Source organism: Garra rufa, chromosome 11 (assembly GCF_049309525.1).
Source record: "Garra rufa chromosome 11, GarRuf1.0, whole genome shotgun sequence".
In the NCBI taxonomy this organism is placed as follows: Eukaryota; Metazoa; Chordata; class Actinopteri; order Cypriniformes; family Cyprinidae; genus Garra; species Garra rufa.
Genome location: NC_133371.1, coordinates 24957405 through 25101342, shown reverse-complemented (window position 1 = coordinate 25101342; position 143938 = coordinate 24957405). Strand labels below are relative to the sequence as shown.

The 143938-nt window shown below is 37.6% G+C and overlaps 7 protein-coding genes across 8 annotated transcripts in view; 4 read left to right on the top strand and 3 right to left on the bottom strand.

The window, feature by feature from the left end:
* Window positions 1-1692, bottom strand: part of alx4b (ALX homeobox 4b) — a 23827-nt gene extending 22135 nt beyond the window's left edge. The window contains exon 1 of the mRNA XM_073850837.1: window positions 1301-1692. Coding sequence (XP_073706938.1) covers window positions 1301-1631 — 331 coding nt within the window. The 5' untranslated portion in view covers window positions 1632-1692. The remainder of the gene's footprint in view (window positions 1-1300) is intronic.
* Window positions 1693-28593: 26901 nt separating this feature from the next.
* On the bottom strand, window positions 28594-34183 carry lmo2 (LIM domain only 2 (rhombotin-like 1)). Its single transcript, XM_073850638.1, has 3 exons — window positions 33634-34183; window positions 31871-32086; window positions 28594-29264 (listed from the first exon to the last, which is right to left on the bottom strand). The coding sequence occupies exons 1-3, from the start codon at window positions 33672-33674 to the stop codon at window positions 29042-29044; spliced, it is 480 nt and encodes a 159-aa protein (XP_073706739.1). The 5' UTR covers window positions 33675-34183; the 3' UTR covers window positions 28594-29041.
* Window positions 34184-43280: 9097 nt separating this feature from the next.
* On the top strand, window positions 43281-60296 carry caprin1b (cell cycle associated protein 1b). 2 transcript variants are annotated; one of them, XM_073850332.1, is made up of 18 exons: window positions 43281-43409; window positions 43904-44083; window positions 46637-46699; window positions 46777-46863; window positions 47024-47262; window positions 47649-47731; window positions 53841-53990; window positions 54095-54147; window positions 55951-56034; window positions 56182-56355; window positions 56428-56536; window positions 56638-56699; window positions 56821-56931; window positions 57038-57181; window positions 57714-57867; window positions 59292-59492; window positions 59612-59718; window positions 59815-60296. In XM_073850332.1, exons 2-18 carry the CDS (start codon window positions 43904-43906, stop codon window positions 59899-59901), a joined length of 2088 nt encoding a protein of 695 aa, XP_073706433.1. In that variant the 5' UTR covers window positions 43281-43409; the 3' UTR covers window positions 59902-60296. The 2 variants fall into 2 exon arrangements, with proteins under 2 accessions (XP_073706433.1, XP_073706432.1); XM_073850331.1 differs by having other exon boundaries at window positions 59289-59492.
* Window positions 60297-61621: 1325 nt separating this feature from the next.
* On the top strand, window positions 61622-82597 carry nat10 (N-acetyltransferase 10). Its single transcript, XM_073850454.1, has 29 exons — window positions 61622-61742; window positions 61904-62034; window positions 62120-62211; window positions 62352-62523; window positions 64205-64327; window positions 64832-64893; window positions 65353-65467; window positions 65542-65649; window positions 65747-65880; window positions 65984-66077; window positions 67635-67733; window positions 67944-68080; window positions 68161-68285; window positions 68370-68520; window positions 70663-70759; window positions 72029-72145; window positions 72243-72344; window positions 72664-72738; window positions 72883-72999; window positions 75704-75837; window positions 75944-75992; window positions 76079-76175; window positions 76299-76409; window positions 76497-76669; window positions 80299-80418; window positions 80569-80667; window positions 80933-81006; window positions 82143-82223; window positions 82314-82597. The coding sequence occupies exons 2-29, from the start codon at window positions 61921-61923 to the stop codon at window positions 82414-82416; spliced, it is 3075 nt and encodes a 1024-aa protein (XP_073706555.1). The 5' UTR covers window positions 61622-61742; window positions 61904-61920; the 3' UTR covers window positions 82417-82597.
* Window positions 82598-82790: 193 nt separating this feature from the next.
* LOC141345582 (uncharacterized) lies at window positions 82791-92971 on the top strand. Its single transcript, XM_073850455.1, has 7 exons — window positions 82791-83210; window positions 87089-87213; window positions 87310-87376; window positions 89623-89776; window positions 89866-90011; window positions 90119-90229; window positions 90319-92971. Exons 1-7 carry the CDS (start codon window positions 83058-83060, stop codon window positions 90496-90498), a joined length of 936 nt encoding a protein of 311 aa, XP_073706556.1. The 5' UTR covers window positions 82791-83057; the 3' UTR covers window positions 90499-92971.
* Window positions 92972-113171: 20200 nt separating this feature from the next.
* Window positions 113172-127834, top strand: LOC141345290 (uncharacterized). Its single transcript, XM_073850159.1, has 7 exons — window positions 113172-113324; window positions 113404-113528; window positions 113618-113681; window positions 126895-127048; window positions 127137-127282; window positions 127412-127522; window positions 127604-127834. The coding sequence occupies exons 1-7, from the start codon at window positions 113172-113174 to the stop codon at window positions 127832-127834; spliced, it is 984 nt and encodes a 327-aa protein (XP_073706260.1).
* A 4-nt stretch (window positions 127835-127838) lies between these two features.
* On the bottom strand, window positions 127839-141117 carry nucb2b (nucleobindin 2b). Its single transcript, XM_073850333.1, has 13 exons — window positions 140982-141117; window positions 139040-139165; window positions 138588-138695; window positions 138355-138487; window positions 137990-138093; window positions 132835-133020; window positions 132577-132667; window positions 132440-132498; window positions 132247-132339; window positions 132062-132151; window positions 131414-131584; window positions 130504-130564; window positions 127839-128982 (listed from the first exon to the last, which is right to left on the bottom strand). The coding sequence occupies exons 2-13, from the start codon at window positions 139163-139165 to the stop codon at window positions 128891-128893; spliced, it is 1314 nt and encodes a 437-aa protein (XP_073706434.1). The 5' UTR covers window positions 140982-141117; the 3' UTR covers window positions 127839-128890.
* Window positions 141118-143938: the final 2821 nt, after the last annotated feature.

Here is a 143938-nt window from a genome sequence, read left to right as displayed (position 1 = left end):
AAACACAAATGCAAGATACAGTATTTCATTAATTATTTAACTAATTTTATTAACTCGCGTGAGAACAGCAAATTAACAGCCTACTTTAATACCAGCTGTCTTAACTTGTCGTATAAGCAGACCGTTTAGACTACATGGCAAAATATCGAAATTGTAAAAAATAGGTTACAAATAATTAAATAAATCTAATAGAATTGTCCTCCCCTAATGTAGGCTAATATACGTTGATGATAGCCTACATTCGGTGTCTGTTTTCACTGGCCTGCGGTCAACACATCGTAAATAGCCCATGCGTGATTTACAACCACAAAGATGGATTTTCATGCCACTGTTTGTATGTAAGAAAAGGATGATAATCTGACTTTTAGTCACTGTCTGCATTTAGTAACATCTGTAGTCTTTTTATGACTTCTGGTTTGATTGTTTATGAGACCACCAGACGAATTGTTTATACGTATTTTTATGAGTAAATAACCCCAGAATTTTCGGCAACGTCTGAGTGACCGTGAAAATGTTTGATGTGACAAATAACAGGCGAGAAAGAGTGTGGATTTGTATAACTGAAACCTTCAGAAGGTGCTTGAACGGTTTGTAACCTAATGGTCCGATAAATCACTCTGAGGCAAAGTCTGTTTTATAATATAGCTACTTGTCTGAATAAATGAATCAGGCCTAGTTATGTTTAACATTCATTTAGTGAATTTACGCTTTCTCGTTTGCGGCTAATTAAACGCATTAACAGAAAAGTAATATTTCTTAAATCCCAAAACACAACACACAATTGTAAACGATTAAATTAAAAACATTCGATTTAATAAATACAAAGACGTCATGTAGAAAAATCCTAGAGAGAGGTTTTAGATTTTGCGGACGCATTAAAGTATTAGCCTGTCTAAATTCTGTCTAAAATAATTTTAGTCTGTTACAGTAGTAAAAATAATCTAAACATTCAAAGTTTCAAATTTATCATTGTCAATAATTAAAAAGTTGTCGAAAATGGTAATAACAAGCAAACAAATAAAAGTTTGTGACTTTAGTAGGCTACACTTTATTTTTTATTTTACTAACTCATTTAAAGCACGTAAAACGTCATTTTTAGCATAGTATGACAATGAACTAACAAATGTGCGAAAAATGTAAAGTTTATAGAGCTTCTTTTACTTTCAGTCGGGAGATGTTCTAATAAACAAACAATTATCAGTTTCAACGGACATCCTAAGCATCAGGTGGAAATGTAACCAAACTGTGTGCAATTTCTGAAGAGATACTGATAAATGAACACACTGTAGATGCCACTCACCATAACAGGAGATGAGCGCGGGGTCTTCTAGTTTGCTGTCTTCAGGAGGAGTTTTGCATGTGGGTCTCTGCATGAAAAGATGGTACTTGCTGTAGGCGCTCTCGGCTGTGCTATCATCCAGTGACGGACACTCTTGGTGGAAAGGACTCCGCGGCTTGTCCCCGTAAATTTGACCTTTGACGGGCAGGAAAGTGGGACTGTATTTGGAGTCGCTCGGCTGGAACGTCCTGTAAGGACTGGCCTGCTGGACTCTTCCTTGCCCTGATGATGGCGAATAATATGAATCCATGGAGGTCATATCGCAGTATGAGACGCACGTATCTGCGTTCATACCGACAAAAAACAGGCAAATATCCTAACTTTTTTTTCTCTGTATATCTAAACGTCACCCTCGCTCGAGTCTCCTCTCATTCACAGACGGCCATGCACTTTCTCACACACCCACACCAGGGCGACAGCTGGAGTTGGTTAAAATGATTCAGATGTTTTCCAGAGACTAGGCAAAAGCAAATGCTAGAAAGCGTCTTTAAGGTTAGGAGGAGAGAGAGAGAGAAATGCCTGGACGGAGGATGTTGTCCTGGTGTCTGCTAGAGTCAGCGGTCTCGTCGTGATGAGAGGTCAGACCTTTGAGCACGGGAGCTTTTCCCTCGTACTAACACGTGAGAAACACAAGGGATAACAGTAATGCAATTAGGGACAGGAATTACAGAGTATACGGATACATGGATCAAGTAAATGCCATACACAAACATTTTACACGAAAATATTTGGAAAAAACTTTCATCGCTACTCAATCAAAATGCTTCAAATTTGTACTTCAGAATATATGAAAAAAGATTATGAGGCCTATAAGGAAGAAAGTAACAACGTTTTTGGTTTTCAAAACTGTAGTATTATACAAGTTTACTATTTCAATCAAATGAGCTTTACTACTGGCTATTATTCAGTTAGGGACCAGTTGTGCAGGTTGAGTTAACACCATCAGTTTAACCAACCAGAATTGAAATCATACACTATCACCACCTTCCTGTGGTCACATATGTTGTAAGACACTGTAAATAAAGTATTTTCTCACTTTTTTATGTTTCATGTTTTAATAATGATCGCAAGCGCCAAAATTACTGAAAATAACAGCGTATGCTCTGACAGCTTTAACTGACTAATGGCATCCATCTGCATCTTACCAACACAATGTGTTCAGCAGCTCTATGAACAGAACAATGTTTTGTTTGTTTGTCTGCTTGTTTGTTTTTGGCTAAACATACCAGCAATTTTACATTTTCACATTTTTACACACGGACAGTATAACTTTAACTGGCAATAAAATACAATTAGGTATATTTCTGTAGTCACAGATCATTTAAGGTAATGGGTGATATATATCTGACAATTTTTTTCCTCTAATTAAGAGGCATGTTTTAGAAAAATTAAGCTCTATAATAGGTTTTCTTTTTGAAAAGAAAAACATAAAAAAAACTTTATTTATGTTGAGACATGATTTCCTGGGCATTCCTTATGATTTATAAGTTGGCGGATTAAACCTGTGATCTTTGCATTGTTTGTGCCCTAAGAGACATAATAAGTGCTATTATTGTCTTCACTGATGTGCAACTTGTACATATGTGACCCTGGACCACAAAACCAGTCGTAAGGAGCACGGATATATTTGTATGGGTCAAAATGATTGATATTTTTATGCCAGTGATCATTAGTATATTAAGTAAAGATCAGGTTCCATGAAGATATTTTGTAAATTTCCTACCGTAAAAATATCAAAACTTAATTTTTTTTATAAGGAATATGCATCACTAAGGCAATTTTTTTTTTAAATATAAATTTCTTTTATTTTATTTTTTTGCACCCTCAGATTCCAGATTTTCAAATAGTTGTATTTCAGCCAAATATTGTTCTATCATAACAAACCATTCATCAATGGAAAGCTTATTTAATGTATGTTCTTTTTAAATCACCCGATTGGTTTTGTGGTCCAGTGTTATTTTGGGGTCCATATTTGAAATATCTCAAAAAATGTAAGTTTTAGGGTTTCATGACCCTAAAACCCTAACCATTACAAAGTGGCAGCCCTGAGTGCATTTAAAAAATATTCCATTCATATTCTGGAATGTCTTTTCTAATATACTTATGAGTAATTTTTTGGCAAACTTATCTGACAGTTTCTAAAAAGGCAAAACAAGTCCAAAGACCATTTATTGTAATACACTCTAAAAATGCTAGCGCTGAGTGAAATATGGACAAGCCCAGTGACTGGATTGTTTTGATTTTATCTGAAATAATTAAAACTACCCAGAAGGTTGGGTTAAATATTTAACCCAACCTTCTGGGTAGTTTTAATTAATTCAACTATTGCTTAAAAATACTTCATTTCTTACTTAAAATGAACCCAAAATAGGTTTGAAATAATTTATTAATATGTTCAATAAATTAACATTTATTATTAATTTTAATAATACACTTTTTAAAAATTGCTTATTAATAAATGTTCACCTTTTGATTATTGCTGATGCCTCTTATTATGTGTCTGATTTACAACACATTTTATGGTCATTTTGAGCACATAGTATTTTTTTAACAGTAGTTGAGCAAAATAAAACTGCTTAGAAGGTTGGGTTAAACATTTTAACCCATTCGCTGGATTTGTCCATATTTAACCCAGCATTTTTTAGAGTGTAGAGTAAGCTCTTTTTGATTTGCTGGGGTTTTCTGTAAAATTACACAACAAAAAACATGCATACATTGTTATTTCATTAAATCTTCCCCAATTAGAAAATTATTTGCAAGGAGAGAAGTCTAAGGTAGTGGTCACAGTCTGAGTATCCATCAACAAATCTTTGTTCTGTCTATCTAATTACATCTTTGATCTTCCCGTCAAGTTCAAGAGTCAACAGGGGGAATAAAAAAAAAGAACAGAACCGATTTGGACATGTACCTTGAAGCCTGGCTAGCTTGTATAGACCTAAACGATAATTACAGGAATGTTGGGAATTTGTGAAAGCAACCAAATAATACAACCACTCAATGGCAACACTGCATCTCTCAGTATTCCCCTATCACATTTTTTGGAGGGACGGATGAGTAAGTTCTTCAGTCTTTACTTCTTTCAGTGACTCACCTCCTCAACACAATAAATAGGTGCTATTCAAATGGAAAATTTTATTTTTTACAATGACTTTGCAAACTGTCCTCAATCACTATTTCCATATATGAACAAAACATCACTAAAGTGATTCTCAAGAATTATAACGATGCTGGAAACAAATGGCCACATTACAAAATACACAAAGCTAATCTTGTCTAGGAGTATGAAGGTGTCTGTCTCATAGAGATCTGTAATTGAATTCACATGAGATGGGTAGGAACTCTGTCATCTGATGAGCTGATTGAATTAGTACTAGTAGTTCTAAGGATCTCTAATTGAATAAGAGCACCAAAAGAGACAAAAATGTGCACTATTCTCCCACTTTCTAAATGCTGGCACTCCCAGACTATTTGTGTAGATGTGTTCAGAAGTGTTTCTTTGAGCACTCATTTAATTTAAATACTAGCATAGGATTAATTATGATTGGGCTAGCTACTGTATAATAATAGTAAAGGACAGTAGTTAAAAGTCAAAAGTTTACATACACCTTGGAGAATCTGCAAAATGTTAATTATTTTACCAAAATAAGAGGGATCATACAAAATGCATGTTATTTTTTATTTAGTACTGACCTGAACAAGATATTTTACATAAAAGGTGTTTACATATAGTCCACAAGAGAAAATAATAGTTGAATTTATAAAAATGACCTTGTTCAAAAATGTACTTGCTTCTTAATACTGTGTTGTTACCTGAATGATCCACAGCTGTGTTTTTTTGTTTAGTGATAGTTGTTTATGAGTCCCTTGTTTGTCCTGAACAGTTAAACTGCCTGCTGTTCTTCAGAAAAATCCTTCAGGTCCCACAAATTCTTTGGTTTTTTAGCATTTTTGTGTATTTGAACCCTTTCTAGCAATGACGGTATGATTTTGAGATCCATCTTTTCACACTGAGGACAACTGAGGGACTCATATGCAACTATTACAGAAGGTTAAAATGCTCACTGATGCTTCAGGGAGGGGGGGGGGACTTTTTGAATTTCAAGATCAGGTTAATCTGAGAAACATGTAATTATAGGGCTTTTTTACTAAATTATTATTTTTTTTATTCTGTTTAAAAGTTTACACTTCTTAATCTTTATTCTGTTTGAAAGTTTACACTCTTAATGCATCATTTTTCCTTCTTTAAACATTTTGTAATAGTTGCATGAGTCCCTCAGTTGTCCTCAGGGTGAAAAGATGGATCTCAAAATCATAGTCATTGTTAGCATAGGTTCAAATACACAAAAATGCTGAAAATCCTATGAATTTGTGGGACCTCAAGGATTTTACTGAAGAACAGCAGGCAGTTTAACTGTTCAGGACAAACAAGGGACTCATGAACAACTATCACTAAACAAAAAATACAGCTATGGATCATTCAGGTACAACACAGTATTAAGAATCAAGTGTATGTAAACTTTTGAACAGGGTCATTTTTATAAATTTAACTATTATTTTCTTACGTGGACTATATGTAAATGTCTTTTATGTGAAATATCTTATTCAGGTCAGTACTAAATAAAAAATAACATGCATTTTGTATGATCCCTCTTCATTTTGGTAAAATAATTAACATTTAGCAGATTCTGAAAGGTGTATGTAAACTTTTGACCTCAACTGTATTTATAATCTAACACCAAAATAAATAAAAGAAAAGAAATATATGTGATCTTTCCTAATTTCATTACAAGTGAAAATTCTTTAATAATGATTTATGTGACACTGTCTTATTTGACCTAAATTTGTCTCCACGAATGAGGGTTTCAAAATTTTGTTAATATTAACAAAAGGCATAATTCTATTGTTATATCATCCATTTCAATCCACCCCAACATTTATGTTTACTAGTTAAAGGAATAGTTAACTAAAGAAGGCCATCATTATTAGTATTATTATGGATTATTGTCACACCCTGTCTGTCATTGGTTTCACCCATTGTCTTCCCCTGCCATTCTGTTGTCATTTAGTTTAGCCCTCGTCACCGTCATCTGTTGCACCTGTCCTTGTAATTATTAGTCATCTGTGTCACCTGTGTTTGATAATGAGTTACCCTTTATAAGTCTGTCTTTGAGTTTAGTCTTTTGTCGGTCTTTAACGTTATCTGGATGTGTGTGAAAGCCCTCTGTGTTCCTGCCTGTTCCTGCCTTGTTCATCTTGGAGAATCCTATTAAATTTACTGTTGATTGTTAATCTCGTCTATCGTCTCGTCTCGTCCTGCACACCCGCGTGACAGAAAGACCGACCCAAAAAAATTCACGGCGTCTTCCCCTGCGTTTATTTTCCGTTTTTTTTGTATCAGTGTTTAGTTTATTTTATTTTTATTTTATTTTTTTTTCCCCGTCATGAATGATCCCGCCGTCCTCATCCTCCTCCTGAAGCAGGGGAACCGCTCTCTCGAGGACCACACCAGAGACTTTATATTCCTCGCCCCGTTTACGCACTACCCGGACAGTTGCCTATGCACGTTCTACCGCGTGGGACTTAATGATAACATCCAGAGGCAGCTGTCCGGGGAGGGTCCTCGAGAGAGCCTCGCCGACTACATCGAGTGGGTGCTGGTGTCCAGCAGAGCTTCGTTGACCGCGAAGGATGACACCAGCCCCACTCCAGACCCAGAACCCAGCCCAACATCACCCCGACAAGCGGAGTTGCAGCCCGAGCCCACCGACGATGGAGAGCCCGAGCCGAGAGCGACAGAGCCAGAGCCGGACCCATCGGACCAGGTGCGAGAGCCGACTGCTACATCCGCGACGGTGGAGTACGACGTGGAGCAAGAGAGGGCTACAGAGAGCCCTGCCCACTGCACCACCACTGGGGGTGAGAATGAGCAACACACTGGGGACTTAATAGACTTTTCCACAGAACCACTGGCCTGCCTGAACTTCCCACCCACCCGCCCTCTTCTGCCTATGCCTGAGTCTCCGCTGGTCCCGTCCAGCCATCCTGAGTCTCCGCTGGTCCCGTCCAGCCATCCTGAATCTCCGCTGGTCCCGTCCAGCCGTCCTGAATCTCCGCTGGTTCCGTCCAGTCGTCCAGAGTCATCGCTGATTTCGCCCAGCCTTCCAGAATCTCCGCTATCACCTGTCAGTCCCCCTGCTCACCCTCAGTCATCCACCTGTGCAGTGGGCTCGCCGCGGGACTGCCAGCTTCCATCGGCGTCTCGGCTGGAGGATTCCTCAGCTCCGCCTCCAGCCTCCGAGTCCTGGACTCCGCCTCGGCCCTTCGACCCCGCGGTTCCACCACGGCTCTCGACGCCCTCCTCTCCACCGTCGCCCGTCGATCCACCAGCTCCACCGGGCTCCATCGTCTTTCCGGCTCCGCCCTGGTCAGTCGTCACCCCATCGGCTCCTCAGGACTCTGCTCCTCCGGCTGTGCCTCGTCGCGCCGTCCCACCGGCTCCTTGGGACTCCTCCTTCCTGCGGGCACAGCCTCCATCCTCTGTCGCTCCGGCTCCGCCGCGGATCTCCGGGACTCCGCCTCCGCCTCGGGCGCCAGAGCCTGTTCCACCTTGGCCCTCCGGATCCTCGGCGTCACCCCGGATCATCGGCTCTCCGTCTCCGCCTCGGGCTCCTCCGCCATCTGCTCCGCCTCTGTCGGTCGGCCCCATGGAGTCGGCACGCCTTCCTCCACCATGGTTCCTCCCTCCGTCGGCTCCACAGTGGGCCGTCATCATGGCTGTGGTCTGGGTCAGTTCCTCCTGCTTCAGGTCCCTCCTGTTTCCTCCCTGGCTCCTCCCACCTTCGTCGCCCCCCTGGACTCTCATGACTTTGTTTGTTGTCCCCCTCCAGGGGTACCGTCCTCCGCCCAAGCCTCCTCCCTTATGTACTCTGTTTTTCCGCCCCTCTCGTTTTTTCCACGGCGCGAGGACGCGCCTTTCCGGAGGGGGGCGTGATGTCACACCCTGTCTGTCATTGGTTTCACCCATTGTCTTCCCCTGCCATTCTGTTGTCATTTAGTTTAGCCCTCGTCACCGTCATCTGTTGCACCTGTCCTTGTAATTATTAGTCATCTGTGTCACCTGTGTTTGATAATGAGTTACCCTTTATAAGTCTGTCTTTGAGTTTAGTCTTTTGTCGGTCTTTAACGTTATCTGGATGTGTGTGAAAGCCCTCTGTGTTCCTGCCTGTTCCTGCCTTGTTCATCTTGGAGAATCCTATTAAATTTACTGTTGATTGTTAATCTCGTCTATCGTCTCGTCTCGTCCTGCACACCCGCGTGACAATTATGGACTGGTATTTTGTCCAGATATGAGAGTTTACATTATTGTGATCTTTTTATCAGCTGTTTGTACTCTCATTCTGATGGCACCCATTCACTGCAGTGGATCCACTGGTGAGCAAGGGATGTAATGCGAAATTCCTCCAACTCTCTTCCGATGAAGAAACAAACTCATCTACATCTTGAATGGCCTGAGGGTGAGCAAATTTTCAGTTTGAATTCTTCCTCTGACACCACACTCATTCTAATTTGTCCTTTTGCCACTTACACTTTGGTCATTTCACCACAGACCAAGCACTGAACTCAAACTAACCACAACAGCTGATCAAAAAAAGTATATGATGAACTGTAATTAGATTGCATACGCTGTGTGGTTTGCTTTGGCTTTAGAGATCACAGATTGCTGGAGATCTGAATTACCAAGACACAGACAAGAAATATGGAATCAAACATAGTGCTGACTGGGTTTGTCAGCAAGAATCGGTTAGTTAACTTTATCTTCAGGCTGAAGTGGACGTGATGACATCATGATGTGTGTTTCGAGAGAGCCCCTGATTGCTCTCTTTAGATTGGCCTCAGTCTTTTTTAAGAGATTCCTCTGTGGTATCTCTATTCAAGTTATGCGTGTAATAGGTTTCAGCTGGGTTAAAAGTGGAATATAATAATTTTGAAAACAAATTAAGTATGACTGGGATTTAAGATGAGTTTGACAGAGGTTTGGCTATCTGTTATTCTTCCCCAGCAACAAATATATAACAGTGCAAAGGTCAAGCTCAATTTTCCATGTTTTGAAAGTGATTCTGAATCACATTTTAGGAAGGATTTGTGCGCAAAGAAGAAAAATTATGACTTTATTTGTCTTTAGTCGTGGTACTCTTGTGAACACGTGTTGAAGAAATAAAGTAGTTAATTTTTGTTTGCGTGCAAAAAGTATTTTCCTGGCTTTATAAAATGAAGGTTGAACCACTGATGTTACATGGCGTGTTATAGCAATGTCCTTACTACCTTTTTGGCCTTGAACATTGTAGTTGTGTTACTGTCTATGCAGGGTCAGAAAGTTCTTGGATTTCATCAAAAATATCTTAATTTGTGTTCTAAAGATTACGAAGGTCTTATGAGTTTGGAATGAAATGAAGGGGAGTAATTAATGACAGACTTTTTATTTTTGGGTAAACTTCCCTCTTAAAAATGTGCAATATTTCTGGTTTGTTCTCTTGGATGTTGTTGGGATTTTTTGATAGGTCCACTTTATGCACTGTTTCTCACAGCACTTCTACAGGTGGTTCAGCAGTTCATGCCGAAGTAGGAACAGAGGACCTTCTCAACCAGTAATTATCTGGAATGTCCTGACAGACACAAGACTGAGGCTCTTTCATACGCTAATGAAAGTCATACTCCCTGTCTTAACATGGAAAGGGCACTTGTTAAGAAGTGCCATGTCTCTATTCGAGGATGTTGAGGGTAAGACACATAGGGTTCAACCCATCTCTCACTAGTCAGCACTGTTATGAAAAATTCTCACTTTATGAATTAATATCATTAGACAACAATGGTGCAAACTGCAGTCCCACAACCAAAAAACACATTTAAAACTCTTTTAAGTATTCAAATCTTAGATGTTTACTAAGATTCTTCTATTATCTATTGAAACCCACAATAATGTTTAAATATTAGTAAGCTTACTATATATAAAATCATAATTTATTGGGTACTTACAATTGGGAGGTGGCCATCCCAAACCCTTAAATTTCAACTTATGAAAATGATATTGAAATAATTTTTTCTATTGTTGTTTTTAAAAGCATCTTTTTGAATCTTTTAAAAATGAAAGTTTTTTATATTTTCTAATTATCAAACTTTATGTAAAAAATGTATCCCGCATTTTTCATGACACTACTGAAACAATGTATGTTTTAGTCCATTGGCTGAGACTGACTTTAACTACATCCCTACATTTATGATTAAGGAAATATTTATGTGCAACTCTCTCTCATAGCTACATCATTCTGAGGTACATTTATTTAAAAGTCTGAAAAATCTGTGTGTAACTTTAGAGAGTGTCAATACCGAACACTTTTTTCTGCAATTAAGCACACTTTTTTGAGAGTTATTCCATACCATTTAGTTTTTTATATATGTGATATATGTGTACTGCTTTTCAGAACTGTGCTAGCTAACCATGTGCTGATAAGCATCTTTAAACTAGGTTCAAAAGTGTCTAACATTGTCACTACTAAAACATTTGGTGAAGTTTAAGTGACCTTAACTGAGGCAAGAGAGGCCTGCAGTTCTTTAGATGTTGTTGTGGGGGTCTTTTGTGACCTCTTGGGTGGGTCGTCGCTGCACTCTTGGGGTAATCATGGTCAGCCGGCCACTCCTGGGGAGGTTTACCACTGTTCCATGTTTTCACCATTTGTGGATAATGGCTCTCACTGTGGTTCGCTGGAGTCCCAAAGCTTTAGAAATGGTAATGATGTGACGTTTGACACCGAAGCTTCGAAGCTTGTATCAAAAAAACGAAACATCTCACAGTGAAGCACTGTACCGGAGCTTGATTCGTTTTGCCATAACCACGTGACCTGTGACATCCGAAGCTTCGTTTTCGCACACAACCACGTGACTGCTTCATATTCTGATTCAAATAACGCGAACCCCTTGTGCAAGTATCAAGTGTCATTCACTTTTTGTTAAGAATAAATGATAATACGAATAAATGTACATGTGTAGTTTTGTGCATATTCATTTTGTAGTTATCCTTGCTTCACAAGCACTTCTAATTAATACTAATATTAGTCAAAATTATTCTTAATTTACTTTGAACATATATGCCTACATGAACCATGCTTATACTTGTATCATTTTATTAAAACGTTTATTTACAGATCAATTCGAGTAAAATTACTGTTTTTCTGACATAGCACAATTTGATGTGTTTGATGAAACTGTCCAAAATCGCTTTAAGATCTGGGACGCGAAAGCAACTTTTTCCACCTTTGTCCACAAGATGTCATTAGTGTGCAACATGTTGAAAAGCTTCGAGTAACGAACCTTTTTATGATACAGTTGATGGGAAAGCCTCGGTGCTTCGAAAAGCTTCATTTTCCCATCACTAAGAAATGGATTTATAACCTTTTCCAGACTGATAGATCTCAATGACTTTCTTTCTCATTTGTTCCTGAATTTCTTTGGATTTTGGTTTACTTCAGTTTGTCAGGCAGGTCCGTGATTTCTTGATTGCGAACAGGTGTGGCAGTAATCAGGCCTGGGTGTGGCTAGAGAAACTGAACTCAGGTGTGATAAACCACAGTTTGCCACAGGGCAAACACTTTTTCACAGAGGGCCATGTGGGTTTGGATTTTTTTTCCCCTTCATAAAAAAACCTTCATTTAAAAATTGCCTGTTGTGTTTACTTGTGTTATCTTTGATTTTAAAAAAAAGGGGGGGGGGGGATGTACACCATTGTACACCATTGTACACCATTGTACATCTAAAGATTTAATGTTATTTATATATATTCAGTTTTTTATTATGTAACTGATCTTTACTTTCATCTTTATATATACATGGCTCGTAAAGTCACATGACTCAGGCTTTTAGGTACTAGTTAAAGCTAAGTGTTGAAGACAAAAGACCCTCTCATCCACTTTTTCACTTTACGCCTTAGGCTCACGCGCCCTGCCCACCGATAGCTTATTGAATTACAGCTAATATTTCAATTGATATCACATGGAACAAAAACGTTTCTCAGTCACCCTCTGGCTCTGAAATGCCCTCAGTTTAGTTTAAATGATAAAAACTATTCTGCCATGAGATTGTATAGAACAGTGACTGGCCTATTGTATATTAGTGAATGTAAATAATGTAATTATCATTTATAGTTATAAGAGTCTAAAGAAGAATCTGTCGTTTTTTACAAAAGAGGAAAGCTTTAACCATGGCACAGATAAACAGAGCAGAAAAGGATTATGGGATATAGCAGCAAAGCTTCTTGTTACCATGAACGCATAAGGCCAAGGACATAATGCAGTTCATTGGCTACGGTTTTCGGTACAGTATTCCTTGCTTTGTATATATAAAAACAAACAATGGGTTAGTATTGTTTGGAGGAATGTGAATGTTTATTTTTCAAATCAGGCTTCGAACCCCTATCTATGTGGCTATATCTGTGTATCGTCTTAGGAATTGTATTATTAATTCTGACAGCTCTAAAGTAATCTCTTTCAAGGAAATGAGAGAAATGGAATCTAGTGCATATATGGAGTTTTTTTGTCAGAAAGGTTTTTAGCAGTGAAATAAATCTTGATAATATTGCAGAACATTATTTTAATATAAAATAATTGCTTTTAATTTTAATATATTTTAAAATCTAACATATTCCTGTAATGAAAGCTGAATTTCCAGCCAGTCTTCAGGGTCACATGATCCTTCCAAAACTAATATGTTGAGTTTGTGCTCAAGAAACGTATTATTATCAGTGTTGAAAACAGTTGTGCTGCTTAATATTTTTGCCTTTTTTTAGGACATTAGGATTAATAGAAAGTTCAAAAAACATGATTTATTTGAATTTAAAACTTTTTAACATTCTAATTATCTTTACTGTTCCTTTGTGTGCATGAGTGTGTTCTTCCTGCATCCATCGAGTGCTACATATCATGAGTTATTCATTTTCATTTGGTGACATTGAGGATGGTTTCAGAGTTGTAGTTTAAAGAAAATGTTTTATTTTATTATCATTTTAGTGTATCAAAGTTTTTCAAAGTTTCATCTAGTCCTGTTCCTTTCAAACTGATTTCTAAGGTCAACCGTCACAAAGCACATCCTAGTGATGTTTTGAGTTGATTGAAAGCAGGCCTGTTATGGGAAGGGCAATTACTGCTAGAAACTGGATCAAACTCACATACTAAATCCAAAGTGCTGCCATTTCCCATCACCTACCTGAACAAAAAATGATCCCAGGCATCCCAGCATGTGTGCATGTTTTGATGCCAGTGTGGAATTTGTTGACTTTCCAGAAACCTTCTTAACCCTTCCTGTCACCCCAGGACTGATTAAATGTAGCTGACCTTATGTGTAGTTCAGAAAAGACATGCCTTACACTGACCTATGATATATTTAAATAATAGCTTGAGCAAGACCACTGTTGGTCAGATTATCAGTGGTGCCATATCTAAAACCATTAGCATGATTGCCAGCATAATATTGCTGTATACAGATTTTTACGGGAAGTAACTTACAGTGAAAATCCAAATGGAGTCAAAACAGAAACAAAAGTCACATGTCTCAGAGCAACATAGTAGTGGCGTTCCCTTCTTGAACTAATACGTTTTTCTGAATGAATCTGTTGAATGAATGGTTTAATGACTCACTCCCTTATTGCAAACAACTGAACTAACAATTTATCTCCAGAAAGAGTCACTGAAATACCCCCACCACGAATGCAGAGACTAACAGCCTGTCTGGAACTCACAGGACAAGCAAACTGATAAAAACGATGAAAAGTCAAAGTGGACTAAATCTAATTTCTTTGACCAGAATACTGTATAAAGGAGATGTCTATTGGTTTCTACTACTTAAACATGTTTGTGAACTTTGAAATAATTCAGATGATGATTTTGAGAAGATGTGCATTACATAAACAGTGCTGCTCAAAAGTTTGTGAACCCTTTAGAATTTGTTATATTTCTGCATAAATATGACCCAAAAGATCATCAGATTTTACCACAAGTCCTGAAAGTAGACAAAGAGAACCCAGTCAAACAAATGAGATTAAAGTATATACTTGATTAATATGCCTGCTGAAAAAAACAGCATATGCTGGTTGGGTATGTTCTGGTGCTGAGATGCTGGGTTTAGCTGGTTTATGCTGGTCCTTTGCTGGTTTATGCTGGTCATGTTGCTGGTCAAGGTCTGAAGTGATAAATGGCATTAACAAAGGAGATGTCTGAGGACCTCAGAAAAACAGTGGTTGTTGCTCATCAGACTGGAAAAGGTTACAAAACAATCTCTAAAGAGTTTGGACTCTACAATTTTACAGTCAGATTGTGTACAAATGTTGTTACTCACCGTCTTTGTCGACTAACAAAGATCACTCCAAAAGCTAGATGTGTAATAGTCTGCAAGATTGCAAAAGCACAGGGTAACTTCTAAGCAAATAAAGGCTGTTCTTACATTGGCTAATATTAATATTCATGAGTCCACCATCAGGAGAACACTCAACAACCACGGTGTGCATGGCAGAGTTGCAAGAAGAAAGCCACTTCTCTCCAAAAAGAGCATTTCTGCCCATATGCAGTTTGCTAAATATCATGTGGAAAAGCCAGAGGGCTATTGGAGAAATGTTTTGTGAACAGATGAGACCAAAATACAGTGAGGGAAAAAATTTTTTTGATCCCCTGCTGATTTTGTACGTTTGCCCACAGACAAACAAATGACCAGTCTATAATTTTAATGGTAGGTTTATTTGAACAGTGAGAGACAGAATAAAACAAAAACATCCAGAATAACGCATTTCAAAAAGTTATAAATTGATTTGCATGAGTGAAATAATTATTAGTGCTTGGTGTTCACACCTTGTTGGTGATCACAGAGGTCAGATGTTTCTTGTAGTTGGCCACCAGGTTTGCACACATCTCAGGAGGGATTTTGCCCCACTCCTCTCCAAGTCATTAAGGTTTCGAGGCTGACGTTTGGCATCTCGAACCTTTAGCTTCCTCCACAGATTTTCTATGGGATTAAGGTCTGGAGACTGGCTAGGCCACTCTAGGACCTTAATGTGCTTCTTCTCGAGCCACTCTTTTGTTGCTTTGGCTGTGTGTTTTGGGTCATTGTCAAGCTGGAATACCCATCCATGACCCAGTGTCAATGGTTCTCACTCAAGATTTGATGCTACATGCCCCCGTCCATCGTCCCTTTGATGCGGTGCAGTTGTCCTGTCCCCTTAACAGAAAAACACCCCCAAAGCATATTGTTTCCACCTTCATGTTTGACGGTGGGAATGGTGTTCTTGGGGTCATAGGCAGCATTCCTCCTCCTCCAAACACGGCGAGTTGAGTTGATGCCAAAGAGCTCGATTTTGGTCTCATCTGACCACAACACTTTCACTCAGTTTTCCTCTGAATCATTCAGATGTTCATTGGCAAACTTCAGATGGGCCGGTACATGTGCTTTCTTGAGCAGGGAGACCTTGCAGAAGCAGCAAGATTTCAGTCATTCAGAGCGTAGTGTATTACCAATTTGTCACGTGTGAAATGAGGTCAGGGTCCAAATTGCAGGTAAGGTGAATTTATTAAATAACAAAACAACAAACAAACAAAACAAAGGCCAACACGGCACACACGACAGGAACTAGGCAGAGCAGGATAAACACAGAACTGAAGACAGGACACAGGATACCGGGTACAGGAAACAATGCAGCCAGAATGAGGAGTGGGAAGTGGGCAACTTTATAGTCTGTATAATTGTGAACAGGTGTGGGTGAGACGAGTGTCATGATCACAAGACAGGTGTACACAATCAGGGGAGTGAGGTGCGTGAGGAAGGAAGACAGCGACATCGTGTGGAGGAGGGAAAATCTGCAGCCCAGAGTCATGACAGTACCCCCTCTCTACGGAACGGATACCAGACGTTCCATAATGTCTGGCGGGAGGTGGAACGGGGGACTGGCGAAAACAGGGGGAGGGATGGTGTGCCAGGCCCGTGTAACGGAGGGACGTGAGTGGGCACAGCCGCCAGAGGAACGCGAGCTGGCATCGCCGTCAGAGGAGCGCGAGCAGGCACCGCCGCCAGAGGAACGTGAGCTGGCATCGCCGCCAGAGGAACATCAGCGGGCACCGCCACCTGAGGAACGTGAGCTGGCATCGCCGCCAGAGGAACAACAGCGGGCACCGCCGCCAGAGGAACGTGAGCTGGCATCGCCGCCAGAGGAACATCAGCAGGCACCGCCGCCAGAGGAACGTGAGCTGGCATCGCCGACAGTGGAACGTGAGCTGGCCTCGCCGCCAGAGGAACATCAGCGGGCATCGCCGCCAGAGGAACGTGAGCTGGCATCGCCGCCAGAGGAACGTGAGCTGGCATCGCCGCCAGAGGAACGTCAGTGGGCATCGCCGCCAGAGGAACGTCAGCGGGCACCACTGCCTCGGGCACAGAGTGAGGGGTCATTGCCACTTCGGAGATAGAGAGAGCGGACACCGCCGCATCAGGAACAGAGATAGCGGTCGCCGCCGCTTCAGGAACAGAGAGAGCGGACGCCGCCGCATCAGGAACAGAGATATCGGTCGCCGCCGCTTCGGGAACAGAGATAGCGGACGCCGCCGCTTCGGGAACAGAGAGAGCAGACGCCGCCGTATCAGGAACAGAGATAGCGGTCGCCGCCGCTTCGGGAACAGAGATAGCGGTCGCCGATGCTTCAGGAACAGAGATAGCGGTCGCCGCCGCTTCGGGAACAGAGATAGCGGACGCCGCCGCTTCGGGCACAGAGTGAGCGGTCACTGCTGCGTCAGGAACGGAGATGGCGGTCGCCGCCGCGTCAGGAACGGAGATAGCGGTCGCCGCCGCTTCGGGAACCGAGATAGCGGACGCCGCCGCCTCGGGCACAGAGTGAGCGGTCACTGACGCGTCAGGAACGGAGATAGCGGTCGCCGCCGCTTCGGGAACCGAAATAGCGGACGCTGCCGCTTCGGGCACAGAGTGAGCGGACGCTGCCGCCAAGCGAGTGTCCTCCGCCGCCAGACGAGCGCAGATGACTGCCATCCACTCGAGCACAGCATGAGCGGACGCCACCGCCTCGGGCACAGAGTGAGCGGACGCCGCCGCCAAACGAGCGTCCTCCGCCGCCAGACGAGCGCAGATGACTGCCATCCACTCGAGCACAGCGTGAGCGGACGCCACCGCCTCGGGCACAGAGTGAGTGGTCTCTGCCGCGTCAGGAACGGAGACAGCGGACGGCGCCGCCTCGGGCACAGAGTGAGCGGTCACTGCCGCGTCAGGAACGGAGACAGTGGACGCCGCCGCCTCGGGCACAGAGTGAGCGGACGCCGCCGCCAAGCGAACGCAGATGACTGCCATCCACTCGAGCACAGCGTGAGCGGACGCCACCGCCTCGGGAACAGAGTGAGCGGGCATCGCCGCTTTGGAAAAAAAACTTCCCTGCTGGACCCATAGTAGCTGGCTGCAATCTGTCACGTGTGAAATGAGGTCAGGGTCCAAATTGCAGGGAAGGTGAATTTATTAAATAACAAAACAACAAACAAACAAAACAAAGGCCAACACGGTACACACGACAGGAACTAGGCAGAGCAGGATAAACACAGAACTGAAGACAGGACACAGGATACTGGGTACAGGAAACAATGCAGCCAGAATGAGGAGTGGGAAGTGGGCAACTTTATAGTCTGTATAATTGTGAACAGGTGTGGGTGAGACGAGTGTCATGATCACAAGACAGGTGTACACAATCAGGGGAGTGAGGTGCGTGAGGAAGGAAGACAGCGACATCCTGTGGAGGAGGGAAAATCTGCAGCCCAGAGTCATGACACAATTGTTTTCTTTGTGACTATGGTCCCAGCTGCCTTGAAATCAAGATCCTCCCGTGTAGTTCTGGGCTGATTCCTCACCGATCTCATGATCATTGAAACTCCACTAGTTGAGATCTTGCATGGAGCCCCAGACCAAGGGAGATTGACAGTTATTTTGTGTTTCCTTCTTTGTAAATAATTGTACCAACTGTTGTTACCTTCTCACCAAGCTGCTTGGCGATGGTCTTGTAGCTCATTCCAGTCTTGTGCAGGTCTACAGTCTCTTCCCTGACATCCTTGGACAGCTCTTTGGTCTTGGCCATGGTGGAGAGTTTAAAATCTGATTGATTGATTGCTTCGGTGGATAGGTGTTTTTTATACAGGTAACAAGCTGAGATTTGGAGCACTCTCTTAAAGGCATGTTACCTGTCTAAAAAAACACATAGGAGCCAGCCAGCCAGCAATCTTGCTGACTGATAGGGGATTTAACTCATTAAAATGTTAATAAATGTATAACTTTTTTTAAATGCGTTTTTCTGGATTTTTGTTGTTGTTGTTATTCTGTCTCTTACTGTTCAAATAAACCTACCATTAAAATTATAGACAGATAATTTCTTTGTCAAGCAAATGTACAAAATCAGCAAGGGATCAGATAATTTTTTTCCTCACTGTAGAAATTTTTGGTTTAAATGAGAAGCATTATGTTTGGAAAAAAGGAAAACACTGCATTCTGTAAGAACCTTATCCCATTTGTGTAACAGTGGTGGTGGTAGTATCATGGTTTGGGCCAGTTTTGCTGCATATGGACCAGGGTGGCTTGCCATCATTGTTGGAACAATGAATTATGAATTATATCAGCAAATTCTACAGGAAAATATCAGGAGATGTGTGCGAGAACTGCATTTTAGGAGAAATTGGGTCATGGAGCAAGACAACGACCCCAAAAACACAATTTGTTTTACCCAAAAATGGTAAAGAAGAACAAAGTTAATGTTTCAGAACAGCTGAGTCAAAGTCTGGAATTTAATACACTTGAAATGTGGAAGAAACTGAAGCAAGCAGTTCATATGAGGAAACCCAGCATTACAGTTGAAGCGGTATTGTATTAAGGAATTTGCTAAAATTCCAACAAGCCATTGTGCAGGACTGATTACACTTTTAAAAAGAAAGGTTCTTTATTGGCATCGATTGTTCCATAAAGACCCTTGAACATCCATGGAACCTTTCAAATGCAGAAAAGGTTTTTTATGGTGCAAAAAGGTTCTTTAGATTTTTAAAATGTTCTGGTTGTTTTCAAATCTGTTCACTGAAAGTTTCTTTAGGAAACCAAAAATGATTCTTCTATGGCATCACCACAAAAACACCCCATTGGAGCCTTTATTTTTAAGAGTGTAGTAGTTCCCTGCAAGAAAAAGGTGGGTCACACCACTGAAAGCAAAGATTCACATGCTTTTGCCACTGACAGATATCTAACACTTTATTATTTTTCTCAATTATTAAATGACAAAGTATATATTGTCATCTAATTTCTTTGACTGGGTTCTCTTTGTCTACTTTCAGGACTTAAAAATCTGATGATGTTTAAGGTCATATTTATTCAAAAAAACTGAAAATTCTAAAGGGTACACAAACTTTTAAGCAACTTTTTTTTTTTTTTTTACTAATTTTCCATACAGTAAAAAACTGATCTTTTTGTAATCAACAAAGACATGTTTTCAATAGACTTGTAAAAAAAGTAGTAAATATGCAGTGAAACCACAACAAATCCATTACCAATGTATGAAAGAAATGTTAAAGAAATATAGAAATGTTTAACCTTTGAAGCATCAAATAAATATCTGAAATGCAGTTCAAAATAAAGCACACTCTTCCACTGCAATGTGGAGTCACCACTGAAAATGACACATCTTCCTCAACTTTTGGTTCAGATTTATGTTTTGAGCTAGTCTGTTAACTGTAAATCATCATAGATTGGGGGGGGGGGGGATCTGTAGAGTTTAGAGTGCTGTTTCTGTAAACAATTACGTGTTGTGCAAAATGTATTGAGGCAGCTTAGAAGACAATACAGAAGAACAAAATCCATGCAGATTCTGCTATCAAACTAAAATGAGCTATGGAGATAAAGTGGAGTCAGAAAGTTGGAGGAAAAGATGCAGATGAAATAAATGATAGAAAATTCGAAGAAAATTCCCAAGATAATGAAAAACATTTCTTCCTTGTTTTGGACAGGGTTTGGTTTAGTGATGTTTTATCACCCGTCTGTTTATCCCAGTTTCATTTTTTCTAAACACTGACCTGAGCCAGTTTTCTCACAGAACATTTACCCTGTCATTATAGGCTTTGTCGAATTTTTCATAGTCACGTAAAATCATTTTGTTTCCTAATCCACATGTGCAAAATGATACCCGAGAGGTTGCCAGCCAAAAATAATTGCTGCAAATAACAAATCTATGGAACACAATGGGCACATCAATATAGAGTTTCAAAAGACTATATGACAGCACCTTTGAACAAAGCATAGTCAGTTCATAATGAACTGCAGATGCGCATGTGGATGTTCTATCTACTTTACATTTTCCATGCCCAGATTTGTGGCTTTTTAAAGATCGTACCGCTGCAATCTATCTTATGCTATCTTACAGATACTTTTCTGTGGGTTTGATCTCAGTTTTGAAATTTCATAAGAACATTCATGCTTTATATGTTATGTCGAGACCCCGGAATTTGACTGGAATCTCATCACATTCACATGTATTACATCAGATATGCACTCTAAAAAAACATTTTTGGTTCCCCAAAGAACCTTACAGTTCCTAAAAGAACCATTCTGAAGAACATTTTAAAAATCTAAAGAACAAGGTTCTTTATAGAACCATTCATGCCAATACAGAACCCTTATTTTTAAGAGTGTGCTTTGAAAGGAATAGTTCTCCAAAAATGAAAATTTGCTTAAAATGTACTTACCCTCAGGCCATCCAAGATTGGTTTGTTTCGTCATCATGAACAGATTTGGAGAAATTTAGCATTATATCACTTGCTCACCAATGGATCCTCTGCGGTGAATGGGTGCCGTCAGAATGAGAGTAATCTGCGCGACTCTAGTCAATCAGTTAACATCTTGTGAAGCAAAAAGCTGATTGTTTGTAAGAAACAAATCCATAAATAAGGCATTTTGAGTTTAAACCATTGCTTCTGGCCAAAATACGAAGTTGTAAATGATAATATTACCCATAAATGAATCCCCTCCCACATCAAAAACCACTGATATATTTGTTTAGAACTCCTTTGGACTGTTTTTGCTTGTAATCTGTGCATATTTATCTCCTGATTTAGAAGAGATAACAGCAATATTTTGTAGGACTTTTAGCTGAAGTAAATGTTTTGAAGTGAAAATCAGTCTTAAAATCAAGTAATAGCTTGTTTGGACAGCTGTTTGGACTCTCATTCTGATGGCACCCATTCACTGCAGAGAATCTCTGAATCTCTTTTGAAACTTATCTACATTTTGGATATTCCAAAGGTGAGCACATTTTCAGCAGATGTTTATTTTGGGGTGAACTATTCTTTCATGTTCCTCATCAAGTAAGCCTTTAGTTGTAATATTGTACATTATAGACAGACTGTATGTTTAGTCAGCTGAGATCTGATAGAGCCTTCAAGCTTTATAGACAGCTGGACTCCAGACCAAGTTTTTTTTTTTTTTTTTTTTTTTTTTGACAGTGCCTTTATCTGCCATCACACTAATATGCAAGCCTTTTAGATGATGGACCCAAGATTCAAATTCTTAGGTTAAGTCCAGCGGGACTGAAAGGTTTTCAAAGAGTCTCTGTGGCTCAAATGTTCATGTGTGCCTTGAAAACCTTTAATCTTCACCATGAGGCAGGGCCTTACAGAAGAAGCTCCAGTTGTGGGTCAGTCCAATCCAGAAAGACTTACATACTTACATATGGGGAGCATTTCGGAATAACTTACAACTCCAGAAACATGTGTAAAAGCCATTGATGGAATGAAAGAAGATTTATGTTCGACAATAGAGCTGCATCAGCATCTCTCCTAATATTTTCTCATACAGTAGTTTCATATCAGAAGATATAGGCTACTCTGTGGTCATGGAAATCTTGATGAAGGTTTAGAGTAATGAAGACTATTTTGCTGTGTAATTGTCCAATGTTGTATGTTAAAGTAAAACAATCTTCTTCCTCATTCATTTTTGTAAATCTCAAAGATTTACAGTAATTTCAGAATTCTTTTTGCAAAACAGGCATTGCAAACTGTCATAATATAAAATAGTTTCCTGAAATCAAAATATTTTGGTCACACTTTATTTTAAAGTCCAATTAAGTATGTCTTTTGCCTCAATAAACTATTTTGCTGCTTATTAATAGTAAGGTGGTGAAGTTTAGGTACTGGGTTAGGGATGTAGAATATGGTCATGCAGAATATGTGCTTTATAAGTACTAATAAACAGCCAATTTGTTTATAATAGACATGCTAATAAGCAACTAGTTAATAGTGAGAATTGGTCACTAGTGGTAAAGTGTTAGCATGTGTAAAACTGAAAGGGTTTTTAATATCAAGGGTGAAATTTGTTAATCTGGGACATTGGGTAATGAAACTTCAGTGTATTTATTTCCTGTTCTAACAAAATTTAGTCAACATGACTAAACTATAATTTTTGCATGGATGTTATGTGACTAAAATCACATGAATTCATTGGGGTAGGTCCACAGAAAGGTGCAGGGCACTTTTTAATCAAGAAACTTCCCTGGGAATTGCATGACGAGGTCAGTGACATAGGATTCTGGATTAATGTTAAGGACATAAATCTGTCATAAATTAGACAATGTTCCTAATTGTTGTCAAATTATATTTTTGATCTATTCATGCAACAAAATATGCATTAAAGTGTTAAAAATGTTTTTAGTTTTTTCTTTCAAATATTTTTATTGTTGTCCCACATTATTAAATGGTACAGCATGCTTTGGGTAATCGGGGACAGTCTTCAAATGGAGGAAATATGCTTTTAGAGACTTTATAAGTCTAATGACAAGGGCTTTTTATTTTTATTTTATGCCAAAAATCATTAGAATATTAAGATCATGTTGCATATATTTTTTAAATTTACAACCGTAAATATATCAAAACTTAAGTTTAGATTTTTTGTGACAGATTTTGAAATAGTTGTATCTCGGCCAAATATTGTCATATCCTAACAAACCATTCATCAATTGAAAGCTTATTTATTCATGATGTATAAATCTAAATTTGACAAAAATACAGTCAAGTCCGAAATTATTCATACCCCTGGCAAATTCTGACTTAAAGTTTCTTTTATTCAGCCAGCAAGAAATGACACAGGCTTCTCCCAATAGAATTCCAAAATGATTAATACCCTTCTTAATAATCAATAGAAAAGCCTTTATTGGCTATTACAGCAATCAAATGCTTCCTAGCTTTTTGCATGTCTCCACTGGTATTTTTGCCCATTCATCTTTAGCGATGAGCTCCAACTCTTTCGGGTTGGAGGGTCTCCTTGCCATCACCCTGATCTTTAGCTCCCTCCACAGATTCTCAACTGGATTTAAGTCAGGACTCTGGCTGGGCCACTGAAAAACATTAATGTTTTTGTTTGCTAACCATTTCTTCACCACTTTTGCTGTGTATTTTGGGTCGTTGTTGTGCTGAAATGTCCACTGGTGCCCAAGGCCAAGTTTCTCTGCAGACTGCCTGATGTTGTTGTTGAGACTTTTGATGTATTGCTCCTTTTTCATGGTGCCGTTTACTGTGATTAGCTTCCCTGGTCCACCAGCTGAAAAACACCCCTAAAACGTTAGGTTCCCACCCTCATGTTTGACAGTCGGGATGGTGTTCTTAGGGTTGAAGGCTTCTCCTTTTTTACGCCAAATGAATGCCACATCATTGTGGCCAAACAATTCAATTTTTGTTTCATCTGACCATAGAACATAAGACCAGAAGTCTTCTTCTTTGTCCAGATGAGCATTTGCAAAGGCCAAGCGGGCTTTTGTGTGCCTTATCTGGAGAAGTGGTGTCCTTCTTGGTCTGCGTACGTGGAACCTAAAGGTGTGCAGTGTGTGTTGGACTGTCTGCCTTGAGATGTTGCCACCAGCAGAGCCCAGATTCATCAGGATGGCCTTGGTGGTGATCCTTGGATTCTTTTTTACCTCTTTCACTATCCTCCTGGCCAGCACAGGTGTCACTTTTGGCTTCCGACCACGTCCTCCGAGATATTTTACAGTGCAGAATGTCTTGTATTTTTTAATAATACTTTGCACTGTAGCCACTGGAACTTCAAAACATTTAGATATGGTCCTATAGCCCTTTCCTGACTTGTGAGCAGCCACAATGCGCAACCACAGGTCCTCAGTGAGCTCATTTGTCTTAGCCATGACTGTCCACAAACCAACAGCAGAGAGCTTCTGTTTTTCACCTGTTGAGTTGATTAAAACAGCTGTTCCCAATGAATCAGGGTAATTAGGATGCTTAAGAACAGCTTGGACTATTTGAAATGGTATAGAACTTTGGATTTTCCCATAGAATGTGACAGTTTGCAAAGGGTATGAATAATTTTGGACATGCCACTTTTTGTTCTAATGTAAATAAAAGCTGAAAAATCTTTTTTCCACAATGATGCCTCTTGTACATTGTCTTATTATCTTTTGGGGGAAGAAAAAAAAAAAAACTTGCTGGTTGAATAAAAGTAACTAAAAATTTGCCAGGGCTTGACTGTATATGCCATAATGAGAAATAGGCATTGGACTACTGGAGGTTATAACAATTTTGTATCACAAATCATGAGAAGAAGATAATGACGTGATATGATGATGGGTCTCTCACCTGCAAAGAGTGTTTATTTTTGAGTAGCCCCACTTTTAATAGAATGGAGAACTTGAATAACCAAATGAATAATCCTTTAATAAATTGTTGCTTGCGGTTGCTTAAATTTTAGATGATTTTTAAAAATATTAATACAATGTTAAACAAATGTTAAACAATTTTAATAGAATTTAAATTAATTAGCACATTAGATCATTAATCTTGTGTAGAGACAGAAATTATTTCTCCTGATATTGGAATATACTAATGCTTTCTTATTGAGATTACATAATGCTTCTTAAAACATTGTGAAATTGTGTTTGGCATGCATACATTATGGTGAACATTGGCTTTTTTAGGCCTAATACATATGTCCCAGATTACAAAGTGACCTGTCCCAGATTATCAAATTCAGACAGAATTTTTGTTTTTTGGCACCAAGACACTAATAGATGTGGCATGTCTCCTCTGGGTATAATATCTGCATTCTTTCTTCAAGTGTGGTTAGAAAGCATCTTAGGGATTTCAGAATGTGTTGATCTAATGTGTTAGATATCGAAATAAATTCCAGAAGTCAACATTGCAAAAAAGTCCCAAATTATCCGACTTCACAAATGTAATTTCTAGTAAACTCAGATACCAAATTAATTTACATTTTAAGCAAATCATACATCTGAATGTCAATCGTTCACACGCTTGTTTTTTTTTTTTTTTTTTTTTTTTGGATAATGCCCATACGCCATTATTTGGCGCCCCCCTCTGTTTAACGCGGGAACACCAATGCCAATGTTCAAGAGCTCCACAAACAACAACTTTTCACGGACTTTTACAGAGACAGCTGCAAACCATAAGGACCATCTCACAATTTCCCCCCGTGGCATGGTGGTCTGTTTTGAATCTTGTTCATGAATGAGTGGAGGTAACTTATACAGCGGCGGTACAACTAACAAAAATCTCTGCGACTGTGTCGAGTGGATGTGGTCAGTCCCACCCAAGCCAGGTTAGTGAAGGGCAGCATTCACTTCTGCACTGTCAAGACTGTCTCAAAGGTGGCTTCTGGTAAAGCTCAGCACCAGAACTCCTTCAAAGCTGGGCAGTGGGATGGAAAACATGTATCTCTGTTTAGAACCTGTGGCTTTCTTTGCCGTGACAAGGCTCTCCCCCCTCACGCAGGTCTCTCAAACTCTGTGAACCCCAAAAGGGTATGAATATATAGAACAATATGGCATACATTATATGTTAATTATATGTATTCTGTTGCTTGTTTTTGTTAATGGGTTTGTCAATGCATGCTTCAAGTCTTTTGAATGAAAGGATTGGCTTACTGGAAAATGAAAATGTACAGATTTACTGAAATATGCTCACCCTTATGTTATCCAAGATGTATTTCTTTCTTACTTCGGTCAAGAAGAATTTAAGTTTTTTGATACATTCGATGATTTTTCTCCATATAGTAGACTTAAATGGAGATCAGCATGTTGAAACTGCAGTTTCAATGCAGTTTCAAAGTGCTCTATATGATCCCAGCCGAGGAATAAGGGTCTTATCTAGGGAAATGTTCGGTCATTTTCTAACAAAAAATTAAAATTGATATACTTTTTAAAGACAAATGCTCGACTTGCAGTAGCTCTGGGTCCATGACGTCCTTGGAAAGGTCAACCGTAGGCAGAAGTACCAGTGTTTACAAAGCAAAGAAAGTCAAACAAAAAAAAAAGTTAAACAACAATGTCGGATGATTTTGAAATTGAAGGAGAAAATGAGATGGAATTTTTTGTACTGCCCTGCAGTTTGGATCTTTAACCCGTTGATCTCCATTGAAGTCCACTATGCAGAAAAATCCTGGAATGTTTTCCAAAAAACCCCCAAAAACCTTAATTTCTATTCAACTGAAGATAGAAAGACATGAACATCTTGGATGACATGGGGGTGAATAAGTTATCAGGAAATTTTAATTCAGAAGTGAACTAAAATTAGAAAGTATCTTGACAGTTGTTCTCATTTCTCACTTTGTAGGCTTACTAGTGTCTATGTAACATTTTCCTAAAAGAAACGTTTAATTAGACTGAAGTAAAAAATATTGCCTAATATTTATAATTTTTATTAATAATGTAAAGGGAGACACTTCAGGCAAAACGCAGGTTTATCTTGCACCTATCATGTTTAAGATTTTGGGCTTTTTGGTTTTTCATAAAGTGTTTTTTTTTCAGACTAGTGGAAAGCATCTAAAAAAAACTGTTATGTTTTTCTTTTGTAGCACTTTATCTATTTGGGTCAATAGATTTGCTATACATATTTTTTAAGGCAGTTTTCTCAAAATGAGTTTTTTTCTTCTAAACTGAGCCATAAATCTCCACTTTAGTAACACACAACAAAATTTAAATTTTTATTCCTGTCTATATCCTGAAGGTTTTTACAGAGGGATTATTCCTATATGATTTGCTTGATTTTATATTCATGTTATTCCCCCCCCCCCAAAATGGTAAAAAAAAAAAAAAAAATAGTGTTTCCTGCATGTTCTAAGTTTTTTCTGAATTATGGCATGACGAAATGAGATACCCAAAATTCCCTTTGTAAAAACTTTTGACTCTATGTAAAAAAATAAATAAATAAATAAACAAGAATTTTGAAACTGACTGTGTTTAGTTTTTCTGTACTAGAAATGTATGCAAATTAGTGCATGTTTCATTAAACAATACCTCATTTGCATATTTAAACTTTACATTTTAGAAAATTGTGTGCAAGTAAGGTGATAACTGTTAGTTAATTTTTTACCCTATTCACCTGAAGTGTCTCGCCTTAAATGCATAAAGTAAAAACGAAAATACATGAAATACATCAGTGATAAAGTATGTCCAAAATTACATGAAATAACATACCACACCTTGTTTGATTATGATATAAATTATGGTTAACTAGTTTGGGGTCTGTAAGATTTTTTTAAGGAAATAAGGTGGAAAAATCTATTTCAAAGTACTGTTCTACTGAACTTTCTGTTCATCAAAGAATCTTAAAAAAAGCATCATGGTTTCTACAAAAATAGTAAGAAGCACAAAATAAAATGTTTGAATGTTGGTGCTCAATGAAATGTTTCTTGAGCACCAAATCAGCAGAATGACTTCTGAAATTCGATCATGTGACACTGAAAACTGGAATAAGGAAGATTCAGCTTTACCATCACAGGAATAAATGTGACCCTGGACCACAAAAACAGACATAGGTACATTTTTATTGAGATTTAAACATTATCTAAAGCTAAATAAATAATCTTTCCATTAATGTATGGTTTGTTAGGATAGGACAATATTTGGCAGAGATACAATTATTTGAAAATATGGAATCTAAGGGTGCAAAAAAATCTAAATATTGAGAAAATTGCCTTTAAAGTTGTCCAAATGAAGTTCTTAATAATAGAAAAATCGATAATTTTGACCCAAAATATGTATTTTTGGCTATTGCTACAAATATACCCATGCAATATAAGACTGGTTTTGTGGTTCAGGGTCACAAATGACATGTTAAAATATATATTAAAATAGAAAAGTATTAAATTTTGTATTCAAATAAAGAAATAAGAAGAACATACATTAAAAAATGTATCAAATATGTAAAGAGCATTTATTTGTGTCATTTAATATGTTGTTATAGATAAGTGAGTCTCTCTCTTGTAAGGAAGAACCAGTAACAAAGTACAATTTTCTTTATTCAGGCTCTAAGAAAGATGTTTTCACATTTTATGGCAGTTGTGTTATACTTCCAAACAAATAACACTATTAATAGTCCAAATCTAATCTTCTGTGAAAGGATATCTGCTTTTATTGCAATACATTACAAACTGTATTTACGCAGTCATTAAAAATACACCAATAGAAAAACAAGTGTATATTGCTGGTGTCAATTTTTCTCAAATATATGAGATGGAAATTTACAACATGTCCATGGCGGTGGCTCCTAGAGCCAAAAAGATACTTTTTTTTTTTTTAGTAAAGGGTTTGTTGCAAATGACAGGATGTTACGTTTTGCTTATGACTTTAGCAGAACATTATACCATGCTGCCATTAATTTTGGTCCACTCAAAAATGTCCTGCTCGCACACAATGTCCGAATTGATGAGCAGGTAGCGATCTCCGACGCAGAAGTGTTTCTGACAGGCTGCGCATTTGAAGCATTCGAGGTGATAGACTTTGTCACGAACACGCATGGTCATTTCAAAAGCCCGGATCCTCTTTTCACAGGAAGCGCAGAGCCCGTCCTGACCAAACAGTCTGCAGAGAAGGAAACATAAATATATACACACTTGAAAGAGGTTTTGATAGACACCCACCTGATTTTAAAATAGGATTTTGCAGTAACCTGCAAAAATCTTAAAGGATAACTATTGCCAAAATTTGTGTTCCAGGGTCACACATATTTTCTGAGGTAAATGTACTTGACATTGTTTAGCTACAAGTTGTTATATTGATGTCCATTGTTGGGGAAAGTTACTTTTAAAAAAGTAACGCTTTACAATATTGAGTTACTCCTTAAAAAAGTAACTAATTACGTTAGTTACTTTTTATGAAAAGTAATGCGTTATGTTACTTTTGCGTTACTTTTTAAATCTGGGCAGAGATTGCTTGTTTGTTTTTAATGTAAAAAGTTATATTTTTGGCAAATGTAAAAGCCTTTTTCACCAAAAGCCTCCGGCTTAGAGAAAAGTAAATTTACGTCTGTACAGTAGACTGCAGAAGAAAAAATGTCAACTCTTCAGCAATTAAAAAAAAAAAAGGAAAACATATGTTAGATTATTTGAGTAATATTTGCTCATTAGTATGGATGAATTGGATCATCGAAGGTCGGCAGCAAAGACATTGGTTAATAAAATGGGATTAAATACATAAAGGATATTTGTATAATTTAGCATATTTAATAATTGCAGGTTTGCATTGAATTTCACAGTTTTTATTCATTTTGAGGAATATTGTATCTTTTTTTTAGTGAGTGAGATATATTCCAGGACATGTTTGGAGGTGGTGAAGCAAATTGCTTGTGTTGCCTCCTGCGGCTACAACTCTAGCCTGACCACATTTACATATGATGTAGTGATGCACCGAAATGAAAATTCTTGACCGAAACCGAAAACCGAAAGAATTATGCCAATTATTAGTACCATTGCATTTATGGCTATGACTGTGTACTAAATCTTACTAGAATCAAGGCATTGCGATTGCATAAATTGATATTAAAGTTTCAAAGAATAAATCAACTATATCAATTTAAATAATTATTAGCAATCAAGTATTATATTACTTAAATAACATATACATATATTTTACTGCCTTCGTTTAAATTGTTTACATTTTTATAACACATTATCTTGCGGATCCATGAGTTCACATTTACAACTCTACGCGTTTCTCTTCCAGCAGGAGGCGCTGTCAGAATGGTACACAAAGCAGCGCAACAAATGATTTTGAAACGTGCAGCGCTCATATTTATTCAATGGATAGCCTTTTGAAGTTTCATCGCAATTCTTGTCTTTCAGTCCCCACATTTAAGACCACCTGAAATCATAATTATGACTTTCATAACCTCCTAATAACACTGCAGTCATCAATGAAAATTAAGAGCTTTATTTAAGACTTTCAAAAACAACCCTTACACAAAATACGTTTCTTTTTATTTTTTTCCCACCATGTTCGGGGCACAAGAAAAATATTAAGGGACTAAATTAATATCAGCATATGAAGTATAATCGTCTCTCATTGTCTCTGAGAGAATGCACATCAGATGCTGAAAGTCAGTTTTTACTTTCACTTTAACATGTTGATCAGTTTCCACGTTGCTTGAGTGATATCCATTGGCTCACCTCCATGGTTTAAAACATAAATTTTAATAAAAAATACAGTAAATAGAAAAGACATATCTTTAAAATATTGCGACTTAACACCATAAAAAAAACACCGGTATTCGGTATGAAAAGGTATACCGCCCAGCCCTAACTTGACTCATTATTTTTTCGAAAAATTCATGTTAAAATCTGTGTATCAATCTCTTAGTCTCCATCGCATTTAATGTAGGCTAAGTAGTCTGCTATATTATTATAAATATCTCAATGACTTACATTACAAGCTATCAGACTTTCATCATTTTGGCCATATGAATCAGCATCTGCACTAAATTACATATTCTGCTATAGACTGCCAAAAGTTATAACAAATCAAGGAGAAAAGTGCAAAAAAAAAAAAACTGTCTGAGGAACAAAAGGCATTTGTGGTTAGCTAAACCAGGATTTCCAGAGCAAGGATTTTGACAACATTTATGAAGGTAAAATATTATGCTAATATCTTAATTAATACTGCTCGCATGTGTCTTTACCACCAATTCACTTTAGTTTTGTCAAAATATTGTGCCCTTCTTACTAAGTACTTCTCTATATGATTTAACAGCTTCCACACATTTTTCCCTTATAAATTAGCAGAACAATGTATTAAGTATGCTGTTGTTTACATCTGAGTATCTATAAATATGGTTGTGCATCTGGGTAACTGACCAAACTGTGACTAAATGCAAATCCTCTATATCATACTTTCCACCTTATTTTTGTTGTGAGAGCGGGTGCAGCAAATTATATGGGTCTGGCTTCTGGTCTCATCCGCATCCAGCTGATTTTAGCTGTACAAAACAGCTCGTTTTGCTGTTTGATATTGGAAATTGGCGTGCCTTACCATATTATTTTACTGTATTATCTTAATTATGAACACACTGGTTTGTAGTGCAAACAGTTTTACCATTTACTGCACGTTGTTATTCTCATTATTAAACTATTCCATTTCATTTTTTTAAAGATTATTATTACCTTCGTCAGGCTTCGCAGGCCTGTCAGTCTCACCTGAGGTAGTCTCTCCTGCACAGCTTCCTGCCAAGTTTGTAGTAAAGCCTGCGGCCCACCTCCCCTAAGCGGCAGCCGCAGAGGTCGCAGCTCAGGCAGTCCTCATGCCAGTACTGCTCTATGGCCTTGAGGAAGAACCGGTCTCCGATGCTCTGCTGACAGCCGCCACAGGTCAGCAGCGACGGCGGCATCTGAAGCACCTCGTCGACGGGTTCCCTGTGGATTAGCGGTTCCATTAAATCATGCGATACACCTTTATGAACACCAGATGGCACTACTGCGTATTTTATTGAAAACAGCATAAAACTATATAGGTTATACAGTATATGTCCCATACAGATAAAACGGACAGATAGGCTAATTGTTTTTAGACGTAGAAGTTTCTAGATGTAGAAATTTGATCTTGAATGTTTGCTTAAGCTATAAATAGTCTAACGTGATCCCAAGGGAGAAAAGTGTTAAGTTCAGTAGGCAAATGAGGTGCTTTGAGTCACTGCACACACACTTAAATTAACTCATTTATTCCCAAAGGTTAACATTTGTGACCAAAATTTGTTTTTGAGTTGGAGATGAATTGTTATGTATAAGCAAGCCTAGACGGTTTTGATTTTATGTAAAAATGCACATTTTACACATTCACATGAGCTGTTTTAAAAGTGTCAAAGCTTCATTAGACGAAACATGTAAAACATCCACAATACAGATATAATTGGCATATTTGGTACATATAATATTTAAAGGGTTTATTATAAATTTAGCCTATTATTAAGGTTAAGCTGTGATTTAAATATGTAAACATTCACTATATGTAAACATTTCAGTGCCCCCATTTTAATAAGGCTCATTTACTTACATTATAAAATCGTAGATGTATTGTTACTCTAAATGAAACTACATAAAGACACAATTTTTTTTACCCCTAATAAAAATAGGTAACATTTTTTGCTGGGCAATGATTAATTGCGATTAATCGCATCCAAAATAAAGGATTTTGATTATATAGGCTAATATATGTGTGTGTACTGTGTATGTTTATTATGTATATATAAAGACACACACATACAGTATATATATTGAAAATGTTCACATGTATACATATAGGCTATATATAATAAATATATAATCATAACATAGCCTATTTTTCTTAAATATATACATGCAGATGTGTGTATTGTGTATTGTATATATACATATATACAATAAATATAAACACTTTATTTTGGATGCGATTAATCGTTGCCCAGCACTATATTACAAAAATACGATGTAGCCTAACTTTATTTAGGATCTTACCAACTGTGCCAAGTTTTCAACTGTGTCAAGTTTTCCATAAAAAGTTTCCTAACTGGTACAATTTTGGTCAGCTAGGGATGAAACACAGTTTAATTTTACTTTTTTATTATTATTATTATTATTATCATTATTATTATTATTATTATTTTGAAAATGCAGCGTCTAATTTCTTTCTTAATTAATTTTAATAATTATTACACTTGTTAAATATTAGTGCGTAAATACAGATAAAATGCATGTGCTTCACTGGTAAAAACGCGATTAAATTAGAAGGCGACTTTAAATTATTCCATACAGTAATGGTCTGATCACTAATATTGGCAAAACTGTAATGTGACTTACAGTAGAGAGACTGTTAATAACTAATAGGTTATAATAATTTGCACTTATTTTGGTTGTAGCCTACTATATGCAAACAAACATAATAAACAAATGAAACCCGAAACTGTAAAGCTTAATGTCTTACTTACTCGTTCGTTTCCAGTGTTTTCCGTTCAATTGTAGATGCCATTTTAAATATTGTTCAGGAATAATTCACTGGTACATTTAATACGCGCACTTCCAGTCAAATATGTCCCACACTCGCCGTCTGCGGTGCTGAAAGACCATCAACGTCCTGCTAAAAGGAAAACGCTTTAGAGATGCACCTGCTTTGCAACCTACTGTCCAGCACACATTATACGCTAAATCCCAACTGCATCCAACGTAGCTTCTTTGCATCAGATTCTTGACTTTTCGCATTTAATCCTCATTCTAGCCGTATGTTGTTTCTGAATGATACGTGGTGACAGGCAGATGCCCCCAATCGCGTTGTTTAATTACTCCTGCGTGACAAATGTAGCGTTTGCGTCAAGCGCGGTTTCTCCTCTGTGCTGCATTTTGTGCTGCAAGTCTCCACCGTACTGTCCCGTAGGGCTGCTGTCTGTGGTCCCGTTATTGTAGGGCAGCAGGTATTTTTAAATGGCCCTGCCCCCTCAGTTTCTGCTTTCTTTTCCGACTTCCTGCTCACGACCGCTCGACAATGAGAGGAAATAGCGCTCCTACATGCCGCTAGTCACCAGTCAATTATAAACCCGTCGGCTCGTGACTGGAGGGGTCACGAGCTCAAGACAGGCTCCTTATCAAATACCTGGGATCCAAACATGAAAAAGATTTAGGAAACACATATGAATTAACAATGCGTTAATGTTTATGAAAACACAGGAAAAATCCAACGCAGCTGCAACATTGAAAAGGGGACCTGGGCTCCTTGTCACAAGGGCTGCAGTCCCAATATTTATGTAAGTCAGATGTAAACTAATTTTTAAAATAAATATTTGGTTACAAGAGTGCTGGGCATCTGGGCAAATAATTAGAGAAAAATAGTGTAAAATAATAATAATAATAATAATAATAAATAACATTAAAACAAATAAAATAAAGAATAAATAAAAACAACAAGATAATGCTGGGGGACCATAAAAAAAATTCATAAGAATTAAAACAAATACATAAAATTAGATAAAAAAAAAAAAAACATTCTATATAAATAAATAATAAGATTAAAACAAATAAAAAGAAAACATAAATAAAAATAAATAAAAAAATACAGCAACTGCCTTTAAAAAAAAATACTCTAATAAAAGGGTTTCAAACTGGGGGTCACAAGAAAGTGCTGGGTGTCATGATCAGGCAGGATAACACGAACAACGACGTAATAAAAGACGAATATTTAATAAATCCAAATAGAAACAGGCAGACACAGGAACACGGAGTGGTACCAAATCCAACAGAACTACAGGAAACACAAGAACACCAGGGGATAACATTAAAGACCGACAGAATGCAGGGGAAAACACACACATTAAATAGACAGACTGATTGCAAATCCAGGTGGAGACAATGAGGGAGAAACCAAAAACACTCTGAACTGCAGGGGAGAATGGGAGAAACCAACATGAAAGTCCAGGGGTGTGACATTACCTCCCCCTCCCGGAAGGCGTGTCCTCACGCCGACAAACAAGAAACAACAAACAGTCTTTGGAGGGGGTTTCGGTGGAGGACAGACTCCCGGGAGGAGGGAAAGAGGTGGAGTCCAGAATGGTGACGGAACAGTCCATGGAGGTGATGATGGAGGGAGGAGCCAAGGAGGTGACAGGAGGGGGCTGGAGCAGGAGGAGCCAGGTGGGACCCAGGCCACAGCCAAGATGTAATTCCACGGTGGAGCCGATGGAGGGAGGAGCCATGGTGGAGGAGAGGCTGACGACTCCATGGGTCCGACCGACGGAGGCGGGAGAGCCCGATGCGGAGACGGAAAGCCGAAGATCTTGGGTGACACCGCGGATCCGGAGGGCCAAGGCGGAACCCAAGGCTCTGGCGACCAAGGCGAAGATGGAGATCCGGAGGTCCGCGGCGGAGCCGGAGCGACAGAGGGCCGAGGCTGTGCCCGCGGGAGGGAGGAGGTCCACGGAGCCGGTGGGACGGAGCGACGAGGCACAGCCGGAGGAGTATAGTCCAGAGGCGAAGGTGGGGCGACGACTGACCAGGGCGGAGCCGGAGGGACGATGGAGCCCGCTGGAGCTGGTGGACCGACGGGCGACGGCGGAGACGAGGGAGCAGAGAGCCGGGGTGGAGCCGCAGGGTCGGAGGGCCGAGGCGGAGTCCAGGACTCTGAGGCTGGAGGCGATGGTGAGGGATCCTCCAGCCATGACACCGATGGATACTGGCAGACCCGCGGCGAACCCACCGCACAGATGGTGGGCTGAGGGTGAGCAAGGGGACAGACAGCAGACAACGGGGATTCAGGAAGGCTGGGCGGAACCAGCTGAGATTCAGGACTAGGCAGAAGAGGGAGGGTGGGTGGGAAGTCCAGGCAGATAGGTATTTCCATGACACAGTCAATTACATCCCCAAAATCTTGTTCCAGCTCACCCTCAGTGATGGTGCAGTGGGCGGGGCTCTCTACCGCCCCTTCTAGCTCGACGCAGCACTCCACCGTCGCAGATGTAGTGGCCGGCTCTCGCACCACTAGTAGTGGTCGGATGATATGACCCCATCGGCGCTCCACACTGCTGTCGCTCCAGGCTCGGGCTTCCCGTCTACGATGGGCTCATAATCCGCGGGTCGGGGTGGCTGGCTGGGCTCTGGGTCTGGAGTGACACTGGCGAGATTCTCCTTGGAACAGGCGGGAAACGAGGATCGGTTTCTCGCCAGTGTCCACTCCACAAACGAGGCAAAATCGGCTCGAGGGCCGTCCTCGGACGACGGCGCTCTGCATGACACGTTTAGACTCGCGTCATAGAACGCGCATCGTCCGGGTAGCTGGTGGTGTTAGCTACTAGTTGGAACATTAACGTGTAGCCCTCAAGCGGCAATTCCCCCTGCTTCAGCCGAAGGAGGATGAATTCTGGACGTAGTAGGGGATCCATAAAAGACACACAACGGAAACAAAAAGACTGGGAAAAACAAACGGCAAACAAAACAGAGGTGAACACGTCAAAAAAAAAAATAAACTGTATCGGTTGGTCTTTCTGTCACGATCAGGCAGGATAACACGAACAACGACGTGATAAAAGACGAATATTTAATAAATCCAAATAGAAACAGGCAGACACAGGAACACGGAGTGGTAACAAATCCAACAGAACTACAGGAACCACAAGAACACCAGGGGATAACATTAAAGACCAACAGAATGCAGGGGAAAACACACACATTAAATAGACAGACTGATTGCAAATCCAGGTGGAGACAATGAGGGAGAAACCAAAAACACTCTGAACTGCAGGGGAGAATGGGAGAAACCAACATGAAAGTCCAGGGGTGTGACACTGGGGTTCTGTGCAAATAATTTGTGAAATTAGTGCAGAAAATGTAAAAATAATAAATGAAATTAAAACAATTAAAATGAAAAAAATAATGATAATAATAAAAATCAAATCATTTGTTTCATATATTTGATTACAAGAGAGTGCTGGGGATCTGGGCAAATAATTAGAGAAAAATAGTGTAAAAAGTAAAGTAATAATAAATAAATAACATTAAAACAAATATAATTAAGAATAAATAAATTAAAAATAACAAGAGAATGCTGGGGGACCATGGAAATGTTTAGAGAGAAAAAATAATACATAATAATAATACAAAAACATTAAAACAAATAAATATAAAATAAAAATATAAATTTTATGTAAATAAAATAAATACATAGTAATCATTAGACTAAAATAAAACCTGTTATAAATAAATGGATAAAATTAAATAATAATATCAAAATAGTTTATGAATAAATGAATTTTAAAAGATTTTGAGTATAAGCAACAACTGCCTTTTAAAAATACAGGAGTTTCAAACCGGGGAGCCACAAGCATGTGTAAAATGTAAAAATAAATATACAATAAAACTATCAAATTAAACCAAACAAGAAAAATAAATAAATAAAAAATAAATAGAAATAAAAAATAAAATAACAGAAAATGCTAGGACAATTTGGAAAAGTAAAAAAAATAAAAATAAAGAAATAAAAAAGGTAAAATATATATATATTTTAAATAAAACAAATATATACAATAAAATTGCAAAAAATAAATACATAATAAAAAAATTTATTAAAATAAACCTTTGTTACAAAAAATGAATCAATAAAATTGATTATGAATAAATAATAAAAGATAAATAACAAATGGATGAAAACAAACAATCAGATAACACAGATTTACTTTTCACAGTAGCTGCCTTTTAAATTTGATATAGAATGAATAAATAATAAAATTAAAACAAATAAAGCTAAAATTGTGTTTTTGTTATAAATTCATGAAATAACCTAATAGCAAATAGATTATGAATGAATACATTTGAAAAGATAAATAAAATAAATGAATAAAACAAACAGAAGAGTAGATAGATAGATCGATAGATAGATGGATCAGATAAATGCAGGCTTGGTGAGCAGAAAAAACTTATTAAAAAAATCTTACTGTTCAAAAACTTTTAACTGATAGATAGATAGATAGATAGATAGATAGATAGATAGATAGATAGATAGATAGATAGATAGATAGATAGATAGATAGATAGATAGATAGATAGATAGATAGATAGATAGATAGATAGATAGATAGATAGATAATACAGTATATAAAAGTACAGTGCTCAAGTGAGTAGTAAAAAAATATAGTAATGTTTAACCAATTTTTTAATAATATTTACTTTTCACAGTATAAATTGGGCCCTTGTACATAAAAATGTATAGATGCCTTTTAAATTGTATGAGAGGATCCCTTGTTTGAGGAAGATCATATATAGAGATTAAAAACCTGTTCCCCAATGTATTGTTAAGGTGTAATCGTATGAAAACACATTCATCTGTAATTGGCATGCAGCTAACAAACACAGCAAATGGCTTTTTCAAACCGTTTTCTCTTGATCTATCTCCTCACACTCATCTCTGCTTGATGTCGTTGGAGAAAAACTCCTCTTATCTTCAGCTTGGGTAGTGTCAGCAGCAGTACTGGGCCAGGAGATAAAAAAAAACACCCTGCACAACAACACTGTTGGGACACTGAATGGGTCCCAAATATCATCAATGCTTAGGGGTCTTCATGCAGCATCTCATCCAAATGTTGGCTGTGCCAGTCTGGCCCTAATTCTGAGGTCAGTGATCACCCTTCGGCTATAATTTGACTGTTTTACTATTCTGACTTAATATTCACTCTAATAAACATACACGTGAGCTGAGAGTGGGGACCAGTTTTAGTGAGCACAATAGACATATTCAACTATGTGTTTGTGTGTTCTTGTTTATATACGTATAGAATTATATATAGTTAATGTACAATCATTAGAGAAACTAATTTCCCACAAATGCAGATGATAACATAACTAAAACATTCAATTGTTTGCTTCGAGAGTTTGTTTTTTAATAGCTGTTAAACTGTGTGCATAAGGCGTCCACCATTTCCTGTGGATTGGACAGAGCAAACCCAGAGGATGTACAGGAAATGAGCACAGATGAACCTTGGCAGGGGGTGGTATGAGCCATGCTGACTTCCTACTCGTTTCACTTGATCACCCTGCTGGACTCTGATTGGTTGGATAACTCCAGATGGCCCCCCTTGATAGGAGAACGGCTTTTGAGACAGCGCCTCGGAAACCACTGACTGTCAACTCATCTACTTGGCAGGAAAAGCTTTCTTAACTCAGGGTAGATTTCCTTTATAAATGGTTTAGGATGTAATATCAACATGGCTTGTGACATCTCTGTGTGGTAGAAATGTTATTGAGTATGTTCTAAAAATTTCCCATGTGCAAAAAAGATTCAATGAAAATCTGAGAGCCACGTCGAGACAAAATTTTGTGCACATGCAGTGCAGAATTTTCCTTGTCTGAGAAGTGGATTTCAGCCAAACTGAACTCTTCTATAGTTTAGAAACTGAAATGAATTTAACACATGCTAATCTGTTTTATCCAAAAACTATATAACCAGTAATTTTTCAAATTATTTTATTTTTCATTTTCTTTTTCATATCAGCCAAATTGTACATTTTAAAAAATAAACGGCTATGAAGACCTAATAAAGGCCTTAAAGTGATCCCAAAGTTACCCAAAAATAAAAAACCCTGTCACCATTTACTTACCTTCATGTTCCAAACTTGTACATGTTTCTTTCTTTCATCTGTTGAGCACAAAAGACGACATTTTGAAGAATTTTGGTAAACAAACAGTTGACCTTGGCCACAGACTACCATGGTATGGGAAAAAATGCTATGGAAGTCAGTGGCTACCGTCAACTGTAGCACAAAAGAAGATATTTAGTAAAATGTTGGTCACCAAACAGTTGACGATAACCATAGACTTCCATAGTATGGGAAAAATACTGTGGAAGTCAATGGCTACCGTCAATGGTAGCACAAAAGAAGACATGTTTAAGAATGTTAGTAACTAAACTGTTGACGATAGCCATTGACTTCCATAGTATGGGAAAAATAATATGGAAGTCAATGGCTACCATCAACTGTAACACAAAAGAATATATTTTGAAGAATATTAGTAACCAAAGAGTTGACGATAACCATTGACTTCCATAGTATGGGAAAAATATTATGGAAGTCAATGGCTACCATCAACTGTAACACAAAAGAATATATTTTGAAGAATATTAGTAACCAAAGAGTTGATGATAACCATTGACTTCCATAGTATGGGAAAAATATTATGGAAGTCAATGGCTACCATGCATCAACTGTAACACAAAAGAATATATTTTGAAGAATGTTGGTAACCCAAGAGTTGACAATAACCATTGACTTCCATAGTAAAAATACTATGGAAGCCAATGGCTACCGTCAACTGTAGCACAGAAATACATACAGTACAGACCAAAAGTTTGGACACACCTTCTCATTCAAATGAATGAGAAGGTGTGTCCAAACGTTTGGTCTGTACTGTAGATATGAATTCAACTGAAAAAACTTGTAAAAAAAAATATCTTTCAGGTGGTCAAATAGCAAATAGTGGAGCTCTGCAGCCACCTACTGGTAAAAGTTTTTTTTTTTTTTACTTTTAAAACTGGATTTTCCAAAAGATGGACAAAAATCTTACACTAAACCATGTGAAATTATCCATGTTATCCCAATGAATTAAAGTTAGAAATGTGGGTCTTTTATAAAGTGAATTTTACATAAAAAAGCAGTTTTTGTATAAAAACCCATTTTAAAAAATATTTATTTATTAATTTATATATATTTAAAAAATATCACTAACCCACTGAAAACTGCACAAATGTAGAGTAAAAACTTTAATAAACAGAAAAATATACAGTACAGACCAAAAGTTTGAACACACCTTCTCATTCATTTGGTAAATGGTAACCAAACAGTTGATGGTAGCCATTGACTTCTATAGTATTGGAAAAAAATACTGTGGAAGTCAAAGGCTACCGTCAATGGTAGCACAAAAGAAGTCATTTGGAAGAATGTTGGTAACCAAATGTTTGATGGTAGCCATTGGGTTCTATAGTATGGGGAAAAATACTATAGAAGTCAATGGCTACCAATAACTGTAACACAAATTAAGACATTTGGAAGAATGTTGGTAACCAAACAGTTGATGGTATCCACAGTTCCATAGATTTTATTTTAGTATGGGACAAATACTATGAAAGTCAAGGGCTACTGTCAACTGTAGCACAAAAGATTTTAAGAATGTTGGTAACCAAATGATTGACGGTAGCCATTGACATCCATGCAAAAAGTTTACAGTAAATGGTTGTTGCACAAAGTACATGTTTAGGATTTAGAAATCAGCCATTGACACAGCATACCAATTTAACCAGAAATCTGAATATTTATCAGAGTCCTGGTACTTTGCCTCTGCAAGAGCAAGTTATGATTTATTAAAAGTCCAGCCCTAATAGGAAATACCATTAGACTGACTGATCATTTGCCATGGAACATGCCTCGTCTCAATAACAAAAAACTGAAACACATCCGCTTACTGAAACATGTTTGACAAGTTCTGTTTTAATTAGAGTCCAGGCTGCCTTTAGCATACATTCATTTAGGAGAAGAGATCCATCACAGGCCGAGTAATCACAGTAAGGCATATTTCCTGTAAGAAGAGAGCCTGGATGTGTTGTTGACTCTCTGATAGCATATACTCTGAAACAGCAATAGCCAGGCTACTGCTTCCTGCCTAATCTCAGCTTTAACTATCGTTGGCTCATTTTTGAGAAGCTTGTGTGAACACCATTATTCGCGCTAAGCAACAACATTGTTGTAGCTACAAGTTTGTAGTTTGTTCATTGTAAACATTGTAAGCTAAAGACTATTTGTGACACTGACAGATATATCTATGCACTTTAAATGTTTAAATTGAGGAGTGCAGCCGCTGCTGTTACTTAACACAACAGAGAGCGGAAATGAGTCACTCGTTGAAAGAGAGCTTCACTCTCCCATGAGATCTTCCTCTAATCAGTATTATTCCTGAAAGAAAACACCCTTTCAATAGAACAGTGCTATCAAAGAGCAGAGCAACCATGTTAACTGCTTCCTGTATTTGCCAAACAAAACCTCATGCAACTGGATTTACATTGGTTTTGAATAGTTTGAGTTTTACAGAATACAGAAAGCGCAAAGAAGCTTTATTTTTATATCTGTCTATATGATATAAATACTTCTTGAGAGGAATACAAATGCTTCATAAGCTTAAAAAGGTACACATATGTAATCGGAGAATAGAATTTATGTTGCATGAATAAATAGCCTTATAATGCTATTACATAATATGCTCAACCCAATAAAAATAAATTCATTGATTGCATGTACATATTAATTTATTGCTTGCATATATATGTGTGTATATATATATATATATATATATATATATATATATATATATATATATATATATATATATATATATATATACATACATATACATATATATATAGTATTCCTCTTTAAAGAAGGTGGGTGGAAAGAAAGTTCGAGTCGACTGCATTCCATTCACTTCAATCTGTCTGGTGCCATCTGCTGGACCATAGTTTGATTTACATTTAATGACTATATTAAATAATGATAAAACGTTACAAACACTTGTTTGGTCACTTAAACATTAAAGACTTATGTCTAATATATATAACCGAAAACCAAAACAATAACAATGAGAAAGTTAAGAGCTGGCGAATTGGGGAAGGGATAATTTATTGTGATATAATTGAAGACGCGGTCATTTAGCATGATATTAAAAAGTGTTATCAGCGAAATATAATAAAACACAGTCCCACGCTAAAATACGATAATAACACTCTTTTTATTTTATTAATCTACAAGTTAATATAAAATCAGTCTGTTCGTCTATGGTTTTCACACGCGTTCAGTGGGAAATTCAAACGAGGACTTCATTCTGTGCCTGCTTTGCTATTGAACAAAATATCAGTATTTTCCGCCATATTCGTGACTCCTTCTTACGCTTTTTATAAATGTCGTCAATTTTTAATTGTATATGTAACATGCAAGACGTAATCCCAACAATAACCTGCGTATAAATGTCAATAGGGCACAGGCAAAATCCTGGTCGACTCTAAACGGGGCCCTTCCTCATTATAAACCTTTTCCTCGCCTTTCAATCGCTCTCAGTTGTCGGTGAGTCCGGCGGGGCGGATCCCATAGTAAATTGGAAAATAAAATAAAAGCAACACAACCAACGCTTCGGCTTATTTGCCTCTAAACGATTACTTTTCTCCCTTGTGGACATATTGCGCATAAAGGTGAGCACAAATATAGATCCAAATCACTGATGTGGACGTTATACAATCTGGTAGTGATTTGAGTTTTCAGTCTAATAAGCGGACAATGGGTTGCTATGACTATGTTTTGGAATTTGCAGTCTGCTTCTAGCGTTTGAGAAATAGCTGTTTCGAAAGTATAAATTGTTCAAAAATATGTGTATACACTTGGATAGACTTGTATTTATTTATCATACTTCATCATGTCCAGCTGAATATTTGCTACTATCAAGCAAAATCAAAATCTCCTCTTACATGCAATAGTATGATTTTTTTTTTTGACCATAAATGGTTAACATCTAACACTTGGTGTCACAATTGAAATCTTGGTCAATCTGATTGAAAGAGTAAGTAAATATAATATGATCGAAAATGAAACCATCATCGATCACAGCAACTTAAATCGATCTCACTGCCATTCAATGGCTGTTTTCAGCCCCTGTTCTGATATTAAAACTTGTTCTATTCTTGATCAGATGCCCTCGGCAACAAATGGCACCAGGACTGTGAAGTCTGTCAGCCCAGACTTGGGATCTGCTCCCGGATCAATGAACCAAATCACAGCGAGCAACCAGCTGACTGGAACCCAATCAGAGGCCATGAAGCAAGTGATGGTGGTTCTTGAAAAGAAAGTGCGCAATATGGAGAAGAAAAAGGTACTGGTTTCTCAAGACCACAAGCATAAGTAACATTAACATAGAAATATATCGATAAAGTACTGTTTTAATTGTGTCAGAAGTCACCCCATAAACACACAATCTATTCCTTTCGACTTTATTTCATACAATATCACGTTAGTTTATATATTTTTCTTTCGACTACTATACAATAAAACAAACAGCACAGCGTCACACAAGTGGCCTGTTGTAAATAGGCAATAAATTGATTTATTTTGTCATTGTTTTTGTGTCAGTAACGTATTTATGAACTTTGAACGTTTAAATCTTAGGAAGCCTTCTTTAAAACAGTTAACCAGGCCTATTAAACGTTTATTAAAAAATCATTCATTTATACGCGTTATTAAGTCATGTTGTATGAACCAACATCTTTAATTTAAGGTAAAATCGCTTATCAGTTCATTGTGCCATTTGCACTGTTCTTTGTATGCTCAACCGCAAATGCTAACCGGCTAGCATTTGTAGTTTTAGCACATGCTAGCCAGTCAACCTTTGACGTTATTCCATTTCTCTTTCTATAAACGTACTTATTTGCCTTCTCTATATAATCCGCGATATGACGCTAAGTTATTTATCCACATTTTTGTCAGTTTCTCCGATCAGTGTTTGTTTCACACGCACATGGAGATAAAGCTAACATGGCGTCGTAAAACAGGTTCGGCATGCTAAAAATGGGGAAACTGTCTGCGCAAAATTGCATTTAAATGAGTTGTTAATATTTCGGATGAGTTTAGGCTTGTGCTGTCGTAGGTTTGTCCAGGTAAATGGGTCGGAGGCAGGTGTGTTTTCAGGACACCCAGTAAGCGCCTTTGACTCCTGTAGGTGAGGAGAGACTTTTAACTTGGTGACATAGTGCAGCACATTTTATTGGGTGCAGCTTTTATATTGGCTTGTTTATTAGTTTAATGATTCTGTGTTGAAAAGTAAATGAGATATTTCGTTAATGCAATAATTCACTGAAAAAAAAAATAATTAACCTGTTGAACTGTATTGTGGATCACAGAAGTGAATCTTCAGCAGAATGACAGTCGAAGTAGTCATGGTCTTTGTTTTCTATGAAGTGATTAGTGGCTGTATTTTCTTTTAAGGGATTTATTTGGTTAACAGTTATTGCTTCAAGCCTTGTATGACTTCCAAAAATTATGATTATCGTGTTATGATTTGTCCGCTCTGATTTTGGCATTATTAATTTGTGGAACGTGAACTTGCCATCTCTCACGGACTCTGTGAAATGGGATAATCCCTACATAACTTAACCACATGCTGGAGCTTTCTGGAACAAAGTCCTTGCTCTTGATCCACTTTGAATGGGAAGGTGGTTTCATAATTGTAAATATTATTGTGTAGTATATTGTTTTTGTTCAGTCAGGGATGCTTAAAACTGATTAGAAGTTACATTGAAAAACATGGATAATGTTACAAAATATATATCAAATAATTGCTGTTATTTTAAACATTCTTTTCAAAGAATCTGTGAGGATTTTATAACTGTTTTCCAAAAAATATTACGCAGGACATCCAGACCAGCATATTAGAATAGTTTCTAAAGGATCTTGTAAAACTGAAGGCTTACAGACTTCGTTTAGAAACATAAACACTTACTGATCACAGAATTTTTGAAGATAATGTTCACTACCAGTCAAAAGTTTTTGAACAGCTGATTTGTTGTTCAAAAAACGTATTATTATTATTATAATGATCAATATTTAAAACAGCTGGGTATTTTTTTTTTCTTCTTCTCAGGATTATTTGATGAATAGAAAGATCCAAAGATCAGCATTTTAAATAAAAAGATTTGTAACATGATACACTATCATTCAAAAGCTTGGAGTCAGTATATATTTTTTTTCTCTTCTTTTTTTTCTTATAGAAATGAATACTTTACTCAAATTGATCAAAAGTGATGATAAAGACATTTAAAATGTTACAAAAGATTTCTATTTCAGATAAATGCTGTTCTGAATTTTCTTTTTGTTAAAGGAACCTGAAGAAATTCTACATGGCTGTTTTCAACATAATATTGTTTAATGTTTTTTGAGCAGCAAATCAGAATGTTACTGGAGTAATGATGCTTAAAATTCAGTTTTGAAATCACAGGAATACATTCATTTTAAAATGTTTTTAAATAGAAAGCAGCTATTTTAAATCGTACAAATATTTCAAAATTATACTTTTTATTTTTGTTTGTTTTTTCTTCCCCTGTACTTTAGATCAAATAAATGCAGGCTTGGTGAGCAGAATTGACTTTTAAAAAAACATTAATCTTACTGTTCAAAAACTTTTTTGACTGGTAGTATATATATATGCACTCATTTGTATTCTTGTTTTTCTTAGAAGCAAATTTATTTTAAATGGCCTAATCGTATGCTTCATCTCTGTCATATGTTCTTGTGATGACCAATTCAGCTGGATTTTGAGATGTGGAAATGAATATGTAAACTAGATGACTTCAGCAGTGTACTGTCATTTTATTATACAACTTGTTTATTCTTCAAATTTATTTCATATTCCTTTTCCCTTGTCTTCTTGCAGAGCAAGCTTGATGACTATCAGGCCAGAAACAACAACGGGGAACGTCTCAACCAGGACCAGCTGGTGGGTAAACACTCCCTATTTTTTTGTTGTCCGTTAGTTATTTTTCAGATTCCTAAACTCTCTCTAAATCTATTTAGGAAGCCCTGTCTAAGTACCAGGAAGTAACCCATAACCTTGAGTTTGCACGGGAGCTGCATAAGAGCTTTTTGGCATTGGGTCAAGAAGTAAGTACATGAAAATTACATTTTTCTTTTTCCATTGCCTGCCTGCAGGACCTCCAGCTTGTTTTCTGTGTTGTGAATGTGTATAGATCTGAAATGACATTCACTGGAAGGTTTATATGAATCAGTGACAATGTCTTCCACAATCTGTTGCTTTGGATAGATCCAGAAGAATGTTAAGAAAGCGGCACGTCGTGAGCAACTCCAGCGGGAAGAGTGGGAACAGAAAAGGATGAAACAGGTTCTGGAGCTGCAGTTCATTCTCGACCGACTTGGGGATGAAAGTGTGCGGCAAGAGCTACTGCAAGGAGCGGGAGAACCTTCGCTGCTCACCGAGAGTGACCTTACTTCCCTGGATGAGTTTTACAAGCTTGTGGGGCCTGAACGTGACCAAAACATCAGGTGAAGTGGACTGTCAGTCCGATTTATACTACTTTTCTCCGTTGAGAATTTGCTGGCAATTGAAAATTATGCTGTAAACAAACTGTAATTGGTACTCTTCCAACTTGTCACTGAATTGAGCGTTTTAGGTACATTTGGATCTCGGGCAGAATAAATTTCAGACAGCTTGAAGGATCAGCGTTTGCAAGGGGATAGTTCAACCAAAAATGAAAATCGTCATTTGTTACTCGAAGTGCTTGTAATTATATTTCAGTACATCACAGAAACAACTGAAACAGAGATCTAAAAGCACTTTAGCAGCAAACTTTGTGAAAACTAATATTTGTGTCATTCTCAACTTTTGGCCACGACTGTATATTCATAATGGATGCTTTTATCTCACACAGATTGACTGACCAGTATCAAGAAGCATCACAGCACTTATGGGAACTTTTGGAGGGGAAGGACAAGCCTATAGCAGGAACAACATGTATGTCAAATTGACTTTAGAAACTTCTTTTTAGGGTCTGATCGCTCTTAACAGTTATGCGTAGGAAGTTTAAATTATTTATGGATTATGATTTTGCGATGTTTAAGGAGTGAAATTGTCTGGCCATTTTCTTTCTTTCTTTTCTAAATATAAACAAGTATCCAACTGTACTGGAAACTATTTCCTCATGATCCAATTACATTTTTGTGCATGTTGGTACAAGGAGGTTTACATTTTCTAGGAAAATCATGTGATGTGCTTTAAAAGCTTTCACATGCATTGTTTAATTTCCAAAAACCTTTATGGTGATTATAGAATGTTGCATTAATTGGTCAGTGCGCTCAGCAACTTTCTTGAGGTTTTGGAAAGGTTCACCAAGGCAGGAAATAAATAGCATATACTGCAGCATTTAGCCATGATGCATGTGCTGACTCAGCATTGGGTGGAATGGCATGATCCATATTCCCTGTCTTCTGTATCGGAGTGTGCTAGGGAAGCTCTCCAAGGACACTGACTGTGACAGATCACTTTATCAATGAAGGGGTTCCATAGGTCATATTTTAATTTATGCCGAGTTTAAGACGTATATAAGTCTTAATGCGAGTGACATGCCGTTAGTGGCCAGTTAAAAAGTACATTAAAATACTACTATCGCTTAATTTTAACTAGTATAAAAATATAATCTGTCACCTACAGTAGCCCTGCCTTAGAAAGCTTCCAGCATCTAGCACTCTTCTTCAGTAGCAGATCATGTGGCTCATGGCATATAAATACATCCATTTGCTATGCACCAGCTGGGCTGGCAGTATGATAGTCCTCTATAATCATTTAAGCTTTTCAGTATTTCTTAGAATCAGTTTTTGATTAGAAATTCGTTTGTTTGTTGTTCATACAAAATGCATGGTTTTATTTTATTTAGTTCTGACCTGAATATAAAATATTTCACACAAAAGACGTTTACATATAGTCCACAAGAGAAAATAATAGTTCAAAAGTTTACATACACTTGATTCTTAATACTGTGTTGAATGATCCACAGCTGTTTTTTTTATTTTTGTTTAGTGATGGTTGTTCATGAGACACTCCTGAACTACCTGCTGTTCTTCAGAAAAATCCTTCAGGTCCCGCATTCTCTTTATTTTTGTATATTTGAACCCTTTTCAACAGTGACTGTAGGATTTTGAGATCCATCTTTTCACACTGATGACAACTGGTGTAATTATCTTCTGTAGATTCTGAAGGGCAGTGCTAAATAAAATATGATATTTAGGCTAAAAAAGAAAAATGTATACTTTCATTCTGTTCAAAAGTTTACACCCCTGCTCTGAATGCATTGTTTTTCCTTCTGGGGCATCAGTGAGCATTTGAACTTTCTGTAATAGTTGCTTATGAGTCCCTCAGTTGTTCTCAGTGTGAAAAGATGGATCTCAAAATCATAGTCATTGTTGGAAAAGGTTCAAATACACAAATGTTGAAAAAATAAGTCCTTCAGGTCCCATGAATTCTTTGAAGAACAGAAGGTAGTTTAACAGTTCAGGACAAACAAGGGACTGTTGTGAACTTTTTCTCAGAGACCAGGAGACGTTTTGATATCTTGAAGCAGAAGTTTCTCTTTATTGAGATCCTAGCTGTTCGTTCGCTGCAGTCATCAAAATTCGTCTGACTAATGTCAGATACAATACAGTTTAAATACATTTCCAGGGGGAAGATTACATAGAGGTGGAGTCAATCTAAACAAAGCATGCAAATGCAGTACAGGAATCAGCCCGTTACCAGAGTTCCCCAGCCCTGATCTCATTATCATAACAGTGTCATTCATAGGCATAGGTGCTAATCCAATCAGTCTGACAGTATTGCCCATACCTTCACATTATCATAGAGACAAAGGCATCGCTGTAGCTTGAGAACAAAAGGTTAATGTCTCAGACACCTGGGCTGCCTGATTTGATCTTCTTAGAATGTCATCATCTGTACCTTTAGAAGCTAAATAGAATATACTTCACTTTAGATTTTCCCGTGAAGCTATGTCAGAACATATGATCAACATTTCTTAAATTTGTAATCCTACAATCCCCTCTTTGAGAGTTCTAATAACTCTCACATAAAACAAATTTAAACATCCATAAGTCCATTCTGTAGCCTATGTTGGTTAACATAAGCCCCATCTTGCAGTCATGTAACTTGTAAAAGTTACAGGCACATATAACATTATTCTGTGTCTTGTCCTAGATTTACGTAGGTGTAATAGTTCTTTTCAGAACCATAACTGTTGACACATACGACAAGGGATGGTGAAATGTCGTACAAACTACATGATGTCACAGAAAATCATGTAGCGTAAGAGTGGAAGTCTTGAAGTCTATGGCGCCTGAATAGCTGTGAAGCTGTCTGTTTTCTGTAGTCAGTTTCCCACGTAGATTCACTCAGATGACTCTTTGTCCTCATGAAGCTTGTTCATGGATGTCTGAAGTGATGCTTCACACCAGGGTTTCTCTTATGAAGATGACTTGGCATACACACCTGAAACAAAAGAAAACAAAGAAACAGCAGACCAGCAGTATTCATGCATAGACATTTTTAGACTTCTGTTGATCGTATAGTGGTTTTATTTAATACATTAAAATTCTAGTGATCGTATAGTGTTTTTTTTTTCTTCTTAACCTAATCTTAATTTGACACCTAATAGACCAGTGAGGTGGGGATTGAAAGTACTAAAGGGGAAAAACCTATGAGGAAATGTTCACCGCAGGATTGGCCCCCGAGGCTTATTGCACTTCGGTTCTTTCCTGGGCTCCTCACTGGTTTGTGTGTCCTAATCTGTCCCTTTAAGTGTTGTGCACACTGTATAGTGTGAGACATAAGTTCCTAATGCAGAACAAAAATACATGTATTTCCAAAACAATGCAATCACTACATTTCAGTCCTCTAATTAAACATCAGTCCTGGTAGACATCATAACAGAGGATGGGTTACTGAATAAAATATTCTGGTATGGCTGAGTGTTCTTAACCAAGTGTCCCCAAGTTTTGGGGGAGTGATATTCAACTTCCCTTTGTTCTGTTAACAAAGAGTCTTTCATCTTTGTTGTAGATTACTGGGGTAATAAGAATTCACAGCCTTAGCAGTTAGCACCTCAGCAAGCTGCCCAGTGAGTTTGGTGTAGTGGGGAGGTGCTGTTTTAGCATTGCTAGCAGACTGTGTAAAAGCTGATTTACATTGTTCATTTCTTTTACGTATTTTTTGTTTTTCCTGCATTCTTTCATCAAGTGTCCAGGTTTACCGCAGTAATGACAACTACCCTCTCTCTTAGGACATTTACTTTCCTGTCGGTTCTCTGTTTTCAACTTAAAGGAAGCTGCTGCAATCTTTACTCTGGCTTTAACATCAGAGTTTCTTTCCCAAATAGCTAACCTGTCCAAGTTGCTTTGCAGGGTTCTATTGGACCATGTGAGATCTAAGAAAGGCAGTGCATTTCTATATTCAATTAAAAGGCCATCAAACCATGTACGAGCTAGTGGTCCTTTATCATCTAGCACCTTCTCTGGAGTGTCAGCTATTCCACTGTATGCTGCAGCTGACTGACAAAATCTTTCAGTGTACTCACTTACAGTTTCATCCTTTTGCACACAGTTAGTGATTCTGGACCAGTCTGTTTTGGGTCCTATGATATTCTTTAGAATTTTTAAAACACCTTCTCTCAAATCGCCTTTATTGGCATGTTGCAGTTCAGAAGTAACAGCAGACTCAAAACTGTTGAATTCAGATTCAGTTAGAATTTGTGACATCAGCTGTGTGACTTCTGCTAACGACATGTCATAAAGACGCATTTTGCTGTTCAATGTTCTTCTAAATTCTGAAAAATGTGTGCGTGCTGAAGGTAAGCTCTGGGACAATCTCTCTATGTCTTTAGGTCTTAGCGCTTTGGCAACCATTTGTACTGAGACAACAGAAGAGTTTGGAGAAATACCTTCAATTCTCTCAATTCCCTGAGTTCTTCTCCTAGCACCACATACCTTCACTGAATTCACTGCATCTTTCTCCATTGTTACAGTATTGCCACTGTCTTCTGGTCTACATGAAGACTGTAAGTCAGGATAGCTTTCATCTGACTGTTGGTCTTTTGAATCACTTTTGGTTGAAGCCTGGTTATAGCCCACCTTTTTAGTGAAACGGGACAATCTAGTGTGCAGCTGTTGGTTTTGTTCTTTCAACTTAGTGATACACTGAGCCTGTTCTTGTGCTAACGCTAGTGTAAATTCTCTGTGGCAGCAGATAATGCCTTTTAGGTTTTTCTTTCGGATACATGTTCCGAGTACCTTTTTGCATTCTTCAATTGACCAAACTTTATCTGGATCAATACCAAATTTCTTTGTCAAATCAAATTTTACTGACTCAGTCACTATTGAGTCCATATGCTCTCCTAACAATGATTTAAACTCATCGTCTGTCCATAATGGCGTAGCTAGTCCACCTTTCTCTGTGGTTGGAATTAGCCTAGCATTCTTTCTAACCATTTTTCAAGTTTCTTTGCTACCACGCAATTACAACACTAAAACTTCTCTGATCAACAGAGGGTACGCTTGTTAACACAGATCAACTATTGTTAACCTTCCCTGAATTAACAGAGGACAACACAAACTACTAGCACTTAATGCTAAACTTCTCTGCCAAAACAGAGGATAACAAATTTTAGCACTTTAAGGCTAAACTTCCCTGCTTAAAACAGAGGATTTGCCCTGAAACAGAGGATAAACAATTTTAGCATGTAATGCTAAACTTCCCTGGGTGAACAGAGGATAAACAACTCTTCTCTAAAAGAACAACTTTAGAGGGTAACTTAGTTAACTAAACTGTAATAGCTGTAGTTAACCTTCCCTGAATAAACAGAGGATAACAAATATTAACACGTAATGTTAATCTTCCCGAGTGAACAGAGGATAAACAACTTTAGCACGTAATGCTAAACTTCCCTGAATTAACAGAGGGTAACTTTTCATCTCTAAAAGAACACCTTTAGAGGATAACTTAGTTAACTAAACCCTACAGCTGTCTGTTAACTCTTCTCTGACGGCGCAGAGGATAACTATATGTACTGGTCTTTAGCAGTTCTTTTGGATAGAGTAGCACTCACCAACCCTTGGTTGTAAAGGAAGATTCATGGAAATCTTTGTTCAGCTGGAAGTTTCGCTCTGGATTCCAAAAGATGCAGTCTTGAAAGCAGATGTTCTGTTGAGCTTGCTGTTCCAATCTGGATTCAGGTGAAGAAGCTGGAACTCTATCCGGGTCACGGCACCAAAACTGTTGTGAACTTTTTCTCAGAGACCAGGAGACGTTTTGATATCTTGAAGCAGAAGTTTCTCTTTATTGAGATCCTAGCTGTTCGTTCGCTGCAGTCATCAAAATTCGTCTGACTAATGTCAGATACAATACAGTTTAAATACATTTCCAGGGGGAAGATTACATAGAGGTGGAGTCAATCTAAACAAAGCATGCAAATGCAGTACAGGAATCAGCCCGTTACCAGAGTTCCCCAGCCCTGATCTCATTATCATAACAGTGTCATTCATAGGCATAGGTGCTAATCCAATCAGTCTGACAGTATTGCCCATACCTTCACATTATCATAGAGACAAAGGCATCGCTGTAGCTTGAGAACAAAAGGTTAATGTCTCAGACACCTGGGCTGCCTGATTTGATCTTCTTAGAATGTCATCATCTGTACCTTTAGAAGCTAAATAGAATATACTTCACTTTAGATTTTCCCGTGAAGCTATGTCAGAACATATGATCAACATTTCTTAAATTTGTAATCCTACAGGACTCATGAACAACTTTCATTAAACAAAAAAAAAAATCTCAGTGGATCATTCCGGTTACAACACAGTATTAAGAATTAAGTGTATTTAAACTTTTTAACAGGATCAGTTTTATAAATTCAACTATTTACTGAAAACTAGTTGCTGAAAATCAGTATCGCGTCATAGGAATAAATTACATTTTTTTTTTTTTTAAATGGAATAGTTATTTGATTAAATGAATGCATTCTTGGAGAGACTATCAAAAACATCTTACTACTGAACAGTAGTGTAAATGCTGTCTTGTCTTTCAGATAAAGCACTGAATGAAATGTTGGAGCGGGTTTTGGAGAGCGGCTACTTTGACAGAGTGCAGTCTCATCAGAACGGAGTTTGCTCAGAGGAAGAGGAGCAGACAGCTGCAGTGGAAGTGTCTGAAGCAGAGGAACAACCTCCCGACACGGGTAAAACACTCTCTTGTTTCATATTGCTTAATCTAGTGTGTCATTCTGAAACTGCTGCAATACAGACTGATTTTGCAGAAAGTGACCTTTATATCTCTTAACAGAGGGTGAAGTGACGGAAGAGTATGCAGAACCCATTCCAATTGAGGTGACAGAGGTGAGACATGTTAGTTTGCACATTTGTAAAATGCAAGCCTTAAAAGACTTTTGACAAAGGAGTTCACTGTACAACGAAAATAACTTTCCAGTCCAAAAAATGCATTTATTGAACACAAAAAAGGCAGGAATATCTTTCTTACAAGTGCTATGCAGCTTTGTTTGATTTTCGTTCTTCTCTGTGAAAAAGCGTTTGTTTGGTTTAGTCTGTCAACCATTTGACTATTTTAAGTGTTTTTCGCACCAACAAAATTAAATTGTTTATTGCACTGAACATTCGTCTTGGTGTGAACTGGCCCTGAGCATGTTCCCTAGGGAGGCAGTGTTCACTGGTGCTATGATCCAAGTCAAATTTAGTTGTTACTTGAAATTAAGTAATCATAACCTGAAAATATAAACTTTCTTTACTGAGCTAGTTTCCAAAGCAACATTTCTAATTTCAATTTAATTTAACTTGACATACTAAAAAAAAAAAAAAAAAAGAGACGCAACAAAAATACTGAAACTTTATTAGTAAATTTACAGATAATTTACTCCCCCTCTTGTCATCCAAGATGTTAATGTCTTCATTTCTTCACTTGTAAAGAAATAGTTTTTCAGGATTTCTCTCCATATAGTGAACTTCTATAGTGCCCGTGAGTTTGAACATTCAAAATGCAGCTTTAGAGGGTTATAAATGATCCCAGCTGAGAAAGAAGGGTCTTATCTAGCGAACCAGTTTGTTATTTTCCAAAAAAAATTGTTTATATACTTTTTAACCTCAAATGCTCGTCTTGTCTAGCTCTGTCAACTCTTGTGTTTTCTGGTTTGAGACAGTTAGGGTAGGTCAAAACTCTCATCTCATTTTCTCCTCCAACTTTAAAGCAACAGCAAAGAGATTTTTTGACCTTAAAATAATGTTTCCGAACTCGTGTCAGTGGTTCATCAACTCAAAATGGTGAAACGGCACTTCCGCATTCGCTTTGCGACCCTCTGTGGGCCATAACAGCACTATGTAAGTTTGGGTCGTCGGGTAGCGGTTTTGTAGTTCAAATGAGACTACAAATGGAACTTGCTTTACGAAAAAAAAAAAAAGCAAACAATGTCATTTATTATGTTTTATTTCATTTTCATACTTTCATTAAGTCATGCAACATACTCTACCTTGTCACTGGACATCGTTATTTCCAAAGCCAGTCCTGGATAGCCTCCAAACAAATAACGTGCATGTGACGCGACGGTAGGCTAAATTATTTAGGACAGCGGTAATGGACAATTCCGCTTCCAACCTGTAGAGGGAGCGAAGTTCTTTGGTGTTGCTCTAAAATCATCCTACATTGCTGTAGAAGTACTGACCCTGTGTTTACAAAGTGAACCTGCGAAGATAATTAAAATGAAAAAAAAAAAAATTAAGTTGGCGGAGATAATGAGATTGGAGTTGTTTGACATACTCTTAACTGTCTTGAACCAAAATAAACGGTACACGCAGAGATGAGCAACTGATAAAAGAAAGGCATGAACATCTTGGATGACAAGGGGGTGAGTAAATTCTGTTAATTTGTTTAATCTTTAAAGTGCCCCAACATGCCATTTTTAAGGAAATGGAACCTACCCCCATGGATTTGGCGAGAGTAAACTAGGATTTTGGATAGACAAATTGGTTGTAGTTCTGCCCATTTTACAGAAGTTGACTTCAGGGACATGATGAATGTGAATGAACCCTATAATTGTATGATCTTGCTGAGAGGTTAAGTTAAAAAGTTTATGCTCAATTTCCTCTTGATTGCCAATTGTTTTCTTGACCTTTTGTTATTTTCCTCTCCAGTTTGTAAATAGGCAGTTTGTTTTGGAGAGCACATACAGCACTGGTGATAAAGAGCAAAGAGAGGAATGGAGTGCGGAGACTGAGGTAAGCTGCCCTAGAAGTTGCATTGGAACCCATTAGTACATAAGTGTTTCTCAGCATTTTTGACTCCCTAGTGGGCCCTTGCCCCCTGGTTGAGAAACCACTGCGCTGCATCAGTTGTAGTTCTAAAGCCTATTGGATCTGATACAGGTGGTTAACTCCGTGCAGCCAGTTCAGACCGCCCCCACTCCTGTCGTCCCAGTTGTCCCAGAGCCCCATCCTTTGACCACAGTAACCCCAACACCCCCTTCAGACCCTGTGGTTAGACAGCAGGTGGTTCAGGATCTCATGGCACAGATGCAGGGACCATACAACTTCATGCAGGTGGGTTTTTTTGCAGGTTTGTCTTATTGGGCATATGTTTGTATGCATCCTAAATGCTCTTTTCATTCCCAGGACTCCATGCTTGATTTTGATGGACAGGCTCTTGATCCGGCTATTGTATCGGCACAACCTATGAAGCCAGTACCTAGTATGGATATGCCGCCAATGGTGTGTCAACCAGGTATGTTCATATTTCCACCACATGGTCATTCTGTTAGTTTTATGAGTTAATCATTTCAAATCGCCTTAACCCTTCTGGGCTTTTGGTTTCTCAACCTACAGCTCACCCAGAGTCTCGTCTCGCCCAGTCTCCCGCTGTTGGCATCCAGCCTGAACCCACACAAGTGAGTGTAGCCAAGTTCTTTTGGATGGAAATGAGTTCACTGAACTGTCTGAAAAAGAAAGATGAGAGTATTGACTTTATATCTCTGTGAAGATAAGCGTGTGAATTTATTTTGTCTGCAGATCCCCATGGTCTCTCCATCACCAGAAACCTTCTCCACACCGCCTCCAATATATCAGTCTTCTCACGCAGCTGATCCCCGACCACAGACAGACTCCATTGATCCTATTCAGGTAAGTTATCAAGCACCCATCGTTTCATGAATGAAATGAGTTCTCCAACGTCTCTCATTCTCTCAAAGTACTATTTGGGAATTAAATAATTTCTTGTCTTCTGTAGGCCTCAATGCCCCTGACAGAGCAGCCACCTCCATCTACAGTGCTCCCTCCTGCCTCCCAGACCCAGGTGATCCAGCCCGGATCCAAACCCTTGCACAGCGGTGGCATCAATGTCAACGCAGCCCCATTCCAGTCCATGCAAACGGTAACATGCCTAAATGAAAATGACTAGCTGTCAAGAACATTTTGAACTGGTCAAATCAGGATGACTCTTCCTTAAAAGGATACTACACCCAGAAATCAAACTTCTCATCTCTTTTCCTTCATGTCACCCCAGGTCAATGGCTTGAATTGGATGGTTCACCCAAAAATGAAAATTCTGTCATTAATTACTTTACCCTCATGTCGTTCCAAACCCGTTTTCAGAGTACAAATTAAGATTTAGTTTTTTTGATTAAATCCGAGAGCTTTCTGACCCTGCAGAGACAACAACAACAAAAAAAACTACTATGTTGATGGTCCAGAAAGGTAGTAAGAACATTGGTTCAACTGTAGCGTTAAGCTATGAGAGTACTTTTTGTGCACAAAGAAAAAGACTTTATTCAACAATTTTCAATAAAATAATAAGAGATTTCTCATACTGGGTTGGAGTGATCTTTTTTTAGATGGCTTTGTGTGCTGGATATTCAATCATCTAATATTATGTTCACTTATCCTTGATCTGTTCTTTCTGACAGGTGTTCAACCTTAATGCGCCTGTTCCACCAGCTAATGATGCGGAATCAATGAAGCAGGCCAGCCAATACCAGAATAGCTACAGCCAGGGTTTTAACAGCCAGGCGCAGCACCCTGTGGAGCAAACAGACATGCCGCCAGAGCAGCTCCAAGCCGGTGAGGAACATCTTTAGAATCCCTCAGATCATATTTTAACATCTGTTATATAATCATGTATATGCAGTTCAAGTCAAAAGTTTGCATACACCTTGCAGGATATCCAAAATGTTAAAGGGGCCCTATTATGCTTTTTCACTTTTTAAACTTTGGGCATAAAAAACATCTACAAAGTTACAAATCTCAAAGTCCACTCCAAAGGGAGATATTTAGTTTTTAAAATCCCTTTTCAAGAACTACAAGAAACGGCTTATTTGGACTACAGCGTTTGTTTTCCGGAAGCTATTATGTCACAACATAAATCCCGCCTACTGAAATTCAATTCATTGGCGGGTGGGGGATTCGCCTAACTTTAGCCATGTATTATGGACAGCTGCTTTTGGGATGCTACAGCGAGCCATAGGTCGGCTCGTTTAAACGCGAGCTTTAACTAAAGGGTCTGCGGACTGCTCCGGTAACCATGCTGAAGCCGTGCCGTTCACGTGTGTTGTACAGAGGGTTCAAACGCACGCAGATCCGCGGCTGATGTAAACACGAACATTGACTAGTGATCATCCGTGGACGCGTCGGCGCTGCGCCGTAGACGTGCAGTGTGTGGTAAGAGATTTATTCATCATACAGTGTAGATAGCTTCACTAGCCTTATGGTTTCGGGCATGCAAATAATTAAATACATAATTAAAAATGCGGTCTACACTGTTTGCCAATCGCAACGCAGTGGAACTGCTGACCAATTACAATACATTTGGTTTTTCGGAAGGTGGAACCCGGAACTAATCGAGCCGTTTGTGCCAGCTTGGGGAGAAAGCTATTGTAATGTAAATTATGTGAAATTTATGCATTTTTCGAACCACCAAGCATGACCGCATGTTCAAGTACACCCCCAAAACAAAATAAAGACTTTGTAAAGGAGCATAAATAGGACCCCTTTAATTATTTTTACCAAAACCAGAGGGATCATACATATACTACATATAGTCCACAAGAGAAGATAATAGTTGAATTTATAAAAATGACCACGTTCAAAAGTTTACGTACACTTGATTCTTACTTTGTTGTTACTAGAATAATCCACAGCGTTTTTTTTTTTTTTTTTTTTTTTTTTTGGTGATATGTTCATGAATTTCTTGTTTGTCCTAAACAGCCCGCTGTTCTTCAGAAAAATCTTTTAGGTCCCACCGATTCTTTGGTTTTTCAGCATTTTTGTGTATTTGAACCTTTTCCAACAATGACTGTATGATTTTGAGATCCATCTTTTCACACTGAGGACCTGAAGGAATGATACCTCTTATTTTGGTAAAATTAAGCAGATTCTGCAAGGTGTATGTAAACTTTTGACCTCAACTGTACATGCAAAGACAATCATGTTTAAATGCTACTACAACAATGTTTAATTCAGCTCTTTTATCCCCGTGTTAACAGTAGTTGGTGCCTTCCATTCTCAAGACCAGTCACTCCCTAACTCCGCTGGACCCCAGCCAATGTCCCAACAGTCAGCTGGCCAGGGCAACGGGTTCAACCGCCAGTCTCAGTCCTTTTACAACAGCAGAGGGATTTCTCGTGGAGGTCCTCGTAACTCGCGTGGTATGATCAATGGCTACAGAGGACCATCAAATGGTTTCAGAGGTAAAGAACCACATTGTGTTTGTAGCGGTTGTATACAGTGATTTTTTTTTTTCTCTTTCATTAGAAGATCCCTAAAATCACTGATGGATAAATCATGCGTGTTTTTGTATTTATTTCAGGAGGATATGATGGTTATCGCCCACCCTTCTCTAACGCTGCTAACTCTGGATATGGACAAACCCAATTCAGTACGCCCCGGGACTATTCCAACAGCAACTATCAGCGGGTAAAGTCAACTTTTGATGCTGGAGTGAGAATAGTGACTTTCTCTCTTTCTCATTTGAGCTTTATTCTCAACATCCTTTCATTTGTCTCTCCACAGGATGGTTACCAACAGAACTATAAACGTGGTGCTGGCCAAGGAGCTCGAGGAGTCCCTCGAGGAAACGCACCAGTCATGCGGTCATAAGTCTTGTGAACTGAGCTTACATCTGGACCACATTGAACATTCAAAAACTGAAGTGCATATGTCCTGGCTGTTTTTTCCCCGTTCTCTCTCTTGGAATTGATTGGATATCTACCCTCATACGTTAAAATGGAGAAAACCCAGTGTCAAGATTTTAAACCTACCCTTTGTTTCTAACAGATACCTGTGAACTTGAAAGACTTAATTTATTTTTTTTGTAGAAAATAAAACTCATACCTGCCACAGCTGGTCCAAAATTGGGACTTTTACTTCTCTACGGTTGTGTTCACACTAATTCGGTTCTAAAGTGTTTTTTTGGTACATTGAAGATGCTCCCTGACTCTCAATTTGTAAAGTGATATTGCTTCAAGAGTTTCAATAAAGATGTGTTGCATTAACTGCTGTACTGCTGTTTGTATTTTTCTTTTCAAGTTATGATTACAGTATCAAGTCAGACATATTTGGCTTTATTTGAATGTCAGTATGCTTGGCTTCCTCATGATGCCTATCAGCCTAAAGCACTTTAGAAGCATTGCTGTTTGGTTGCATTTTTTTGAAAACACAAATCTAAACAATATGCTAATACAATATTAACATATCAAGTAAATGGAAATTGGAGAGAAGCAGAGAATCCTCAGTCTATCCACCTTTTTGCTCCAATTTGCAGCAAAACGAGCCGTTTTGTACAGCTAAAAATACCTGGATGTGAAGGAGACCAGCAGCCAGACTTAACATAAATATTTTGTAGGATCATTCCTATAGGATTTTTTAATGGGATCAAATTGGATGCTTGTTCATGTCTTTATGGGAACGTGTACAGGATTCTTATTAAATTTTCTATCATACTTTGGAACCGTTCCTATATGATTTCAATAGGAATAGTCTTAGGATTCTTCTAAATTCTTGAAATATGCTTTAAAATAAAACAGGATCCCATTAAAATTCTGTAGAAATTATCATACAAGATATTTATGTCTTGTCCTGTAAGAAAATCCTATAAGACAATTCCTAATGCAGTCCTTTAGGAACGGTTCCAAAATAGGATAATTATAATTGGAATCCATCAGAGGATTCCTATTAGAATGCTTTAGGATTTGTAGAGGATTCCTATTGGAATGTACATTAAGGTGAGTTAAAGTAAACTGTAAGACACTAAACTATTGTTTAGTAAAATATACAATAAAAAGCGTGCCTTTAGGATTCTTCAAAATTCTTGAAGATGCTTTAAAATAAAACAGCGTCCTATTAAAATCCTGTAGAAATCATCCTACAGGATATTTATGTCTTGTCCTATAAGAAAATCATATAAGACAATTCCTATTGGAATCCTTTAGGAACGGTTCCATAATATGATAGAAATTCTACTTAGAATTCTGTAGACTAGGATTCCTATTGGACAAGGGCATGAACACCGTGAGGACAACATGGCACAAATCTATATACAAATACATCAACTACCGGTAGTTTGTTTCATAGAGGACTCCCACAATGATGCAAGTTTACCGCCTTGACGAATCTGACAACTTGGTATAGAAAAAGAAAAAAAAAACATAGATTTACATCTGAGGTATGCAACATTAAAATCTCTTTAGATCATGTCAACCACAGACCCTAATTTATAAAATAATAATAATAAGCTGGTTATTCGGACATTCTGAACAGGCGCTATCATGGACTGCTATATGTGTGTTTTGAGGTCCATCACGCTGGGGTCCTTCCGCCGAGGATTCCCACGTGAATGTGCCAGCATGATAGTCTACTGTAAATGAAGCTTAGTTTTATAGCTCAAAAGTTGTATTTATCACTTCAACATCGTATTTTGCTTTATCGGTGGAACATTTGAGGTATGTCTTGTAATATGAATGATGTTAATGAGGAAAATAAAGCTAGTTATGTTTGAACGTGTTTAAAGTATGTTAAGACGCACTACTGTGTTTACTTCATTTCACTTCATGATTTTTTATATGTAACGTTCAAGCTGACTTTGATATGTTCGTGGTGACAGGGTGCAGTTTGAAAACAATGGCAACTATTCGGAAGAAGGTGGACAATCGCATTCGTGTCCAGATAGAAAACGGTGTGGCGAAGCACCATCGATCCATGTTCGTTATAGTTGGTGATCGTGGCAGAGATCAGGTAAGTTAAAACATAACTGTATTAAACAATACTATAATACTGTACGAATTTTCCTAAGCCTCACTTGTGTACATTTTGCATCCAGGTTGTCGTTCTGCACCACATGCTGTCTAAAGCTACAGTCAGAGCCAGACCATCAGTGTTATGGTGCTACAAAAAGGAGCTTAGCTTCAGCAGGTATGAAGATTTTATAGATTCATAGTAGCTCCCCCAGTGTTAACTATCACAGACAACTTTAATGCTTATTCATCCACACCAAATTGTGTACTTACCGGTATATACAATTGCGGGAATTGAATGAATCTGTTGTTCTATAGTAATCGAAAGAAGAGGATGCGCCAACTGCAGAAGAAAATCAAAACAGGCACGCTGAACTTAAACCAGGATGATCCTTTTGAGCTCTTTGTGGCTGCAACCAACATCCGTTATTGCTACTACAACGAAACACACAAGATCCTGGGAAACACCTTCGGCATGTGTGTTCTGCAGGTAATGCCAGTGACAAACTTCTCAGACAGGACCTTCGTATTACTGTGGACCGTATTGCTTAAAGGGATGGTCCACCCAAAAATAAAAATCCTGTCATTCATTTATTCATTTACACCCTCATGCCGTTCCAAATCTGTAAGACCTTAGTTTGTCTTCGGAACACAAATTAAGACATTATGCATAGACAGCATCATAACTACCACATTTAAGGCCTAGAAAGGTAGTAAGGAAATTGTTAAAATAGTATATGTGACATCAGTGGTTCAACTTATTTTTTGTGTACAAAAATAACAACTTTATTTAACAATTTATTCACTTCCATGTCAGTCTTCGACGTGCATTCATGAGAGTAGCATGAAGCCGGTGTTCTGACGTAGAACCCAGATACGCATGCGTCAAAGACCGACACAGAAAATAAAAAATTGTTGAATAAAGTCATTATTTTTTTCTTTTCATTCATAAAATTATGATGTCACATGGACTATATAATTATGTCCTTATTACCTTTCTGGGCCTTGAATGTAGTCGTTGCATTGCTGACTGTCCAGGGTCAGAAAGCTTAGATTTCATCAAATATATCTTGATTTGTGTTTTGAATATGAACAAAGGTCTTATGGGTTTGGAACGTCATGTGGGTGAGTAATCAGTGACAGAATTTTCATTTTTGAGTAAACTATCCCTTTAACCTGTAAAGTTTGACGTAAAATAAATGTCGGAAAAACAGAATTTTTTTGTTTTATAGATGCATAAAAGTCATTAGTCTAGGCAAAAACAACTTGTACCACAAGCTTAAAGGCACAATATGTAACATTTTCTTGATTACAATATCCAAAAAACCACTAGAACATGTTATATATTTCCCTGACTTATGTGCTTACATTATCCCAGATGTTTTGAAGAATGTTTAAATCCAGAGAAATAAGCAATTTTAACTAGTGTAACAGACCGTGTCATTACATCGCCTGCCAGTGATGTCTTACACCATTGATTTTCTGGTTTTATTTTGTAGAAAACATGGAAACCCTAAAGACACTTTAATATGTTATGCATTTCGTTAGACAGGTGACGAACACAGAGTAGCTTTATAACACAACTTTCAACACACTCAAATGTATGTAGTATGATAAAACAGCACTGCTTTTTCCGATATACGCATGACCGGAAGAAGTGGAAGCGGTCGACTGTGGCATAAAAAAAAGCTCTGCTGCTTTCGAGCCGTGTGTCACACTCGTTCTTCATTAGCAATCGCTCCAGCGTCCTCGTTTCGCTTCCACGACTTTCAGCCCCAGCCTGCTTCAGACTGCAGTGACCTTAATAAGTCTTTAATATGTTAGCTCATCCACTGACATGATTTCTGCCCGAGTCCCGACGGATTGCATCGGCTTTGGTGATGAAGACAACAAACTTCCATGATTCCACATTCTATCACGGGGTCATCATACTACGCCTTTGTTTCATTTGTTTTGAATACTTGCATATTATGCCATTATAGGAGTGTTTTTAGAAATGTTGTAAAAGGCCTTTTACTTTTACATGTAAAAATTGATGGGAGGTATGTAGTACAATGTGGTTTTGGTCAAATGTTTGGTTATGTTGATAGTTTAAAGACCTTATACATTTGTGTATCAAATATGATACAGTAAGCTTCATAGAGTTAAGTTTTTCTCTCTTTCTGTTATAGGACTTTGAAGCGCTCACTCCCAACCTCTTGGCTCGAACCGTTGAGACTGTGGAAGGTGGAGGGATTGTGGTCATTCTTCTGAGGACTGTGAACTCATTGAAACAGCTGTACACAATGGCAATGGTAAATGGCATCTTAAAAGTATAGTTCACCCAAAAATGAAATATGTCAATAATTACTCACCATCATGTTGTTCCTAACCCGTAAGACCTTTGTTCATCTTCAGAACTTAAATTAAGATGTTCTTGATGAAATCCGAGAGCTTTCTAATCCTCTGTATAAAAGGACTTTTATGGAAGAGAAGACACTTTGGAATAAAGTCGTTATTTTTGTTTTCTTTGCGGACGAAAAGTATTCTAGTAGCTTCGTAAAATTTAAGGTTGAACCACTGATGTCACATGAACTATTTTAACAATGTCCTTTACCTTTCTGGGCCTTGAACGTGTCAGTTGCTTTTGGATTTCATGAGAAAACTCTTAATTTGTGTTCTGAAGATGAACAAAGATCTTAATGTAATTTAATGAGTTTTTATTTTTGGGCAATCTATTCCTTCAATTGTTTGTATACCAATATTAATTTGGTCATTTGTGTGTGAACATATTTATTAAAATGCACTTTTTTTTTCAGGATGTTCATTCTCGGTACAGGACAGAGGCTCACCAGGATGTTGTTGGAAGGTTCAATGAAAGGTTAGTCTTTTGACATTTAGTTACAAAACCCCTAAGTATAATATTTTTATGTGATCCAGGACCACAAAACCTAATGATATATTTTTTTTAAATTTAATAAATAAGCTTTCCATTGATGTATGGTTTGTTAGGATAGGACAGTATTTGGCTGTGATACAACTATTTGAAAATCTGAAATCTGAGGGTGCAAAAACAAAATATTGAGAAAATTGCCTTTAAAGTTGGCCAGATGAATTTCTTAGCAATGCACATATCAAAAATAACATTTTGATATATTTACGGTACGAAATTGACAAAATATCGTCATGGAACATGATCTTTACTTAATATCCTAAGGATTTTTGGCATAAAAGAAAAATCAAATATGACACATTCGAGAGTGTACCACAACCCAAATTCAGCTGTGCAAGACCCCAGTGATTCAAACTAATCTGAGATACTTTATTCTTATTTCCTCAGATTCATCCTGTCTCTTTCCTCTTGTAAGACATGTGTTGTGATTGATGACCAGCTCAACATTCTGCCAATCTCCACTCACATTACCAACATCAAACCTGTTCCTCCAAAGACACAGGTGAGCCTTGTTCATAATTGGACAGTGGACATATAATTGGACATAAATTCCATCATTTTTGTATTTGCCAACAGGATGATGGACTGTCTCCAAGGGAACAAGAGCTGAAAGAGCTAAAGGAGTCTTTACAGGACACACAGCCAGTTGGTGTTCTAGTGGACGGCTGTAAAACTTTGGACCAGGTATAATCAAAATAACTTCTATTGATGAAGTCTTCATGTTGATGTGTTTCAAGTGGCCCAGTTTAATATTTTATCTTCCCTGTGTTTTTGTCTTTAGGCCAAGGCAGTGCTGAAGTTCATCGAGGCTATTTCAGAAAAGACTTTGAGGAGCACTGTAGCTCTGACTGCTGCCCGTGGCCGAGGCAAATCTGCTGCACTGGGATTGGCTGTAGCCGGAGCTGTTGCTTTTGGGTATGTAGCAGGAGGTTATGAATGAGCTAATTTTTCTGTTGCCTTCTGACTGAAATTTCTGCTAAAATAACTTATTGTGTTTGTGTTTTTCTTTTCTTCTCAGCTATTCAAATATTTTTGTCACATCGCCTAGCCCAGACAATCTGCACACGCTGTTTGAATTCGTATTTAAAGGTTTTGATGCTCTCCAGTATCAGGTAATCATTACTAAACATAAGGGTAGATATAGTATGATGTATTTACAACCAGACTTCATTATCTTAAAGGAGAGTTAGTTGACCCAAAAATGAAAAGCCATCCTAGGTGTATATGATTTTTTTTTTCTTTCAGATGAATACAATCGGAGTTACATTAAAAGAAAATTCTGGCTCTTTCAAGCTTTATAATGGCAATGAATGGCTGTTGAGATTTTGAAGCAAAATAAAGCGCATCCGTCTATCATAAAAAATACTCCACACGGCTCCAGTGGGTTATTAAAGGCGTTCTGAAGTGAATTGATGCGTTTAAGAAAAATCTTCATATTTAAAACGTATAAACCGTAATCTCTAATCGCTCATTCATCTTTGGGTGAACTACTTTGTGAGTTACTAATTATTTGAAGACATTTTTGTATCAGTAATATACTTCTGCAGTTTTAATTATTATTTTGAATTGGTCTTAGTTAGAAAAATAGTTTTTTTTAAATTTCCCATTCCCTAAAATTCCCCAGTTGTATTAATTTTAGTGGAATGTTGCTTTGGCAACTAAATAATGAAGTAATGTAGGTTTAAGTTTTAATATTTTATTTATTTAATGTTTTAATTCTATTAGCTTTTTTAAAATAAAAATTTCATTTCAGTGAACAAAAATGTTTTGAATAGATTTAGTTGTAGTTGACTATAATAACCTTGGTCAAAATTTGAGTTAAATGAGTGAAACCCTGATCATTCCTTTAATATTTCGTAAATGCAATATAACTTAAATATTATAGGCAAAAATGTTATCTGTCAAGAAAATTAGGCATTCATGCATACATTTAAGTAACATATTTTAAATTGTAAATATGCACTGCTGGTCAAAGGTTTGGGATCAGTAAGATTTTTAATGTATTTTAAATAAGTTTCTGTTGCTCATCAGGTGTTAATTTGATCAAAAATACAGAAAAAAATTTTATATTGTGAAATATTATTATGATGTAAAACAACATTCTTCTATTTTAATATACATTAAAAATGTAATTTATTTCTGTGATCAAATTTTTTTTAAAGAAGTCAATACTTTTATTCACCAAGGATGTGTTAAATTTACTAAAAAGTGATAGCATAGATTTACATTGTAAGAAAAGATTAATATTTTGAATAAAAGCTATTCTTTTTAACTTGTTATTCATCGAAGAATCCTGAAAAAAAAGAATCACAGGGTTCAAAAATATTTGGCAGCACAACTGTTTCCAACATTTATCATTCAGATAATAAATCAGCATTTTAAAATGATTTCTTAAGAATCGAGTATGTTTGATAAAAATTCAGCGTTGCATTACAGGAAAAAATTATGTTTTAAAGTATATAAAAAAAACAACAACATTATTTTATATTGTAATAACATTTTGCAGTATTATATTTTTTTCAGTATTTTTGATCAAATAAATGCAGTCTTGAAGAGCATAAGAGACTTCTTTGAAAAAAATAACAAGTCTTGCTGATGCCAAACGTTTAAGTGTTAGTGTATGTATTTTATATTTAACATTTATTTATACATTTTTTTGTAAATTCTAGGAACATCTGGACTATGAAATCATCCAGTCTTTGAACCCAGATTTTAACAAAGCTGTGATTCGAGTTAACATCTTCAAGGAACATCGACAGACTATTCAGGTATACTGACCTCCATCTCTGCATTTCTCCTCCATAATTTAAACTTTTCCTTGCAAATATTTGCTGAATCGTAAAATCTCAGATACTTTATTTGCTTAGAGCTGTTTTATTCCACTTCAGTATATATAAAATCTGTGAAACGCAGTGTAGAAACAACAGGTTCATATCTATATTTTTTCTCAAGTCTTGCTGATTTCTTTCAATCCGCAGTACATTCACCCAGCTGATGCGGTAAAGTTAGGCCAGGCAGAGCTGCTAGTCATCGACGAGGCTGCTGCAATCCCGCTGCCTTTAGTAAAGAAACTACTGGGGCCTTACCTTGTGTTTATGGCATCTACGATCAACGGGTCTGTATTTGAAGAGTGGTTACATTTCGATCATTATTACAATGGTATGATAAAGCAGTAATCCTTATGTCAACATGCAGGTATGAGGGCACCGGTCGCTCTCTGTCTCTTAAGTTGATTCAGCAGTTAAGGCAGCAGAGTGCAGACAGCCAGCTGAACCTCTCGGCTGAGAACAGAACCACAAGCACAGCCAGATTGGCAGCAGGTGAAATATAATACCTCTTGACTTGTCACAAAATATCCAGATATAAATATCTGAAAAAAGAGTAACTTTTTTTCTGCTCTGCAGCACGAACCCTTCATGAGGTGACCCTCCACGAGTCTATCCGATATGGCCAGGGGGACCCTGTGGAGAAATGGCTAAATAATCTGCTGTGCTTGGACTGCCTCAGTGTACCACGCATCATTTCCGGCTGCCCTTTACCACAGACATGCGACCTGTATCCTCTAAAAGTCAAATGAGACTTCTACATTCAGCAATGAATTTTTATGTTGATTCTAACATCTTGCTCCTTTAGCAGAATAGAAGCCTATTTCTGCCAATTTAAAAAAAAATGCTTTGGTACAACATAATTATGACAAAACTATGACAAAGTCATTATGAGTTTAAAAAATTGGATTTATGAGATTAAAGGCCGGGACACACCAAGCTGATGGTCAAGAACTCTCTTTGTTCACTTTAAGAACAAAAATTTACAGATAATGTAAACCCCCTTGTCATCCAAGATGTTCATGTCTTTCTTTCTTCAGTCGTAAAGAAACAGTTTTTTGAGGAAAACACTTCAGGATTTCTCACTATATAATGAATATGTATGGTGCGCCCAAGTTTGAACTTCCTAAATGCAGTTTAAATGCAGCTTCAAAAGGCTCTAAACGATCCTAGCTGAGTAAGAAGGGTATTATCTAGCAAAACAAATTGACAATTTATATACTTTTTAACCTCAAATACTCATCTTGTCTCGTCTCTGCGATGCACATGCGTAGTCTGTATAATCCGAGTCAATACAGTTAGGGTATGTCAAAAAACTCCCATTTTGTTTTCGTCTTCAACTTCAAAATTGTCCATCAACGCTGTTTTAACTTTTTTTGGAAAGGGTGTTTGATCTTCTTTGTATGTTCATTTTGTAAACACTGGGTCGGTACTTCTGCAGCGATTTCGGACGATTTTGAAGTTGTGGAAAAAAAACTTTTTCGACATACCCTAACTGTATTGACTTGGATCACACAGACTACGCATGCGAATCACAGAGACCGGACAAGACGAGCATTCAAGGTTAAAAAGTTAATACATTTTCAATTTGTTTCGACCGATCGTTTCGCTGGATAAGACCCTTCTTATTCGGCTTGGACCGTTTAGAGCCCTTTGAAGCTGCATTTAAACTGCATTTTGGAAGTTCAAACTTGGGGGCACCATACATATCCATTGGAGAGACAGCCTGAAATGTTTTCCTCAAAAACATAATTTCTTTACAACTGAAAAAAAGAAAGACATGAACATCTTGGACGACAAGGGGGTGAGTACATTATCTGTACATTTTTGTTCTAATAGTGAACTAACGAGTAAGTAAATGATTTTCTAATGTTACGTGATCTTACCCAAGCATTCCAATATGCAAATATTTTCATAACAACATGAGCCGCTTAAAATGAAGAAGGTTTATATAATAACTCATATTCAAAATAGTAAGCAAGCACTGCTTTTTTAACATTTCATATATCTGTGTATATCTTGAATATCCTTGTTTTGGTTTCTCCTTTTGAATGACGAATATATATGACCCTGGACCACAAAACCAGTCTTAAGTAGCATGGCTAAATTTGTAGCAATAGCCAACAATACATTAACAATACATTTTATGGGTCAAAATTATTGATTTTTCTTTAATGTCAAAAATCATTAGGATATTAAGTAAAGATTATGTTTCATTAAGATATTTTGTATATCAAAATGTTTCCTACCTCAAATATATCAAAACGTAATTTTTGATAAGCAGTATGCATTGGACAACTTTAAAGGTGTTTTTTCTAAATGTTATTTTTTATTTTTATTTTTTTTACACCCTCAGATTCCAGATTTTCAAATAGTTGTATCTCGGCCAAATGTTGTCCTATCCTAACAAACCGTACATCAATGGAAAGCTTATTTTCAGCTTTCAGGTGATGTATAAATCTCAATTTAAAATAATTGACTCTTATGACTGGTTTTGTGGTCTAGGTTCACTGATATAGACGGCTAATTCCTCTTATGCAGGCCCAGAAAGCAAGTGTTAGTTTGCAGTTGGCTGTAGTAGTGTGTTCAAGTGCAGCTTTTTGGTCTAGGCTCTGCCAACGTGAGGCAACAACACTTGGCTTGTGTCGCTGCTAGTTCTTTGAAGTCGACTTGGTGTGTCCTGGACTTAAAAAGTCATTGACAAAAAGCAAAGGACTTTGTCATAATTATGACTTTGTTATAATTTAGTTTTTTCATCATTTATCGCACAATTTTGACTTTTTATATCACATGCTTAATATCTCAAAATAACACAAAACACTGACTCTCATCTCCCTTCTAGACATTAGATTTCTTTAATCCCTTATTCCAGGTATTATGTGAATCGAGACACATTGTTTTGTTATCACAAAGCTTCTGAGGTTTTTCTCCAGCGTCTTGTGGCGCTTTACGTAGCATCGCATTACAAGGTAAATAAGTATTTTGAATATTAAAGCAATGGTTCTCAACCGTTTTGACTCAAAGCCTCTCAGAATATTCAGATTCTTAAATTTCTTAAAATAAATGCTGTTTCCTAGCCTGGAAAAAATCCAGACCCTAATCTATTAAGATTAAGGGTCTGGCATCGAGCAATGAAAAGGGCCTAACTCGAGGGGCGGCACCAAGCATGCATTTGAAACTCTCACTGCACGCAATTGGTTAACGCCATGACCAATCACAACACTAAGCTCCATACGCTTAGCTACCAGCAGAGCTAACTGATAGATTAAAATCTTGCCGTATCCAAAACAGCAAAATCATTACAGCAAAAACGTCCTTCTTACAAAGGAACGATTGGAGCGCGGTTTTCTGTTCCTCTTTTATATGAAAAGCCAAGTCTAACTCGTTCATTGTAGCAGCCAAAGCCGTTTCAAACAACTGGTGTTCATCTGTAGTCATCTTTCAGTGTTTACTAAATGATTCCGGACGTCGCAGCGCTGTCGTCATCAGCTTAGCTCGCCTCTGGCCCGCCTACATCAGATACACCGATTTGATTGGTTCCCAGAACAGCTTACGTAATGCAGTAACATGCATCATTGCTCGATGCCAGAGTGTCTTGCAGAGACTATTCAAATTGTGCTCTCGCGAGACCTCTGGATTTCCAGGGTAGCTGTTTCCAGTATTTCTGTCTTAATTTTAATAAAATCTGTTTTTTGTAGACTTTTAAAACAAGCTGGGAGAACTGATACATTTAATGAACTCCAAATTACTTGTTCTTCAATTAAAGGGTTAGTTCACCCCAAAACAAATATTTTGTCATTAATTACTCGCCCTCATGTTGTTCTAAAACCATAAGACCTTCATTCATCTTTGACATTTTTGATGAAATCGGAGAGTTTTCTGACCCTGAATAGACATGAACACAACTGATACTAAGGACATCATTAAAATATTCCGAATGCAGGGTCAGAAAGCTCACGGATTTCATCAAAAATATCTTAATTTGTGTTCCGAAGATAAACGAAGGTCTTACAGGTTTGGAACGACACCAGGGTGAGTAATTAATGACAGAATTTTAATTTTTGGGTGAACTAACCTTTCAAATACTTTTTAGTCATCTTGTGACCCCTTGAAAGTTTGCCGGGGCCCTCTAGTGGGAGCTGGACCCCTGGTTGAGAAGCACTGTATTAGAGCATTATGTTATGTTACAAACTCTAACTATCAAACTGATATTGACTCAATCTCCTCTTCCTTCTTAGAATTCACCCAATGACCTTCAGTTGCTCTCGGATGCTCCTGCTCACCATCTGTTTTGCCTGCTGCCCCCTGTTCCACCCACACAGAATTCACTCCCAGAGGTCTTAGCAGTTGTCCAGGTGTGCCCAAAACTCCTCAATTGCAATACTGCTGAATGTGTGTTGAATTTATTGTAATAAAAGAACTGTGTGGTGAAGCCTGTGTTTTCTCTTACAGGTGTGTCTGGAAGGAGAGATCTCCCGCCAATTTGTCCTCAACAGCTTGTCCAGAGGGAAGAAAGCTTCAGGTGACCTCATTCCATGGACCGTTTCGGAACAGGTAACAAATCCTAATTTAAAATGAATTTCCACTACAGTTTGGAGTCAAGGAATGAAAACTTTTTTTTAAAGGATGTATTAAATTGATGAAAACTGACAGTAAAGACAATTATAATGTTACTAAAGATTTCTATTTCCAATGAATTCTGTTATTTTAAACTTTATATTCTTCATATATTCCTGAACAATAGCATGACAGTTATTGCAAAAATATTAAGCAGCACAACTGCTCAAAACTTTTTATTTATTGCCATACTGTCAAATAAATGTTTTAAAAAATGACTCTGAAATGATTCTGATGCTCTGTGTTTTACATTTAGTTTCAAGACCCTGACTTCGGATGTCTCTCTGGTGGCCGGATCGTCCGTATTGCAGTGAATCCTGATTATCAGGGGGTAAATGACTTCTGCTTCTCCTTAGTTTATATACAACCTCAATTGTGCTTACTGAAAAGCTTACACATATATGTTGCTGCTTTATTACCTTGTTTGACCAGTCATGTCATTGCTATTGTGTGATTTTATTGTGCCACTCTTTAGATGGGTTACGGCAGCCGTGCGTTGCAACTGCTACAGCAATATTATGAAGGTCAGTTTCCTCTTCTGGATGAGCAAGAAGAGACAACGACCAGCGCAATCCCATCTGTGAGCAGTGAGGTAATGGTCTGTTTGTGTCATCACTCAAATATGTTCATGTCTCTTCTGCTCACAAAAACCTGAATTTATTTAATCCAAAGTACAGCAAAAACTGTAAAGTTTTGAAATATTTTTACTATTTAAAATAATTGTTTTCTATTTGAAAATATTTTAAAATGTCATTTATTCCTGTGATTTCAAAGCTGATTTTTTGCATCATTACTCCAGTCACATGATCCTTCAGAAATGATTCTAATATTTTGATTTGCTGCTCAAAAGCATTTATAATTTTTATTATTATTATTTATATGTTGAAAACGGCCAAATTTTTTTCAGGTTTGCTGATCTTGGGATCCTTCTATTCAAAGAATCATGAAGAAATTACTATGTACTATGTAAATATTGATAATAATAACAATAATAATAATGTTACTTGAACAGCTAATCAGCATATTAGAATGATTTCTAAAGGATCATGTGTCACTAAAGACTGGAGTGATGATGCTGAATTTTTATTTGATCACATAAATAAATTACATTTTAAAACGCATTCAAATAGAAAGCAGTTATTTTAAATAGTAAAGCTACTTCACAATATTACTGTTTTTGCTGTGTTTTTTAAATAAATGCAGGTTTGGTGAGCAAAAGAGACTTTAAAAAACATTAAAAATCCTACCGTTCAAAGTGCAATTTAAAAGCTATATTTAAATGTACAAAATGTGTTTTTTTTTCTCATTTTAATTTTTTTCTGTTATTGCAAAACCATTACTCCAGTCTTTGTCACATAATACTTTAGAAATCATTCCAGTATGCTGATTTAAAATAGTGTTTGTCCAAAGTAGAATATTTTCTAACATTATAAATGTCTTTGCTGTCAATTAATTTCATCCTTGTTAGTAGAGCTGGGCGGTATGACACAACATTTATATCACGGTATTTTTCAAAATTATACGGTATCACGGTATATGACGGTATTTTTTTTTTTTCATGCATGACTAGGTGTTAACCACATTTCCTAATAAATTAGAGAATAATTAGTGCAGTATATTGGCTTACATTGACCGGACTAGTATTAACCCAGGTTTGATTGGTCTCACAAAATGCTGCTGTTCACAAAGAAGTGACAGTGGCACTCATAATTGTAATGAGGTGAAGAAATCAGAATTCATGATTTGCAGTCAAAATACACAACACTTTATTGTGCATTCTTCACAAGTTCACATTTACAAGTCTACGCGTTTCTCTTCCAGCAGGAGGCGCTGTCAGATTGGTAGTATACAAAGTAGCGCAACAAATGATTTTGAAACGTGCAGCGCTCATATTTATTCAATGGATAGCCTTTTGAAGTTTCATCGCGATTCTTGTCTTTCAGTCCCCACATTTTAGACCACCTGAAATCATAATTATGACTTTCATAACCCCCTAATAACACTGCAGTCATCAATGAAAATTAAGAGCTTTATTTAAGACTTTCAAAAACAAACCTTACACAAAATACGTTTATTTTTTATTTTTTTTTCCCACCATGTTCGGGGCACAAGAAAAATATTAAGGGACTAAATTAATATCAGCATATGAAGTATAATCGTCTCTCATTGTCTGAAAGAATGCACATCAGATGCTGAAAGTCAGTGTACTTTCACTTTAACATATTGATCAGTTTCCACGTTGCTTGTGTGATATCCATTGGCTTTAAAACATAAATATTAATAAAAATACAGTATATAGAAAAGACATATCTTTAAAATATTGCGACGTAACACCAACGTAAAGCGATTGTTTTTCTCTCACTGAAAGCTTATCTGCGCACAATGCGCCGATCTCTGCTCTCATCTCTGCAGACACACCCCCTCTTGAAATTTCGGCATTACAAGTTTTGCAAATCGCTAACCCTGGGTCTTTCTCAGATATACTGAAATACGTCCACACCTCAGATGTGTTGCTTCAGACAAGCACGTGCAAGCTGCGGTTTCTGTTTGCGTCAACATACGTGTTCCCAGCGCTTTGTACGCACACACCGGTATTGGGGTATATGAAAAATGAATATCATTAAAAAAAAAAACACCGGTATTCGGTATGAAAAGGTATACCGCCCAGCCCAACTTGTTAGTATACAGTTCTTTGAAAAAAACTTTACTTTTTCATTCATGCTATGATTATATGCAGAACTGATTAAAATTTATATGGTACCCTTGATTTTACCTTTTTGTAGAAATCCAGAACAAACTCAGCCCTCTGTGGCAGCATTGTGTACAATACGTTTTGAAATTCAAGATTTTAGGTCATTTTTGATGCATTTTATTGGGTACAGATGCCACCTAATAAAGTGGCATAATATCTGGACCAAAAGTGTTAAAGGGACAGTTTACCCAAAAATGAAAATTCCTTCATTAATTATTCACCCTCAAGTCATTCCAAACCCATAAGACCTTTGTTCATCTTCAGAACACAGGTTAAGATATTTTCGATGAAATCCAAGAGCTTTTTGAACCTGTGTAGACAGCAGTGCTACTGACACGTTCAAGGCCCAGAAAGGTAGTAAGGACATTGTTAAAATAGTCCTTACTACCTTTCCTTGAACGTGGTAGTTGTGTTACAGTCTATGCAGGGTCATGAAGCGCTCAGATTTCATCAAAAATATCTTAACTTGTGTTTTGAAGATGAACAAAAGAGAGCAATTTTCATTTTTGGGTGAACTGTCCCTTTAATATACATTCTTGTACAGGCGGTCAGTCTCCTGGAGGAGGTGGTGTCTCCCAGGAAAGACCTGCCACCACTGTTGTTGAAGCTGAATGAGAGAAGAGCCGAGAGGCTGGACTACCTTGGGGTGTCTTACGGTCTCACTCCTCAACTACTCAAGTAAGCTGTTTCTTGCAAGCAGGTTTTGCAGTGACATTTATACTTCACCACCATCATAAAATATGTTCGTAACTCCTAAATATCTCTTGCTCTCTTTCCCATCTAGATTCTGGAAGAAGGCTGGATATGTGCCTGTTTATTTAAGACAGACACCGGTAAGCATGCCACATTTTCTTTTGTAGCATTGTCAAGTTTTTTTTAACTTTGTAATAAGCGTGTATTCTTATATTGCGGCCTGTAGAATGACCTGACAGGAGAGCACTCCTGCATTATGCTGAAGGAGCTCCATGCTGAGGAGTCTACAGAGCAGGACCAGTGGCTCTCAGCTTTTTGGAAGGGTAAGTATATCAAATCTCTCATAACATAACATGAATGCAAGTATTCCAAAGAGCAGAGATATAATGCCAACTCAGGCATCTCTTTCTGATATCTAAGACTAATGTTTTGTTTGTGTTGGACAGATTTCCGGCGGAGGTTTCTCTCCCTGCTGTCCTTCCAGTTCAGCAAATTTAGCCCAACCATGGCCCTCAACATATTGCAGAACAAGAGCGTAAAGGATGACAGCCCAGAAGGTACAGACCCACATCTGCCACCTCATTCAGCTAAATGTTATATGTGTGCTGGTTTTAAGATGACTTTTCTTGTGTCTGTCTTTTCAGCACTCACAAGTGTAGAGTTAGCGGCCACATTCACTCCATACGACCTGAAGCGTTTGGAGATGTATTCAAGAAACATGGTGGACTATCACCTCGTCATGGACATGATCCCTGTTGTTGCACGCATGTTTTTCCTCAAACAGTTCGGAGACCTTACACTTTCTGTTGCCCAGTGTGTAAGTATTTCTATAAATTCTCTTCATTGCGTTTCTCTTAAGAACAGCGTTTATTTTGTTGCAGATTCCAAATATCGCTCTGTCCAAAAAATGTGTTCACTTCCAGAATACATATTTCCTGATAATTTATTCACCCCCATGTCATCCAAGAAAGTGGAACCTTTCTTCAGTCAAAAAGAAATTAAGGTTTTTGAGGAAAACATTCCAGGATTTTTCTCCATGTAGTGGACTTTAATGGGGATCAGCAGGTTGAAAGTCCAAATTGCAGTTTCAGTGGAGCTTCAAAGGCCTCTATCCGATCTGAGGAGTCTTATCTAGGGAAAAAATCAGTAATTTTCGGTCAGTTTATATTAGGGCTGCACGATTAATCGAACGATGTTGTGAGGTGCGTTTAGTCAATGAAGCCGGTACTTTGATTGGTAGTAAATCTCCATCACGTGCGTTCAGCTGCGTTCAGCTGGAGCGTTCAGAGGCGTAAATCACTGACAAGCTACGCCAAATCGCGCTCAAAATCGAATGCGATTTTGAACGCGATTTGGCGTAGCTTGTCAGTGATTTACGTCTCTGTGTATTAATTGCTGCTCCAGCTGAACGCACGTGATGGAGATTTACTACTAATCAAAGTACCGGCTTCATTGACTAAACGCACCTCACAACATCGTTCGATTAATCATGCAGCCCTAGTTTATGTAAGGGATAATCAACGGTTTGCCGTGCGTTAAAGGATTTTAAATGCACGACGTGGAGGCTAATAACCACCCGACGCGAAGCGGAGGGTGGTTGCCTCCGCGAAGTGCATTTTAAATCCTTTAACGCACGGCAAGCCGTTGATTATCCCGCTTATTCCATGGTCATTTGCGAAGTTATAGACAAATTAAAACTAGGATTGATATTTGCAACGTGAAATTTGACTGAATGGATAAAAAAGACGGTTATTTTCGTGTTATGACACGCAGCTCAAGCATCAACTCAAGCTTCTGGCCGCTTCAAATCAGACACAGAGATTAAATAGTCCGGTAAAATCACATTTATTTGAATGAAATATATAATTTGTTTCAGTAGATTATCGATCGACCAAGAGAGAGTGTGAAGGCAAGAGAGATGACAGTTGTGTGTGTGTGTGTGTATGTGAATGTGCGTGCGTACCTGCATGCTGTGCGTCTCTCTCTACAAACAACGATTCATTTAAAAACAGCAGTTTTACCACTCCGTTGCTGAGGAATATAATGTAGCGATCTACTATCTAGGCTATTTTAATAAGGATCGCAGGCAAGCGTTGACAAGAAGTTTATGTATGTGCGCAGCACAATGCGATCTCCGACCTCTCTCTCTCTCTCTCTCTCTCTCTGTGCTTTTGCGTGCATCGATTAAAGCAGGCGCATTAATATAGAACGGTGATTAAACTGACTTGGAACTACCTGTGCATTAAACGGTTTTACTGCACACCTGCCAGCCAATCAGAATCCAGTATCCAGACATTCCATGGAATAAATACTTTTAAACCACAAATGCTTGTCTTGCACTAGTTTGACTTCACACATTACGTAGTCACGTTGGAAGTACCTACTCAGTGTTTACAAGGCAAACGTGCAAAGAAAGTCAAACGCTCTTTACAAAATAAGGTAAAGCAACGATGTCAGAAGATTTTGAGGGTGGAGAAAATGAGATGGTGTTTTTCGCCTTAACCTACCTATTTAAACCAAAGTAAATAGACAAAGAACTAATCACGTGTGACCTTTCCAATTACATAATGTGTGAAGTCAAGCTAGTGCAAGACAAGCATTTGTGGTTAAAAAGTATATAAATTGTAATTATTTTCTTTTTTTTTAGAAAATTACTGATCGTTTCGTTAGATAAGACCCTTATTCTTCGACTGGGATCGTGTAGAGCCATTTGAAGATGCATTGAAACTGCAGTTTGGACCTTTGGTTCCCAGTGAAGTCCACTATATGGAGAAAAATCCTTGAATGTTTTCCTCAAAAACCTTAATTTCTTTTTTGACTGCAGAAAGAAAGACATGAACACCTTGGATGAAATGGGATTGAGTACATTTATTAGGAACTAATCCTTAATGGTAAAAACGTTATAAATTGACAGCCTGTCTGTTAGTATTTAAAGGTATAAGCTGTTTCCTCACAAAAGTCGGTGTGGCATTGTCCTGTAGGGCTCTAGGCGCACAATAGGTGAAAGTTCCATAGGTAGTCTGGTGCACGTCGTTCATGTCATTCTGTACTTGTGTTCTCTAGTTCAAGGTGGCAATCTAAAACAGTAAATCTAATCACTGGTATACAGACAAAGGTTCACTTCAAGAAAGAACAAAGTGTGTCAATGAGTTTGAAAAGATGTTTGAAAGAACAGGGCAAATGGAAAGAAAAAGTGCTATATTGTGCTATATTATTATTATATTTCATATGAAACCGAGAATGTATTCGATTTAATATATTATTAGCTGTTCCAAATCACTGTTAATGTAAATTTAATGGAGGGGTGTAGCAGGAATTTGAACTTCCAGAGTCGTAGCTGACTTCCATTAACGGATGTCGAGTTGTGCCGCCAATGTACATACACTCATTCTAATGTTACAAAATGTGCCGCTTGTCTAGTTTGCAACCCTGTTAACAATTTGTTTTGATAATGTTGGAGGTTCATCAATAATTTCTGAATCATAACCCACCAAACTGGCTAGTGAGTTGATGTGTTACCTGCCACAGTTGATTTTCATCCACATTTGTTGCAGAATCTGCAAAATGGTAATTATTTTACCAAGAGCGGTCATACAAAATACGTTATTTTTTTATTTAGTACTTATCTGAATAAGATACTTCACATAAAAGACGCTTACATATAGTCCACAAGAGAAAATAATAGTTGAATTTATAAAATGACCCTGTTCAAAAGTTTACATACAATTGATTCTTAGTACTGTGTTGTTACCTGAATGATCCACAGGTTTTTTTTTTTTTTTGGTTTTTTTTTAGGGATAGTTGTTTATGAGTCCCTTGTTTGTCCTGAACAGTTAAACTGCCCACTTTTCTTGGGAAAAATCCTTCAGGTCCCACAAATTCTTTGTTTTTTTTTCAGCATTTTTATGTATTTGAACCCTTACAAACAAAGATTTTGAGATCCACCTTTTGACACTGAGGACTGAGGGACATGTATACAATGATCACAGGGTTAAAATCAGGGTAAATTTAACTTCATTTGTCTTCTGGGAAACATGTAAGTAGCTTCTGAAGGTCAGTACTAAATGAAAAATATGATATTTAGGCAAAATTAGTTTTTTGTACAGAAGTTTACATCCCTGGCTCTAAATGCATCATGTTTTCTTCTGGAGCATCAGTGAGCATTTGAATCTTCTTTAATAGTTGCATATGAGTGCCTCGGTTGTCCTCAGTGTGAAAAGATGGATCTCAAAATCATACAGTCATTGTTGGAATGGGTTCGAATATATAACAAATGCTGAAAAACAAAAGAATTTGTGAGACCTGAAGCATTTTTCTGAAGAACAGCGGGCAGTTTAACTGTTTAGGACAAATAAGGGACTCAAGAGACTGACGCTTTGAGACTGAAATTCCATCTCTGGTCTGTATTCAAGCATGTGTATTAAACAATCAATTCTTTTTTTTCAGGCTTTGTTGTTGGGAATTGGGCTTCAACACAAGAGTATAGATGAGCTGGAAAAGGAGATTGAGCTGCCTGGGTCTCAGCTTATGGGCCTGTTCAACCGTGTCATCCGTAAAGTGGTGCAGGTGAGTCCAAGCCCTCTGTTTTTGTCTGTCATACTCACAGCGATTAAAGCATTGCACAAGAATTAGAACTGAACCTTCTTATCAGACCACCGCCACTTGAGGAGTGTTGTTTCAGTGTGTGGTTACGGTTTGTTTTGATCTCTTCTGCAGTTCTTCAACACTCTTCAGGAGAATGCGGTTGAAGCAGAGATGGTGGCCGCCAAAGATATAAGCATGGAACCAACTGTGCAGTCTCTAAATGAAGATCTGGTATGAGACTAGATTATTATTATTTTGTGATATATAGATAATCTATCACATGATTCTTCAGAAATCATTCTAATATGCTGATTTGGGCCTCAAGAAATATTATTATCAATGTTGAAAACAGCGCTGCTCTTTTTTTTTTTGGAAACTTTTCAATAGAAAGTTAAAAGGAAGATAAATAGAAAGTTCTACATAACTAAAACTAAAATTTTGAAGTAGCACATTTTTGCAACAAGGTAATGTATTAAAATTGTATTTTGTCCCTTAGAATGATGCAGCCAAAGAGTTCCAAGAGAAACAAAAGCAGGACATGGACAAGATTAAAGACATGAACCTTTCAGAGTGAGTATTCCCAAAGCAATAGTCCAGGCTTCGTTGATTTAAAGAGGTCGTTATTTTTAAGCCTTGATATTTCATGACTTAAAATGTTCGATTTGTATGTTCCCACTCTTTCTCTGAGCTTTAAAGACCAATTTTATATCAAAATTGTTTTTAACACTTTAAGGTGAAAGCCATTGCAAGTTTACATCTCCCAATTCTGACTTTTGTCTCAGAATTGCATCATACCAAAAATTGATATATAAAAACTTTTTTGACTTTATAACACAATTGTTAGTTACTTAGTCAGAGTTGTGAGATATTAACTCGCAATTCTGAGAACATTTTCTTCCCTCTTAAACTTGGACATCATAACTCATAAATAAGTTAGAATTGTGAGTTTAATATCTAGCAATTCTAAATGTATAACTTGCAATTTCGTGTTTATATCACGCAATTCTGAGAAAAAAGTCAGAATTCTGAGTTTATATCTCACAATTCTGACTTTAAAACTCGCAATTCCAAGTTTATAGCACGCAGTTCTGAGAAAAAAGTCAGATTTGCCAGTTTATATCTCGCAATTCTGACTTTTAAAACTCGCAATTCAAAGTTTATAGCACGCAGTTCGGAGAAAAAAGTCAGAAATTGCAGTTCTGACTTAACTTTTTAAACTCGCAATTGCGAGTTTTTATCACGCAATATATATGCGAAAAAATAATTGCATGTTTATATTGCACAATTCTGAGAAAAAAGTCAGAATTGTGAATTTATATCAGATTTCAGAGGGGGAAAAAATCTGATTTGCGAGTTTAAATCATGCAGTTCTGAGAATAAAAATAGCAAGTTTATATTGCTAAGAAAAGTCAGATTTGCGCAATTCTCGCATTTCTAACTTAACTTGCAATTGCGAGTTTATATCACACAATTCTGAGAAAAAAAGGGTAAATGGCACAATTCTGAGAAAAAAATCAGAATTGTGAATTTATATTAGAATTCTGAGAAAAAAGTCAGATTTGTGAATTGATAAGGTACAATTCTAACTTAAATCGCAATTGCGAGTTCATATAATCTGAGAAAAAAAAATTGCAAGTTTATATTACACACTTCTGAGTATTAGTTTATATCTCGCAATTCTGATTCTGATTTTTTTTTTTATGAAGGTACTTGATTCGAGGAGATGATGAGGAATGGGACCAAGTGTTGAAGAAAGCAGGACATACAGCTATTGTTAGTATAAAAAGGTAAGCAGTTATATACAGCTTGAGTAGGGGAGATCTTGTCTGGAATCATTAACCGTTTTGAACTATGATCTTTTTGTTTTTCCCTGTTAGTGACAAGAAAAGAAAACTGGAAGGCGTGAACCAGAAAAAACAACCACAAAACAAGAAGATGAAGAAATTTAAGGACAAAAAGAGCAAATTTGGAAAGAAATGAACTTTAAAATGATTTTTTTAATGCTTCTTGTTTCTCTTGTTAGTAGATTTATTCGTGAGTCTAAATGACATTTTCAGTAAGATTTTTAGAGACAAGACCAAATTGTAATTGTTTCAGCAAGACTTTTCATTTTCATTGAACAAAAAAATAAAATTGTAAATGTTTTTTTCTTGTAACCACATTTCAGAATTTGATATTTCTATGGTGCATTTCTTGTGTACAAAATATACTCATTAACATCAGATGTTTGCTAAGCTTTGTAAAAATGCTGATTTGAGAGAATGGTATACATTCTCCACAAACCTTGTTTTTTTTCCACACAATGTGCAAACAAATGTAGGCTACTCAAGATTGCCATACATGTACAAAAAACATTTTACTTCAAATACTTTATATATTGCTTTTAGAAAAGATGCTTGAATCTTTTACCCATTGAAAATCCATTGATCTTTGCGCTCTCGTTTGGTCAATCATTGGTGGATCTTACGTCTTGCATTGCTCAACAGCTGTTGAGTAACGGACCGCTGCATTGCTGCAACAGTATCGAAGATCCTTAGCTTGCTTTCTTCGTGATTTCCGAAAGAATTTTAAACTAGTTCTTAGTCGTTTTGCTGTCTTGAGACAAAAAAAAAAAACTCAGCATGGAGATACCTGTAGTGGATTTCAGTGCCTACGGACTGAGAAAGAACAATGTGTCAGTTGATTACTTGGAGAAGTTAAGTGACGAAGTAAGAAAAGCCTTTACCGATGTGGGATTTGTTTATCTGAAAAACACCGGCATAAGCCAGGACGAGGTTTGTTTGTTTTGTTTTTTTACACGTTTGTTACGAGACGTTTTCTAGTTTGTATGGCTAGCTGTTACTAAGGGTTCGGACCATCTTGTAATTGTAAGGATTTTTTTATTATTAGGATTATTATTATTATTCTCGGGTAAAACTGATCGTGCAGCTCAAATCGTAAGGCCTAGAAAGCTGAAACTTGGTCAGATCGTAGTAGTATTGCTCGCTACTCAGAGCCAAAGGCTCGCCCCAGTCGGCCTAACTGCGTTCACACCATAGACTGTAGGTTCACACCTTACAGTCTATGGTTCACACCGCCGCTGGAGAGAGCGTCAAAATTCGCTCTGTCCGCCCTGCAAACAACGCTGTAGAAAGATTCCTTGACGCTCTGACGATCGAACGCTTGGTCTTGTATTTAAAGCGGCCGCAAAGCAAACAAGCATTTAATTTCGATCTTGTGCAGACTGACAACAAGTAGGGTGTAAGTTAGTTAACCTCATTAAATATTTTAAACATGAAAATAAGACATTGAATTTAAATTAAATTATTTAATTGTAGTTACATGTTTGCTAACGAAATAAACCAATTAAAAGCCATTTGTATGGTGTGGGTTTTGTGTTCATGGTTAAGTGCAAACTTAAAAACGGACACGTCGTAGATTATGGGGAAACCCGCCACAGCAATAACTATTGTTACTTTTGCAAACTATTCCTAGGTTTTTTGCTCAATCGGAACCAAATGCAGAAATATTCTCTGGACGCTGAATATGAATAATTATCAAAACAAGTTGAAATCGAGACATGGTCGGATAGAAATGCCAAAACGTTCAATGCTAATGTTAGCCAATTGCTACATTTAGCTATTATATAACTTAGACCTTTTTTCATGAGTAAACCATTACGAATTCTAACTTCAGATTGGATGCTCTTCTGTCCCGGTCTCCATAGGAACCCATTCAAATGGCTTTCTGTTTTAATGTAGCCAACGTCTTTATCTACACCGTCTATGATCTACACACACGAGGAGCGTCTCGCTGCAGCCTGCGGTGGACATCCAACCCCGCCCACATCCAAGTGTGACGCCAGACGCCGCGCCCATGTTCAAACACGTCACACATCCAACATATTAAATAGTATTAACACATATTAAAATAGTGATAATATGATTAGCAATGTTCACATTTGTGGACATATCTTTAGAGAATTAGATGAAAATGAAAATATGCTAAGTGTTACTTTTACAATAACAAAACTTACTTGTCCGTCTAAATCTGATCTTGTCTAAGCTATTTCAAAATCGATTATAATAAACGTGAATTTATGTCATTACACAAACAAATAGGGTAGGGTTTAAATGTTTTATTACCAATTACCATTTTCCTAACTTTAATCAACCAAAGCAAGCGTTTTACCGGCTGTTCGAATGTAATTAGTTCCATATGAAAGGTGACCTAGGTTTAATTTGTATTATTTAATACAAACTGTTTTGTTTACATCCCCGATACAACATACTTCCGCCATTCTTGCACATGCGTACAACATTTTTTTAAAAGAATAATTGGACATTACAAAAATATTGAAATAGAAATCCAGATACACAAAATACAAGCCTAATCTGTTTACAGTAATACAATATGTAATAAGATAAAATTAAAATAATAATAATAAAAAAATTAAAAATAAACTAATACCATAGAGAGAAAAAAATAAATAAATAAACGTATAAAAAGTAAATAAACAAATTAAATTAAAACCTAGAAACAACTAAACAATAGTTCAAATTTTCTTCCTTTTCCCTTACATATACAAAAATTATATTGTGGAAGCATAACCAGAAAAAAAAGTTCTCCGTGAAATGTAACAACAAATGTATTCATTTGTTTTAAAGACTTTTCAAAACTTCTATTTCTGATAAAAATAAATTACATTTTGGTATGCATTTAGCAAATTTCTGTTTATGAATATACTATTTGCCTTGCAAAATGTAAAAGTTAACAACGTACTCAATCATTTTACTTTTATGAGAATAAGTACAGATAACATCTTTTAAAGAAAGCATATAATTAACATTTCTTTGCAGAAATAGAAAGGTGCTAACATCAGACTAAAAACTAAGAGACAATTCACAATTATAAAACAAATGACACAAGTCTTCTTCATGTGTGTTACAGAAACTGCAGGTATTATCAATGTCCATGAATTTAGAAAGAGCTACTTTACATGGATAAATTTCGTGAAGTATTTTGAAATGCACCGCTTTAAGGCTACCGATGGGGAGGGGAGTCACACGGTGACGCATTGACGTGGGCGTGGTGTCTGACGTCACACATGGATGTGGGCGGGGTTGGATGTCCACCGCAGGCTGCAGCGAGCCCTACTTGGACAAATGATGGCCATTGCAATATTGCCAAGTGATGGCGCTATGGAGCCATGTTCTTTTTAAAAACATTTTATTAGGTTTAACATTAGATTATCAACTCAGAATATACGCTAATTTGACTAGAAACACTGGAGACCAGAAATGCAAAGCATTCTTCAGATTAAGAGTAAGGCGTGACTTCTGCTGTCAGGAAAAACGTCTATAACTATTGAACGGAATGAAATATCTTCACCAAACTTGGTACACGTGTATAAACTCAATATTTGGTCAAAAAAGTGTTCAACTCTGCCACTTGGTGGCGCTATAAAACGGAAAAAATATATAAACGGGAATAAATACGCAACCGTTTCTGCATGAGTTTGTTGTGAAAGTAACGACTTCAAAGTCTGCTAGTGTATTATCCTCAGTTCTGTGTATGATGGCCAGTTTTCCTCTGTCACTGTTTACAAAGTTGGTAAGTGTATGATGCCTATTGTTTAAAAAATCTGTTCAGATTTTAAAAGTCATGTAGTGGATTCCAGCCTTAAGAATTTTGAAAGAAATCGGCAACTAGTTGGCGCTAACGAGTTTTATGGCTCTGTAATCACGTGGTGTATCACACATCCACACAATATGCATATCATTTGATAGATCTCCTCATGCTGAACAACTTTGCCTCAAGAACCATTGCCAATCAAATTGTTCATGAATTATGCTCAATTATGTTAAAAACCTACTTTTACGAACTAGTCCGAGGTTTTTTGCCCAATCTTGATCAAACCACTACAGCGCAGTTCTCATAAATAATTATCAAAAATGTTGAATTTTGTCCTTTGAACGGTAAAATCAGTGCAGTACAATTCTCTAGACTCTCTCAGTCAATAATTATCAAAAAATGTTGAACCTTTGCATTTGGATAGCTATAACAGAGACATTCAATAATATGTTCTTATAGTTTACCCAAAAGCCTAAAAAATCCTTAAAGAAAGCCCACAACTTCGTAAAACTATGCATAATTTTACTAGATGGCAGCAGAAGATCAACATGAGTTCATTAAACCAACTCAAACAGTATAGGTTTGCTTATGTATTCATGCTTAAAAAATCACTGTAATAACATTTAAAATCATGTTTAGTCAAAGTTTACCATTTTGTTCATACAGACATATCAGTTTTCACAATTGTGCCAGATTATGATTACAGTGAATCCTGAAAATGTCATATAAACTCTTAAAAGGACGTGCAGTAAGTGTTTTGTTACATCATTGTTATATCATTTATTACAGAAATCTCTTATGTGCAACAAAATGTGTGTGCATGTGTCTGTGTGTGTAGTCATGCTTAATGAACATAATAGTTTAACCATTTCATTTCTGTGTATGCTTGTGTTTGTGAGTGTATTCTCCATCATGGATGTGTTCTGGTGTTATTTCATGTTGGCCTACACCCTAACAGCATAGAAGCCATAAAGGCCTTAAATCCTCAAACCCTGGTAATTGCTGCTTGCAGCTATATTTATTCTATCCATTGTTTCAGGTGGACAAAGTCATGGTTGTTTCAAAGAAGTTCTTCAGTTTGCCAGAAAGCATAAAGAAACCTTTCAGCAGGGGTAGTTTCTCCTGTAATGGAAATCACGGCTGGATTTCGGTAGAAACGGAAAGGCACGTCAAAGTCTTCCAGCTTCAAAAGCATTACTGCTAAAAATTCACGAATGATGGAGAAACATTTAAATGGTTTTATATCCTGTTATTTTACAGTTTGAATCCTCGTCGTCCAGGTGATCTGAAGGAGGCGTTTAATACAGCATCATTGAGTTTGGATATCGTAAATACTTATTTTGTTTCTTCTCAACTTTTTTACTGTCTTCCAAATGTTTAAACATAGCATTACATTGACAGTAGTGCACATCTATGGGTTATAAGTATACACTACCAGTCAAAAGATTTCTCTTCTGCTCATCATTTACAGTGGTGTGAAAAAGTGTTGCCCCCCTTCCTGATCTTTTATTTTGCATGTTTGTCACACTATAATGTTTCAGATCATCAAACAAATTTAAATATTAATCAAAGATAACACAAGTAAACACAACATGCAGTTTTTGAATGAAGTTTTTCATTATGAAGGGAAAACAAAATCCAAACCCGCATGGCCCTGTTTGAAAAGTGTTGGCCCCCTAAACTTAGTAACTAGTTGGGCCACCCTTAGCAGCAACAACTGCAATCAAGCATTTGCGATAATTAGTAATGAGTCTGTTACATCTCTGTGCAGGAATTTTGGCCCACTCATCTTGGCAGAATTGTTGTTATTCAGCCACATTGGAGGGTTTTCGAGCATGAAACGCCTTTTTAAGGTCATGCCACAGCATCTCAATAGGATTCAGGTCAGGACTTTGACTAGGCCACTCCAAAGTCTTCATTTTGTTTTTCTTCAGCCATTCAGAGGTGGATTTGCTGGTGTGTTTTGGATCATTGCTTCAGCTTGAGGTCACGAACAGATGGCTGGACATTGTCCTTCAGGATTTTTTGGTAGACAGCAGAATTCATGGTTCCATTTATCACAGCCCCAGACCATCACAATACCACCACCATATTTTACTGTTGGTATGATGTTCCTTATCTGAAATGCTGTGTTACTTTTACGCCAGATGTAATGGGACCTTTGTCTCGTCAGTCCACAGAGTATTTACCCAAGGTCTTGGGGATCATCAAGATGTGTTCTGGCAAAACTGAGACGAGCCTTTATGTTCTTTTTGATCAGCAGCCGTTTTCGTCTCGGAACTCTGCCATGCAGGCCATTTTTGCCCAGTCTCTTTCTTATGGTGGAGTCATGAACACTGACCTTAACTGAGGCAAGAGAGGTCTGCAGTTCTTTAGATGTTGTTGTGGGGTCTTTTGTGATCTCTTGGATGAGTCGTCGCTGCGCTCTTGGGGTAATTTTGGTCGGACGGCCACTCCTGGGAAGTTTCACCACTGTTCCATGTTTTCGCCATTTGTGGATAATGGCCCTCATTGTGGTTCGCTGGAGTCCCAAAGATTTAGAAATGGCTTTATAACCTTTTTCAGACTGATAGATCTCAATTACTTTCTTTCTCATTTGTGTTATCTTTGATTAATATTTAAATTTGTTTGATGATCTGAAACATTAAAGTGTGACAAACATGCAAAAAAAAATGGTTAAGGGGGTCAATACTTTTATACCCCATTGTATTTGCTACAAAATACAGCAAGACAGTAATATTGTGAAATATGTTTACTATTTAAAATAGCTGCTTTCTTTTTGAATATATTTTAAAATGTAATTTATTTCTGTGACCAAAGCTACATTTTCAGCATCATTACTCCAGTCTTGAGTGTCACATGATCCTTCAGAAATAATTCTAATATATTATGCTGATTTGCTGTTTAAGAAACATCTTTTATTACTATTATCATTATTTAAAACAGTTAAGTACATTTTTCTATTCTTGTTTTTGAGCAGTAAATCATAATTTTAGAATTTCTGAAGGATCATGTGACTGAAGTAATGATGCTAAAAGAACACAAAATAGTTAAAATAATATTTGTCATATTACATTATCATATTACAATTAGCCTATTATTCATTTTTTATTAGAAGCATCCATATCTTGCTGCTTAATATGAACTTTTTTCAAGATTTCTCGATGACTGGAAAGTTCAATAGAACAGATTTTTTTTTGAAATACAAATCTTTTGTAACATTTTAAATGTCTTTACTGTCACTTTTGATCAATTTAATGTTTCTTTGCTAAATTAAAGTATTATTGTTTTTTTTTCTTATCCAAAACTTTTGAATGGTTGTGTATCATGGTTTCCACAAAAATATTAAGCAGCAAAAAAGTTTAAACATTGATGATAAATGTTTCTTGCAGAAAATCCTTCTCTCTCTCACACACACATACACATACACACACTTGGATGCATCTGTATATGAGGAAAATAATATTTAAAAAATAAATTCTTTTTAATATGCACATTTGTGTTTTTTACATTAACATTAAGATACTTTAAGAAAGCCTGACTTTATAACCCTCTACTCTCAACTGTATTCAGAATTGGCCTTCAGAAGGAGTTGAAGGTTTTCGAGATGCCCAAGTATCATTTTTCCTTCGCTGTAAGGAACTCTCTCTCAGAGTGCTACGACTGATGGCTCTTGGTTTGGGCCTGGAAGCAGAGGTCTTTCTCAGCGCACACGAGCTTATTGGAAGTAAGTAAAATTATATGCACTACTTCTTCCTCCTAGTGAGTCAATGGCTGAAAGGTCTACAAGACCTTTGTGGTGTGTGCTGTTTTAAGGTGATGTGAATGGAACAACACTACGGTCTCTCTACTACCCTCCGGTGAACAGCACAAGTGTAAAGGAAAAACAGCTGCGGTGTGGTGAACACTCCGATTATGGAAGTATCACTTTGGTCTTCCAAAGTCCAGAGGGTGGACTGCAGGTGAATACCAGTATAGGACAGAAGAAGAAAACATTGAAGTTTAATTTGGTCCTTTATTATTTATAATAGTAATTTTGCCTCTGCTCATCTGCATTCTTCTTCTTCAGGTCAAGAACCGGGCTGGCGAGTTTATTTCAGCCCCTAGCATTCCTGGAACAGTTCTGGTTAACATAGCAGACCTGATGCAAAGGTGGACCAGCGACGTCTATGTGTCTGCTGTAAGTTTCTTAACTAATATAGCAGTTAATTATGCATTGCAGGCAATGCGTATTTAATTCTTTTCTTTAAATATTGCTCTGGCCCTCAGGTTCATAGGGTTCTGCTGCCCCCTGCAGGTGACTCTGGAACACGTCAGTCTTTGGCCTTCTTTGTACAACCGGATGATGAAGCCATCATTTCATGCTGTGATGGATCAGATAAATATCCTCCTGTAAAGGCAGGCGATTACCTTTTATCAAGGTTCAAGGAGTCGTACGGCAAAAAATAGATCCTGGTTTAAATGAAATGATAGGATTTCGTAAGTAGTGATAATCATCAGCACATGAAGCGAAGATAATTGAATACATAGTAGAGAAACGTAAAGCATCTTAAATTCACAAAGGATACTCCGTACCGTACCAATGCTGAATTGTGGGGTGTTTAACTCCAGGTATAATATAAAATGCCTAAATGTAAAGAGAAATTTATCCTATGTGGTTCAGCCATGTTTGTGCAATGCCTGACAAGATTTTTACAAGAACAATAAAAATACAGTTAATTTATCTGAACACAAGTTTCAAGTACAATCCCTGTCTTCACAAATTATCTGCACCTTTGATAAGAGAATGTGGACAGAAGTGTGATTGTCCACAGAGAATTCTGTTAACCATTTACATACTTCAGGAGCCTGTTTTGCGATACTGCAACTCAATATGTTTTGTGTTTGAGAATACCACCACAGTGATTTGTTTAATTATTTCAAGGAAAGCCAAAGTCTATGCTAAGAGACCATAAATGGACAACAGACACTGAGAAGAATTGAGGTAGTATTTAACCCAGGTAGTAAACTGTTTTTAAAGGACCAATCTCAGTTAACACATTATTAATAAAACATTGTACAGACAAGCAGATGAGCCAAGAGTGCAAAGCAATGCGTTTAATTACGCATTAAACATTTTCCTCCCATATAAAACCATTGTAAAGAAAATGCTTAACATGGCATAATGCCTTAAGACAGCGTTTTTAAAATGACCAAACTAGGGGTGTGCGATATATATCGTAATTGTTGTTTTAATGATGTTTGATTTGACATTATCGAGTATTTTGCAAAAAACATAACACCTACAGAATGCAGTGCAGGCATTACGTGTCTATAGTGTACGTATTGTGAGTTCATTTTAATAAAATACATTTAGAATGATCACAAGACATTGGTGCAGAAAATGTATCTATTTTACTTAAAATAGTTAATTTCACACGAAGAGTGCCGTTTTTCTCTAACAAATGACCACAATTACAAATATGCTATGATTTTTTACAACAGTTCAATAGACTAGAAGTTACTTAAGAGACATTTTAGACACTATATTCCCAACAAGTATCATTCCAAACACAGCCACAGCACTGTTTTGCGTCTCTGAGCAACATGACAGTGTTTCCTTCCTAAATGAATCAACTGTTTAAATGGTTCGGTTCAATCGCAATGACTCACTTATTAACAGTGAGTGACATATCTCAAGTCTTCTCGTGTGATATTGCTCATGTAACTGCTGGTTAAACGCATTCATTGCCTGCATTAAACAGTGTGTAAATACATTCAAATGCATTTTCTGTGTTTCCTCTGCCTTGCAAAGATGAATTTTGTTGATACTGATTTCATTTGGTTGTTATAGCTCAAATGTCGTATTATTCTGATTCACTGATTAAATGTAGGAATTTGACTCAAAAGAAAAGGCACACATTTACAAAAATGGCTTTTTAAAGGTTAAAATGGCCATAAAAGGTAAAAATATTTTTAAACTTATTGGAAAAGATTAAATGTGAATTGACCACCACAGAATATGAAGAATATCAAAAAATTCAGGAGTCAACTGTCCATGGTAGTCCTTAAAATATTAGCACAATAACACACTCAGCAAAATATTGTCTAATTATCGTTATCAATAAAATTCCATAAATTAATTGAATAACTGGCTCACTCTGTTCAAAAACAGATTCATCCAGAAAAGATAAATAGCAGTGTTGCTCTGACTCGGAGACACAACAGGAACTATTGGAACTATTTCATTTGCAAAACAGGAAAAAAAATAAAAAATTGTCGAAAATGTCACTCACTAAACAAACTTCTTGTCTGTTGAACTGCTGTATAAAATTAATTTAACAATCATGCAAACTAAATTATTATACAAATATTAATATTTAATTTGCACAATAAGTTTTGCTTAATACATGGCATTATTAATCTAAAGGGGATGGTGGTTTTACAGAGAAGATGCTTTTTGTAATTTTTTTTTTCAACAGTGAAACAACTGAGGAAGAAACCACATGGATGTTCAGTCTTAAAGGGGTAGCTCATTCATGTCATTCATGAACATCAAACAACAGTGAGAAAATCTTAATCAGTTTTGTAACTTTAATAAGAAATTTAATTTACACAGTGGAAACTGCAGTGTTTTTGTCAGTATTGTGATCTGTTTTGTAGTGTTTTCCTAGTGTTTTTCCCCCCGTTTTCCTTTTGATTTGGTTTGTTCCTTTGTCTCCCCCTTAAGTTCTGTGTATATTTGGTTTAGTCTTGCCCTTATTTGGACTTCCCCCTTGTTATCCTTGATTGTGTACACCTGTCTTGTTTAGTTGCCACTCCCTTTATTAGTGTTTAAATATGCCTTTGCTTGTGATTCCCATTGTCCGGTCTTAACGTTACTTACTGTCATTGTTCTTCTGGTTTCTGTTCCTTGGTTTTCAATAAATATCTGTTATATTTACTCCTGGCCTCCGTATGTTTTATCTGGCACCTCATCTCCAGCGAATTGTGACAGTTTTTGATTAATTTATACAATGTATGTAGCATTTCTTATTTCTTATTGTCCTATTGCTTGTAAGTTACTTATCTTCAGTGACCTTGAGTTTTTTTCTTTGTATTAGTTTTTCTGTGTTATTGACACTGGCCACAAGAATTATTAACGTTCCATAGTATAAGCTTTGATATTATAAAAACTTTATTAAACGCAAAAATAAATATATTGTGGTATAAAAGTACTCATATCAAGATTTTGCTCATATCGCCCACCTCTACTCAGTACATTTATTATTATTATTATTAAGATTATTATTGAGCAGAATGAAACACATAGATTGGCATCAACATCTTGTCATAGTGACTTAGACCAGTCACAGATATATACACACATATACACTAAACAGAAAGAGAGAGAGAGAGAGAGACTTTGACTTTTAACACACTTTATTAAAACATCTAAAAACAAACACTACATTGCACCCCGAAAGAATCACATGACAATGTGTTCAGGAGGTATATGAAAAAAAAAGAAACAAAAAAAAGAAAAGAATGGGAAACAATAATAAACAGTCCCAATCAAAATAACAACGTATGTCACCAGTTAAACATTACTTTCCCATCCTCACCAAGTGACAATAAGGCTCCATTTGCACCCCATTTGAGCTCAAACTCAATCAAATTCTTTGTCATTTGAAAGAATCTATGCTCCACACTTATTCTGGATTCAACCAAAGCAGTAAAAAGCTGGAGAACATTTATATTTCGCCCTTCAGCGGCCAGTCTACAAGACTTCCAGATGGATACTTACAACCATAAATGAAAAGTGTCTTGTTAAAAACAAAGCCCAAGTTTCCAAGTAAGCCTTCTATCAATGTGAATAACGGGGCCAACCTAAAGCACTCAGTGAACACATGAAAAACAGATTCTGGTAAAGAACAGAAGATACAAGATGGCAAAACATTCGAGTTGAATTTAAAAATGTGAGAATTGGTGGGCAATGCACAATGTAATAGCCTCCACTGCAAATCTCCAGATCGTTTAGGTAGGGGGCCCTTATAGAAGAGCCTCCAAAAAGGAGAAAGGTCAGCCGGAACCGTTAAAAAACTTCTCCATTTAGTATCACCTCTGTCTTTAAAACGCTCAAAATGATCCATTTTGACACATATCTGGTAGAGGTCTCTTTTTCCGGCAACATGAAAATCAAGCTCTTGCAACCTATTAAGTGTCAACAGTTTTTCTTCACAACCACCCTCAACACAAACCTTGGGAAACAAAAATAATTTAGGAAAAAACACTTTAGAGGGGCCTCCAGTCAGAAAACAATTGACAAACAAGCGGAGTGTGGAGGGAAGAGCTGCTTTTAACCCACCTATGAGCTGCTCTACCATCCTAACTGATCTGAAACCAGCCTGACTGCAAATATCCTCAGCAGACCTCCATGTTTTAGACATAGTGTTAACCAAGTTTGAAACTTTGGTCAATCCTTTTTCTATAATAGTTTTAATGATTGTACTGGATGCACAAATATTATCACCTAGAAGAGGGTTATAAAAAAATGGTTCTTCAAGACCAAAATGATTGTTTTCATGTCTAATTAATTTAAACCCTTTCCAAACTTCTAGCACGGAGCCATAAAATTTTACATCAGTTAAAAACACCCCAACATAAGAAGAGATGAAAAACAGTTGCCTATCAAGACCGAACCCACCAAAAGTTCTGAGCAAAGCCAGACCAAATGACACCCAAGGCTTAAAGTCCACAGGATAGAGTGGGTTTTGGACCGCCTTTAACCTCATAGCTTTGACTTTGGCTGCCAAATCAATCAACCCTTGACCTCCTTCATTCACTGGCAAATAAAGGACTGCAGGGGGAAACCAATGGTAACCATCCCAGAAAAAAATCAACAAAAATCTTCTGCAAACGTTGCAACAAATCTTTTGGTGGGTCAAGCACATTTAAGCGATGCCACATCATGGAAGCTACTAAGTTGTTAATGATGAGCACTCTTCCCCTATATGACAACTGAGACAGAATCCATTTCCATCTTTGTAAACGTCCAGAAACTTTTTCGAGAATACTATCCCAGTTCTTCTGAATAAATTGATCAGTCCCAAGAAAGACTCCAAGGACTTTAAATCCTTCCAGACTCCAAGAGCAGTTCTGAGGAAGTATGGGAGGGCCTCCATTCTCCCATTAAAAAGGATGCACATTTTTGCCAGTTGATTCGAGAGGAGGCTTTCTGATAAACCTCCAAAGATACTTTCAAATCCATAACATCCTGAGTAGATTTAATGAAAACAGTGACATCATCAGCATAGGCACTAAGTCTAACAGTATTCAAATTTGTGGAAGACAGACACATTGTTGATATGCCACCCGACTTATTTCTTAGTGCAACCAATAGAGGTTCAATAGCAATGGCATATAGAATTCCTGAGAGACCACACCCCTGCCTTATACCTCTGCTTACTCTGAATTGTCTAGTAAGGGTGCCATTAATTTTGAGCATGCTGTATGTGTCAGTATACAAGAGTCTTATATAGGCAATAATACATGGGCTGAAACCAAAAGCCTCAAGGCACTTAAACAGGAAACCATGATCTACCCGATCCAAGGCTTTCTCTTGGTCCAAAGAGACAAAACCAATGTTAAGATTATGTACTTTAGCAAAATAAATCAAGTCCTGAATCAAAAAGATATTATCAAAAACAGTCCTTCCTGGAATGCAGTATGACTGATCTGCATGAATCACTGAGGAAATGTAGAGTTTAATCCTGTTTGTGAAAGACTTTGAAAGTATCTTATAGTCAACTCCGAGTAAAGAGACTGGACGCCAACATCTGATATCTTCGAGATCATCCTTTTTAGGCAAAAGGGTGACCACAGCTCTGCGTAAGCTCGTTGGAAGTTTACCTGTTTTAAAACTTTCCATAAAAACAGAAAACAAATCCCTTCCAATAACAGGCAAAAATGTCTATAAAATTCGACATTAAGACCATCCAATCCAGGAGCTTTGCCAGAAGACATCTCTTGAACAGCTGCAGATAGTTCATCAAAAGTCAATAGTTCTTCAAGCATAGATTTCTCCCCTTCTGAAAATGTAGGTAAATCCTGAAGGAGAGAGTCAGCCATCTCCTCATTGCAGGGTTCAGCCCTGTAAAGACCTTCATAAAAAGACATTGCATATGAGATAATCCCATGAGCATCAGTGATCCTCCTCCCCTCTGGAAGCTTCAAGCAGCCTAAAATCTTCTTCTCCAAAGGCTTTTTCTCCATGTTAAAGAAAAAAGATGTAGGAGCATCCATACTGTTAAAAGTAAAAAATCTTGCACGAACAAGCATCTCTTGGGCTCTTTCCTCCAATAGATTCCGCAAAAGAAATTTGTTGCGCTCCAAAGATTCAGTAGTTTCAACAATGTCCCCTTCAAGTTTAAGATGAAATATTTCTTGTTCAAGCTGTGCCATCTTATTGTTCAAAGAATGTTTACTATATGCAGAATAGCTCTGGCAAAACAATTGGATTTGAATTTTGCCAATGTCCCACCACTGGCTCAGGGACTTGTACTGTGTTTTTCTCTCTCTCCAGATCTCCCAGAAATGAGTGAAAGAGTGCACAAAGTTGTGATCTAATAAGTTCCAATAAGAATACTTGAAAGTGCTGTTTGCAGTTGTTACAACCGGCTTTGTCGTTTGTCTGTGCCTTATGTCTGTCTGTCTGTCTTAGACCTACAGGTGGAGCTGTAACCTGGCCGTGCAGGTTAATTGATGACCTGTTAAAAGAGGCCTTCCTGTCGGCTCACGGGTCTCTCCGGTTCGGGCTGTCTGCCTGTGCGGCTGGTTGCTGCCTCGCTCTTCGCACTTACCTACGCTCACCACGTTTCATTCTACTGATGAACACTACACTTTTGGTTAATCATTACATTTACTGATACACCTTTATTTTGTTAAATAAACACTCTGTTAAATGTAGCGATCGGTGTGGTCTCCCTTTCATGTTACGATCACTGTGCGAGCTAAGTGGTCTTAACATATGGGGGCTCGTCCGTTTAGTTCCTAAGTTTGATAGGTAACGTTAGGCTGCTTTAAATCTTAGTAGTAGGCTACTAGCGTGTGTAGTGCTACGTTACGGGTGTAGGCCTGCCGATTTATGAATGAGTGACATAAGTTGGGTCTACTATCAGCTTGTGGATTATTTTGGGAGAGCCACACTGATTTTGGGTGTGTGTGTGAAGGAGCGTTTTTCTTTCAGCCGTTCGGTGAACAAAGTTCGGTAGCAGTTTGGTGGCTGGACATGAAATCTTGTGGAGCCATGGCTTATCCCCAATTAGTGCGCCTCGGCGTTGTGGGTCTAGCTTGCTGTCACTGAGGTCTGAACAAGGGCACCGCCGTGGAGCACCGGCTGGAGTGACTTTGTCGGGACAGTACGACTCCAGCGGTATGGGTGAGTAAATTATCCTTGTTCTTGGACTTTGGTGTGAAGATAGGTTAGAACAGTAGGGGGGTAAATATTAGGGGGATGCTCCGGCATTAGTCTGTCTGGTTACCTGAACTGTATCGACTTTATAACCAGTTTGGCTGGAGGTGTTGGGAAAAGAGAGTAAGTTTTGGTTAATTTTGTTTTGATATTTGTGTATTGGTTAATTTTGTTGTTGTAGATTGGAAAGTGGACCGATGGTCATGTTGGAGGAGTTTTTAGCAGCTCCATCTGAGTGTTTGTTAGTAGAGTTAACCAGGGAACAATTGTTGAAGGTGGCCGAGCATTACGCGACCGAGTTGCCCTCCGTGCTTAAATCTGCTAAGAAGAAAGAATTTGTAGAATTAGCGTTAAGCCTAAGATGCAGCCTAAGTCCAGCGATTTAACTTTTGAACAACAAAAACAACTGTTGAAAATAGAGATTGACATAGAATTGGAGAAAAAGAAATTAGAGTTGGATCAAAAGACTCATTTATTTCGTATTGCTTTTCTTTAATGTCTCGGTGTAATTTTTATTGTTTTGAATGTTTTGTGTTTTTAATCTGTTATGCCTGTAGCACTTTGAGACGTGTTTTCATGTGTAAAGTGCAATACAAATAAAATGTATTATTATTATTATTATTATCAAAAGAAATTGGAATTTGAGCAATTTAAATTGGCGAAGGAACAAGAGATGCTGGCAAAGCGTTTAGAGCAGAAGTGCAAGAAAGAGAGAAAGGCCGGTTGTTAGAATTAGAAAAACTTAAAGATAAAGAACAGGAATGAGATGTAGAAAGAACTAGACTGAGACTACTGTCTGAGCGGGAACCGGATATATTTTTCTCTTTATTTGAAAATATAGTTACTGATCGTGATTGGGATGATGAGGACAAAACCGTACTTTTGCAAACTGTATTAGTGGGCCGTGCACAGGAGGCTTTTGTTGCTTTGGCACCTGCCGAGAGAAAGAAATATAACATCGTAAAACAGGCAGTCTTAAAATGTTATGAACTTGTTCCAGAAGCTTATCGGCAACGTTTCATAAACTGGCGAAAACGCGAAAAACAAACCCATACCGAAGTGGCAAGAGATTTGAGTAGTTTTTTCAATCGTTGGCTTGCCGCTGAGGGTGTGGAAACCTTTGATGCGCTGCGAGAATTGCTGATCTTGGAACAGTTTAAAAATATCTTGCCCGGGAGAATTGCTATTTATGTGAATGAGCATGAGGTTAAAGGCTATATTCTCAATTTTTAGATTTGTTTTGCACCCTCAGATTGCAGATTTTCAAATAGTTGTAGGCCTATCTCGGCCAAATATTGTCCTATATAACCATACATTAATGGAAAGCTTATTCATTCAGGTTTCAGATGATGTATAAATCTCAATTTCAGAAAATCGACCCTTATGTGTTTGTGGTCCAGGGTCCATTTTTCTAACATAAGATAAAGCCAACTTTCATTTTGACAGTTTGTCGTCAATATCTTTCTCTTTCAGTTGCATTTGACGGCAGTTTTCTTAAATGAAGAGAATTCACTTAAGCTCGTGAATTCACTTTTAGAACAGGTCATAAGATTAATGCCGCGTTCCAGACAACCCGTAACCCGTGTTTTTCCAACCTTCTACCAGTGAAAGTGCACTGGAACGGCAGTCAAACCCGTGACTTCTCACTCGTGAACTCGTACTAGATCGATGTACTCCCAGTTACGAGTTCTGACGTAACATAGCCCGCGAAACAACAAAGTCAGCCCTAATGCGTGCGGTGTTTATGCAAGTGGCACACGGTGGAAAAAATGGAGCTTAGGACAATATAACGTTGCAATCAAATTAATAATAACATAAAAATAACAATAATTCATAAATGTGCCCAGGCAGTTTGGCGTGACTTGCCTGGAACGCTACAAAGTCGTGAGTCGTGGTTTGAAGTCGTGATTTACCAGTTAAAAAACCTGCCTGGAACGCAGCATAAGTTCATGTGGACTATTCTCATACATTGAGACGGATATAAAACAGCAAGAAACTAGAGATGGGCATATCGATCCTGAAGTATCGATATATCGATACTGATGCAAGTATCGAAAGTATCGATACTCAAATGAAAAATATCGATACTAAGGTGTGTTTTATTTACCAGTGATTGTGTTTATTTAACAAAAAGCAAGGCATACAATGTGCATCGAATTGGACGAATAACCTATGTTAGGGAATAACTGTGCATGATATAGCAATTTTCCTACTCATCTGAACCATAGGATCTGAACGCACACAAATGTTGCAAGACAGAACCAATCAATCACAGAGAGCATTCACTCCCTTCAGACAGTGCATTCAAACAGGGCTGCGTTTCCCAAAATATCATAAGAAAGCATTGATGCTTTTGGGAAATGGCAGCCCAGAACAATGCTTATCAGAGGACAGAAAATAAAAACATGTTTAAGCTATTTCACAATAAACAAACTGAAATTGTAGCCTACATAATTTGTGCAATTACATTTCTTTAAATTAACACTTAAAGTTCATTGATCATGTTTTGTAGTAATGTCAATATAAATTATACACTGTCAGATTAAAATGTTGTATTTTATGTGTGCAACAGCCTGTCACTAGCAGCCCCTTATGAAACTAAGTATTTTGAACTATAGGTTTTGTAGTTACCACTACAGTAAACATATTTTAACCACGGGTAAAAAATAAAAGTTAATTAGTTGCATGTTAAATGTTTAAATGCATTTCAAATATAAATTTATAATTACATATTTTACTCTTATTAATTTAATAAGTGTAATAATTTAAATGTTAAGTTTAGAAGTATCGTATCGGTATCGGTATCGATATCGATGTAACTGGCCTTAAAAGTATCCGTATCGTATCGAAAACAAAATAAGTGGTATCGCCCATCACTACAAGAAACAGTGAGAGAACAAGAAAAGAGATGAGAAGAATATTTAAGATATCCGCGCGCAAAGATGTGACATTAAACGCCTCCTTCAGATCACCGGGACGTCGAGGATTCAAACTGCGAAATAACAGGATACAAAACCATTAAAAAAAAATCAGCCATTATTGTTGAGCCATATAGCCTATATATACGTGCCTTTCCGTCTCTAGCGAAACCCAGCCGTGGTTTACATCACATGTGAAATTCCCCCTGCTAAAAGGCTTCTTCACGCTTTCTGGCAAACAGAAGAACTTCTTTGAAACACCTGACTTTGTCCACCTGAAACAATTAAAAGAAATATTAGCCTGTCAGCTTCAAACAATGGGCTCTGTTATTTCTGAAACACGTGTGTGGGCTTTATATTTTATTACAAATAAAATGTAAACCTATAATTATTATAATAACAAACAATACAAATTACAAACCTCATCCTGACTTATGCCGGCGTTTTTCAGATAAACAAATCCCACCTCGGTGAATGCCCCTTTCAGTTCGCCCCACTAAGTAACTTTTTTTACCTTAAAATAATGTTTCCGAACTCATGTCAGACGTGGTTCATCAACTCATAACAGGGTGAAACGGAACTTTCGTATTCGCTTTGCGACCCTCTATCAGCAATAACAGCACTATGTAAGTTTGGGTCGTCGGGTCGCGGTTTTGTAGTTCAAATGATACTACAAATGCGACTTGCTTCACGGCAGGCTTCACTAGTGGGGCTTTAACTTCTTCAAGCTATCATCTGACACGTTGGTCTTTCCCATTCCGTAGACACTGAAATCCACTACAGGTAGGCCTACCTCCATTTTACCTTGAGGCAGCAAACGTCAAAGAATGTATTTAAAATAATTATCTTCGCTTCGTTTATCAATGCAGCACAGTCCGTTATGAGTTATGCGAAACAAACTTCCATATTATGTGAAGCAACAGTCACTTCGCTTCCGCTCTCCAGTAATACGGCTCCAGACAAAAAAACAACAACAAAAAAAGATGTTTCATTAACAAGGTTCGGGAGGAGCGCTTCAGATATCCTAACCATCACAAGAGGAGCTCACTCAAGTCAAAACTCCATAGGTTTAAATGCAGCTGACTAACCTCTATCTATTTGACGGTTTATCAGTATCCCTCCACAACCCCATCTTCTCACTCCACTACTCCTATTCGGACTACTCCCACTCCCGAGCTCGGAGCCCTTCTCCGGACAGCACTCCAAATATGCATTATACCCCGGCTAATTATATGTAAGTTAAGCGTGAACTCGTGAAACAAGGCGCCAAATTATTTATTAAACATTCCAGTCATGCTGTCATGTGTTTGTTTTATCTTTCTTGTATTTAACGCATTTATTCCTTCTTGTAGATGTCCTGGGAACTAAGGTTCACTTAAAGAATTGTTTATTACACAGAATTAGAGCGTTCACACTGCAGTCTAGTTGCGGTCCGGCCGAGCGTTCGATGCTGTGATTCACGCGCTGAATGAGAAGAAGCCCCTGTCTGCAACCTGCAGATCGAGGCGGGGCTGAATCTGGGGCTGCACGTGTCGCCCCGCCCACATGCCTTCTCATTGGTTGTAGGTAAATTAATAATGTCGAGATAACGTAACTCCCACAACTCATCTCATTGGTGGCAAAGTAATGACGTTGAAAACATTATGGAGTTAAGGGAATTGAAATAGCAGATAAAATAGCAAAGGAAGTTACTAAAAATAATCAAATTGATTTTACAGTTAGTATTAGTAGAACAGAAATTAATTAAAGAAATAATGGCAACAACAATGGGAAGAAAATAGGAAAGGACGATGGTTTCATAAGATTCAAAGGAGAGTGGGAGAGATAAGGTGTACAGGGAGGAATTGTCACGATTCCGGTCTGTGTTTCTGTGTCTATGTCTAAGGACTTTCATTTTGTAGTTTTTGTCTCTCATTGTTGTCTGTCTCCTCTGTCTCTGCTCTCCCCAGGTCCCAGTCCATGATGCGGCTGTGTATCCCGCCCTGGAGGGCTTCTGTGCCTCCTGTTCCGCCCTGGAGGGCTCCAGCGCCTCCTGCTCAGCCCTGGAGGGCTCCAGCGCCTCCTGCTCCGCCCAGGAGGGCTCCAGCGCCTCCTGTTCCGCCCTGGAAGGCTTCTACGCCTCCTGCTCTGCCCTGGTGGGCTTCTGCTCTGTCTGCTCCGCCCTGGTGGGCTCCTGCTCCATCTGCTCCGCCCTGGGGGGCTCCTGCTCCGTCTGCGCCGCCCTGGTGGGCTCCTGCTCAGTCTGCTCCACCCTGGCCTTCTGCTCTGCTTCAGTTCCCCAGTCATGGACCTGGCCCTCCCTCCCTCCCCCTGTTCTGCCTGAGTTGTCCCTCCCTCTTGGACTTGAGTTTTTGTTTAGAGCGTCTGGAAGCCGCTCCTTTGAGGGGGGGCTATGTCACGATTCCGGTCTGTGTTTCTGTGTCTATGTCTAAGGACTTTCATTTTGTAGTTTTTGTCTCTCATTGTTGACTGTCTCCCTGCCACTCTGCTCCCTTGTTTATCACCATGGACACTCATTTGACCACACCCACTTCCTCGTTAGTTTCCAAGGTTACTCATTAGATCATTACCTCAGACCTGTGTATAAATAGTCCTTGTGTTTCCCCTATGCTTTTGTCAGTTGTTAAATGTGTAATGGTTGTCTCTTGCCCTTGTCTGAGTTCCTGTTCCCTCTGGATTTTATTGTTTTTTGACGGATTCCCAATAAACTACTGCATCTAGATCCTCTTTCGCCCTGTATCTTCCAGCAACGTTACAGGAATAGGCGAGAAGAGACAATAATATCAAGGCTTCGGTTTGGACACACGGGATCAAATGGAAAATTACTGAAAATAGGTAAACATGGCACAGGGAAATGTGAATATTGCGGGCATGAAGAAACAGTGGAACACGTCATATTAGAGTGCAGGAAATATGAAACCGAAAAAAGACAATTAACCTTATGCACGGAGCGTAATATGGAATGACCCATATAACCAAAAGATGGCAGCAGAGGATTATTTATTGTGCAGCTGCCTTTTAAACTCCCTATATTTTTCAAGACGTCTTGCTTTTCGATTTATTATAAAATTACTAGTATAATAAATTGTAGCACTTTTACCGTCCTTTAGTATATAGTAGGAAGTGCAGAAAATCATTAAGGTTACACACAAACAGCCTATAAGGGTGAATTATTTAAATACTAATATATAGTTCACTACAAATGCATTAAATAATTGTGGTATAATAATTAAATAATGCTCTCAATATGAATCAATAGGAATATGAAATATTTAATAAAATTTAATAATTACATCTTTTAAGTTTTATCTTGAACTGTAAAATCTATTGAATAGCCTATATTTAACCAATACTTATATAACCATACTTGTTAAAGCTGTAGTTTTGTTACTCTAAATTTAGTCTGAATCATTTAAGCTCTTTTTTTGACATCAGCTTGTTAGATGTTTGTCCGGTTATTTCTGCCAATCACAGCGAATTGCGCATATTTAGCCGATTTACTCGCCTATTTTTTTAACTGGCATTTGTCATTCTTGAAACGGTATACATGGACGTTTGGTCCTCTTAGACAAACAACACTTTTCCTCGATTGTGAGTGGATTATGTAGAGAAAATGAACAAAGTACGCTCATATTCGGCACAGTACAGTTGACCAGAAATGACTTAGCTGGCTTGACTAAACAAGGAAGTAATCCGTGCATATGGTCAATTAATAGCGAAATCAGAAGAAATGAAAATATGTTTCAATTTAGTAGATATACTTCGGGAAGGGTCAACAGATGGTTATAGGGTGTTATTTCAATTTCTTAGAGAAATTAATGTATTTGAGCACAGAGGACCCAGACTGCTGTTTCGCGTGTCACTATTAGATCGGGAGGGAGAATCAGAAATAACTGTGAACATTATTATCTTAAATAAATAACAGTGAAATTAATTCATGTGTCGTCATAATTCATTCATGTGTCATAATTGTTTGTATTTATAAACAACTCTGATGTTTAACAACCCTTTTCTATTTATTAATTTAATAACATAAGGATAGTGGATACTCTTGCTGAGAATTTTCCACATTTATGTATCTTATTAACAATTAAGACAATAATAAAAAAAACTGGAAATAAACACCACTGGTTAAAATTTTGATTTATTGTCACGGATTGCCAGAAATGGGATAACTAAACAGCGGAAAGATGTCTTGCTTGTAAATGTATGTAACCTTGGACCACAATCTTAATTGAGATTTGTACACATCTGAAAGCTGAATAAATAAGCAAAGGATTCAGCGTTTATATAAAACGTATAATTCATAAGTATAGTTTCCAACTGCTGCGTGGCAGCGACGTCAATCCATTTCACTAACCAATGAGATGAGTTGTGGGAGGGATGTTGCGCCGACGTCATTAATTTACCTACAACCAATGAGAAGACATGTGGGCGGGGCGACACGTGCAGCCCCGCCCCAGATTCAGCCCCGCCTCGATCTGCAGGCTGCAGACAGGTGCACTTGCGCTGAATTAAGTGTATTGTTCGCAGTAAAAATGAACATTGACACGGAAATGTAGCTAGTAATTTCACAATAAATAGATATAATTAAGGTAAACAATGCAACATAATAGATGCACTTGTGGAGGTAGAAAAGTTATTTAAGACCCGTGTAGATTTAAATATAAAAGAAAAGGCACGAGAGCCGACTGTTTCTTAATAAGCTTTAATATGTTTGTGATAGCCCACTTTTAATATAAAAAAGTATCTTGCTGCTAGTTTGAATCTGGATACAGGCGGACCCAGGATGTTTTCATAGGGGTGGCTTCATTATTTCAATATAAAAATGTGTTTCACATAAAATACTGGACTGTTTTAGTGACTAAAACAAAACTGATTAATTTTCACTTAATTGTAATTGAGATATTTTTTTAATTAGATCAAATAATACTGAGTGAATTTGACTATTTTTGTAGGGGCTCATGGATAAGAAATGCAAACAGTGATAAGAATGTGAAAAAGGCCGGAAGTTAACAGCACATAAATGCCAGAATGTAAAATTAGTTATTTTATGCATTTAAATTGTTTTATTTTTTGTTTGTACTTTACAAATTAATGAGAGAAAAACAAATTAGCGTATATTTTCAAATATAAATGCACTGTGCTCACATTTACTTGTGCATTAACTTACAAATAAAAAAATACATAGGCCTAGGCCTAGTCTATCAGCTTGCGCCTTGTATTGTGATCTCGAATTGCAGAATATATTTTAGTATGCATTTGAGAAATGTTCTTTGATGTGATGCATATACGTGCATGCAGCTTTAATCGCCTTTTTGGTAATTTCATGACTCAACTGTCGACAGAATTATGCTTGTAGTTTCTTGTGTGCTTTATTTATGATGAAGAGAAATGCGTGGCCTCATATTCGCGTAAAGTTGAAGAGAAATTGCTGACAGGACAGAAACATTTGTTTTATGGACATATAGCCTAACAATATCTCATCAGACCGCAGTTCACTGTTGTTCTACTAAAGCTCATTTGGCTCCTGTACCTAGTGCTGAAGTAGGCCTACGCGTCTCAAAAGTCTCCTGTTTTATGGGGTCGTAAAGAGATACGGCGGTTCCGCGTCTTCATAAATGCACTTCTTGGTAAGAAAAAAGGCAGTTTTGGAGATGTCTGGCACTGTCTGGAGATGCTTCCCATTTTAAGTGTCAGCTGATGGCCTTTCATTTTGATTTTCATTGAAGTTAATTGTTACTAAAGGTGAGACACGTGAGGAAAAAATAAAAGATCATTCTTTCATAAATCGCAAACCATTCATTCCTGAACTTTATACCGTCCGTTAGTGGAAATGAAATTAGGCTCCTGCAGGTTGATAGGAGTATGTCCCGATCTCAGTAAAGTTTACACGCTTTAGGTCATGAACTAGATGTCGCTCAGCGGGCAGGGTGTATCGCGCCACTGGACAGGCTGCCACCGCCCTGCGTGCCATGGCGACCCTCCAGGTTTATCAAGCACAGGCGTTGAAACATCTGCACAAGGGTGGTCCTGACCAAGGTGTGATGCAGGAACTCCGTGCCGCCACCGACTTCAGCGTGCCGACGAAAGTCACGGCACGTTGCCTTGGTCAGTTGATGTCCACAACCGTGGTATGCTTTCTCGATGCTCCTATCTCCCAGAGCGGCCTATTCGGCGACACCGTTGAGGATTTTGCCCAGCAGTTCTCAGCGGTCCAGAAGCAGACGGAGGCAATAAAACACATCCTGCCCCGCCGCGAAGTTTCCATTCCGCCGTCGGGGCCTCAACCTCCGCCTGCCCATCGCCGAGGGCGCCCCCCTGCGGCCCCTGCAAAACCAGCTCCATCCCCTGCCGAAGCTCACGATGCTAGACTGGCAGTTCGACGTCGAGCTGGCCATGGGAGAGATGCGCTGCCCGCCTCTCAGGGACCGGCCCGTAACACCCGTAGGAAAGCTGCGAAACGTCCCTGATGCGGGCAACCCAGAGGTGGAGGAGATTGCTCTTCGGGTGACCACAACATCTGCGTCCCCATCCCTGATGGAGGGCCGGGGGCCGCTGTGTATTCAAATGCTGCGGTACCCACAGTTTCACAAAAAGAGCTAATTTCCCAACCTCTGGGGTCTCGGCCCAGAGTTCCCCTTTCGGGCAGCACTGTGCCTCCTCGGAACCGGACTCGGAGCCTGATATCGCCAGCGTGGGAACCAGGGAAGAAGGTAAGCACTGCTCACCGCAGTCTGACTTTTCTCCAGGACGTTCATCCTTCTGGGTTCAGTCCCCTTCCCTTTCCCCCTCTAGGCTACCCCACCGTGGTCATGACGGTCAACACTCCCTTGATTCCCCTAGCGACCCGGCTGGGAGCCTGGCTTCTGCTTCCCAGCCCCTCCCAGTGGTTGATTCGGACGCTACGTCTCGGCTATGCGATTCAATTCGCCAGGCATCCGCCCAGGTACAGAGGCGTTCTCTACACTACTGTTCATTCGGACACCCATGCTGCTGTCCTGCGTGCGGAAGTTGCAGTCTTACTGGCGAAGGATGCAATAGAGCCTGTCCCTCCAGCCGAGATGAAGTCAGGGTTCTACAGTCCCTACTTCATCGTGCCCAAAAAGAGTGGTGGGTTAAGACCCATCCTGGATCTTCGAGCTCTGAATCGGTCCCTTCTCAGGCTGCCGTTCAAAATGCTCACAACGAAGTGCATGCTAACATGCATCTGTCCCCAGGATTGGTTTGCAGCCATCGACCTGAAGGACGCGTACTTTCACGTCTCGATTCTACCTCGTCACAGACCCTTTCTACGGTTTGCGTTCGAGGGTCGAGCGTATCAGTACAAGGTGCTACCATTTGGCCTGTCCCTCTCTCCCTGTGTCTTCACGAAGGTCACGGAGGCTGCCCTCTCCCCCCTTTGGCGGAAGGGCATTCGCATTCTCAACTACCTCGACGACTGGCTTCTTATAGCTCACTCGCAAGATGTATTGTGCGAACACAGGGACCTGGTGCTTGCTTCATATGAGACCGCTTCAGCTCTTGTTACACGATCGAATCCCGAGATGGGCATGGCACCGTGGCATTTTTCGGATTGGCGTTTCCCCGCCGTGTCGCCGCCTCTTCAGCCTGTGGTCAGACCCAGCCTTCCTTCAGGCCGGAATCCCTTTGGGGCAGGTCTCCAGGCATATTGTGGTTTACACAGATGCCTCCTCCACGGGTTGGGGTGCTGTGTGCAACGGGCAAGCAGCTTCGGGCTCCTGGATGGGACCCCGACTGCAATGGCACATCAATTGCCTAGAGTTGTTGACTATGCTTCTGGCCCTTCGTCGCTTCCGACCATGTTACGTCAGAAGCATGTGCTTGTTCGTACCGACAGCACTGCGACCGTAGCCTACATCAATCGCCAAGGTGGTCTTTGCTCCCGTTGCATGTCACAACTTGCCCGCCATCTGCTCCTATGGAGTCAGACGTGGCTGAAATCGCTACATGCCATTTATATACCAGGGGAACTCAACCGTGCAGCCGATCAGCTCTCACGGCAGTCCACCCACCCTGGAGAATGGCGGCTCCACCCCGAGACAGTCCAGCTGATTTGGAGCCATTTCGGCGAGGCCCAGACAGATCTGTTTGCCTCCCCCGAATCCTCCCACTGCCAGCTGTATTACTCCCTCAACAAGGCTCCCCTCGGCAGGGACGCACTGGCACACAGCTGGCCTCCGGGGCCCAAGTACGCCTTTCCCCCAGTGAGCATCCTTACACAGACACTGTGCAAGATCAGGGAGGACGAGGAGCTTGTTCTGTTGGTTGCGCCATAGTGGCCCACCTGGACCTGGTTCCCAGAACTCATTTCCCTCACGGCAGCCCCTCCCTGCAAGATCCCCTTGAGGAAAGACCTTCTTTCTCAGGGGTTGGGCACAATTTGGCACCCGCGCCCCGACCTATGGAACCTGCATGTTTGGCTCCTGGACGGGACGCATCAGACCTCTCCGGCCTTCCACAGGCCATGATAGAAACTATCACTCAGTCCAGAGCTCCCTCTACTAGGCAGGCTTACGCACTGAGGTGGGGTCTGTTCATCGAATGGTGCTCCTCTCGAGGAGAGGACCCACGGAGATGTCCGACTGCAATAGTGCTTTCCTTCCTGCAAGAGAAGTTGGAGCGCAGGCTGTCCCCTTCGACTCTCAAAGTGTACGCTGCTGCCATTGCAGCGTATCACGATGCAGTGGATGGAACATCCCTTGGTAAGCACCAACTGGTCGTGAGGTTCCTTAGAGGTGCCAGAAGGATTAATCCTTCCAGACCACACCTCGTACCCACTTGGGATCTCTCCGTCTGTCGACGAAATGTGCCTTGAGTTTGGGCCCGGCGATTCTCACGTCATCCTGAGACCCCGGCCCGGGTATGTGCCCAAGGTTCCCACCACGCCTTTCCGCGATCAGGTGGTGAACCTGCAAGCTCTGCCCTTGGAGGAGGCAGACCCAGCCTCTGCGCTGCTGTGCCCAGTTTGCGCCTTACGTATATACGTGGACCGCACTTCAGACGCACCAAGCAGCTCTTTGTCTGCTTTGGAGGTCAGTAGAAAGGGAATGCTGTCTCCAAACAGAGGTTGGCCCATTGGGTGGTAGATGCTATCTCCCTGTCATACTTATACCAGGGAGAGCCAAGCCCCTTAGGTGTTCGTGCCCACTTCACACGGAGTGTTGCCTCATCCTATGCGTTGGCTCATGGCGCCTCACTAGCAGATATCTGTAGAGCTGCAGGCTGGGCGACACCTAATACCTTCGCCAGATTCTAAAACCTTCGCATAGAGGCCGTATCCTCCCGTGTCTTAACATAGACTTCAGGTGATTGGGAGAACGGCTGGTGTCGGCTTGCTGTGCCATTCCTACAGGATCCGTGCGCTATTTCCCAGAATGTTCCCTCCATTGAACCCTGGGTCCTCCATGCCCAGCAGTCAGGCCTAGATGCGGAGTAGTCCCTGACTGTGCTCCTGCCGGGTCTCCTTCGCAACGCAGGTTGTGGCAATATGTTTCCATGGTCAGCCAGAAGGCCTTGTTTCCCTCATATATCCCTAAAAGATTATGGATATATTGAATTTACTTTCATTCCACATGTAAAATTTTCATGTGCTCCACCCCCCCAACCTCTGCTTCAGTATAACTGGCATCCCTGTGGGGCCCCCCCTCTATCGGCCCTCAGGGCGTTGGGAAGGTTATGCTCATATCCATCTGCTGACACGTCCACCTGTCAGCACGTGGGTGTGTGCGTAACGTGGCGCCAGGGTTATGGCCTGTTCCATATGTCTGTTCCCATATGTAACGTCGTAGTGAAACGACTGAAGGGGAACGTCTAGGTTACGTAGGTAACCCTCGTTCCCTGAAGGAGGGAACGGAGACGTTACATCCCCTGCCATGACCCTGACGTTGCGCTGACGCTGGGCTGCGGCTCGGCTCCTCAGTGAAAACCTGAATGACTGGCTGCATGCCGCCATCTTTTATACCTGTATGTACGGGGCGTGGCTTGGCATGCAAATGCCACCTCGCCAATTTTCATTGGCCTTTTCAATAAAGCTCAGAGATGATTGGACTCTCGAGCGAGTTCCCATATGTAACGTCTCCGTTCCCTCCTTCAGGGAACAAGGGTTACCTACGTAACCAAGACGTTTTCCATATCAAGACATAATAAATATCCGGTTTTAGATTTTAAAATTCAGAAAAAATAAAACCTCAGATAACCAACAGCACATGACATTATTTATTTAACAAAAATAAAGCCAAATTTAGACAAAGTTAGGACATTCTATAATTACTCAGAGTAATTTTCTATATGAATTTATCAGTCTCTCACATCGGTCTGGAGGAATTTTGGCCCACTCTTCTTTACAACATTGCAACATTGATTTTAATATGTGACCCTGGACCACAAAACCACAAAAGTCTTAAGTCGCTGGGGTATATTTGTAGCAATAGCCAAAAATACATAGTATGGGTCAAAATTATTGATTTTTCTTTTATGTCAAAAATCAATAGGAAATTAAGTAAAGATCATGTTCCATTAAGATTTTTTGTAAAATTCCTACTGTAAACCTATCAAAATGCAATTTTTGATTAGTAATATGCATTGTTAAGAACTTAATTTGGAAAACTTTAAAGGTGATTTTCTCAGTATTTTGATTTTTTTGCACCCTCAGATTCCAGATTTTCAAATAGACGTATCTCGGCCAAATATTGTCCTATCCTAACAAACTATACATCAATAGAAAGCTTATTTATTGAGCTTTCATATGATGTATATATCTCAGTTTTGTAAAATTTAACCTTATGACTGGTTTTGTGGTCCAGGGTCACATATATAATGATTTAATTTGATTTGGAACAGCCCCATATTGTCTTGCTTTTGAAAAGATTGATTAAAATGTAAGAATTTGGCAAAATATGATGCATACATTTAATAAGCTGAGAAAAAATGTCCTTATAAATTAAAAAAAAATACTTTTTAAAATCAATTTACATTTGCAGTGTAAAAGATATATTCCTGTAATAATTCTTTATATTATTTAAGGGTTTCTTGTTGTGCCTGCTGTTTATTTCTAAACCCATTAATGCATTTGTCCACCCTGTCATCTTCATCTTTTATGAAAATAAATACATTATTTCAACAAGTTACCAAACCTTTTGTGTGATTTTTTTTTATAAAGAAATGAGGGCCAGTTAGTATTGATTGACAGATCAGATACCTTTGTCATTTGATTTGATTTTATTTAGAAAAGAAAGTGCAACTTTCACATATTTTATATGGAAACAAACATGTTGCATTATTTTCAATTTTTCAAAATTCTTTTCCCAATAAGTAAAATGTATTGTTGAGAAAGGGACAAAATATCTTTCTGAAAATCGACATAATCAATATGTAATGAAAATATATAGGCCTATACTCTAATTTCTCCATGACAGGGTGGACATATTTAGGTTTGCTCGAAAATAGCCAGCTTGTAATTTCAAACAACCTATGGTCTCCTTAATACAACAGAAATGAAGTATAATGGAAAATCTCATATTTTTATTTTGAAAATTGTGAAGTCTCAAAAGCACTTTATAGTGATATTGACCCAGCTGCTCTCACATGCATTTTTTGTCCAATCCATTGCTTTGGTTATCACGGTGTCAGTCACTGCTATTTCGAGAAAGAATCTAGCATATGTATGCGGATGTCATTCCCGAAACATTGCAGTGTGTATGTATCCAAAAAACAAAAGTTTCATACAAATTCTGAATGGATTACAGCCTAGAAAGTGCTCAAATCTCGCTCCCTTTATTATCACAAAAAAGCGTCACTCATCTTATCACAATCTCAAAGTTCCGTTATAATCAATAAGGCTCTCTAAACTAGATGATTCACGAGCGTGCAAACAAGCACTTAATAAAAACTGATCCGGTGCTTTCAGCGGTGAGTGAATTGTGATTTCTGATTGGCCATTGGGAAATCAACAGATATGTCTGTGATTGCCTACATTGCTTAATGCAGCATAAACACTTTGAATAGTCTGGCAGATCTTCAATTGCTTTTGCTTTCGTTTGAGGGTATTTAGCACCGATGTACCATACAGCCAGGCCTGGGCTTGGCTTGGCTAACTGCTCTAATTGCAGTGGGGCTAACATCAGGGATTCCATAATTAACCATGTGGTTAACATGGTTAACATTCATTAAGGGGGGATTTAGGATTTAGGTATAACTAATTTCAGTTTATCATTAAGTTGTGCTTTAGAACAGTCAAGAGTGCTGAGAGAAATACTCAATTATCTCAAAACAACAGGATTGGAACCATTAGAAAGGCAGAATTTATTACTCCAGTCCAGTTGGTGGCGGTAATACACTGTAAGATGGCAACAAACGATACAAGAAGAAGGAGGGGGAAAAGTTGTTGGGTTGTGGCTAGAAGGGACACAACTCCGACCGGAAACTAACAATGAAATTAATTTTTCTACCTATTAGATTGTGTGTTTTTTTTAACGTCTACACCTACCCCAACCATAAACGTAGCCCTTACTATAATAAAAAACAGTATTATTGTTGTACAGTGTGATAAAAAGAACGTTAGATTGATGTGCGCATGCCCAGTAGCTAGATCTGTCTCCCTTCTAGTCTAAACCAAGTTTTGTTGCGCATGAACCATATAACGGGCTGTGCTGATAACGAAACGAAGGTCACTGTCGTATTCTCTATGCCGATTCGGGAAAGAATTTGAAAGGAATTGTTTGACGTTTGCTCTCTCAAATAAAAAGATCAGCATGGAGATCCCTGTAGTGGATTTCAGTGTCTACGAAGTGGGAAAGACCAATGTGTCAGATGATAGTTTGAAGAAGTTAGGTGACGAACTGAAAAGGGCCTTTACTGAAGTGGGATTTGTTTATCTGAAAAACACGGGCATAAGTCAGGACGAGGTTTGCTTAAACGTTACTCACGAGAAGTTCTCTGTTGTTTGTAGTTGGCAGACTAATATATTTCTTTCAAATGTTTTAGGTGGACAAAGTCATGGGTGTTTCAAAGAAGTTCTTCTGTTTGCCAGAAAGCATGAAGAAGCCTTTTAGTAGGGGGACTTTCTCGTGTGATGAAAACCACGGCTGGGTTTCGCTAGAGACGGAGAGGCACGTATATAGGCTATGGATTCAGAATTATGATGGCTCACGAATGGTATCTAATATTTATAATGGTTTTATATCCTGTTATTACACAGTTTGAATCCTCAACGTCCCGGTGATCTGAAGGCGTTTAATGCCACATGTGTGCGCGCAGATATCGTAAATATCTATTTCTTTTATTTACCATTTTCTTTCTTTCTTATTGTTTCTTGCTTTCTTTCTTGGTGTTTCATATAGAGTGTTTCATAGGGGCTCCGTCTCAGTATTAGTTTACCGCCAAATGCAAACTGAAAGTGAAAGATCTTCACTGCAACCCGTCAAAAAAGTTTGGTTTAACTTGTGACAGAATGATGATATTATGATGATGATGATATTATTATTATTTTTAAGAAATATCATACAACCGATAACATTTTTTTAATCTAGGTTTTAATAATACACCGTTGTGCAAAATATAAATGCAATGTTTTGTTGTAAATTATACTTTCATTTGATTATATTTTAAAAGGCTGACAAAATTGTTACATTTTTATTTAACAATTTTGTTAAATCCAGAAAAATAAAATGGATTTCATGGGGCCCCAAATTAAAGGTAGCTTAATTGATGAAGTTTAATTAAGAACAAAGTTGTTGTTTTTATTCTCAAGGTCTAACAAACATGTGGAAAGCATTTCCCTCTGCATTTCCATCTCCATGGCAAATGAATATTGTGATATACTGATATTGTACGATATTGAAAAAATAAATATTGTGATAATATTTTTGGCCGTGTCGCCCAGCCCTACTTTAAATGAACATTGTAATGACAAAAAAAAAATGACTTGGAAAATATATTTTAGTGTTTTACACTCACTTGGAAAACCTGGATGGAAATAGAGTGGTTTAGTTGTGACGTCAAGACTATTTTGCTACTGGTTATTATTTTGCAACAATAAAATAACATTCCCAGAATGTATTTCAGAAGTGAGGGAAACAGAAATGTTAAATCTACTTACATAACTATTAGGGGTGGGACAATAAATGGATATGCTGATTTAACGCAATATTTCCGGCCAATCGAGACGTTATCGATAGTCTGGCACCAAGTATCAATATTTTTTAAACATACAAAAGGTCTAAATTCAAGATGAGAAACCGAAGGATAAAGGATAAACAGATTTCCAGCCACTGTATTCGCTCTATTGCTAAATATATATATATATATATATATATATATATATATATATATATATATATATATATATATATATGTTTGAGATGAGGACTAAAAAAAACTGCCTCGGAACAGCTGTCAGCATGGACCGAACCGATCACATTATCTTATTGCAGAGCGCATTTAGTCCATGAGTAGCCTAACGTTTGTTCAGTTTTCTAACAGCTTGGACTTAAATAAAGAGAGAAAACTTGCACTTAACCTTTTCACAGGCATTTTGTTTTTTATAGTTAGATATCATGATGTATCATTATAGGATTATCTAGCAATATATTGATTATTGCAATAATCTTTTTTGCAAAGATTAATTTGCAAAGATTAATTACATTTTTTGGAATCTTCCAAGGATTTTTGGACAGTGATGTCTCGATTTAACAAGAATTTACATATTCATATCTAAGAGTATGCATTATTAATTGTATTATGGATATGTCTTATGAATCATTATATTTATACCATTATTAATCAAGGTCTTTAGACATTTGGGTCGCTGGGCAAACATGCAAGTTAGTAATGCATTTGGTCACAAGCTGCAAAGACATGACTAATGTTTTCCCTAATCGAAAATAGCATCAGAACCGATCGATAGACTTCCTTTTCTGTCTGGTTTTAGGATATAAGAAGTGCTAAAACTGCACCCCTCACACAGAGACTTTAGACTTACTTCTCTTTTCTCTGTGCTCTTTTTCTTCTGCTCTGATACTGGGTGCACCAAGACAGTCAAATTTTTCTATTAGACTTACTTTTCTCAAATTTCTAATTGTTTTTTGGATTGGATTTAAATTCTAATTTGACTAATTAGACTATATTTGATTCAGCTCTAGTTGATCAGATTGACAAATGATTTAATCATCGACAACTTGGAATTGGGAATTAATGTTTATTTCCTTTAATCAAAATTACAATAATGTATCTTACAGTCATTTATGATGTGATTCTTGTGTCTGTCGCTATTCTTATAACTGTTTAAATAATTTTTATGCTCAAAGATATGAATATCTTTTGAAAACTGTATAAATTTATAACCTTTTTAACCCCACCGTCTGATTTGGAATCAATCATTTTTTGCATCAGAATGTTTCAGGACATTTCCGGTTGGTTGATTGATTGATTGATTTATACAATGGGCTGTTTTTTTTTTTTATCTCTTTTTTTTAATTGGACAAGTAATCAAATACAGTACACTGCTGGACAATAACCAATAATTTGTATTACAAAAATGTTCCCCTATATTTTCCAAATGACAATTTTATGATTGGTTTATATATTTTATTTATATTATATCTGTTTTTTATCAGAAAATAAGGGATAAAATATATTGTACAATTTCTATATCGTAATAAACATTGTTCATATACTTTATTTATTACCATGAGATGACTTGAAATATAGACATAAACCATATGTTGTCACAATGTCTTGACGTTTCAATTAGATGTCACTGAGAAAAGATAGGAGGCTGTATATGGGCAATTAGGGTTTTCCTTTTTAAGTCTAAAACATTTTTATATTTTGCTTAAAATAAATATCTACTATATCTATTTAAATACCTATTTTTTTCCTCTCTCTCCAAATTCTCAGCTTGCACAATTTCCCCCCTTTCTCTGCTCCCTAAACAATCGATTTGATAAATAAAAATCTGTGTGTACGTATACAGTGCTGCTTGAAAGTTTGTGAACCCTTTACAATTTTATATATTCCTGCATAAATATGGCCCAAAACATCATCTAATTAGACAGTAGAAAAGACAACCCAATCAAACAAATGAGACAAAAATATTTTCTTTATCATTTACCTATTGAGAAAAATTATCCAGTTTTGCAAAACCTGTTAATTTGAAGGTGAAATTAGAGACCATATGTTCAAAAGTGTTTTCATTCAGTGGATTGATTAGGCTATCAGGTGTCAGTGACTGCCATGTTTTATATAAAGAATAGGGTTGGACCGATAGACGATGCTGAAATACATCACAATGTTGAGCCGGCATCGTGATTCCTCCCCCCCCATTCCCCCCTTAATCCGCGGCATTCCAATACCATGCTCGGAAAGAAAATTACATACTACGGAACCCCTAAAGGGAATAAATATGAGATGGGAGGAAAATAAATTTCAATACTTTCTATCTCAGTTATATCGTTGGACAATTATATTGTATATAAATTGCGGGCATCGAAACTGCTTTTGAATGTGCAAATGCATTTTACTTTCACTTTCGATATTTGCAATCGCACTTGCTCTGTGTATACTAGAGGCAGTAGTACTTACCATGCATTTTACAAGAGTAGATGCTTGTCAGTGGTGCTCAGGATCTGTAAATTATACGCCATCATCCTGAGTCATCGCTCCTTACTCTGTTTATGTGGTAAGAGAAATTGTATGTAATGTAATGAAACAGGCTAATGCTAGCAAGCATGTTCTTTCACCAGAGGCTTTGGAATAATGGCTCGCATGTGACGTGTGCGAGGGAATTGAATGCGATTGTTGCATTAATTCCTTGTTTCTTGTGAAAACAGGTACGCTCTGATACCCACAGCTTTCATATGGCTCACAAGCTGTGTGTGTATGGTGAGAAGTAAGCAAATTCAGCTCTCAAGGGAGTGGAATGCAATCGTTGCATTCATTGCTTGTTTCTTACAAGAGGCACGCTCTCATACCAGCTTTCACAAGCTCAATAGCAGCGCGTCCAGCTCTCGAGGGAACTGGTATGCCCATTGCGATGTGTTCGCAAAAGAGGGAGGTGAGTTTTCACTGTTTTCCTGATTTTGCATGAGTGTGTTCGCCTCGTGCAGCATTAACAACGCATTCGTGGCAGCGGCGGCTCCGTTCTTGCTTGATTTCCGGGGGAATCTGGCTTATAGACGGAGCGTGTTTAGCTCCCGCGGGAGCTGAATATGTGCTTTGTGTCACGGTTGTGGAGTTAATTAACTACCAAAAGGGGACCTCCTACTAAGGTTATAAGTAGATGGCCCACTATGGTGGTCTGGGCAGCTTCACAGGAAGGTTTTTCTGGCCTACTGGACTCTTGTGCAACGGAATGGGTGAGTACGATCTTACTACTTTGTGTCCAGTCTGTTTTGCTGTATTTCTGGGACCTGTTTGTGGTGTTTTTCTTGCTCCTAGGTCTTTCTACTATTGGCTGTTATTTGGGACCTGTCTGTGTGCGGTTGTGGTGGTGCTCGTCTTCCGTGGATCTGCCTTCGCCTGCCTAGGTCCCTATGGAACCTTCTGGCCTTCAGGTCCCCCATTACAGCTTGGTTAACTTAGGACTTATGTCCTTATTCCAGGTAAGCTTCCAGAAGTCCTTTCTTCACAGGAATGCCCCTGGCAGTCTTGCTGGACTTGAGACAGTTGAGACAGAAGCATTAGTCCACTTAGGGTTGGTTCTTTCTGTGCAGCCTTAAGGGTTAATGGATAGGGTAGGCATGCTCTCCTTTCTGTGGAAGAGTTCTTATAGAGCTCCTCCCTCTGGTGGGTCAGGTTTTTCTCCCTGTCTCTAAGGGTTAGGAACCTGCCCTTTACTACATCCAAGGTTGATTCTCACTCCTCAGGCCTCATGTATGGGGCATGGCATACTCCCCTCTCTGCGGAAGGGTCTCCTATAGAGTGCCACCCCCTGGTGGGTCAGGTGTTCCTCCCTGACTCTCAGGGTTAGGAGCCCTGATATCCAGGAGTGATTCCCTCTTCTCAGGCCTTGTGAGTTGGGCTAGGCATGCTCCCCTTTCTGTGAAAGGGTCTCTTATAGAGTGCCACCCTCCGGCGGGTCAGGTGTTGCTCCCTGTCTCTCAGGGTTTGGAGAGACCCTTTGCTGATATCCAAAGGTTGAAACTTCCTTTCAGGCCTTATGAATGAGACATGGCACACTCCCCTTTCTATATAAAGGATCTTCTTAGAGTGCCACCCCTTGGCGGTCAAGTTTTCCTCCCTGTCTCTCAAGGTTTTGCGAACTGTCTGTCCTGATTGGGCGAAGCATTGCTCCCCTCACATTGAGGGTCGACCCCTAGTATTGCCTGTCAATAATTACAAGCCTGGAGCTCTGTTGAGTGTGACCCCTGTGGATAAACACACCTTCTCAAATCCAAATGTTATGGTAAGTGCACCATGCTAGTCTCTAGGCACTTTCTAAAATCCACAAGAGTGATAAGTGCGCACGTAAGTCTCCACCAAGTTTTGGGCACTTTCTTAAATCCTGTATGGTATGGGATACGCGTTACACTTCATTCCCATTGTTGAGTTGGTTTTGAAACCCCGGTCTCCTTGGGCCCGACTCCACTTAGGTATCATCACCAATACCTCTTGACCATCTGTTACCTAGGACTTGTCGTTACACTCCTAGGGTGGCCCCCTTAATAGAACAATTTCCCATTCTTGAGTTGGAAAAGGTTACAAAATAATGGTAAAAGAAGAACAAATGTAATGTTTTGGAATGACCAAGTCAATGTCCGGACCTGAATCTAATTGAAATGTTGTGGAAGGAGCTAAAGCGAGCAGTTCATAGGAGGAAACCCACCAACATCACAGAGTTGAAGTGGTTTTGTACTGAAGAATGGGATAAAACTCCTACAAGATGTTGTGCAAGACTGTTCAGCAGTGACAAGAAACTTTACCTGCAGTTATTGCTGCAAAATGAGGTCGCACCAGATACTGAAAAAGCAAACATTCACATACTTTTACAACACACACACATATATATATATAACAAGGGATGCTTTTAAAAAAAAATAAATAACCAAGAAAATATTTTTGTCTCATTTGTTTGATTGGGTACTCTGAATACTTTCAGGACTTCTGTGAAAATCTGATGATGTTTTGGGTCATATTTCTGCAGAAATATAGAAAATTGTAAAGAGTTTACAAAATTTCAAGCAGCACTGCATATATGATTCATTTATACTACCCACTTTTAATGGGTTTTAAATGACATAATAGTATGATTTGTGCGTTTGTGGAGTTTAATTTGAAAATAGTGAAACAAATATCAGTCGGTTGGATATCCCACTTACAATTAAGTCTTAGCAATAAATCCAGACCATCTACAAATTAAACCACACCACCTACGAGTGATGGATTTATAGATTGAACAATTGAAGCCAAGCGTACTTTAAGCATCATTGTAGCATATGTTTGATTAGCTAAACATGCGCCTTTTGCTGAAAGCAAGCGCTTAAATATTGTGCTAGATACTGTTCTCCACAGCAAGCTACATATAAAACATCTATACTGTCCCCTCTTCTTTGAAAGCCAACTGATAGTGACGCTTGATCATAAGATCATCTGCGTGTTGAACACGAAGCCCCGTTGTTTCAGGTAACACTTTACAATAAACTTCTTTTAGTTAACGTTTGTTAATACATTAACAAATTAACAATGAGCAGTACATTTGTTACAATATTTATTAATGTTTGTTTATCTCAGTTAATAAAAATAAAACCAAATTGTTATTTCGTGTTAGCTCATGGTACTAATGTTAAAGGGGTCCTAATATACTCTTTTTCAAAGTCTTTGTTTTGGGGGTGCACTAGAACATGCTCTCATGCTTGGTGGTTCGAAAAACTCATTATTTTTCTCACAATTTACATTATTACAATAGCTTTCTACCCAGGCTGGCACAAATGGTTGTGGCTAGAAGGGATACAGCTCCTACCGGAAACTAACAATGAAATTAATTTTTCTACCTATTACATTGTGTTTTATCAATGTCTACACCTTCCCCAACCCTAAACTTAGCCCTTACTATAATACAAAAACAGTGTTATTGTTATAAAGTGTGACAAAAATAACGTTAGATGTGCGCATGCCCAGTAGCCAGAGCTGTATCCCTTCTAGTCTAAACCGGCACAAATGGCTCGATTAGTTCCGGGTTTGATGAAGGTCCGCCTTCCGAAAAACGAAATGTGTTGTGATTGGTTAGCTGTCCCACTGCGTTGCAATTGGCAAACAGCTTAGATGGCATTTCAGTCCTGCCACTCCCCTTCCCAAAACAGTAAATTCCATGTACCACTGCGCAAGCTAGATTAAAGTGATTCTTACGTTTTAAATAGGCTATAGGCGGGATTTACTTTGTGACATCATAGCACCTGGAAAACAAATGCTGTAGTCTAAAGGAGCCATCTTGGTCTTGACTCGGTCTTGACCACATTTGTACTCTGCTTTGTCTTGGTCTCAGACTAAGATGACGCTGGATTTTGTTTCAAGACCGGTCAAGACCACAACTTATCGCTAATTTGCTGGTACATTGTCTGATTTATTTAGAGCCATCATTAATGTGACTGGAGGTAAAACTTCCTGCTTCAAATGCAATCAACAACTAATTAAACTTATTAATTAATTAAATAATTAAAAACATAATTATTTTTGTTTTTTTTGCATGTTTGTCACATTTTAATGTTTCAGATCATCAAACAAATTTAAATATTAATCAAAGATAACACAAGTAAACACAACATGCAGTTTTTTAAATGAAGGGGTTTTTTTTATGAAGGGAAAAAAAAATCCAAATCCACATGGCCCTGTGTGTAAAAAGTGTTTGAACCTTCCCAGGAGTGGCCGGCCGACCAAAATTACCCCAAGAGCACAGCGACGACTCATCCAAGAGGTCACAAAAGACCCCACAACAACATCTAAAGCTGCTGAGCAAAAATAACTTAAAGGCTCGTCTCAGTTTTGCCAGAACACATCTTGATGATCCTCAAGACTTTTGGGAAAATACTCTGTGGACTGATGAGACTTTTTGGAAGGTGTGTCCCATTACATCTGGCATAAAAGTAACACAGCATTTCAGAAAAAGAACATCATACCAACAGTAAAATGTGGTGGTGGTAGTGTGATGGTCTGGGGCTGTTTTGCTGCTTCTGGACCTGGAAGACTTGCTGTGATAAATGGAACCATGAATTCTGCTGTCTACCAAAAAATCCTGAAGGACAATGTCCGGCCATCTGTTTGTGACCTCAAGCTGAAGCGAACTTGGGTTCTGCAGCTGGACAATGATCCAAAACACACCAGCAAATCCACCTCTGAATGACTGAAGAAAAACAAAAAAAGACTTTGGAGTGGCCTAGTCAAAGTCCTGACCTGAATCCTATTGAGCTGCTGTGGCTTGACCTTAAAAAGGCGGTTCATGCTTGAAAACCATGGTGAAAAAACCAGCTAATACCAGCCTAGGCTGGTTTTAGCTGGTCAACCAGCCTGGTTTTAGCTGGTCATAGCTGGAAGGCAGGCTGGTTTTAGAGGGGTTTTGGCCATTTTTCCAGCCTGGCCAGGCTGGTCTTAGCTGGTCAGGCTGGGAGACCAGCTAAAACCAGCTAAGACCAGCCAACCAGCCTAGGCTGGTATTAGCTGGTTTTTTCAGTAGGGAACCCTCCAATGTGGCTGAATTACAACAATTCTGCCAAGATGAGTGGGCCAAAATTCCTGCACAGTGTTGTAACAGACTCATTGCAAGTTATCGCAAACGCTTGATTGCAGTTGTTGCTGCTAAGGGTGGCCCAACCTGTTATTAAGTTTAGGGGGCAAACACTTTTTCACACAGGGCCATGTAGGTTTGGATTTTGTTTTCCCTTCATAATAAAAAAACGTCATTCAAAAACTGCATGTTTTGTTTACTTGTGCAATCTTTGATTAATATTAAAATTTATTTGATGATCTGAAACATTAAAGTGTGACATTTCAGGAAGGGGGCCAACACTTTTTCACACCACTGTATATTCACTTTAAAAATAACCAAATACTAAGAAGTATCTTGGATTTTTACCTGTTTTAGTTATGTTTAATGTTTGTTTTGTCTTATTTTATATCTTCCCTTGGAAGTTTGTTGAGGCCCAATAGTGGGCCCTGGCCTCCTTACTGAGAACCACTGATTTATATTGTTATGCTGGGTTAGAAATAATTGTGGAATTGTATCAAAAATGTCACCAAAATTAACACATACACCCACAAAATTCAAGATATTGTTGCAAAAACATGCTTGTATGAGATCTGGGTATTTATATTATAATATGATATAATTATATGATATAAAGTGCACAAATGTTATATTGCTTTTATATACGAACATTCAATAAAGACGTTTTAAAGTTTTAAAACATTATTCTCAACATTATTTATAGATTTGTAACTATACCAATTAAGTTTGGATGGTCTTGACTACAGCACTATATTGACAATAGTGATAATCATAACAATGTACGGGACAAAAATAGCATGTTAAAATAGATGTGCATCACCCTCAGTGATGTAATTCTGAAACCGGACCTGTATGTATTACAGATTAAAAAATTAATAAAAACAAAAAATAACTATTTGCTACATTCTCATTTTCTGCAGTGTTTTAACCAATCTATTTTGCTGCTCACCTTGTTTCTGCTCTACTGTTGTTAAAATAGACATGTCATCTGTAGCTCTTCTCTTTCGAGAAGGGCCTGGCTGCAGACTTGCATTTTCAGACTTGGAATGCATCTCAATCAGCTCCCTAGCTCCTGAGCCCATAATCACACACATCCAGGCATTCGTAGGGATCCTGGCTCACAGCACATAGGCTCGTTTGAGCTGAGCAAAATCTGCGCAGTATCACTGGATTGATTACCGGTATACACCACAAATGCATTCCGTTAGAAACGTGTCCAAGAGCAGTCTGCTTTCCTCTGATGTCACACTGACGTAGGCTGTGCTGCATGATGGGAAACTACTTACTCATGACACAGCTTAATGCTCATTAGTTCAAACAACTGTCTTCTGAATTTTTTTTTTTTTTTTATCTGATATAATTATAATTTGATCTGATATAAACATGTGATTGTGTTTAAGTTATGCATGGATATTCCCAAACACTATGACAGTGCAAGATAAGTGATTGTTGTCATATATAAAAAAAAAAAAAAATCGAAACTACATCTTTATTCAAGTAAAAATGTTAGCCAGGTAAAAAGAAGAAAAATTACATTGTTGCTTGAAATGGCTATATTTCTGCCACTCCGAAAGCGCCACCTGCTGGCAGAGAATGAATTTGCATTTTCCAATAAGCCCTTTTGCTCTTTTTTAGACCAAAGCCAAAACCGACCCTTATTTTGACAGAGAAAACGTGCATTAAACAACAAGATAATGCATTATACCAATCTTAAGCCTACACAAAGATATTTTTAATGTTACTAAATGAATAAAATCGTTTAATAATAATTGTTTAAATTAATATAATAATTAATATTATCCGGTTATATAATTTTAGTACCAAAATGTTGACAGGTATGGCATTATGCCTGTGAAGAAGTTTTAAACTCAAGTCAATTAAGCTACCAGAAAGGGGAGAGGAGAGGAGGGGGGGGGGGAGGGGAGGGGGGAGGGGGCAATCGTACTCGAGCCCGGTTCACGGCAACCGTGCCTAGTGTGAATACACCCTTAGTGGGACAATACAGGTCCTTTTCAAAAAATTAGCATATTGTTTGAAAAGTGTTTTATCAAGGGCAGGGTCAATGGAGATTTTGGAGCACTTCATGCTTCCATCTGCTGAAAAGCTTTATGGAGATGAAGATTTCATTTTTCAGCACGACCTGGCACCTGCTCACAGTGCCAAAACCACTGGTAAATGGTTTACTGACCATGGTATTACTGTGCTCAATTGGCCTGCCAACTCTCCTGACCTGAACCCCACAGAGAATCTGTGGGATATTGTGAAGAGAAAGTTGAGAGACGCAAGACCCAACACTCTGGATGAGCTTAAGGCCGCTATCGAAGCACCCTGGGCCTCCACAACACCTCAGCAGTGCCACAGGCTGATTGCCTCCATGCCATGCCGCATTGAAGCAGTCATTTCTGCAAAAGGATTCCCGACCAAGTATTGAGTGCATAACTGAACATAATTATTTGAAGGTTGACTTTTTTTGTATTAAAAACACTTTTCTTTTATTGGTCGGGTGAAATATGCAAATTTTTTGAGAATTTGGGGTTTTCATGAGCTGTATGCCAAAACCATCAATATTAAAACAATAAAAGGCTAGAACTACTTTCAAATATGTGTAATGAATCTAAAATATATGAAAGTCTAATGTTTATCAGTACATTACAGAAAATAATGAACTTTATCACAATATGCAAATTTTTTGAAAAGGACCTGTAAGCCCTCCTTACACCAACCCTAACTGATACTTTATTTTCAAATTTTCAGTACTGTCCTTCATTTTTATTGAAAATAGATGCCTTTCCGATATGATATGAGATTGGAAACGGGAGAAAAAAGTTCGCCAGAAGGGGGATTCGAACCCAAATCGGTCGCGTCGAAAAGTGTGAAACACGCAATATACCCTCTGCGCCACAAGGGCTGACAGTTGAGAGCAATCTTTTGTAGTATAAATAGCCTCTGCCAGCAAGGCCGGCTATTTTAAATAGACACTCTGTAATTTTAATTATACACCTATTCATTGTAAAATCTTAATGTTTTAAATCATTCTCAATACAGTGTTAAACTAATTTAATCTCTTATTATCCTTGCATGCTATGAAATTATTGCGGGCAAATGAATTGTAGACCTATAGATTTAATAATAGAAGTACCATAATAATAATAATAATAATAATAATAATAATAATTTAATACAATCATTTTAAAATCCCAAATCCTCTGGATATCACCAATAGCTGATGCTGGCTATCGTCTATATTAACGATGTCATCGGCACTGATCTGTATCCACCTTTTTCTTCAACATGGAAGTATGCGTGAGATCTGGTTCATCATCTGCTATAGGGAAATAATGAGAAGAATAACAACGTGCAGTAAATGGTAAAACAGTTTGCACTAGAAACTAGTGTGTTCATAATTAAGATAATACATGAAAATAATATGGTAAGACACCAGTTAGCAATATCAATCAGCAAAATTAGCTGTTTTGTACAGCTAAAAACAGTTGGACACTGATGAGACCAGAAGCCAGACACATGAAATTTACAAATGGCCAGGCCCAATCTTACAGGACGAAAAAGGTGGATAACGACTGAATTGCTCATTGTGTTCTAAACTGCCGTTAGGCAGTGAAGCGGCCATTTTACTATTGCCTACCGGTAGAGAACATCATTGACTCACAGTAAAACCTTGACCCAAAAATCACACGATTTTGAAGCCTATCAGACACACAGGATTTGTTTTTAAGATGTGTATGTAAATTAATATTTACTTATTTCAGATATGTTATCCGAAATGTTTATGCAGGATAAGCAATATACCTATGTTAGAGTTCACCCCAAAATGAAAATTCTGTCATTAATTAGCCTACTCACCCTGTAGGAACCTAATGTCATTTTTTAACCACTAGATGGTTGTATGGAATGTGAGGAGTCAGTGTAGGTCATATGACATTTAAACATGCACCAGGAATACATGGTTATTACTGTATCAAAGATTCATGGAACCTAGAATCCACGTTTGTATTGTAACAATGTCTTTATCTCCATCTTGTGAATTAAGGAACATTTTATCATCTGTGGGTGGATAGGAAGGTACTACATACCCTCATGTCGTTTCAACTCGTAAGACCTTTGTTCATCTTCAGAACACAAATTAAGATATTTTTGATGAAATGCGAGAGCTTTCTCACCCTCCATAGACAGCAAGGGTCCTACCATGTTCAAAGCCCATGAAGGGTACCAAGTTGCATCCGAACAAACCACAAGACTCCTAGAACAATGTCCCTAATGCAGTGCCACATGAACTCCTCTGTATACCAAAGTGTTCTGGAGTTGAATGTGAGGCCATATATCCGACAGCTAAAGCTTGGCAAAAATGGGGTCATGCAACAGGGCAATGATCCCAAGCACACCAGCAAATCTACAGTATAACGGCTGAAAAAGAAATAAGACAAGGTGTTGCAAAGCCCAGTCAAAGTCCAGACCTCAGCCCGATTGAAATGCTATGGCGAGAGCTGTGCATAAACTAATGGCCACAAACCTCAATAAACTGGAGCAACATTTTACAGAAAATGATTACTTCAAGTTATTGCTGTTAAAACTGGATCTATATGCAATTTCATCATAGGACCTGCCAAAGAACCAGATATTTTTTTTATTATGTCCTGATACAGAAAACCATGGTGTCTTTTCCTTTTAACACAACTGTATACAAATGTACACATATGGAATGTTTATGGAACTTTGCATTAATCCACTCTTAATGTGCTCAGAATTGGCCTTCAGAAGGAGTTGAAGATTTTCGAGTTGTCCATGTTTCCTTTTTCCTGCGCTGTAAGGAACTCTCTCTCAGAGTCCTCCGGGTGATGGCTCTTGGTTTGGGCCTGGAAGCAGAGGTCTTTGTCAGCGAGCATAAGCATATTGGAAGTAAGTAAATGATGTGCGTTATTTCTTGCTCCCAGGGAGTCAGTAGCTGGGAGATCTGCAAGACCTTAATGATGTGGGTTGTTTTAAGGTGATCTGAATAAAACGACTCTACGGACTCTGTACTATCCTCCGGTGAACAGCACATGTGCGAAGGAAAATCAGGTGCGCTGTGGTGAACACTCCGATTATGGAAGTATCACTTTGCTCTTCCAAAGCAAAAAGGATGGACTGCAGGTGAGTACCAGTATAGGACAAGAAGTAAAAAAAAGGGTTCATTATCAAGTTTAATATGCTCCTCTATCATTTAGGATGCATGTGGCAGTATTTTTGGCCCTGCATGTCACTGTGTGTGTTCTCCTTCAGGTCCGGAACCTGGCTGGTGAGTTCATTTCAGCCCCCAGCATTCCTGGAACAGTTCTGATTAACATAGCAGACCTGATGCAAAGGTGGACCAGCGACGTCTATGTGTCTGCCGTAAGTTTCTTTACTAATTTTGCATTTAATTGTGCAGTGCAAGCAATGCTTATTATTATTATTTTTTTTTCTGTCCCTCAGGTTCATAGGGTACTGCTTCCCCCTGCAGGAGACTCCAGCACACGTCAGTCTTTGGCTTTCTTCGTACATCCAGATAATGAGGCCATCATCACATGCTGTGATGGATCAAATAAATATCCTCCTATTAACTCAGTTGATTACCTTCTATCAAGGTTCCAAGATTCTTATGGCAAAAAAATAGATCCTGGTTTAAGTGAAATTAATCTCGGTGATAATCATCAAAGTACATAATTGGTGAAGCTGACATAATTTAATACATTGTAGAGAAACATAAAGCACAGTCGTTTCCTTCTGAAATAACAAAGGATACTGAAACAAGGAGAAAAAACTACTAACCAAACATTCTATACAAATTTTACACTTGATTTCTGTATACTTTACAAATGTATAAATTGTTTACAGTAGAACACTGGTTGAAAACCATGAAACCACAATGAATTAAAATTAAACAGCTTAAAATAATTCAATGGTGTTGCAGTAGTAACCATTTAAAATTTTCAGACCCTTGTGATTCAATCTTGGATTGACTTTAAAATAAACTAAAGCAAAAATCATTGAATTAAAGATTGACAAAACAATGCTAATTTGGTCTTTTGTAGCATGAAAATGACAAAAAAAAAAAAAAAAAAAAAATCAAAACCACAATTTACTTACTAACCACTATTTACTTACTTGACAGTACTTACTAAAACAGTAATGGTATCATAATTGTTATCCTGTGCATTTTTTTTTTTTTTTTTTTAATTCTGTACACCTCTTTGGAAGAGCTGTACATAAAGAATGGCAAGTCGTATTTTCATGTAACCTTCCATGTCTTTTTTCAATAAAAAAATATGTTTAAAAAAGAAATAAATTTAATTTGTTGCCTAGGTATATCAAATGCCTAAATGTGAATACAGATCTATCCTATGAGATTTGGCCATGTTTGTGCAAAGACTGTGCAAATCAGACACGAAAGAACAAAAAGACACGATAACAATAAAAGCAGAGTTAATTTCTCAAAACGCAAGTTTCAAGTATAGTCTCTTTCCTCATTATCTGCACTTTTGATAAGAGAATTATGACTGTTAACTAATTACATATTTCAGCGGTCTGTTTTAGGATTTCGTAACTCAATATTGTTTTGTGTTTGAAAATACTACCACAGTGATTTGTTTAATTATTTCAAGGAAAACCAAGGTCTTTGCTAAGAGACAGTAAATGGTCCATTTGAATGTGAGGATAGAAATATTTGACACTACATACAACATACAAACACATTGCACACACGGAGAAGAGCTTGAGCTGCTAAGAATGTGCGGGGAGATCTTGCTGGTGACCTTGTGACAAAGGCTGACTGTCCCCAGGTAGTATTTCCACAGCAGATGGTACTGCATTCACTGAAAACAGAGATATAATGATAGAAAATCAGTATTTTGTTTTATACAACAGTTCTTTCCGGTCCTCGAATCTGATTGGCTGATAGGAGTGTGACATTAGAGCGATATCTAAACTCCAACAGCCGTTTCACAGTTTGTAATCGTATCACTCCGCTTGGACTTGGGGGACTTCTATGGTGACCCTGAGTTTGAACTTCCAAAATGCAGTTTAAATGCAGCTTCAAAGGGCTCTAAATGATCCCAGTCGAGGAAGAAGGGTCTTATTCTAGCGAAACGATCGGTTATTTTCTAAAAACATTTACAATTTATATACTTTTTAATCTCTACACAGAGCTAGACAAGACAAGCATTTCAGGTAAAACAGTATATAAATTGTAATTTATTTTTGAAAATAACCGATCGTTTTGCTAGATAAGACCTTTTTTTCCTCGGCTGTGATCGTTTAGAGCCCTTTGAAGCTGCATTTAGGAAGTTCAAACTCGGGGTCACCATAGAAGTCCATTATATGGAGAGAAATCCTGAAATGTTTTCCTCAAAAAACATAATTTCCTTATGACTGACGAAAGAAAGGCATGAACATCTGGGATGACAAGGGGGTGAGTACATTATCTGTAAATTTTTGTTCTGAAAGTGAACTACTCCTTTAAGAAACGAAGAGTACGTGATGTTGATTTTAGTTACATTGTAACTCCGTTGTTATTTAGTTTATTTACACACTTGTGTCGTCAAACTGTTGTATAAACGCAATATCACACTCGTAGACTTGAGATATGGCTGTATATCGGCACACAAAAATTTACCTTTGGCCAAAACTTCATTATTAACTGCATTAGTTTGCTATCAAATGCTCAAGTGTCATTACTAGGTCTAAAATGACGTTTTGGAATTAGTAACGAAGGCATTGGATGAGCTGCGTAAGAAATGAATGCTACTCACAATAGCGTTTTGGGTAACACTTTACAATAAGGTTCATTAGTTAACATTAGTTAACCACATTAGTTAACATGAACTAATAATGAACTGCACTTATACAGCATTTATTAATCTTTGTTAATGTTAATTTCAACATTTACTAATGCATTATTAAAATTTTGTTAACATTAGTTAATGCAATGTAAACTAACATGAACAAACAATGAACAACTGTATTTCCGTTAACTAACGTTAATAAATATTAGTAAATACAGTAACAAATGTATTGCTCATGGTTAGTTCATGTTAGTTAATACATTAACTAATGTTTAACTAATGAACCTTATTGTAAAGTGTTACCGCGTTTTGAGGACAAAAAACAGACGAATGTCTTGAAATATGTCATCTGATTGATGTCTTGAGGTGTGGTAACCATGGTATAAGCAGAATAACTGACTTCAGTCTGTTGATTTCTTAGAAATTGTGGCCACATCACCACCTCGGGTGTGCATTATTTTCCAAGAATTCAACTGCCTGTCGTCAATTATTCCTTACCTATACGACAGGGAAAAATGCCTGACCAGAAAAATGTAAAACAATTGTACTGACCTTTGGCTTGCACTGGAGGCTCTGTTTTCTGTGTTTTCAACCGCTCCATGTGCTCTACTGCCTAAAAGAGAAGATTAGTATGTTAGAAAGCTGCCCTATTATGCCACTTCTAATACTGCCTTTCATGCAGTATGTAATGTAGCTGTATGAGAATCTAACTGCAAAGAGTTATAAAGCTGAAAGTGCATGATAAAGTTATTGTCTTCCAAAATAAAGAATCCACTCTGAACAGCCTAAACGAGTCGTTAGTTCCTGTTTTCTATGTTTCGACTTATATGAAACCTATGTTTTATGTTGGCCGGCCGCAAACAACTTGACCCACAAACATGTATTTTTACTGATTTTACTGTTTATTTGGACCAGCTGACTCCATTTAATCAGAACCTGTAAATATAATAAATAATAGATGTTTACATCTTCTATTGAGTGTTCAAAAGGCCAATCACTGTTTTGGGGGTAAAATACAATGTGTTTATTCTGGGGGTAAAATATAGTATGTTCTTGACAGGTATCATGAGGTTTACCCATTAACTTATGTTAGATAACAACAACATCTCTTAGTGGTTCTAATAGTTTCTGACAGATTCATTTCCATGATTTTTCCATGACTTTCCCAGTCATTTCACCTTGATCACCTTGTAAAGATTTCAATAGAGAGTGGATTTAAAGTCATCAGGGCTGAAAATAACTCAAAAATATCCATGACATTTCCATGACCTTTTAAGATCTTATTAATTTCCATCACTCTTCCAGGTCTGCATATCACACTTTTTAAATTCGCTCGTATTTGGAGGTTTTCCAGGATTGTGAGAACCTGTGTATCTCTCACTCAGTATCTGGCTCCAAAATAAGTCCTATCTATTTTTTTTTATAAAATCTATTTGTTTCTCCTAATCTCTCACTCTCTTACCCGCTGTAACTCCATTTTCTGGGAGTTAAGCTGTTCCTGTTGTCTCTCCAGCTCCTCTCGCTGTTTCAGCAGCTCATTTGTCTTCAGGTTTAGGTCTTGCTCCTCTCGAACAAGATGCTCCTCAAACTCTCTTAACTCTTCTTCAGTGTAGGCTGGATTCTGTTCTAGGGTCTCAAGAGGAAGCAGACAAACAAAACAATAAACAAAACTATTTAATGAAATGTACACTACTATCTAAAAGTTTAAGGTTTGAGTATTTTTTGCATGTTTTTGAAAGTCTCTTATGCTCAGCAGTTTTGCATTTATTTGGTAAAAACTACAATTAAAACAGTAAAATATCAATATATCAATTCTCTATTTTAATATATTTCAAAATGTAATTTATTCCTGTGATGGCAAAACTGAATTTTCAGCAGCCATTAATCTAGTCTTTAGTGTCACATGATCTCTCAGAAATCATTCTTATATGCTGATTTGCTCCACAAGAAACCTTGAAACATCAGGATTCTTTCAAAACTCACTGTTCCCAAACATTTGAACAGCAGTGAACCTATATTCTTAATAGAAAGGAGTTGACAAACAGGAAAGAAAAATAAAATTAAAATAAAAAAATTAAAAGTAAAATTAAAAAGTAAAATAAAATATTACCTCCCATCCATCTGGCTCTAGAAATTCTTTTCTATTTGTGGCAGTAATAAATTCATCTAGTGAAACAAGCCTGTCTCTGTTAGCGTCAACCTATGGACAATAAAAAAAAAAAAGATTACTTGTGAACCATCTTTGAAATAATATCATTATCACAATGAATCATTCCCATGCTATGATGCCCCCACCTCATTCATCACATGTTCTCTCATGCGAAGTCTCTCTTCTTCCATTTCCACCATGTCATCCTCTTCATGTGTGGGATCATAGACTTTCTCTAGCTGAACATGGTGGACACAAGCATCAGATTTAGCACCCCTTTAAAAATCTTCAAAGTACTCTATTATGATAGCACTGAATGCAAAGGTTATTAAGGGGAACCTCTTTGGTAAACAGTGCCTCGAGCTCTTGCTCATCAAAGTAGCCATCTCCATTAGTGTCTGCAAAAGCAAACAGATGTCACAGTCGTGCTGTGATGTAAAGTAAGTGTTCAGAACAGAGCGGCTCACTGATCTCACCATGTAGTTTGAAGAATGTCTTTGGGTCAAAATCGTTGGGATCCAAACCGTCAGATTCCTCCCAGACCTCTTTCAACTGGTCTTGACTGCCCTATTTACACACAAACAAACCAGAACTATACATTGGTTGTTGATCAGATGGAGGCAGATTTGAATATGGTCGATTACAAAAAAAAAAAGCAAGAAAAAGAAGAACTAATATCACAAATTTGCTTATTTGATTATTATAATAGTTAAAGGAATGTGTCTTTAGCTTACAGGGTGATTGATTTTGGGATGGTCCGCATGTTTCTTCTTCATCTCGTCATAGTGTTCCTCCTCTTTTTTGCGCGCTTCCTCATCCAGTGTCTTCAGATGTTCCCTCCGTTCATGTTCCTTCGTCATCTCGTACGTCTTGAAGTCTTCATGTCGTTCCTTGTCGAAGTTTTCCAGGTCATCTGTGGCCTCAATTTGACAAAAGGAAACAAGCAGAGAGGAAATTTTCAATGTGTGGAGAGCAGTAGATCATTTGTATAGATCTCTATCCAACATAGGAAATTAATCTTGAACTGCACTTGTCGAATTATAGGTGCAAAGACTGTTGACCCTCACTGTGTAAATCAAACACAAAAATAATCTGTTAGATGTTTTCTTTACAGGTTTTGCTGTTAAAGGGCACCTAATATGCAAAATTCACTTGTGTGTTGGCATGCTGTGTACAGAACCACCCTATAAAGATAAAAATCCACCCGCTCCTTTTTTTTAATCCCTATAAATCATTAGCAGTGTCCCTGCCCATGACTGTTGACGGACACTGCCGTATTAGCATACAGCACGCCCTGAGTGAGCCACACACAATCCACCATGATTATCTTCACGTGTTTATGTAATTGTAAAAAGGGGCATTATAAGTGCCCTGTAATTTATGATCTGAGATTAATTTTGGCCACTTAAAGCAGCAGTTTGTACATTTTTTAACTTGAAATATCAGTTCCAAAATCATTCTGATAGTACAGACTTCTAATAAGGTTAATGACTTCTGTTTCTTTCCCATGCTCCACCCAAACATTGTTTCTGGGACTGTGTAAGTTGGGCGAACTAGTACAAACTTTCACAAAAAGGGTTTACAGCAGCATCAATTGCACTTGTGTGCAGCTATCCATTGTAATTATGACAGTGATATAGCTCCGAAATAGCAACAATTCACAAAACTACAAACAGCATTTGTACTGTGACTTTTGAACATTTAAATATGACACATATTTACATTATTCATTACATTTACATTTACACATTTTATCCAAAGTGACACTGAATTCATGTACATATTATCAGTTCCATTATTCCCTAGGAATGGAACCCATGACATTGGTGTTGCTAGCGCTATGCTCTACACTTTGAGCTACATGGATAAAATTTAGGGTTTTTATGACAGATGCATATACACAGAGACAAAATTACCTGCATTTTAATCACAAATACGCTAGGAGAAACAGCTAAATCTATGGAAGCCTGTTTCCGCCACGGAATAAAAAAAAAAAAAAAAAAGGTCTTTTTATTTCACAATTCTGACTTTTTCCCTGCAAATGCAAGATACAAACTCACAATTCAGACTTTTTTCTCAGAACTGTGTGATATAAATGCACAATTGCAAGTTATCAAAATCGTGGGATAAAAACTCGTAATTGCGAAAAATAAAGTCAGAATTGTGAGATACAAACTCACAACTTTTTTTTCAGTACTGCATGATATGAACTCGTAATTGCAAGTTATAAATACGGGATATAAATTCGCAATTGCAAGAAATAAAGTTAGAATTGTAAGATACAAACTCAAAATTCTGACTATTTTCTTGTAACTGTGTGATATATACTCACAGTTCTGACTTTTTTTCCTTAGAATTCTTTCTTAGACTTCAGAATTGCAACTCACAATTCACAATTCTGACTTTCTTTCTCATAATTTTGAGATATAAACTCGCAATTGTGACCGTCTTTCTGTGATTTGCGTGATATAAAATCGCAATTCAAACTTCTCAGAATTGTGAGACATAAACTCGCAATTGCAAGTTATAAAGTCAGAATTACGGGATATAAATTCGCAATTGCGAGAAATAAAGTCAGAATTGTGAGATACAAACTCAAAATTCTGTCTTTTTGTCTTGTAACTGTGTGATATACTCACAGTTACTTTTTTCCCTCAGAATTCTTTCCCAGAATTGTGAAATGTACAGTCGTGGCCAGAACTTTTGAGAATTACATAAATAATGGAAATTGGAAAAGTTGGTGCTTAAGTTTTTATAATAGCAATTTGCATATACTCCAGAATGTTATGAAGAGTGATCAGATGAATTGCATAGTCCTTCTTTGCCATGAAAATTAACTTAATCCTGAAAAAAACTTTCCATTGCATTGTTAAGAAGGCTTCAGGGCGTCCAAGAAAGTCAAGCAAGCGCCAGGATCGTCTCCTAAAGAGGATTCAGCTGCGGGATCGGTGTGCCACCAGTGCAGAGCTTGCTCAGGAATGGCAGCAGGCAGGTGTGAGCGCATCTGCACGCACAGTGAGGCCAAGACTTTTGGAAGATGGCCTGGTGTCAAGAAGGGCAGCAAAGAAGCCACTTCTTCAAAAAAAACATCAGGGACAGATTGATCTTCTGCAAAAACTATGGCGAATGGACTGCTGAGGACTGGGGCAAAGTCATATTCTCCGATGAAGCCTCTTTCCGATTGTTTGGGGCATCTGGAAAAGGGCTTGTCCGGAGAAGAAAAGGTGAGTGCTACCATCAGTCCTGTGTCATGCCAACAGTAAAGCATCCTGAGACCATTCATGTGTGGGGTTGCTTCTCATCCAAGGGAGTGGGCTCACTCACAATTTTGCCCAAAAACAAAGCCATGAATAAAGAATGGTACCAAAACACCCTCCAACAGCAACTTCTTCCAACAATCCAACAACAGTTTGGTGAAGAACAACGCATTTTCCAGCACGATGGAGCACCGTGCCATAAGGCAAAAGTGATAACTAAGTGGCTCGGGGACCAAAACGTTGAAATTTTGGGTCCATGGCCTGGAAACTCCCCAGATCTTAATCCCATTGAGAACTTGTGGTCAATCCTCAAGAGGCGGGTGGACAAACAAAAACCCACTAATTCTGACAAACTCCAAGAAGTGATTATGAAAGAATGGCTATCACTCAGGATTTGGCCCAGAAGTTGATTGAGAGCATGCCCAGTCGAATTGCAGAGGTCCTGAACAAGAAGGGCCAACACTGCAAATACTGACTCTTTGCATAAATGTCATGTAATTGTCGATAAAAGCCTTTGAAACGTATGAAGTGCTTGTAATTATATTTCAGTACATCACTGAAACAACTGTATTGTTTCAGTATTGTATGCTGTATAGAAAACTAATATTTGTGCCATTCTCAAAACTTTTGGCCACGACTGTACACTTGCAGTTCTGACTTTCTTACAATTGTGTGATATAAACTCACAATTCAGACTTTCTTTCTCATAATTTTGAGATATAAACTTGCAATTCTGACCATCTTTCTCTGATTTGCATGATATAAACTTGCAATTCTGACTTTTTTCATCAGAATTGCGCAATTTAAACTCACAATTCAGACTTTTTTTTCTCAGAATTGTGAGATATAAACTTGCAATTGCAAGTTATAAAGTGAGAATTACGGGATATAAATTCGCAATTGCGAGAAATAAAGTCAGAATTGTGAGATACAAACTCAAAATTCGGACTTTTTTCCCGCAATTTCGTGATGTATACTTTCAGTTCTGACTTTTTTTCTCAGAATTCTTTCTCAGAATTAAGAATTACAACTTTATTTTCTCAGAATTGTGAAATATAAACAATTCAGACTTTCTCTCATAATTTTTATATAAACTCGCAATTCTGACCGCCTTTCTCTGATTTTTTCTCAGAATTGCATAATATAAACTCGCAATTCAGACTTTTCAGAATTCCTTCTCCGAATTGTGATATAAACTCGCAGTTACGACTTTGTTTCCTTGAATTATGTGATATACACTCGCAGTTATGACTTTTTTTCTCAGAATTTTGATATAAACTCGCAATTCTGACTTTCTTTCTCCGAATTGCGTGATACAAACTCGCAATTCAGACATTTTTTCTCAGAATTGCGTAATATAAACTCGCAATGCTCACTCTTTTGACTGGGGTTCATAAACGGGATCATATTACTCCAGTTTTACAGTCCTTACACTGGCTGCCTGCACGTTACAGAGTAGATTTTAAAATTTTACTTATTGTTTATAAGTCACTACATGGTATGGCTCCATCATATATTTCAGATTTATTGACTGACCACAGTGTAACCAGATCCCTCCGGTCCTCTAACCAGAGACTTTTGTTCTTTCTCAAGACAAAGGGGAGTGTAGGGGCGATCACGCTTTTGCTTCTATTGCCCCAAGACTCTGGAATGATCTTCCCATTTTTATTAGAATGGCTTCTTTTAGAGTGGCTATTTTTAAGTCTAAATTAAAAACTGTTCAACAAGGCTTTTAATTTTGGTTGAAGCACTTTTTATCCTTGTTCTGTGTTTTTGTTGTATGTTGTGATGTTTTTTCCCTGTAGTTTAACACCCTTTCTATTTATTCATTGTGTTACTGCTGTTTTTTAGTTTTTTTTATTGTAAAGCACATTGGTCAACTCTGGTTGTAGGAAATAGGGCTATATAAATAAAGTTGCCATTGCCACAATTGCAAGTTATAAAGTCAGAATTACGGGATATAAATTCGCAATTGCGAGAAATAAAGTTAGAATTGTGAGATACAAACTCAAAATTCTGACTTTTTTCTCACAATTGCATGATATATACTCACAGTTCTGACTTTTTTTCTCATAATTTCTTCTCCGAATTGCATGATATAAACTCACAATTCTGACTTTCTTTCTCCGAATTGTGAGATATAAACTCGCAACTATGACTTTTTTTTCTCAGAATTTTGAAATATGAACTTGAATTGTGAGTTATAAATTTACAAAAGTTATAAAGTCCAATTTTGAGGAGGAAAAAAGACAGGCTTTTTTTTTTACCCACAATTGTGTTATTAAGTCAGAATTTCGAGATATAAACTTGCAATTAAAAAAAAAAATGTATATCACAATTCTGACTTCATAACTCGCAACTGTGAGCTTATATCTGACAATTCTGAGAAATAAAGTCAGAACTGCAAGTTTATATCATGCAATTCTGAAAAAAAAAAGTCAGGGGAAACAGGCTTCAATATAAATCAATAAATTTCCATAAGGCAAAAAATAACAAAAACATAATAAGCTAATAAATATTTATGGAAATTTTCTTATTTCACCTGCCAAAAGGTTCTTTTGGGCCCTGAACAAAAATCTGTGACAACTGTGAGTGTAAATAAAACCAACAGGAAGTCAGATTTGGAGCCTACCGATTTAATGAGACGATCCAAGTCTTCCACTTCAAATGTATGTGGATTCACATGATCCAGATGCTCAAACTGTTTCAGAAGTGCTTGGTGGTCCACTGTCATACCTTGAGGGAAATTAAAAGTGTCTCAATTTCATATATGCTTCTTGTCTCTGCAGCAGGCCAGAGTTACAGGTTTATAAAGTAAACTGTAATATGGGCAGTTTGATAAATGACACTCTCAGATACAACATACTATATATCCTTGTAAATCTCTGAGCCAGGTGACTGTAAATGAAACAGTATGGTAGAGGACATTTCACAATATTCTCTATTCTCCAAACAATAACAAAAACAATTTTGCGTTTAAAGCACTGCATGCAATACCTTTATCTCCGTTCACGTCTTGTTTGACTTTGATCAGGGTGCGCAGTCTGTTCACTTCTTGCCTCTTTAGCTCATCGAGTTTAGTCCGCACATGATGGCTGACAAAGTCCAATTCTTTAGCCAGTTTCCCTTGCTGTTTCACCAAACAGAGAATGAGAGGTAAGCAATGGGGTGTTTAGATAATCTGATTAAGCCTCTGCAAAGTAGAATTGGGAAATAAAGGGCTGCAATACCTTGATGTCTTCCATGTCTGTGTTATGAAGTTTCTCTCTGAAATGTGGGTCCTTTTCCAGGAAATCAATAACCTCTCTGAGATATCGATCATAGTGTAATCCAGTGTCCTAAATGAATTCAAATTAGATGTAGAGAGCAAAGTGAGGAAAAACTAGGGAGACTAAATCCTTTTAAAGCTGTGTGATAAGGAACATTTTCAAAAGGACTGAGCATTTAGAGTTAGTCTATGTAAGTTGAACACTCCTTTCTCTATTATGGCACAGCCTATATAAGCATCATATTATATATGTAATGCCTGCTTACCAAACCTGTCTGAAATTTTCACACTGTATAACAGAGAAGCGTCACACCCATTTTAACACTGGACTAGCAAGTCTCTATTAGTATAAAGACATGTTTTCATGCGTTTCTCTCTAAAAGAGAGAAAACATTATGAAATCATATCACTTACTGCACTTTTAGGTGGCTCGAGTTCCTCAGCCGGAGGGCTCACTTTGGTCTTATCCACAGCAACTGGAAGTGCATCCAAACAAGCCCACAGACACAGCATCAAGCAGAAGTGTGACAGTCCCCACATCTGTAAAAGGACGAGAATATCACCAGTGTCATTTCTCATACAAATAACTTTCTAGATGTTATATACAAATACAAATCGCAACCTTAGAATTATAAAGTTCTGTCTGCATTCTGAGTAGTTTTGAAATATTGATCTTCAACGTGTTTGCATTCAATATACATCTATATATTTTTATACTTTGTTTTCTAAATAAAAAGTCCCAAAAATGACACAATTTATAGACATATTATTAAGTATTTATATATTGATTTATAATATAGTTATATTATGAATTATCTAGACCTATATAGTTATGTGTGATTTATTTTAATTGTTTTATTTATAATAATAATTTTAGCTCTTTCTCTCTCTCTCTCTCTCTCTAGGTTGTGGTGGGATTTTTAAAGATATTTAAAGAAGTATCTTATGCTCATAAAAGTTGCTTTTTTAATGAATAATACAGAAAAAAAACAGTAATATTATGAAATATTATTGCAAATTAAAATAACAGTTTTCTATTTTAATATACTTTAAAATCTAATTTATTTCTGTAATGAAAAGCTGAATTTTCACCAGCCATTACTGCAGTCTTCAGTGTCACATGACCCTTTAGAAATCATTCTAAGATGCTGATTTATTATCAGTGTTAGAAACAGTTGTGCTGCTTAATACTTTTGGAAACTGATACTTTTTTTTTTTTTTTAGGATTCGTTGATGAATAAAAAAACCCAACAGCATTTATGCAAAATAAAAATATATTCTTAAGTTTTTTTTAACTATTAATCCTTTACTCTCATTTTTTTTTAACAATTCAACACATCCTTGTTAAATACAAGTATTAATTCCTTAAAAAAAAATACTTACTGACCCGAAATTTTGAATGGTACTATATATTGTTTCAAAAGATTTCCATTATAAATTTATTCATCAAAAAGAAAAAAAGAAAAATAATTAAAAAGTATCACAGGTTCAAAAAAAAGTAGCACAAATGTTTCCAGCATTAAAAGTAAATCAGCATATTAGAATGATCGGGATCATTTGACACTGAAGACTGGGGTAAAGATTCTGAAATTTCAGCATTGCATCACAGGAATAAATGCTATATTAAAGTATATTAAAAAAGAAAACCACTATTTTAAATTGCAATAATATTTCACAATATTATAGCTTTTTTTAAATCAAATAAACACAGCCTTGATGAGCAGAAAAGACTTCACAAATATTACACACAAACACTAAAGAGCGAGTTCTAGATAATATTTAATACAAAATAATACAAATACCACCTTGGAATTATAAAGTTGTATCGGCATTCTGAGCAGTTTTGAGATATTGGGCTTTAAAACGTTGCATTCCATGTACTTTTATACTTTGTTTTCTAAATAAAAAGTACCCAAACATGCACACAACTTAAAAAAGTCACATAATATGCATAGGTCGAAAATATGTAAATAACTGAATTTTGACAAAATTGTCAAATAGAACTTTAGAATTCCAATATGACGAAATTACGGTTATTTGTTTTTAAAAGAGAATTCCTACAACCAGAGCGTGACGTCACGCACACGTGCAAGATAAACCTTGACAATCCCTAGCTGTCTGTCACACGGAAGACATCATTTTCAAATTACGAGTAAATAAATCCTAATTATTTATTCAGGCTGAAATCATATCGGAAATGTACAACATATTAGGTACTACATGACATTAATTCCTGAACGTCTTCATCTCTAAACACAAAACTATATTACTCCACTGTACGTGTCTTTAAGCATCATCAGTTGTAAAACAGAATACATCAGCTGACATTATACGGAAGCAACAGGTGAACACCTACCCTGAAAGATCCCCTGAGAGTAGTATTTATAAACTCGATGTTGCTGCTTTCGCCTCGATCAAGCGTCACAGATGTAACCGCTCTGACAGTTCATTTGCAACTTGTTTTACCTGATGTGTGCTAAACACAGTTCCTTAATGTAAACCCCGCCTGCTAAGATGTGTAGCCACGCCCCTCGCTCTGGTGATTGGACAAACCGTCGCGCTTCCGCCTTTGAATTTTTTTCGCGTTGCTCTCTCATTGAGCGTGCAAACTGTCTGTCAAAGGTTCCCATGGTAACTTGGCATGTACGCAGGTTAGAAGAGGTACGTGGCGTTCACGAGTCCACCGTTACACAGCTCTAAATTTGAAGAGCTGAGTGTCACTGTCATTCATGATTTTCGTCAGTGCTCCACAAGCCAAACTATTAAAGCTGTTATCTTGGCTGTGTTGTTTGTAGGGTGGGTCATGATGCTACATTCCAGAATGTTGAAACTGGAACAAATGTAGGTTAAAGTCAATGTTAAGTTTAGCATAAAAACAAATGGACTGAGCTGTGAAAACAATTGGATAGATTTGTGGTCGGAACATAATATGTACCTTAAAAATGAATCGTTATTTACATAAAACAGTTTCATATGTGTCTTCAAAATAATGGTTTACAGTTTGTATGTCTTTGTAAGTAAGAAGCTGCTTTTAGACAATGTTGAGTTCATTTCCGTCCCTGTTTTCAATATTTTCCTCACATATTTGGATTATTCACTCAGTGTCTCTCCTCCATACTCTAAATGTATCCCTCAGACACTATTTAGTATTAAAACAGCATAAAGCCTGCTAAATGTCTTGACCTTTTAACATTTGAAATAAGAAATTAAGCCAACCAAGATTTTTTTTGGTTGTGTTATTGTATGTGACGTTCAGTGTTGGAGGTAATGCATTACAAGTAACGCACGTTACGTAATAATATTACTTTTAACTAGTAAAGTAACGCATTACTTTTTAATTGACAAGAAAATATCTGTTACTTTTTCAAATAAGTAACGCCAGTTATACTCCCCCTCCCTCCATTTATTGATCAAAAGCTCAATTGTCCCCATGTTGAGAGAAATTGTAAGATGTTACTTTAGTTCTAGAATAAATGTGAACATGCATTAATTCATCTCACAGTATTCCTCGAAATGAATAAAAACAGTGAAACTCAACGCAAACCTGCAATAGTTAAATGTTCAATAATACAAATATCCTTTATGTATTTAATCCCATTTTATTAACCGATGTCTTTGCTGCCAACCTTCGATGGTCCAGTTCATCCATACTAATGAGCAAAAATTACTCAAGATAATCTAACATTTGTTTTGCTTTTTTTTATTGTTGAAGAGTTGACATTTTTCTTCTGCGGTCTACTGTACAGACAGAAATGTACTTTTCTCTAAGTCTGAGGCTTTTGGTGTAAAAAGGCTTTTACATTTGCCAAAAATAGAACTTTTTATATTAAAAACAAACAAGCAAGCCCTGCCCAGATTTAAAAAGTAACGCAAAAGTAACGTAATTAGTTACTTTTTTAAGGAGTAACTCAATATTGTAATGCATCACTTTTAAAAGTAACTTTCCCCAACACTGGTGACAATCATAGATTAACTCTAAATAAGAAAACAATTTTTTTGTTTGTTTTGTTTTTAGTTTAAAGCTAGATTATTAGATAGTAGACTACAGCTCTGGGTGTTAAAAATTGAAACACAGCTCAATATTGCACTTAATTCTAGACCAAAGCACCGGTTTGCTATTAATCATATTTTTATGATTTGCAATGACTACATCTAGCCATTAGATGGCACTCAAAGTCTACCAATGGAATACACATCTTCATCTAAACATTTGATATCAAGTGTATTTGAGTCAATGTTTATATAACTGAATGCAAATATATATACAAGTTAATTATTTTTGATGTTTTTATATCTGCGCACATATACTCTGTTTTGTTTAAGCCTGATGATTGTTTGGCATTTGGTCTTATTTGTTTTGTCTTAAAAGTCTGTTTGACTAGTTGTTCTGTGTTTGTGGTTTTAAACAAGCAGATGTGTTTTCATTATGTTCTGAATGGTTTTCTTGATTATTTATTTATTTGTACTGCATATTTCTGTGCAGAAAGTACTCAGCTGGCCAATTTAAGCGTTTCTAACTTTCTAACAGCTGTAAAAAAAAAAAAAAAAAAAAAAGACCTGGTAGGTTAGTTGAAGGGATTTTTTTTTTTAAATCCACAGCATTCTGTTTTCTTTTTCTTGAAATATACTCTACCAGTCAAAAGTTTTCAGACAGGAAGATTTTTAATGTTTTTTTAAAGAAGTCTCTTCTGCTCACAAAGCCTGCATTTATTTGATTCAAATTACAGGATAAACAGCAACATTTTAAAATATTTTTACTATTAAAATAACTGTTTTCTATTTAACCCTTTATAGGGCACTCATTGAAATACTTGGAAATTCTAAAATTCAACCCCAGAGTGTTATTGGAGGTTATTACAAGACCTTTAAACTTTTGTGACTTAAAATTTTTTTTTATGTTTTTATGTTGAAAATTAGGTTAAATGAAGTGATCATATATAGTCACTTGCCGGTCTATGGTAACTTTTTCCCCCCCAAAAAATGTGTATACATTTTAAATATAAGGCATAAATAAATACATAAAACATATATAATATTCATAGAATATTTATTTAGAAACAATTTACACACACAATTTATATATATATATATATATATATATATATATATATATATATATATATATATATATATATATATATGAACACAAAAACTTAACAGAATATTTATTTAGGAAATTAAAAATCTTGCTGTCTTCCTCGTCAGAACCCTAGATGGGGTCAGCTGGCACAACAAAACTGACTTCTATCCATAGAATTGTTGAGTAGACAGCTGCGAAAGAAAAGGTTTCTGAGTCAGTATCAAGCCCATGTT

Excerpts from the sequence above, each read along its gene's own strand:
- lmo2 (XM_073850638.1), bottom strand. The coding sequence starts at position 33,674 with ATGGCATCTACAATTGAACGGAAAACACTGGAAACGAACGA. Across the intron at positions 32,087-33,633 it reads AAAACACTGGAAACGAACGA|GGAACCCGTCGACGAGGTGC; the intron begins GTAAGTAAGACA and ends GCTAATCCACAG. Across the intron at positions 29,265-31,870 it reads TGCAGGAGAGACTACCTCAG|ACTGTTTGGTCAGGACGGGC; the intron begins GTGAGACTGACA and ends CCTTCTCTGCAG.
- caprin1b (XM_073850331.1), top strand. The coding sequence starts at position 43,904 with ATGCCCTCGGCAACAAATGGCACCAGGACTGTGAAGTCTGTCAGCCCA. Across the intron at positions 56,537-56,637 it reads GCCAATGGTGTGTCAACCAG|CTCACCCAGAGTCTCGTCTC; the intron begins GTATGTTCATAT and ends CTCAACCTACAG. Across the intron at positions 56,932-57,037 it reads ACTCCATTGATCCTATTCAG|GCCTCAATGCCCCTGACAGA; the intron begins GTAAGTTATCAA and ends TGTCTTCTGTAG.
- nat10 (XM_073850454.1), top strand. The coding sequence starts at position 61,921 with ATGGCAACTATTCGGAAGAAGGTGGACAATCGCATTCGTGTCCAGATA. Across the intron at positions 66,078-67,634 it reads TTGATGCTCTCCAGTATCAG|GAACATCTGGACTATGAAAT; the intron begins GTAATCATTACT and ends TGTAAATTCTAG. Across the intron at positions 76,670-80,298 it reads CACTTTCTGTTGCCCAGTGT|GCTTTGTTGTTGGGAATTGG; the intron begins GTAAGTATTTCT and ends CTTTTTTTTCAG.
- LOC141345582 (XM_073850455.1), top strand. The coding sequence starts at position 83,058 with ATGGAGATACCTGTAGTGGATTTCAGTGCCTACGGACTGAGAAAGAAC. Across the intron at positions 87,377-89,622 it reads CATCATTGAGTTTGGATATC|AATTGGCCTTCAGAAGGAGT; the intron begins GTAAATACTTAT and ends AACTGTATTCAG. Across the intron at positions 89,777-89,865 it reads CGCACACGAGCTTATTGGAA|GTGATGTGAATGGAACAACA; the intron begins GTAAGTAAAATT and ends TGCTGTTTTAAG.
- LOC141345290 (XM_073850159.1), top strand. The coding sequence starts at position 113,172 with ATGGAGATCCCTGTAGTGGATTTCAGTGTCTACGAAGTGGGAAAGACC. Across the intron at positions 127,049-127,136 it reads CGAGCATAAGCATATTGGAA|GTGATCTGAATAAAACGACT; the intron begins GTAAGTAAATGA and ends GGTTGTTTTAAG. Across the intron at positions 127,283-127,411 it reads GCAAAAAGGATGGACTGCAG|GTCCGGAACCTGGCTGGTGA; the intron begins GTGAGTACCAGT and ends GTTCTCCTTCAG.
- nucb2b (XM_073850333.1), bottom strand. The coding sequence starts at position 139,165 with ATGTGGGGACTGTCACACTTCTGCTTGATGCTGTGTCTGTGGGCTTGT. Across the intron at positions 131,585-132,061 it reads TAGAGCCAGATGGATGGGAG|ACCCTAGAACAGAATCCAGC; the intron begins GTAATATTTTAT and ends CTTCCTCTTGAG. Across the intron at positions 128,983-130,503 it reads GCCTCCAGTGCAAGCCAAAG|TGAATGCAGTACCATCTGCT; the intron begins GTCAGTACAATT and ends CTCTGTTTTCAG.